The sequence below is a fragment of the Python bivittatus genome, unplaced genomic scaffold, assembly GCF_059951505.1.
Source record: "Python bivittatus isolate LINGU-HERP-01145 unplaced genomic scaffold, Pbiv_v1 ctg000480_np1212, whole genome shotgun sequence".
NCBI classification, from domain to species: Eukaryota; Metazoa; Chordata; class Lepidosauria; order Squamata; family Pythonidae; genus Python; species Python bivittatus.
Window position 1 is genome coordinate 104,769,238 of NW_028277075.1, and position 144,179 is coordinate 104,913,416.

Consider the following 144,179-nt stretch of genomic DNA (forward strand, 5'->3'; position numbering starts at 1 on the left):
TACTTTGAATGTGACAGTGCAGTTTGTGATTAATTACAATTTTAAAACAGAGGCAGAGGCAAAGCATTTGTTTTGACAGGCTTTGCTTTAATTTTTTCTACTTCTAATTGTCAAAGGATAAACTCTGATTCAAATTTGCTATTCATTTAACAGACTTAAAGGGATTGTCGCTATTTCTGGGAAAGAATTCCAGAAAATAATATTATTATTTCAAGGCTTACTGTAGTTAGTGTACACATATGGAGGTCCTTGTCCCTCTTGTCTGATTCCATCCCAATCTGCATATGATCCAAACAAGTCTAAAACTGTAAGGATATTAGGGGATTCTAGCAGCCCAGCCTGAATTCAAGGCAGACTGGGTTATTCCTTGGGCAGAAGGCATTGGTTTGTTTCTTACAATTTTGTCAGCCTACTCTGTTGTGGCAGATGGGCAAATTGCAACCCATGATGAATGAGTGAAGAATGCTCCCTTCTTAGAAATATCAGGTCACTTCATTCTCTCAGTGAATAGGGAAATTCTTCTGACTGCATGCTTATATCCATATAGGCTGCAATATATATTGATAACAAAAACAGATTTTCCTTCTAGAGTCTCTGGCCTTATCTTCATGATTTCACAAACAGCAAGGCAGCAGGCCTGCACAAAGCTTTCCCATCTAACCCTCCACGGTCACTCCTCCACCTGGGGAGTTCCCCTGTTGATCCAGGCTTCCTGGAAAAGCCACTGCTAGTCTGGCAGGAGAGCTTCCAGCTGGTGCAAAGTTTCTGCTAGTTCTTGCTCTGTCCACTTGTGACCCCCTTCTGGAAGTGGAGATAGCCAACACCAAACCTTGGCCCAAAGCCAGGTAGCTGAAAGCTTCTTCCCTGAGAACAATCAGGACTATTTGTTTAGTCGTTAAGTCGTGTCCGACTCTTCGTGACCCCATGAACCATATTGCGCCAGGCCTTCCTGTCCTTCACTGCCTCCCTGAGTTTGCTCAGTTTCATGCTCATTGCTTCAGTGATGCTATCTAACCATCTCATCCTCTGCCGTCCTCTTCTCCTTTTGCCTTCAATCTTTCCCAGCATCAGGGTCTTCTCCAAAGAGATCTCTCTTCGCATTAGGTGGCCAAAATATCTGAGCTTGAGCTTCATTATCGATCCTTCCAATGAGCAATCAGGGTTGATTTCCTTTAAGATTGACTGGTTTGACCTCCTAGCAGTCCAGGGGACTCTCAAGAGTCTTCTCCAGCACCACAGTTCAAAGGCATCAATTCTTCGGCGCTCAGCCTTTTTATGGTCCAGCTCTCACAGCCATACATTACTACTGGAAAAACCATAGCTTTGACTATGCGGATCTTTGTCGGCAAGGTGACGTCTCTGCTTTTTAATATGCTATCTAGGCTTGCCATAGCTTTCCTCCCAAGGAGCAAGCGTCTTTTAATTTCATGGCTGCAGTCTCCGTCTGCGGTGATCTTGGAGCCCAAATAAATGAAGTCTGTTACTGCTTCCATTTCTACCCCTTCTATTTGCCAGGAATTGATGGGTCCAGATGCCATGATCTTAGTTTTTTTAATGTTGAGTTTCAAGCCAGCTTTTGCACTCTCCTCTTTCACCCTCATCAAGAGGCTCTTTAGTTCTTCTTCACTTTCTGCCATTAGGGTGGTATCGTCCGCATATCTGAGGTTGTTGATGATTCTCCCTGCAATCTTAATTCCGGCTTGTGATTCTTCCAGCCTGGCATTTCTCATGATGTACTCTGCATATAGGTTAAATAAGCAGGGTGACAGTATACAGCCTTGTCGTACACCTTTCCCTATTTTGAACCAATCGGTTGTTCCATGACCAGTTCTAACTGTTGCTTCTTGGCCCGCATACAGATTTCTCAGGAGACAGGTAAGGTGGTCTGGTATTCCCATCTCTTTAAGAATTTGCCACAGTTTGTTGTGATCCACACAATCAAAGGCTTTTGCATAGTCAATGAAGCAGAAGTAGATATTTTTCTGGAACTCTCGTGCTTTCTCCATGATCCAGCGAATGTTGGCGATTTGATCTCTAGTTCCTCTGCCTCTTCGAAACCCAGCTTGTACATCCGGTAGTTCTCGGTTCATGTATTGCTGAAGCCTAGCTTGTAGGATTTTGAGCATAACCTTGCTAGCATGTGAAATGAGTGCAATTGTGCGATAGTTTGAGCATTCTTTGGCGTTGCCCTTCTTTGGAATTGGAACGTAAACTGACCTTTTCCAATCCCGTGGCCACTGTTGCGTTTTCCAAACTTGCTGGCATATTGAGTGCAGCACTTTAACACCATCATCTTTTAGTATTTTAAATAACTCAGCTGGAATACTGTCATCTCCACTAGCTTTGTTGTTAGCAATGCTTCCTAAGGCCCACTTGACTTCACTCTCTAGGATGTCTGGCTCAAGGTCAGTGATCACACCAGCGTGGACATCAGGGACATTAAGATCTTTCTTGTATAGTTCTTCTGTGTATTCTTGCCACCTCTTCTTAATCTCTTCTGCTTCTGTTAGGTCCCTGCCTTTTTTGTCCTTTATCATGCCCATCTTTGCACTAAACGTTCCTTTCATATCTCCAATTTTCTTGTAGAGATCTCTAGTCTTCCCCATTCTATTGTTTTCCTCAATTTCTTTGCATTGTTCATTTAAGAAGGCCTTCTTATCTCTCCTGGCTATTCTCTGGAAATCTGCATTCAGTTGCTTATATCTTTCCCTTTCACCCTTGCTTTTCGCATTCCTTCTTTCCACAGCTATTTGTAAAGCCTCATCAGACAGCCATTTTGCTTTCTTGCATTTCTTTTTCCTTGGGATGGTTTTAGTTGCTGCCTCCTGTACAATGTTACGGACCTCCGTCCATAGTTCTTCAGGCACTCTGTCTACCAAATCTAATCCTCTAAATCTATTCATCACCTTCACTGTGTACTCACAAGGAATATGATCTAAGTCATACCTGAGTGGTCTAGTGGTTTTCCCTACATTCTTCAATTTAAGCCTAAATTTTGCAGTAAGAAGCTCATGATCTGAGCCACAGTCAGCTCCTGGTCTTGTTTTTGCTGTCTGTATAGAGCTTCTCCATCTTTGGCTGCAAAGTATATAATCAATCTGGTTTCGGTATTGACCATCTGGTGATGTCCATGTGTAGAGTCGTCTCTTGTGTTGTTGGAAAAGAGTGTTTGCTATGACTAGCTTGTTCTCTTGACAGAACTCTATTAGCCTTTGCCCTGCTTCATTTTGTACTCCAAGGCCAAATTTGCCTGTTATTCCGATTACTCCTTGACTTCCTACTTTAGCATTCCAATCCCCTATGATGAAAAGGACATCTTTTTGGTGCCAGTTCTAGAAGGTGTTGTAGGTCTTCATAGAAGTGGTCAACTTCAGCTTCTTCAGCATCAGTGGTTGGGGCATAGACTTGGATGACTGTGATATTGAATGGTTTGCCTTGGATACGCACTGAGATCATTCTGTCGTTTTTGAGGTTGTACCCCATTACTGCCTTTCCCACTCTCTTATTCACTATGAGTGCAACTCCATTTCTTCTAAGGGTTTCTTGCCCACAGTAGTAGATATAATGGTCACCCGAATTAAATTCACCCATTCCCGTCCATTTCAGTTCGCTGATTCCCAAGATGTCGACGTTCAATCTTGTCATCTCATGTTTGACCACATCCAGCTTGCCTTGGTTCATAGATCTTACATTCCAGGTACCTATACAATATTGTTCTTTACAGCATCGGACCTTCTTTTTGCTTCCAGATACATCCACAGCTGAACGTCCTTTCGGCTTTGGCCCAGCCGCTTCACTCTTTCTGGAGCTACTTGGAAATGCCCTCCGCTCTTCCCCAGTAGCATATTGGACACCTTCCGACCTGAGGGGCTCATCTTCCGGCATCATATCTTTTAGCCTTTTAACATTGTCCATGGGGTTTTCTTGGCAAGGATACTGGAGTGGGTTGCCATTTCCTTCTCCAGTGGACCACATTTTGTCAGAACTCTCTGTCATGACCTGTCCGTCTTGGGTGGCCCTGCACGGTATAGCTCATGGCTTCACTGAGTTACGCAAGCCCCTTCGCCACGACAAGGCAGTGATCCATGAAGGGGAATCAGGACTATAAGTAGCTATAAAAATGCAATTGTGCACATGCAAATGCAAAATGCAAATGTGTGCACATTCTGATCCAAAAGTTATTGCCCGCTTTCTGCTTGCAACCAATAATTAAGTCATGATTCCACAGCAAAAGGCACAGGAAGAGCCTGTTTGTCCTACAGGCGCAGGATCTCCAGGAGGCCGGGCAGCTCAACCATGCCAAAATGGCAGGCAGGACCCAATGGCAGGGGCAATTGAAGACACAAACATTAAAAAGGGGTGGGATTTCCATAGCTGCACCCGCTATTTGACATCATTGACCCATACCACAGATGCCTCTCTACCCAGGCAGGTCAGTCTTTAGACCTATGGGTTTTTCTTGAATCCACCCTCATAGTGAGTAGAAGAAAAAAAGCAGAGCAAGAAGGAAATGGAAAACAATGAATCACATACCTGTAAACCACTTCTGTTATTTCATCTGTCACACTTTATAGTGACCAAGTCAAAAAGCAAGGCTATATACGATAGGGGTTGACTTCTTTGTTACTTGCCTTAGATGTGTCTGTTATTATAGACAGAGTTAACTTTTTATAGCCCTATTTGATCTGGACTGCAAAAATCTAGATGGCCCCTTGGTGGCAGCAAAGAAATACAGAAACACTTTGTTGCTACCTAGTCTTCATCTGGATTTTTGGAGCCAAAAATCTAGTACAAGAGCCCACAAATGAGAGCCGGTTTGAGGTAGTGGTTGGTGAAGGCAGCAGGCTAGAACCCGGGAGACCGAGAGTTCTAGTCCCACCTTAGGCACGAAGCCAGCTGGGTGACCTTGGGCAGTCCCTCTCTCTCAACCCTGGGAAGGAGGCAAGGGCAAACCACTTCTGAAATCTTGCCAAGAAAACTGCAGGGACTTGTCCAGGCAGTCACCAGGAGTCCACACTGACTCAAAGGCACCACAACAAAACAAAACAAAACCCACAAACACAGTTTACATAGATATATAACACATCAATTTATCAACAGAAATAAGTTACAGAGAAAACTTTACTGGTATAATTTCTGTATTGGTTTAGAGTTTAATTATAGCTGATGAATGCATGATAAAAATGATATGCAGAATGTTAGTTATTACATACCCAAAGGCTGATTCAGAACCTTTAAATCTTTCTACAAACAAATAGTACTACGTCAAATGGCTAACCCCAGGAAATAGGAAAAGGAACTTTCTGCCACATCCTATGGTTGATGCCTTGTTTTAAAAAGTATCAGGTTTCTAGAAGAAGGAAAGAAGGAACTTGGCTTTGCATTGGCTTAAACAAAAGCATCAAGTGGATATTAGTTGAATGGTGAAATCTAGCAGTGGTAGCTTTTATAAGGAAGGCAAATACATTTATTTATTTATTCTCTTGAAGTTCTAGTGAGTTTATTGCCAATTAAATGTTTTATGTTAGAAATCTGCATGTCATGTATCCCATTCAGGAACTTCTTTAGAAGCTTTAATTTTAAATGAAAATGTAATAATGACATAGTATTGTAGAATGTATATTTTGAGAAAATTCTAAATCATGAACTGCATGTGGACTTCTTCCTCACCCCAAGAAATTGCCAATTAGATCTTGGAAACAAATACTCAAGACCAACAATGGTACACAGTAACCGCATATGCATATATATATATATATGATGTAATACAGATTGTTTGATATAGCTGCAGTTAATTTTTTTAATTGATTAAGCAGCATGCAGTATTTAGAAAAGTTGAATTTAAAATAAAAAGGGAAGAAAAGTTTGCAAGTCCCCGGAATCAAAGTTTGTAATATAGTAAACATTTCTATGCAGTACTATGTAAAGTAAAGCTTTCTATACTATAGTATGCGGCAATTATTTAAAAAGTCCAGCTTCTAAATATTATTATTAATTAAATTTGTATACCATCTAACTCCCAGAGAATTTGGGTGGGTTACAAAGTAAAAACACAGAACAAAATAACACTAAAATAATATATAGACAAAGACAAAGGAGCAAAAAGATGGCAAAACTGGGCAACAACAAAAGCATACACATAGCTTCAGTCACCCTAGCCAAAAGCCAAAAATGTTTTCCCTCTTCTATTGGATTCACTGTTGACAACGGACAGGGGGAATTTTGGTGCTTGTTGAAGTTGCACCATTTTCAATGAATAATAACACACTGTAATCCAAACAATGAACAGGTGATACCTCTTTCATAAATGTTTGTTAACAGATTAAAACCAGCATGTTCCTTGTTTCTTCAATAGTAATAAAACCAGCTTTATTACTGGTTAAATAATAAAGATGGAACTGTTGCCTCAGATGGAACCGTGGAAGCATTTGTACACTGAAATGCTCTGAGTATCTGCCTTATTAAACCATTTTCGATTGCCCAGTGAGCCAGTCTGTTAAAAGAACTGAACTAAAAATGTGGCCTGCATATGCTGGGCAGATGAGATAAGATCAAACTGGAGACTCTGCTTCCCTAGGGGGAAAAAATGGAGGCTTACTCTAAAGTAGGTCCTTAGGCCAGCAGGAAATAGTCACTACTGGTGTTAGCACAGCAAGTCCTTTAAGAGTGTTTTCCCGCTATGTGAGAACACTTAAAAAAGCAAAATGGCATAACAGGGATGGATTAGTAGTTACGAAAAAGCCTGAAATGAGACAAAGGCTCTAAGTCCTTAAACTCAAAAAATAAATTGGCATCTAATAACAGTAATAGGGTTAGAGACTTTTAGAGCTCATGCAAGTATGGGGCTATGTTTTTGCCAGGAGGAGGGAGAAAGGGCAGAGACTAACTGAGCATATAGGACTATTATGGTTACAAGAACTTAAAATACTTGTACAGTACATAATCCAACATACTGCATGGTTTCACAACCAACTTGTTAGGTTTTAAGATGCAGCTTTGTAACAGCTAAGCTCATATAGATCCTGAATTACTTTAACATTATTTTGTACTGAATATTTATACTAGTAAATACTAGCAAAACTACTAAACGTCTCTCTCAAAATCAACCCTTGTGAATTATTTTTTTGGCATACTTCGAGCGTAAAAATAAGTACAGTGGTACCTCGGGTTACGAACTTAATCCGTTCCGTGACTCTGGTCGCAACCCGAATTGGTCGCAACCCGAGGCAAATTTTCCCATAAGGTTCAATGTAAATACGGTTAATCCGTTCCACCCTCCGAATTTGGTCGCAACCCGAGGCAAATTTCCCCATAAGGTTCAGTGTAAATATGGTTAATCCATTCTGAAACATATGAATTTTATTTTTAAACCACAAAAACATGAAAAAAAGTACAGTACAGCACAGTATGAAGAGGGAGAATGGGGTGGGGAGGCAGTTATTGTTTGGAGGGAGAGTCCTCCTCCAAAGGGACATCAGGGATATCTCCTTCAGGAGTTTCCTCTCTTCTTTGCCTCTTAGCTGCAGGCTCAGTTCTGGGGAAAAACCTGTCTAAAGTCAGTTGTTTTTTCCTGCACTGCATAACCCTCCGGAAATGAGAGAACATGTTATCGTTCATCATATTCAACCCTCTGTTTGTCACAGTTCTGTTGGGGTGGTGCTTCTCAAGGAAATCCTGGCACTCATTCCATTTCGCCATGATGGATTGTATCACTTCATTGCTCACCTCCTCCCCGTCGTCCTCTTTCTCAGTGGAATGCTCCTCACCAAGCGCTTTCTGTTGCTCACTCTGGAGCTCAGCAAGTTCTTCTGTGGTCAGCTCCTCCTCATGGTCCTCCACAAGCTCCTCTATGTCTGCATCATCGACAACCAGACCCATGCTCTTGCCCATGGACACAATCTCCTCCACTACCTCTGCATCAGACCCTTCACACTCACATCCAGCAACACATTCTGGCCACAGTTTCCTCCAGGCTGAGTTTAAGGTCCAGCAGGTGACATCTTCCCAGGCTTTGTCAATGAGGCTGATGCAGTGGAGGACATTGAAATGTTTCTTCCAAAACTCAAGGATCAAGGATGTTTCCTCAGTGACATTGAAACACCTGGTGAAGAGCGCCTTTGTGTCGAGCTTCTTAAAGGTGCAGATCACTTGCTGGTCCATGGGCTGCAGAAGAGGTGTCGTGTTGGGGGGGAGGAACTTGACCTTTATAAAGTCATACTCAGCGTCCATATCATCCACCAAGGCTGGAGGGTGTGCCGGGGCATTGTCCATCAGAAGAAGGCACCTTTCAGGCAGCCGGTTGTCAGACAGGTATTTTTTAATGCTGGGTGCAAACACCTCGTGCAGCCATTCCATGAGCAACTGCCTTGTGACCCACACTCTCGCATTGGCCCTCCACATGACAGGCAGTCTGGCCTTGTTCACATTGTGGTCCCTGAACACACGAGGGGTCTGGGAATAGTACACCAGTAGCGGCTTAATCTTCAGGTCGCTGCTTGCATTCGCACACAGCAAAAGGGTCAATCTGTCCTTCATGGGCTTGTGTCCTGGCAGTGCCTTTTCCTCCTGTGTGATATAGGTTCTGTTTGGCATCTTCTTCCAGAAGAGCCCTGTCTCGTTGCAGTTGAACACTTGCTGAGCGACGTATCCTTCCGCCTTCATGAAGTCCTCAAATTCTTTCTTGTAGGCTTCTGCAGCAGCCTTGTCAGAACTGGAAGCCTCACCATGTCTTGCCACACTGTGGATGCCACTTCTCTTGCAGAATTTCTCAAACCAGCCTCTGCTGGCTTTAAATTCCTCACTTGCTGCGCTGGTAGAGGGGTTTGTCCACAGTAAATCACTGTGCAGTTTCCTGGCTTTTTCACAGATGATAGCTTCACTCACGCTATCACCTGCCAGCTGTTTCTCATTCAGCCACACTAACAACAGCTTTTCCACTTCTTCCAGCACTTGTGTCCTCTGCCTCGTTAAGATCGTTACTCCTTTTGCCACATCAGCTCCTCTGATGGCATCTTTATTCTTCAAAATAGTTGAGATGGTCGACTTCGCCATCTTGTACTCCAAGGCCAGATCAGTCACACGAATACCGTGATCGTGCTTTTCTATAATGTCCTTCTTCAGTTCAATCATCACTTTTTTCTTCAAAGCCTTATTCTTGCCAAGCCTGCTCTGCATTTTCTTTGGGGCCATGCTGACAAGCACACCAAAAACCTTCCAAAACGCCACAAAACACACCACAAGCCTCACCGAACGTCTCCTTGCTACCGCAATCTCGCCCACAGGAAGCCGCAACCACGTGACAGCAGGGAAAATGGCCGCGGATCCGGTTCGTAACCCGAGGTACCACTGTATGTATTAAAGTACAGCACATTTTAATCTCTCCCCAAATGAAGTGTCTTGCATTAGAAGGCCTTTACACCATTTGCTTAGAGTCGATCACGCCTAAGAAGCAAATGGGTACAAATTCAAGCTTAGCTGGTGTGTATCTGTGTTAGTCCCATGTATAGCACTTTCTATAATTTCAGCTCTAGTTTCTGGGTTGCCATTGCAAAGTGAATATGCTTGCGTATGTTAAAACATAAGCAGAAGGTGGGACTTGAGAACTGAATTCCCTTTTAGCCACTGGTGCGCTCAGTTCTAAACAATTTCTGAAACTCAAGGTAGATTAAAGTGCAGTTTGCACATTCAGATGGTTATTGCAAGGAAGCCTGGGGGCAGGGCAGGGGGTGGGGTAGGGAAACAAACAACAGGAACAAACATTATAATGATTGTCCCTTGCTTTGCCAGACCAGAAATAGGTGGGAAAATACTGATTCCTTTTCAAAATCCAAATTCAAGAATTTGGTTGGGGTAACAATATTTTAAAAACTATCTACTGCAAAGTTATTCAATATGATTTAAATCATTACTGTATCAGAATTCGGGTACTCCAGTTCCAAAGTGTTTTATGTTTTTTGTCTTGACACATTCAGGGACAAAATATATCCTGTATATGAGAAGAGAAAATCACATTTTCTGTTGTTACATTGGCAAATACCATTCCATCAGTAGATGGATCCAATGAGATGCAATGCAGAAACTCTGATTAAGAAATCATCTTAATGTATTTCAAAATTAATTATGCCACTGGATTAGGGGATCATGTCTTTATAATATTTCTATTTTATTCTTTCTATCTTACTTTTGTATGATTTGTATGTTGCTCAGACCCTTTTTGGAATTGAGTGGCCTTTAAATTGTTGGAATGAATATACGAAAAAACCAATAAATATTCATGTCCAATTTAAGTTAGGTCTGTGTCTTACTAAATATTCATTTCTTATACTGTCAGTTTGCCAGTCTCTATGTTATTTTTACTTAAACTCCTATTACATTTAATTAATTAAATTAAGCTTCCAGATATTTTCAACTTAAACTTTTATCAGCTCTAATCAGAATGACCAATGCCATGGGATTTTGGGAATTGTAATTTAAAATGCCATGCCTGTAGACCAGCCACTATCTCTTCTTGATAACTTAAGAATTTTTTTATCTGAGAAAGGAAAAAAAATGTCAAAAGAGAACAGGAATAGGATAGTAAACTAGGTTGAATGCTAAAAGGAAAAGCCAAGTTCTGAACATTAGACAACTTTACAAATATGGTTTCAGTGACAATTATATGACCAGTCTTACAGCTTTGTTTTTATTTAAATGTATAAGTTTCAGCCCTGGACATTGCAGCTTTCCTGCCATTTACTGAATGGAGCCACTCTGGATTCATGACATTGGTATCATTTATTAATTCACATCTATTTGCTGCTCTAGGTTTAATGGAGAACGATATTCACAGAATCTTTTTTTGTATTTTTTTTAGTATTGCCTTCAAAATAAAGTGTCCATATCTAGGTTTATGATGTGAAACTGGACTGTGCAAAAAGTAAATAAAAATTCCAAGAGGCAAATGCCATTAAACAGTGGGCTGACTATTATCAAGTGTTAAAAATATGCAAGGATGCATATGGGAGACTTGGAATTCACTGCTACCATACATTTTTAAATACCTTCAAGAAGATGTTAGAACAAATTCACCTATTGCATTATTTATGTGATACTCTTGAGTAACCACTTACAATTTGAATGTGCCAATGCCTTTTCTCCTTTTTCCTCAATCACAAGGGGTATTTTTACTGCTGCAAAGAATCTGGAAATGATGTGTGTGAGGAGTCCTTGGGGTTCTCTGAGCTTGGTTGTTTTCTTGCAAATGTTTCGTTACCTGGCTAGGTGACATCTTCAGTGCACGTAACCAATGTTGGCAAGAAAACAACCAAACTCAGAGAATCCCAAGGACTCTTCAGTGCAACCCTGAGCTACATATATTCTCTTCTAATGGTGTGTGTGTTTGTATGTGTATGCGTGTATAGGGTGGGAGGTCAGATGAAATATTACACAGATGGAATAGTTAAGCGATCCTTTATTTTTCTCCTCCTGTTTGTCCCTCTGCAGCAGATTTAGAAAAAAGTGCACAAGGACCTCAAGGGAAAAGGAGAATTGTCCCTTTCTGGTTTGGTGGCACAAGAGGTATTAAATTGTCTTTTTACACTGCAAAACCTCTGTATATTTATTCAGAAACCTTACAGAGTTTAGTGGTGCTTTGTGTGTATGTGTGTGCCTTCAAATCAGTGTTGACTCCTGGGGACTGCCTGAACCCTGCAGTTTTCTTGGCAAGGTTTTTCAGAAGTGGTTTGCCTTTGCCTCCTTCCTAAGACTGAGAGAAAGTGACTGTCCCAAGGTCACCCAGCTGGCTTTATGCCTCAAGCAGGATTAGAACTCACTTTCTCTTGGTTTCTAGCCTGGTGCCTTAAACCACTACACCAAACTGGCTCTCAATCATACATATTTTTTCAGAAACCTTACAGAGTTTAGTGCCACTTACTTCCTGATAAGTGTAAATCAGATCACTAAGGCTGCAATCCAAAAACCATTTATATAGATGTACATCAATTCAGATCAAACACATACTTGTTTTGTTAAAATAAGCAACACCCAGGACCTGTAGCACCTTTAATCCTGGAAAATGGACACAGTAGGAGCACCTTGGTTGTTTTCTCATTTTGAAACTATTTACTTAAAAGACTAGCCCAAGATAGGTATCTATAAATTACTACATATGGGAAATTTTGGTAATCCAGCAAACTCTTTCCTAGCCTTCATTTAATGAAAGGGTATTGTAGAGGTCTGGAGAAGGCATTTTGAGCAAATACATGGATACTGAATTTTGGGAAATAGAGGTTTTGCTAAGGTTTTCACGACCATAGCTTCTTCCATTCATTGAACATAATAGCCAAAGAATAACCAGAGGCAGCTTTATATTAACTAGATGACAGTGGTTCTGTTGCTCTATGGCCTTGTGAGATACAAAAAGCCTGGGTAGGTTCATCTACGTTTGATACATTTCACTTACACAAATTTGCCTTGCCAAGAAGCTTCTAGCATAGACTGAAGTAGCTGAAAATGGATAAAAGCCAAAATTCTCTAAAGGAACGAGCCGAAATATTATGCAGGAGAAGAAACAGGAGGTGAGAAGCAATGCTTTGGTTTAATAATGCTTTTGGTTTATTTCTAATAAAATTGATTTCCACCACATTGATCTATATTACTTTTCCATATGAAAGTAAATATTTCAATACATTAGTTTACCTGTGTAACAAGAGAGAATGGTTCAGTAAAACTGCAAGTATTCTGATATGTCTTCCAGAGTTGGAAATTATCTCAAATAAATTTGCAGCGTCGTTCTGTCAGTCTTAAATGATCATTCCAAGAAGAACTTCATGTTTGCTCAGAAGCTCATCACTTGAATGCTCTTCCCCCTTCATCACAGGAATTGGGAACAAGGTGCATTCAGAGCTAGTAGGATGAGAAGAGACAGGATCTCTGGGCAAGAGACGTGATGATAAGAAAGCCTGATTTACTTTTGGGAAGAAAGATACTGACATTAGTAGAGATTTGAAAGTAAATTTCAGTATTTGTTTTGGTTAAGTTTATGATGGTGTTGATATAAGGGCAAGGAAATCGATAACAACACAAACTTTCTGAAACTGAGGAAAGTTTCAAGGACTGAGGGAAAAAAAAACTGTAAGGGATTATACAAATGCTTAATGAAATGCCTGGAGACAGCCTGTAGAGATGGGCCTCTCCTGAAGAGGAGGAATGGGATGAAATCCAGCTGGCCAATAACCAGATTAGTATCAACCAAAATTGCCAGCTATGGATTCTAGAGGCTTAAAAAAATTGAACTATAGAATAAGTACCTTAATTTCCACAGAACTGAAGAGGCTCTTTCTCCCACAAAATGCATTTTAAGGTCGGTTAAAGTATAGAATGGAGAGATTGCCCTTTTCCAAGTCTATTTTGAAATGATTTTCCCAAAGTCAGAACTAACTGATTTTTATATGAGAAGTAACCTAGAAAGTCCAGATAAATGGATATTTTTGATACCATTTAAGAAAACTGGATTGAGAGATGTTACATATGAACACTAGAAAGTAGTGTTCACAACCTATTTCATTCTTATTGGGACTCATCAGGTACAGACAGCCAATAAGGATAAAACTGGTGGTGCACTACCTCTTGGTGGTCAGTAATGTGTAAAACTACAAAATATATATTGAAATTATCCCTGCTCCCCCCCAAAGGGTGGTAAAATTATAGAACCTCTATTATGGCACAAGATAACAGCTCTGTCTCTCTAGCTTAAGAGCTCAAATAAGAAAGGTATATACCACTTATGGATCAAGGCATGAATTTTCTGATTAAGAATATTGCATTTTCTCTTCCATATGGGAACTTCATCTTGTTTACTAAGTCAGATATGACTTATCAAGTCATACTTCAGGATCAAACAGCCTAGTGTGAGCTCTGCAGCTGAACTTCAGGTTTAGAGAAAGAGACCTTCTCCTGTGGTGTAGATGCTGATCCAGCATGAGGCCACCCTACTCTCTTCCCACAGCATTTACCTCCTTGGCCAGACAAGTTGATTTTCTTTTGGCTAAGATGCAGTGCATCTCAAATCCAAAACTTACTGTATTGTTTGCAATGTTAGAACTGTGCAGAGCTTTGGGGTCAGCCATTTTCCAGTTTGAAGGAATTCTTGCCACATCATACTTCCCGCTGCCTTAACTTCATTTTACTTACTTATATAAACCGAGTACACCAAACTCTTGCCTCTTCCTGCTTCCCTGGCTCTTGGCTCAAGCAAATTCTTCTTTTCTCCCTTTCTCCCAAACTTAGTTGTTCAATGCTACAGTCTACAACCATGGCTGCTGCTGATGGGAAAAAGGGTTTCTTGGAATGTATGCAGCAAGACTGATGTCTCAATAGCCAGACATTTTACTCATGCCAATAGCTCAGTTTTTTTGGAAAATAGTTGTATAAATACATACCGCTTGTACTGAATATCAGGTTGAGGGTTGACCAATTTCTTTCTTTTCCTTCTGAGTGGAACGCACATGAAGGCATTTCTGTTATGCCAGGCCTGGGGGTTCCAGGGTACTGTGGAGATTTTGTGATGGCTCACTTATTAATTTTATCCCCTCCTGTTTTGTGTGCTTTTATAGTTTTTTATTTGTAATTGTTTTTATGTACAGTATTTATTCTTTTTAATTGTTGTATGCCACCCAGAATCACTTTGCGTGAGATGGGTGGCTATATAAATACAATAAGGAAAGAAAGGAAAGAAAGGAAAGAAAGGAAGGAAGGAAGGAAGGAAGGAAGGAAGGAAGGAAGGAAGGAAGGAAGGAAGGAAGGAAGAAAGAAAGAAAGAAAGAAAGAAAGAAAGAAAGAAAGAAAGAAAGAAAGAAAGAAAGAAACTGTACTTTCTGTTACTGTACTTTAAGAGGTATGGAAGGAGCACACGGGCCAGGGTCTCAGGCTACTCCAGAGCACAGGGACAATTTCACTTCTTCAATGCCCTTTTTACAGTAACTTATGCTCTACCCTTATACTTTCATCTGCCAACAGAAGTCCCTTCTGCCTTGAGGACAATCTTATTTGTCCCTTGCTGTCAAACCAGAACCCTAACACCACCAGAACAGTCAAAAAATTTATCTCAGCTGCCAATGCCCCATGCAGGAAACTATTTTCTTTATTTTCTGATTTTATTAATGGACACATTTATTTTGTTCTTCTAAATTTCTTATATTACATCTAGGTTTTATCTCCTGTCATCTTTTATTTGTTACAATATACAATTTTACTTATACCCATTTACATACACACAAAATCATGTCTCTATGTGTCCACTTAATAGCCTCATATACAATAGGCAGAATTTTAGTATTTTATTTTTAAAACATTTGTATTAATTTAATCATTTTGTTTTTATCACTTAGGTTCTACTTTTAATATCCTGCTATCCATATTGCTGTAGTAAATGCCATATGCGTTCCTGTTGATATCTTAGAAATGCTTTTGATTTTAAGGCATCATTATTGTTCTTTTTAGATAATATTTATGCTTTCTATCCTATGACATGGCTTCCTGCACTTTGTTTCTTGGTCCTATACTCTTTTTATGAAGTTGACTGTTTAATTCACTGGTCAGTGACTGTAATTAAGACGATCTACTCTGCCTTAAAGATCAGGGCCTTGACTGAATGATTATTTTTGCGCTTTCCTGTTAAGCCTATTCTCAGCATTCCAAGACTGGTCCTCCAAGACTGAAGGCCACTGCAGAGTGGACTTCAAATATTTTGCAGGGATTGGGGAGTGGAAACAATGCTATGTGAAAGTGTCCAAAGAGTTTCTTTGCCATCAAAGTTCCTAGGAGCATTCCGCATATGGGGCTGAATTCACTATACAGCCAGCATATTCACAAGGCAAGCAAGACCAAATGTTAAGTGGGAAAAGAAGTTCCATCAAATGGATGTCAGCTGCCATGAGTAGAAAGTGTCATGTATCCTGCTCTTCATTGAGAATTGTAAAAAATTCTACAGACAACACAGTGGCTGGATAGGTTAGAGAGCAAAAGAGATAATTACAGTACTTAGGCTAGGTGAAAAGACACAAGTACAGCCTGTGCAAACCCTTTGCTTTAGTGCAGCAAACAAAGGCCCTTCACTTTTTTCCTAAAAGCCTGCAAGACTTGAAAACATAACCCTAATCTTTACACGTCTTCCTCTTAGGTTTTCTGCATGAGGCCATGGTGGGCGTATCTGGAACTTGAGATTTCCTGATGAAAGTCACTATCTTTTAGAGGGAAGAGACTAAGAGCATCTGAGGCTTCCAAAGTATGGCATCAACATGATTCTTTGGTCACAAGTCTGAAATCCCAAGGACTTCCCACCTCTAGCTCTTTAGCCTATCAAACATCTGGGCTAATAATGCAAAGCAAAACGCCTCTTGCCAAGATAGAAATATTGGAGAAGGAGCACAAGCAAAGCAAATGAATAGGACTGAATTGTATGCACATATCTCTGGCAGAAAACAGTGGACAAATCCATTTGAGCAAAGATGTTGTAACTTGACCACATGCCCTGCACTTTTAGAATATGTCAGATACCAAAGCTTGGGATCTTGGTGTTTGCAATACTTAGACCCAACAATGCTCCACTCTTTACATTATCAAAGGATCATCAACTGTGCACTCCACTTGAACAGTTATTCCCACTAGAAAATAAAAATATGGGCAGTACTAAATAGTCCTTGGGAAAAAAACCTTGGGTCCACAAAGCATAGCTTCTTTTGGCATAGGATGGGGAAAGCTCTTCATCCCTGCATTGCCTTGATACACAACTTTGACTTAGGTTTCCAGCATATCATTCACAATAAGGAACCATCTGACTGCCAAAAGAAAAGGAAAGTATCCTTATATGACAGCTAGAAGCATGCAGACTGTGACAACCCAGAGTCCATTGGAGTTGGGTGGCTAATAAATTCAAGCAAATAAATAAACAACAGCAACAATAAGCAATAGGCAAATAACCAGTGAAAATGGCACATGCCCAGACAATGTAAGGAAAGTACTCTGTTTGCAACAATATGCAAAAATGACATCATTTCCATCTCTATCAGATTTTAGCAAATCCCCAAATGCATTCTATATTCTATGCTATGTCCAGGATATGCATCCACGGTTACATTTAGCAGAAAAACAGAAAAATCCCCAGTAAAAGATGGTGTGGCTGCCTTACCTGATCATTAACATTTTTATATTGTATTCCGAAGAAGGAATAGAAGGGAAATAGAAGAAGAAGGGAAAAAGGGATCCAGGAATGATAGTTGTGATGCAGTTATATTTAACCTAATTCTTCTGATTATCCATTCCAAAGAAAGATTTCAAGTGTGCAAAAGTGCTGCATTTTCATTGTGGGGGGCGGGGGGAGAGAAGGAGAAACCTCTGCAGTATCTTTTCTGCTTCAGCTTCAGTTTCCTATTCTAAGGCTCACTCTGTGGTACCTAATACAAAACAGCAAATAGCTTGGGAAGGAAGAAAAAAAAGGGGGGGGGCAATTTAACAATGCAGAAAAAGAAGTGCATAATCTCTACAGGATAGCTCCATCTACTGGCAAAAGAAATACATCTGTACACTAAGTGCTAGGTATTTAGTGATTTTATTTGTGAGAGCCAATTCAGCAGGAAAAAACCCCCCAAATAATAGTGAACAAGCCAAAATTCAGATATATAGAAGTGACCAAACTCTGATTATAACAAACTAGCATTTCCAGAACCTTTACATTTTTCTTTTCCAGCTGTTTTCCTCTTCATTTTCAAGAGGTATTTTTCACTGTCCTAGATCATTTTCATATTCATTCTTCTGGTGATGTTAGAAACCACTAAATAGTACTGTCTGCATTAAGGCACAAAATAGTTTTCTTCCCATCATTTCCTACAGTGCCACTGGCTTGGTACCAAAGGAAATTCATGCATGCAGCAGAATTACAAGTACCAGATCTGTGCAAATCATTCAATGAGGCCCTTTGCTTATGAGAAAACATCTCTCTGAATCTTGTCTTTGAAGCCATGAAGCAGCTGGAATGACTGGTTGAAACGTCTTCTGGCCATGCACACACATGCTCAGAAGACCTTAGAAGGGCTTAGCCTTCAGGCAATGACTATTTTGGGACTTCAAGGGGCAGATCCAGAAGAGCCGTTCACTGAATGGTTTGCACAGGACTACAAGATACCGCTTCTTCTGGATAGCTGGGGAAGTCTACATCTGAAAATATCTTTTGTGAATGATGAAAATACTATCCAGCAGTTTTGCATTTTTGTAAATATTGAAGAGGATCACTGAGGTCTGGGAGGCTTAACTTCCATTTTCCACTCCAGAAGTACTGATGAAGATTGGTTGATAGTTCTCTCAGGAGCACAATTATGCTGTGAAAAATCATCCTTGCATGTGGTACTCCTGAAGCACAACTATAACAACAGCTGGATAAGGTGGAAATTTGAAGGCAGAAATTGCACTGTGACAAACAGGCTTAATTTGGAGAGATGGACTAGGCAAGTACTGCATGTGAGGTGCTATGGAGATCTTTAAGGCCTGTCAGTTGCCCATTTATGCTTATTATTCATTTATAAATAAATAAACTATCAAAATAAAAAATGAATATAAGCAATGTTGTAGAGCCAGAGTCCAACTTGTGCTGTTTTACTGTAGTATCTGAAGGGACATTTGTAGCACCTATATCCTACTCCTGCTTCATCAGTATCCTGGAAGTACTGACAATCTTTATTTTTATTTAAAAGACTTGTATCTTAGAATCACAACTCTGTGTGGCTCACAATGGGGAAGGGACTGCTCTTTACAGCTTTCTGGAAGGTTAAGAGGGTGGGGGCTTGCCAGATCTCAAGGGAAAGGCTATTCTACAGGGCAGTGGCTGCCACGGAAAAGGCACACTTACTAGGTGCCACTAGATGGCAACATTTAAGAGAAGGGACCTGAAGCATACCTACTCTAACCGATCTGGTGGAAGAGGCAGATACCCTCAAGAAGAGGTGATCCTGCAAATAACCTGGTTCCATGCCATGTATAATTTAGGTATGATTTTACTTTTTTCAGATTTCAAACGCTATACTATTTGGATTGTAGGAAAATATTATGTAGCAGCTGTGAAAATGAGGCACCAGTTACTGCAAGGTCTCTGTAGTTATAACAGTTTACTTGCTGACCACCTTGATGTTATGTAAAGTTTTTTTTTTCTTTTATTGTCTTTAGGTGTTTTTTTTTTTCTTTTACTGTGTTTAGTAGTATTTCCTGGTTTTGGTCTATCTCCTTGCTTGAGAAAGTAGTAATATGCAACAATACAACATGCATCAAATATCCTATTTACCTAAATAAGATTTTTTGAGATAAATTATCTTAAGTAAATTAATTCCCTGAAAACATAGTGGAGGCAGATGAGTTCTTCTAATTTTCCTTTTGTGAAGGTTTTCTTTTGAATTCAAAGTGATTTTTCTTTTTGACATATATGGTACCCATGCATTTTAGAACTGAACTGATAAAGATATATGACTGCATTGTAAAGATTTACAGATCTAAATGTGGTTGTTATTAATATATCACAATAAATGCTTAGCTCATGGAGGGATGAAGCTCGCAGGGCACACCTATACTTATGTGCCTTGAATACAGTATGTCTAGGTTGGGCTGACAGACCAGTCATCAAATTATAATCCAGCATTTCAATTTGTAGGGTACAATAGTTGTGAGCCACCAATGGATGGTATACAGCATTTGAGATCGAGCAAAGAAGCTGCCTATTTAGAAAATCAATAATTATGCTCCATAGCTGTTTAGCAAGAGGAGGGGAGGAGAGAGATTACACCCAGATTTCCTGGCCTTTTTCCAAACATCTGATCAACAAAACTATTTCAAACTGGATTTCAAACAGTTTAAAGATCTGATTAGTGAAGTGTATGTGTGCCAACTCCTTTCCATGAACATATAACCCATAGCTGGATCAGACAGAATTACCCTGTACTGGAAGGCACAAAAAATAAAAATGCATGGGGGTGGATGGGAAGATTTATAATCCAGGCACTTAATGTATTTAGAAATGTTGAAGCCTGGCCAGAAAATCTAAGGAAGTAATCCTACCTTACCATGAATGAGTTAATGGATCAGGATAAGAAATTACAAACATATAATTGCAAAACAAGATTAATTACTACAAATACTGATGAAACAGAATAATAATTGGGATAGCTGGAAATTTGGCCTTAAAAACAATTAAATATTAATGAACTACCTAAATATATACTAAGAATTAAAGCCAATGGACTGATTAGGGAAATCTGGAAATCAAAAATTTCTTTTTTAAGGATGGAATAAGGATGGAATAAGAAGTGGCTTAAGTTTTAGAGGTATATATGTAGTAAATTTGCTTTGGTGAACAAAACAGAACCTAATATAGGATGACAATCTGAACACAGGGATCTGTTTGACCAAATAATTTGCCCTCTTGGGATTAATTTCGCTTCCCATTAAAAATACTCATTGTTGCTGGAGACTGTTAATATACTTTATGCCTTGCTTCCCTGAAAAAGATATTCAGCAGAATGAGAATTAATACTTTGTCCCACCGTAGACTACCTTGTTGGCAGGAAATTAAGTTTCACTGCATACTTTCTGCTTTCTTTTCACATCATTTCCTCCCTGATGGCTAAATGTCTTCCTAAAAAACCCAGGGCTTGGCATCCCTAAGCCTTTTGTGGCACCCTACGGCAAGGGTGCAGAGCAATGAATGTGAGAAGTTCTGTGCCCCCCCCCCTCCAGTACAGTGTGAAGTAACATATGGGGCCTCTTCCTTGGGCATTTACACGTAGAACACAGTTTAAGAACGGGTTCCGTTCCCAAGGTCTGTCCTTAAGTTGAATTTGTATGTAAGCCGGAACAGTATTATTGTATAATACTGCATAAGTAGTATTGTGTAATAAAATTGAATTATTGCGTATCTAACATGAATTTTGCTACAATAGGCTCTGTTCTTAAGTATGTTGCTGCAATGAAAGTAAGATGAAACTGGTTAAAGACATAATTACCTTTGATCTAAATATTACTTTTGGTTTGATATATCTTAATAAATTGTTAGGGGATATATATATTTTATTTTATACTTATTAATGTTTTAGATTTATATTACTAAAGTAATATATGTACCAATATATATATTATATTATGTGATTTATTTTGTTAGCTGTTAGTATATTATTGTATCCATTTGCTTCATTGTTTTTTTTAATTTTGCTGATTGTTGACTGAATAAATATTATTGATTGATATTGATTCTTAACTATGGGTCATCCTTAAACCAGGCGTTCTTAACCTGGGGACTCCCTATACTTAACCTGTGTACTGAGGCAGAGAGATAGAAGCCTAGTACTTAGGCTGGTTTTCATGAAGAAAATTCTATTTTTTTACATTACATTTCACTTGTGATTCTCAATGTATAAGTTTAAGCTCACACCCCCACCCCCACCCCCATCAAATATATCAGAGGATTTGTGACTCAAACTGAACTCAGTCACTAACTCCTGAGAATAATTTCAGGAACTTGATTGTCCCACAGAGTTTGGATAGCATATCATTACATCATTTTGCCACTAAGTGGCACTGGACTTGGTTATATCTAGTCAAAGCCAGGCATTTCCTGTGGCTGCCTTCTTGTTGGCAGTTTTTACAATAAACTCTTACGTGCCAATGCTGGGCAGCTGACAGTCAGATCACTGCAGAGAAAAAAACTGTGACCTTGATAGTTGCATGTAACATTTTCTGTTTCAGGACAGTTTATCCTGCCACACTTGTTAACAGTTTGTACAATAAAATTCTTGCCTGGGTCCTCTAAACCTTCTCTCTCTCTCTCTCTCTCTCTCTGTGTGGGTGTGTGTGTGTGTGTTCCAGTCAGTCTTGACTCTACCAATTGTTTCAACTAGTCCCTGCAGTTTCCTTGGTAACATTTTCAGAAATGGTTTGCCACTGCCTGCTCCTTCCTAGGGCTAAGAGAGAGTGAGCGGAGACCCAAAAAATCAGAAGGAGTCTGGCAGCATTTTTTCTGACTACCAAATTTTATTAAAAGGCATAAGGTTTTACGAGCTGCAGCTTATGTACATCAAAAGGTTTCAGGCAATCTCAGAAGAACTCAACAAACACAATTGGTTTTTGTGACATTATGACTGTTAGTTGATAAGGCATTGTAATCTGTCTCACATGTAACCTGCATCTGAATAATCACCCATCACCTTTCCCCCCACCTCACCCCAATTTAAATCCTACACCAGTCAAGCCACTCTTGCATCTGAAGTGAGCTGCAGCCCACAAAAGCTTATGCCTTTTAATAAAATGCATCAGTCAGAAAAAATGCTACCAGACTTCTGATTTTTTGCCACCACAGACTAGCATAGCTCTCCTCCTACAATGGAGGCCCAAACTTACCTTCATGCCTAAGGCAGGGCTAAAACTTACAGGCTCTCGATTTCTAGTTTGGCATTTTTAGGACATTTCAATTGTCAAAACTACATACAAACTGAAAAACAAAACAAAACACAATTCTAGCAAGCCCTCAGAATTGGCCATATCAGAACCACAACTGTTTTGATGGAGATCCTGCTTCCAATTATGGCTGTTTGAATTGAATTCCATGGACTAGTTGGGTACTATGTGAAGAAGCCAGCCTCACAAGCACAAGAGGTTACTTCAGTGGAATCTCCTTCAGGTACTCTTACTCCTACCTGTTTGCTTGCTCTCTCTGTTTTGGGTGAATCTGCCCCACCATACAGAAGAAGATAGTACAGCAACTGGAGGCTGCTCCTCTCCTGGATGATGGAGAGGGCAAGTGAACATGGAGCAATAGAAAAGGAGGACAAGGTTGGTCCTCTCCCAGGCCTTTCATAGATGCCAAACTGTGCTCTCCTTCAATGTTGGCCCTAGAAAAAAATACTTTTGTTTAACTACCTATAACTTACTGCTACCCCATTCATCCCCTGCAAGCTATTGCCACTCCAAAGCATTTCTGAAAGGAAAAAAAAAACCCCCACCACACATCCATTTGTATAAGGGGCCCCAAATATTCTGAAAAGTATAAGAAGAGCAATTGTTTTACATTGGCTGGCTAGAAACATCACAAGTCACAAACTATGGTTTACAAACCATAATGGCTGGATTCAGGCAGCATGCTAAGCCCCAAACCAACCAACCATTTATGGCACAGCGTAACATCCAGACTCAACCAATAACAACTCAATTATTATTATACAATCACCGCCATTAAATGCTCAAATCATGAATTTACGGTCAACTAAATTTTGCCTTCCTTTAGAAATGCTGTCAACCAGTTATTGATAGACTGGCATCCCCTAACATTTGCATCCTCCTTCTAAGTATGTCATTTGGGGGGTGGGGGGAGAGAGTTTGACAGTCAAATGCAACTTTTCTCAGAGAATGGATTCCACGTTCCATATTTGGCCTCCTGTCCAAGTACATTTTTTGCAGTGTGGGCAACAGGGAAGCTTCTTCCCATCTAGCACAAAGTGTGAGTGACAAGATGATGCTATGCTGCACTTCCCAAGCAAGGGGCAGCTGCCCTAGCAGGCCATTTAACAGCAATGAGAACATGTCTCTCTGATCTCGATCAGCCACCCAACACTCTCTGTTCCTCTCTCACTACCAGATTATTAAGGCATTAATCCAACATAAATTTAAGAGGTACAAAAATAAATGGAAATAACTCCATGGTTTTTAGACACATTGGTAATTGCAGTTACTCCTACATATCCTGGTACAGTATCAATATTTCACTAGCAATAATTCTGTTATTGAACCTTTAATGGGAGGCAGAGATTTAAAGTTTATAAAGCTGTTAATATTTGAACCACAAGTTATCTGCCTTTGGATCCCACTAAATTCAATACGAAAGGTTAGCCACAACTTGTTTAGGTCCCATTTATTGTAATGGTATCTAATTCATTTAGTCAGGAACCGATCCACAAGAGAAAACAAATTTAAGAGTGGTGGGAGTATGAACTGGGAATGAAAAAGGGGGACAAAGAAATGGTAGTTGAGAACTCAGTGTGAAGTTTATCTGATTACACAGTATTTTATTATGTTTCCCCATTATGTGAGACATTATATGTTTCTACACATTGTAACAATAACTTCAATGATATTAAATGTCTTTTGCTTGCAATTCTGTTGAGTGTTGTTTGTTCAGAACTGCAGAGGCTTTTCACAAAACTCATCCTACAGCACCATGCCCAGGCCTTAGCAATACTGGGTTTTCTATAATTACCTGTGGACCATTTAGTAAGCATCTGTCCTCCCATTCCATTTGCATGAACCTATACATGACCAAGATTATATTCTATAACCTGCTTAAGTTAGGAGGATACAAGAGTCATGACTGAAAAACAAGCAATGGTAATGGCAAGAGAGTAGCTTAACCCCATTCTATAAGAAAGTCAGGCTTATTCAGACATTCTAAGCCCTACTTTTTTAATAAATCACAATTATCTAGGACCACAGAATCTGCTAAGTCATCAAACATAATTCACAAATCACAATGGCTGGGTCACACTCTGCACTAAATAAAAACAAAGCATGTTTCAAACATGATGTGATATGTTGTGTGGACCAGATCAAATTATGGATAAGGCTCCCCAAACTGCTTTCATTCCACTGCTTTCATTCTACTGCTTTCATTCCTTGTTTAAATTTTGCAATGAGTATCACAAATTTTCCAAGCATCTCTTTATATTATTCAAACTTCACTGAGATATAGCATGGGTTAATATATACCACAATAAGCTATGGCTTACTTTAATCCTGTCTTACTGAATAATATAGAATGGCTGGTTTAGACATCATTTTAAGCCATAAACTATAATTAACTAACAGCAGGGGTTAGCCTCATTCAACATCTAAATCAAAGCCAAAGAAATTACATTCTGGCTTAGCATGATGAGTGAACACAACCAGTAAGCCTATTTCATAATTACATTGGATTAATGATATGTGTGGAATGTTAACAAAAATGTTCAATGGGAGTTGTATTACTTGTCTGAGCCTAGTCTACCCAACCTGGTGCCCTCTAGAGGTTTCTATACTATAACTCCCATCATTCCCTTCCCCATGTTGTCTAGGGATGATGGCAGTTTTAGCTCACTTATCCTACTAAACTATGAGACCTGTTTTTAACTACACACATATAGAATTGCATTGTCATTCTGCCTTACATCTGCTATCCTATGCTTACTCGTTTAGGAGAATGTTCTATGCAGATCTGTGAATTTACATCATAATGATGAATAGAAATATCTCAGCTAAACTGGCTAATGGAATTGAATCAATACCCACAACTTTTTGTAATACGGCCACATTCCTTTCAGTTACCAATGCAGAAGAATATACTACCTCCTTTAATGGGGAAAAAAAGCTGCAGATCTAAACAATCCTTAAGGCTACAATCTTATATTCAGATACAAAGTTCACTGAAACAAATGGGAACTATTTCTATTAAATATACACAGGATTAAACTGTAAAATTTATTACCTGAGGACTAGAACACAGCTGTATAATAGTACAAAATTTCTTCCCTTTTATCCAGAATTCTCTAGTCTGTCCAGATATGGTATTTTTTAAAGAAAAACTTTTTGGTGGTATTTCTAATTACAGGAACTTTATCTTTTAAACATCACATATCACATAACTTTCAAAGCAAAAATGGAAAGACTCTAAGACTGGAATTCACTGTGTATTGCCCATCTCCTGTGCATTAAACCTGTATATAAATAGCAGATATTAAAAAGCTATCACCTCTCACGAAGTATAGTATATGTTTAAGGCCACAATAAATAATGTCCCCCCAAATAATAATTAAAAAATGGAAATCAGACTACTTACCCCTTGGATATGAATAACAGAGCTGAAAATATTCACTGTTTGTTTGGACCAAAGTGAGAGAAATGATAGGCACAAGCAACATCCTGCAGTTAAATAAGGACAGCCCTTCTTATCTCTTATATGCTAGAGATACTTCACTGCTTAAAGGAAAAAAAGCAGCATGTGTGAATACTGCTTTCTAGAATGCAACAACCAGCTGGCAATTTAATGAGTTAGTGTGCTGACTGAATGAATACATCCCCCACCCCCTCCCCGTGAGCTTTTAATTTAAATTCTCTCTCTCTCACACACACACATACAACCCTCCCACCCCCATGCACACGTATGTGCACGCTTTTAAAAAAGCAACCTTAAGTCCTGCTTTTTTGTTGCACTCCAGACTAGCCCTGCACTGCTGTCCATGGTACTGCAGAAATCTTCCTAGCTTCAGGGCACATTCAAAGGGATCATGCTGCCTCATTAAGCACCAGTTCTCTGACAAACCCAGCTCATGTGCTTGAAATTCCATTCACAAGCTTACTGCATCGCAACTATTCTCTCTACTGCTGGAGGCCTATTCTGATGCAGCCCGTATCTGGGTTCTCAATCCCTCTCTTCCTGTTAATGCTGCAATCAACTTAAACAATAAGATCCTATTACGGAATCCGTATTTTCTCCTCCACAGGCTGTTTGAACAGAGTTCAGCATATTTCTTAAACTGCTGTACCTGCACAAATTATCTACTGCAACCATCGCCGAAGGTGCTTTGTCTGGACTCCGCAGAGCAGTCACTCTAGAATTTTGTCCGCAGTATTGTTCATATATGTGTGCGCGTGTGTGTCTCTCTCACAACGATTATTAGCTGAAGACCTTTCTTCATTGGTTTTTAAAATAACACAGAAGCACACACAGATGCACAGATAAACAGGTCTCTTGTGAAAGAAGGAACACTTCTACTTCTATATGCTTAAATCCCAAGCAATGCAGAACATCACAGTGAATAGCCCTTTTCAAGAATCTCTCTCCACACTCACAGCACACCATGAAGGAAATGGATTTGTTTAATTGCTTAATCCATCAAATCAACAGCAATTCTCCCACAGGAAGAGAAGATGTTTGCTAAGCAAATATCTGATATATTATTGATTCATTTGCAGACTGTTTCAAATCCAAAAACCTAGTAAAAATATGCTAGGCTTATCCAAGCAAGAAAACAGAACAGATTTTTCTCTCCTGATAATTTTTTCTCTCTCTCTGCATTCTACCGCATGGCTGCAGGGAGGGGGGAATCTCTCGGCATACCATTAAAACATGCAATTAAAAATATTACCCAAGTAGATGCAGCAAAAGGTCATAATCCAACTTCCATGCCCCCATGAAGTATTAGGCTGAAGCCGGAGCCTGTTCAGGCCAGTAGTCTCTCTCCTATACTTGACCTAGACTGCCTTACATAATGAGGAGTCAGAGCTGGATCTGGAATGTCATCCCTGGCAGGAAGAACAAATGCCGGCAAGCAGGTGGGCTGGTTTGTAGGAAGATCACTGAGTCTCTCTCTTTTCCTCCTGGGCTGCTCTGGGAAAAGAGACAAGCTTAGCTCTGAAAAGCTGATGTCCTTCTTCCCCTGGAAGGAATAGCCAGACTAGACACAAACGTTAGAGAAGCGCGGCAGTCAGCAAAAGCTAACCTTACACAATTCCTGCTATCTTGCCTAGAGGACTGCATAGCAGCAGCTAGCGTGAGCAACAGCAAGGCAAAATAAGGAAGGAGGCATGCTTTGCCTGGGTGTCTCACACTGGTGAGTGGAAGGCAGAGGAAGAGGAACTGAAGGTCAGATTTTAAAAAATAAATTTCCTAAAGGAATGTTTAACTCAGCAAAGGCTCAGTGAACATGGGTAAATGTGTTACTGCTTAGAAAAAATCCTTTTGGTCAGCTCGTGCTATTCAAAGAATGTATCACATTTTCAGCTAAAGGCATTTGATAGATCTGGATGTCAGTGCAGACTGTATGTGCAGACTGTACTCTCTAGAGTTTATCATTTTGGTTAGCTAGAATTTCTGTTCTTAATTATTTTCTATAGATTATAAGCTCAGAATTCCTTAGATGGTTAGTTATTGTGCTGAGAAAGAGACCATATGTAAGCAAAAGCTTTTGTGAATTAAGACCTGTTATTGGGTAATCTTAAGTCTTTTATGAATTACTGTATAATTGTTTAATTCCTTTCTTCTCCCAAAATGTACTTTTCAGTTGTCTGGGAAATGATGGGGAATAAAAAATAACCCTCAAAGAAAAGGGGGAAATATTTTAAAATTCTTAATTGAAATAAAATATAGCTTGATTATGACTTTATAGTATATCAAATGAGGTAGATAATACTATCAAAGTATAAGACAGCTAAAACTAGTCATCTACAATTCAGATGAATTATCCTGGAAAATTCAAAACAGAGCTTCCCTTTTCTTCTTGTTGTATTTTATCACCACAGGTGAACTTAAGAGGGAGGCTCAATCAATTAACCACTGTAATTAATACCACAAGTGTCAGTAATGAATGGATCTTTCCACCATGAATTTAACTCATTCAGAAGTCATTTATTAACTACAATAGCTAGAAAATAGGAATCTCGTTAACTTAGGCACTGCAGAAGAAAACACTTTTTGTGTTGGTATCCAGCACTTGATCCTTTTGATGGTTTGATCTTGTGTGATAATACTTTGTACATAAAAACAGAAAGAATAATGTATATGCATTCACACTCTCATCCAAAAAAGATTCTGTCTTTGTTTTATCCATCTATCCATCCATCTCCTAACCCTTTTTTTTTTCTTTTGCAGTGCTTTCATATATTTTTTTATATATGCCCTCCAGGATTAAGGATATTCATTTTGATAAAGAGATATCAGAATTATACAATATTCTAATTTTAAGTGCACCATGTATAGTATTGTATGACCCTAATAAATGCTGGGGGCGGAGGTGAGGTGGTGTCCTTCAAGTCCGATTCCTAATGTTTCTTCCAAATGCTAATTTCCCCCTTTGCCTGTTGTAGCATATCATATGGATGATTTCAGTTAATGCTGTATTGCTATCATGGTCCAAAGGTCTGTGTAGTTGTGTCAGTTAGATCCTACCTGCACATTCATTTCCTCCATAATCATACCTACCAAGATACCTCTACTCCTTCAAAACTCTCAAGGCTTGTGTTTTTCTGAAAAACTTTGGCAAATTTCTTTTGTCCTGCTGAAATGAAGCTTAAATAGCTGTAACTGCATTGAATATATATGCTGTCTCTGTTTTGCTCCATGTTTTCTGTCCCTCTCTATGACACACCTGTTTGGTAGGCTTACAGGGTAGCATTTCTGAAGAACCAGTAACACAGGACTAGGGCAAGAGGTGAACATGGAAGTATGTCAGTGGAGAAATCCCAGTACAAATCCATCTGTGTAAGTAACCTCACAGCCTACATCTGCAAAGCACCTAAGTAAAAGTCAAGTTCTCCTCTACATATTGTTACTGATGGGCAAACACTCATGGTAATTTTTGTTTTTTTTTCAGGAGAAGGATCAGAGAGCACAAAGCAGGACAAATAAAAAACTGCAGACATCATTTAGTGCTTCCACCGACAGGTGAATCTCCAAGTATAGAGACAGGAGGTGAGCTGGGGACTTGGCTGAGGTTCTGTGAAATGGAAAACACTATGTAATACAAGTTGATCTCAACTAGGAAGGGGTAACATGGGTGCAAATTAATCCTACTTGAAATGTCCCCAAGTAGCCAAGAACGTTAGAGATTTTTGCAAATTCAGTGAAAAACTTTGGGAAAGTTTTATAAGCATATAGAGCTGAACATGCTTATGAAGCACACATTTCAAAACCCCAATTTTGATAATCTGAGCCTTGTAAGCACATTCAGTCAAATACCCCATGATTCCTTTTAGGGATTTGGAACTAAATGAATGAAAAGCTTTAAAGTATGTCAGAAACTTGGAGACAAGATTTCTTTACCCATCGCTGCTCCTTCTAATTTAGTTCTACTTCTGCAGAAGACAAACTTCTGCTCTGACCTTCTGTGACTGTACCCTCAATCACTTTCAACAAGTGATTTGCCAATGACTGCCTAATCATTTGCTTTTTGTACCATGGCTACTATTCATTACCTATTCTTAACCTGTGATTTGCTTTTCCTCTTATCTTCCTCCAGACAACCAAGCAACTATGAATGTTCACAGTGGTAGGGTTTTTTTCTCCCCTAGGCTGTACAGATCACAATTGGGGTTTAGAAGAGAAAGAGAGGCAGGAAAAGGACAAACCATGTTGGGGAAAAGACGGCTTCTTTGTAAGATAGTCTATTCCTGTTCTAGTAGGGCTTGCGTTTCAGAGGCCAAGACAGGTAATATTGCAAAATCTGCCGCAGAAATTAGTATGGGGATGAAATGATGGGATGTATTTTTTCTCTCCTATTTATTTTCTTACTGATTCCATAAATAGCATATTAGAACCATTCTAGAGTCCACCCAATACTTTCTGAGCTTCTATCTTTATCTGTCATGCAGGTTTTTTAGATACAAGGTTCTGATGGAAAAGCAACAACAAAAATGACCACCCCAGGTTATTCTCCTTTCCAAACACATTTTACAGAACATTCAGTAAAGTTTAGGCTCTTTAAGTTATGCCATGTTCTAATACAAAAAGTCATTCATGCTTGCAAACAAATGAACTATCTCAGGAATGGCATACATATAATGAAAGGTGACTCAGTTCAGACCACCGATACATTTACCTTAGCTAAGAATCTGCATCTCAAATGGAGAAGGGAAGCTCACTCTACAGTTACTCCAGGTGTGGAAAAACATACAGTAGGGCTGCATGTTAATGTGTGCATGGGTAATGGGATTCTCTGCTGAATAAGAGAATCATCCTGAATGAGATTTTGATTTATGGGCAGGGTGGGTTGTTTATCTGCCGGAAGTTAACTTTTTAAAATGGAACTCCTTCTTCCCTTTGCAAGCACCAAGTCCAGATGCTGCTACCCCAAATTAAAAGGATTCCAGGTTCTAAGTGATGAGAAAGACCAGAATAGATATTGTTGATCTAGATGGCAAATAAATAGCAGGTTTGTATATTTTGAGGAGCAGCTGCATTATACAGCACATGCTTTGTATGATAAAGGTCTTGGTGTCTCCAGACAAATCATCTCTTCAGGGAACCACTTTCAGACAAAATAGACAGGACCATAAATATTCGAGTTCTTCTTGGAACCTTTGTCCTTGATACGCTGCTCCTATGCCAGCCTATTTGAGGACTGGTTAGGCACGATGGCAATAGGGACCCAAGTGTCCCTCAACTGAAACCTTCTTGTGTTAAGGAGGCTTCTCTCCCAATCCATTTGGGAATATTACTGATTTATTACAGGCAGATTTACTGTCTTGAGCTCCAGAGAACAAAGTGTTATTTGATGGAAGGGGTTGGGGATGGAGTCACACAATATTGCTGTCTTTTCCAAATCATACTTGCTTGCTACATCATTTATAGGAAGAGAACAAAGCTTTGGCGGCAGTCCTTAAACCACTGAACTGTCCCTTTAGCTTCAGCATATCCAAGTCTGAGCAAACAAGTTCAGAAGATTGTGCAAATGTTAAAAGGTTTATAAATCTGCATGTGCAGCCCTGAAAACCAACTACTCATCTTTACTAGAACACAATATTATTGTCAGTTACAAATGCAACATTTTGAAAATACCAAAGAAACTTGTGATATATTGAGACTAACAAATTTATTATGGCATAAAAGTTAGTAAATCTGTAATCTGAAGTCCAATGGTACAACTGAAAGTCTGGAATATTAAAGCCCCCATGATAATATCAGGTTCATAGATTGAAGAGATAGAACTTCGGCATCTCATGATTCCACACACACACACAAATCATTTATCTTCTCAATTTTTCTATAAAGTATCTAGGAGTAATTAACACAAAGGTCTCTGTTAACAATTGTGGAGTTATTTTCATTTTTATAACATTTATTCCATCCCTAAGATTCATGGGTATTTTCAAATATCTATTAGATTCATTATTAACCTATGTCATACTATTTAACATATTAACAAAACATTTTTAGGAATAATTATCCACAGATATTTAAGAAAATTCAACCTCTATTATTTCCATAGAAATGTTATTGTCAATCGGGAAAATATTAAATTTGCTCCATTTTATAGTACAGGTAGTCCTCAAGTTACGACTGCAATTGTGACTGGGATTGCCATCACTAAGCGATGCAGTCATAAAATGTGACATCATGTAACCACATTGCTTAGCAATGGCAATCCAGGCAGTCCCAGTTGTCATCATAACTCGAGTACTACCTGTACTATAACCCAAGATGCACAGGATGTTAAGCAGAAAGTAGAGGGAGTCCCAGGTAAGGAGTGCAGGAGTGCTGCAGGTGAGAGGGGGAGGCCCTGGGAGGCTTGGTGCAGGCCATGTGTGAGTCGAGGGAGGGGGTGTTCAATGCAGCATGAGCTCATAAAGGCCAGGAAAAGAGGGTGCAGGGTGCATGCATGCCGTTGCAGGGAGGACATGGAAAAAGGGCATGGGGTACATGCAATTACAGGGTGGGCCGTGGAAAGAGGGTGTGGGGTGTGTGCATGTGATCACCGGGAAGCTGGGGAAAGAGGGCGCAAAGTATGTGCAAGCGAAGGGGGAAAGCAGGGTGCGGTGTGTGCAGGTGAAGAAAGGCTGGAAGGGAGACTTACCTTAGCAACTTGCAACCTTCCTTGCCAGCTTTCCTTGACTTTGCCTGTGGGAAGCCCGCAGGGAAGGTCAGAAATGGTGATCCTGTGACTGCGGGACGCTGCCACTGGTCATAAGTGCAAGTGGTTGCCAGGCAGCTGAATTTTGTTCACGTGACAGCGGGGCTGGAACTTTTGAGCTTTTGAGTACTGGTCATACATCTCTTCATTCAGCACCTCTGTAACTTCGAACAGTCGCTGAATGAATGGTTGTAACTTGAGGACTACCTGCATATTCAGAAAGTTTACAATACAGTAGTACAACGTCATGAAATTAAGTATTTTCATAATCATTAATAAGGCCTATAATATCATCTGCACACAATGACAATCTGTGTTCAATTCCAGCCACCTTGATCTCTTTTAATATATGATTTATATTAAAGTTTTTAATTACAGTGATAAAAACTAATACAAACTAAACTCAGAAAGAGAAAGGAAGTAAAAAGAGAAAGTAAAAATGCAAAGAAAGAAAAAGTAAAAAAGAAGAAAAGAAAAAAGCAAGAGTGAAATAAAGAAAAAGAAATATATATATAAAGAAGTGACTTCCAATCTTCATCACAAGAAGTATAAACAAGTTTGGTAACTCTTCACTCTCTATAAAGTTACACATATCCCTTCTTCCCATAAACCATCCCTTATCTATAAGCAATTCCATAAGACATCAACTTTTTAACCTTGGTGTCAGCAAAAAGTCTGTAAAGGTTTTTGCTAACACCAAAGTTTTAACTTTGAACAAATAAACCAACTTTATATTCCTTCCTTTTACCTCTGAAAATCTTAATCTTTAGTTCATTCAAATCTTGTAATTGGATTTGGTCTCTCTTCAATTCTTCTTTGTCCCATTGCATAAGCTTCGAGGCTTTAAGAAGTCTTTTTTGTAAATCCAATAAAAAGACATTGTCCAGGTCATTCTCTTGGTTTATCATTTGCATTTACCCTTTAATTTTTAAAACTTCAGCCAGCCTCTTTCGTATATCCAGTAAAGAGTCCTTATCCAGGCCATTCTCTTGGCTTTCCACTTGTATTTCCACTTTAAATACCTTCTCTATCTTGTAATCCAGACTTTTTTTAATCCAATATTTCTGATTCCACTATTTCTGCATCAAGCAAGATTTCTTTCACATCTGTCATTCCTTCATTATCATTTACACAGAGTATATCCATAAAAGCAGATATTGTTACTGATATTGTTGATCCTGTGGCTTCTAATTTTTGCCCCATTCTTCGAAGTTGTTCTTTAATATTTCAAATGTTATATAATGTTTTGTGTCATTTTGTAAATCCCAATCCAAATCAAAACCAAGGGTTTTTTTGGGGCTGAAATATTTAGTCCCCTCTAGTGTCCAATTTAAATCATAAGGTCTCTAATCTCTGTTATGACTTACAGTAGACAAAATAATTTTAATTCCCACAAAAAGTGGTTTATTTTACATAGTTCCAAAATCTTATAATAAAAGTTTCAATATTCCAAATTTGTCTGGACCCTTAATTCATTTATAACTTTCTTGGTTCAAAATCTTATTTAGCTTTTTGCCATTTATTTCAAATTCTTTAAGTTCTTGAACTTGTAGTTAATTCCTCTTCTGTCCAGAAATGAAGATAGACTTACTAGGTGGCTTTTCAAACTTGTCATTCCAAAGATTTCTAATAGCATTAAGATAGTTAAATAGGTAATTTCCAAAAGTGATTAGAAGGGAGGTTAGTAAACTTAATGTTCTTTAAAAGGCTCCACCACAGTTGTGAGCTTGATGATTGATCCCTTTGTCTCCCAACACTCAACTTCACAGGGGACTGTTGCCTGTGATCTCCTTGTGAGGAGCAGCCATCCAGAGCACATGTTGGTGATCTTTTGTCCTCTCCTTGTCTAGAGAGGTTCTGAAGGACTGGTCTACTGACTGTTTCTTGGTCTTTGCTGCGGTTGTCATCTCGCTCTCCACAGAGATTTAGCTCACCAAGCTTCCACCAGAAGTCCAGCCATCTTGATACCTTGAATAACCTTAGATTGCCTAATAAATCCCAAAATCTGATAAAGATTTTGATAGAGATCCCAAAATCTGATAAAGGAGATAGAAGACATCCCTTGACAAGTTCCATGATACAACTTAATGGGGTGGGAGAAAATAACTTGAGCAGAGGGACTAAAGTAATACATTTTAAACCAAGAAATAAAGGATGAGGAAAATCTGTTTTTAAATAATATGTTCCAAACCATAATTTCTTCTATATCAAAAACTTTTTCCATTTGTATTGGAGTCACTACAAAAATTTTAAGATTCTCTGATTTCTGTTAAAATAAACTAATCTAACATTTTTAAGAAGTCTGACATATTTTTATGAAACCAGACTGTGCTGAATGTATTATATAGCTGGTAAGACATTCTAAAACACACATGCTGAAGTTGCAGTTAAAATGTTTCATCAGCATTTAATGACACGAGGTACTAGATTTGTAGGATCTTTATATAATTCTCACAGAAGGGTAATGGGAGAACTCCATTTTTAAAAGATTCATTATATCTCTCTAATGATAATATGGAGCAAACATTGTTATGTTGTTAAAACATCCTATAAGGTTAGGGTTGACTCCTGGTGACTGCCTGGACTAGTCTCTGCAATTTTCTTGGCAAGATTTCCGAAGTGGTTTGCCCTGGCCTCCTTCCTGGGACTGAGACAGACTGACTGGCCTAAGGTCCCCCAGCTGGCTTCATGCCTAAGTCAGGACTAGAACTCATGGTCTCCCGGTTTCTAGCCTGGTGCCTTCACCACTACATCAACCTGGCTCTCAACTGTGGATTAGCTAATAGTTAATAGTTAAAATGCCATCTTACACCAACTTGATGCTTCTTCCTGATGCTCAGATATTGTAATACATCCTATAAAGCAAATCTACCCAACCATGTATGGACTGAGACATTTAAAAAATAATCCAAATGGGAATATGTATCATGAGGAGCTGAAAAAAAAGTATATTCTTGAAACTTAGAAATTGTATTACAATTAATTGAAGGGTCAAACAGTAATTTAAAAACCCTGGTCACCATTATATGGTCCACCTGTAAATTAAATCAATTAGCTAAAGAGCTTTGTAAAATACCTAGTAAAATGAGATCCATCTGAATATCACAATTTCTAGTAACCAGGTTTATATAGTGGCTCTCAGTATCTAATACTTCTTGTTCAATTATAAAGCTTGAAGACTTCTTCAAGACCTTTAAAATAGTAACTCCCGTTGATAATTAAATCTGTTCAGTCCCATTCCTTGCAAACAAATATTTTTCATTAGGAAGTAATTTTAAGTTTTTATAGAAACTAGTTAGTTTACAAAGTGAAATATATATAAAGGATCAGAAATCTTTCATTGATGTCGCATTATATTTTTAATATAAATATTGCTATCTAGATATTATATGTCAAGAAAAAAATGTCAAATACATAATGACAGTATGGTTTCAAGTATCAATATTTATCTGGAGTAATTCTTGCAACAAAGGTGAGGTAGTGTTATAGAGGACTGAAGTTAATAAAGAAATCCTAACAAAAATAACATCTGAAGCCTTGCTTCAAATGTTATTTGGGCTATGAACTCATTGGCTAGTTGGTCAAGCCATCCCTTCTTGGTCTCAATCTTTCATGGGTTCATTTCTAACCGTGAATGTCAACCAATCTTTGGAGCAATTTCCCCTTGCTGGGAACCCAAAGGCAGGTAAAGCTGGCTTATTGTGTTACACGGACAAAATGAGTGAATTGGGCTATATGTATGTGTGAGTGGACTGTTTGGCTGAAATGTATGAATGATATGTGGCGGGGGGGGGGATCTATGCCATAAGTACTGGAGGAAGGGGAGGGTATGCCTGCAATGAGATTAGTGCTGCTCACTTTAACCAATGGTCCTAGACAGACAGTATTCCTGGCCTATGACCCCCATAGGCTTTGGGTCAGGGCTAAGCCATGAACATTTGAGGAAGGTGGTTCTGCAATCAGATTCTAAAGATTTAGGATTAGGTTAAGCAATGCAATTTCAGCTTAAAGGCAAGGTTCCTTTCCAAACTGCTTCTATATTGCCATATTGCCATTTCTGCTTTATCAGAGACTGAATGACAAAACTTGAGAAGTAATGCATATAGCAGAGGCAAGCCTGAGAGAGTGCCTATGCCCTCTAGGAACATATGAACACAATGCTAAAACATTAATGTTAATGGCTGAAACCCAATCCAAAAAAATCTGTAACAACTTTCTGCTTTTTGTTTGAAACTCTATACAGCTGTTAACAAAAGAAATGTTTTTGTCCTTTTTCAGTATACTTATTTTTTTAAAAATCAATAAACATTTGGAATTAATACCCCAAACTAAGGATGACCAATGTCTACCTCTATGAGTTCTCAATCGTACTCACTGGAATAATAATATTAATAATAGCAGCAAAGTCAATCATTAAAATAAAACAAATACAAGAACCAATGCCCCATAGATAAAAGCACTAATTTCCATTACATGAGTGGAAATTCTCTTGTAGTATGTAAGATTCATATTGTTAATTGTGTTCACGTATTTCTTTTATGCTGGTGTAAAGAAAATATACAATTACTCTGTCATTAAATATAATAAAAACGTCTTTGGGAATCACCGGCTGCTTGGCTACCTGGCAAGGCCTAAAGTAACTGTCTACATACATATACACACACACACACACACACACACACACTTTACTTTAAAAGGTTGTTCCTAGACTTACTGATTCTGTGCCACCTTTAAAAGGTACATGCTGTAGCAGCCAAAAATCAGTGCAGCATCTTTTCTTTGCAGGCATTGCTAAGTGATTATTCTTTCTTTTCCTACATAAATGCTTCTAAATCTCAACCCACCAGGAGGAGGCTGCAGATAGTAACTGCCAGGACTCTGTTTAGAAAGTGTTCAATAGTGAGAGTGGGAAGTAACTCGGCCTTCCTCCTTTGCATCATCCACATCAAGACTCCTTGTATAGATAGCTGACTTATTCATACCTTGCACTAAGTCATACTTACTTGAGCCTTTGTTTACTCAATAAACTGTAAGAAGATGAATCTGTGGATTGTCTTAAGAAATAAAACATGGTTTGCAACCCATAATGGATTCACACAATGCAATAAATCACAATCAGACAAACCACATGGGGGCTTAGTGCAATTTGTGAATTTTGTCCTTGATTGAAAAACAAGGGAAGGAAATAACAAGAGCAGTCTAAGATATTAAGATGTCAAACAGCTGTGGTAAATAATAAAATAGATCAGTTTAGTACTACATAACAAGCGACACATCTTTTGATTGACAGACAGAAAAAGAAACAAAGGGAATGACTGGCTTGTGTCACAGTGTATTTTACATATTTTAAGTTAGCACCCCTGATGACTATAGCTATCATTTATGTACAGCTGTTTGGTTTTGCTTTATTGTCCCATATTCAAGACTGAACTGCAAAAAGAAGAGGGAGGAGGGAGACTCCTTTTTTCACTTTTCAATTACTTTGGCAACTGTACTTCTTAATTAATCAGACAGGACTGTATTCCATACTGAAAGCCATATACAGTGATCCCCCCTCCTCTCCTCCTTTCAATTTAATCTTGAATAATTGAACCTCAATCAGAATTTTTCTGAAATGCTGCCCTTGGCTCTGATTGTGCTAAACAGCTGTCAAGCACTGTACAAGTTGTGGGTGAAAGACGTGAGAAGAGGATGAATGCTCTCTGAGGGCTCCGTTCCCTCTCACTGGACCAAGAAGGCCAGTGAGTGGCAGGAAAGGTCATCTGCAGTCCATCTGCCTTTCTGAAGGCAGCCATCTGTTTGACAGGCCCTTTGCAGACCTCTGGCCTTTCCTGCTGCGGCAATGTTAGCCCATGGGAGGCAATGGGTTCCTAGCACCTCCTAAACCCAATAATCTCAATAAAGTCTCATTCTTCTTTAAACTAGCGCATTTTAAACAAAGCCTTTAAACTAGTGCATTTTAGTGCATTTTTGTATACATGCTAATGTATACATGCTAATTTGTATACATGCTAATGTTGGCAGGTAGACCCAGTTCTGCTTTTCTGCAGAGTTCTTGAGACAAAAGAAGTAGCACCGACTTTTTTACATGAATAGCGTACGCTCTCTTACACGATCATTTTGAGTTGTGCTACATTAGGTATGTTCCTCAGGGCACACTCATTGACTCAGAGGTTCCCAATCTGGGGTTCTCCTTGAAGGGGTGGGAATAAAAATATAGAAAGACTGAAAATGCTAAAGCAATGGAAAAAGAAAAGCAAGTTTGAAATGCAATATGTGCTCCAGTCTTTTTTAGCACCCTTTATAGATATAAATAAATGGATACTGCTGTCAATATTTATCCTGTGTTTTGAGGCCTGGTGGAGGACAGGAACACATTTACCAACCTTTACATCAAAAGTCAACAAGAGGAAGCAACCTAGTGAGTGGAATCAGAAACCTCCTCCCAGGACAAATCTGGCATTCCGTTGCACAGGACTGGTCTCTTTAGACTTGTGTATGTTTAGAAACTAAACGAAGTCAATACTTAGCACAACTGAGGCAAGGCCTCAGTAGAAAGAGCCCGAGTTTAAGGAGTTTTAGTCTCAGAACATCTGGGGACACTCAGTTGGAGAAGACTGCGTTAGGGGAATCATTGAAAGGGAGCTTGGAGATCATCTAGTCTAACTCACAGGGCATGGTCATCCAGTGCCACCTCTTCCCCAGTGCAGGTATCCATAACTACAGCATCCCCATCCAGCCTCTGTTCCTACCCTACTAGAGAAGGAAAGTACCACCTCCCAAGGCAGTCTACACCACTGTTGAACAACTCTTACTATTAGGAATTCTTTCCTGATATCCAATCAAAATCTACTTTCTTGTAATTTAAGCTGTTTCTTGTCCTGTCTTCTAGAACAACTCTGAACACGTCTACCTCATCTTCTACATGACAGCCCTTCTTATTCGTGAAGACAGCTGTCATGCCTTCATAAGTGTTATGTTATGTATTTAATGTCTTTTGTGAACACTGGAATCTAAAATAAAACTTTTTGTTTAATTTAACTAGTTCAAATATTTCAATTAAATTCAACACTTGCATCAGAAAACACCAAGTTGGTCTGGTAATAAATAACCTAATTTGTTTTGATTTTGAAGGTGCTTGCACTCCCTGAAATCCAAGGGACATCACTCTATATTGTATTGTAGGTAGGATGTACAATTGAAATAACCATATATTCCTTCACTGCCTACATGCCCCCCCCCCATTTCCTCAGTTATTTCTGTGCATCTCTTTTAGACTGTAAGCCCAGTGGAGTTATCAACCTCTTATACCAGCTCTTTGTAAAACTCCATGCCTACACTTAGTTCTATATTAAACAATATATCATTATTAACAACATAATCAAAGCAGACAGGGCAGATGAAGGGCTAGGTAGCTGGGGAAGCCAGATTCATTTTCCTGCTCATCTGTTCACCTGGTTGCAGAGCCAACTAGAAGTCCCTTTCATCCTAACATCTTTCAGTGCTGTTGATCAAAGGGAATAATGCATTCCCCTGTTCTCTTTTTCATACAGGTAAGACGGAAAGCTAAATAGCAAAATAATGATTTCCCTGTTGCAGTAATAGAAACAGGAAGGCTGTGCAAAGTTGAGAAAGTGAACATGTAGTCCATTCCCTCCCTTCTAGAAGAATCTGGAGATGGAAATGACTTTTCAGCTGTGGCCCTTGGACTGGGTCCTGTACGCCAGTAATAGACAGAAGGTAAATTAAGATGCAGAGAGCCAGTTTGATGGCTAGAAGGCACCAGGCTAGAAACCAGGAGATGGTGAGTTCTAGTCCTGTGTTAGGCACAACACCAGCTGGGTGACCCTGGGCTAGTCCCTCTCTCTCAGCCTGAAGGAAGAGGAAGGGCAAACCACTTCCAAAATCTTAAAAAATTAAGATGTACCTTTTGATAAGCATTTCTACCAATGACAACAACTAAAAAGCTTTCTCATCCCACAAATCGGGTTGCTGAAAAAGAAAGCTGGGAGAAATCAGATATCAGGGGACGATTTTTGTGTGAAAGGACTTCTGAACTTAGCTTGCTTAGCTAAACACGTGCTTAGAAACATCCTGTATACCAGTGTCCTACACTTACAGTGAGACTTCATCACATATCTTTTATTGGATGCAGAATCACAGAGGGTGTGGAAGCATTCATTTGTGGGAAATTCTAACAGATGAAAAACAAGCCAAAGCCTGAGCCAATTTCATTTAACAGTCAGCAAAATAGAAAATCAAAATATAGTACTGCAGATAAGTTCAGTTTGCTTGCACTTTGATTTTTTTTTTTTTTTTAATGTGAGGTGTCCCTGGAAATGTTTCAGCCATTGTGTCATGCAGTAATTTGCAACTTCCTAGCACTTAGCTTCATGTATATTTAATGATGCTGAATAATCTCAAATCATCACAGATGAACAACTCTGGACTCCACTTTGAAAAGTACAGTTAAGCTTTACCTCCACCAGAATCATTTGCCCAAGTTGACGAGAGACCACAACTCTTCCACTCAAAATATCCTGAACTATGTGTCAAGCTTCTGCACATGAGTGACTTTGCACAGAGGGAAAGGTTGCCAGAAGCAATTTAAAATGCTGGCACAGTCGAGGAGTGCAGGTGCCCCAGGACTTATATGGCAACAGGAGAAATGGGTTCTCTTTCAAGGGAGGGCAACCTTTTTGTAGCTGAGTTTGCATTTTTCTCTTAATTTTTTTTCAGCCTCCAAGGACCATATGGAGAGACAAGTGGCAATGATGTAGTGGTAAATGGTGAGGACCATTTTAGGACTTTTTTTGTTGGTTGGGGAATTTGATCAAGGAGATGCACTGAACCTGGAGATGTAATGGTATGTGGGAATGACCTTGGGAGACAGGGGGAAGAGCTGCAGACTAGGCAATTATCAGATAATAGGCAGCTGAGTCCACAGAAAGAATGGGGGCATGGCAAAATCTCAGACAGGACCCTCCCTAGTTTCTTGGACTGTAAAGGTGAGCAGGGGGAGATGTACTTTCAGACTTTATATTATGTGAGATGTCAACCACCAGCATCAGCTATGTTTTGTTTAAACTTGATTCATAGAATAAACTGCACTAAATTGTATATTATGCCAACCATACAGTATATGATGATGGATTATTTATGGTTTGGCATAAATAGAAACCATTGTTTATGATTTATTGCCATATGAGTTGAGGGGTCATTTTATCCAATACCCAACTTCTAATAATATGATTCTGTGCATCTGAAATGTACAGAACTTGATCAGATCTTTATCAGTGTATGCCAAATAGTGAATTTCCAAACTCCTCTCTCCTAGAACATTTAACACCCCCCCCCACACACACACTTTGAAAAAGAAAATGCTCCAAAGAACTGCATACCAAGATAAAGGGGAAAAACATATGCTCCCCATTGTTGATATTGATCTAGCTGACCCCAGGATTGCAGATGATATAAATATCATTTTGCACTACTTTACAAAAATTATCATGAGTTCAACATGACATTTGTTCTGCTGTGTTGGGCAGTCTCTCAGTTTATGTTAAAAGCAAATGGACCAACAGGAATTTCTAAACTGCATCAGCTTCCTTTTTTTGGTATCTCCCCAAATTGTTGCTTTAATTTTGCCATCATTTATTGGAAAGGGAGGTGACAATAAGCACTCCAATTTATTTGGCATTTATGGGAAACAGGGCAAAGATCCAACTGGTAATGGAGAATCTCTCTGCCTACTTTAGCAGGTAGATAGTGATTGTTTTAATCCTTAAACTGAAAGAAAACACTTTATGGATTAATAAGGTAACATCTTAGCCATCAGCACCATTGATTTCACCCGATTCCTGGTGAAAGCCCCTGCATTATGTCATCTATAGGTAAGCTCTTTTGGGTCAAGCAACTCACAATGCTAAATGTGTAACTATACAAGTATTTTATGAATTTAATCATAGGCAGGTGGTTCTTTTCCAGCCACAATTCTATTGGAAAGTCTCATTAGATTTCTGACAAAAGAAAAAGTCTTTGATGGCAAAGGGAACTGCTACTTTGTTTTTCACTTAAGCAAATGGCCCACTGGGAAGGCTGATTTTCATAGGGGCCGGGCAGGGCAGAAAAGAGTAAGCCTCCTTTCTCCATGCCCCACAGACCAAATGATGGGTCCTTCACTTTTCATTACATAAAAACAATTCCCAGTTTTCTAATGGTACATCACAACACTGCACAAAGTTGGGGCCTCAAAAAGGATGTACCAATGTGAACTGTAACATAAGGCCCTTTGGATAGCTTAGTACATATCCACAAATCCAAATGTAACAGTCTGCTTTCAGAAATTCAGCAACTTAGCTATCTTAATGAGTTTACAATATTTTACCTTTGAAATCCTGGATAGATGTGGTATCACCTTCTTCAGGATCCCACCAACCTTTTCCCAGTCCATCTCTACTGCCTGTCTGCCTGACTGACAAAGATGCTGTCAGGATGAAAGGGAATTCTCATGGGCTCTGCAACAAGGTGAACAGATGGGCAGGGAAATGAATCTGGCTTCAACTTTCTAGGAGAACCTTTTTCTTCAAGGGCCTGGTATAAAAGCTGGAGTGCCTAGCTCTGCAGCTGGCTTCCCACATTGTGCTTAGCTATGGCTAAGTGAATAAAACTCAAATGGGTTCACAACACATGCAAATACATGAATTGCAGTTTACAAAGCACAATGGCTAGGTTCATGCAATGAACAGGACCCAAACCAAACAAGCTACATGTGGGCTTAGTGAAGAATAGAAGCCCAATTCAACTACTACTGAACAACCTCTATGATGTCAGCTTCCTCCTACAAGGCTGATGATACAAAGCTTGCTTAGGATAGAACTGTCTGGTGCTCAGCGGTGCTCATGGTGAGAATACTGGGTCTTGTAGCGGGTCTTGTAGCACCCCCCCCCCTTCATGAAAAACAGCAGTAGATAAGACACTGACAACTGGAGGAAGCACAGATGAGGGGAAAATTAACTTTTGCTCTTCACCATCTCAGCTAAATGAAGATAGCTAGCTAGAAGTTTTATGTGTGGTGCACATGTTACGCACATTCATATATGAGTCTCTTCCCCTATGCAGCCTTCAACCCCCCACCCATTGCCATGTTCAGCCCTCAGAGTTAGAATGGTGCTACTTCATTTTCCTTGAATAGATTTTTATTAAAGTATTTGTTTTAATTTTTTTTTACGTAAATCATTTCAAAGAGATATGTGTGGTTATTTTTTTGCACATTTTTCAATTTCAGTTCATTGGACCAGTTCAGATATAATATGCTCCATACCACTGCAATTTTTATTCCCTAATCTGAACTAGTAAATTCCTATCTGACAGCTAGCTATAGTTTACCACTGCCTCCTAACTATGGTTTGCACAAATCTCACACACTGGTATTAGAATCTAGGCCCCAATTCCAGTTTGATGTATTGGTTAAAAAAACAATAATTGTTAAGGAAAGATATTTTAAAACTATGTGAGTCCAGCCACTGTAATTTCTTCAACAAACCATAGTTAAAATAAATCATGATTTAGTACAATATGCACATTGAACCAGTTGCTGCCAGAAACTGGGTTCTGAGCCATACTGAAAGGAGAGGCTGAGGATGTGCATGTGCGCGTGTGCTATAAAAACTAAAGCTCTCTCACATTTGAACTTTTCATCATACCTTTTCATCAGTATGTTCGTATCCCCGCCAGAAAGAAAAGAAAAGAATGATTTAACATATTTTATTAAAAGAAACGATTAAAAAACCCTTATAAATGTTTTGTTATTTTCAGAGGGTAATTCTATAGATAGAATTGAAGTTTATGTCTCTTCTCTCTCATCTGCCTCAAATTTTACCTGGAGGTGAGGCAGAATTATTTTAAACTAAAAACAAAACTTGGAAGCAAATTCTGCTGTGTTCAGTGGGGCTTGATCCTCAGTCAGCATGTATTAGAAATGTAGCTTTAGGGCCAGGTAATCCTTGGCTGGAAAAATCCAAAAATAGCCATGGATCAGCCAGAACACCTCTACATTTGTAAAATATTTAGTGCTGTAATATACCTTAGTTATCAGTGAGGAAGAGGGGAAATAATCGTCGTGGCACATTAATAAAAGTAAAATAATGATACAAGATTTGACTTTGTAGACTTTGGATATCTATGGTTGCTGCTTGAAACTTTCCACACAAACCTTATCCACTCTCATTAAAAAACGTATTTTCCCAGGATTTATACTATACCATTATACTATAATGGCCTATCTTTAAGTCAAGGTGGCTATTAAAGTGGAATACCTATGTATCCATATCTACAAATATAACGTAGCGACCGTGAATGAAGGCTAGCTTCCACACGTTCCTTGATTTCTGCAGATCAAGCTTGCAGCCATCAACCGCTAAGGACGGAGTAAAAGGGAGCCATTCTTCAGCGGCTCTGACTTCGCGGCAGACGGGGGCGTCTTCCCTCCTTGGGTCCATTCCTGCTCATGCAGCAGGAACCGCCGAGAACCGAAGGCCTCCCACCCCCTCCCCACCCCGGGACAAGAGAGTGCCGCAAATTGCTTGGCTTCGGTGACTCTGCAGTGTCATCCCTCCTCCTCCCCCCGGCAAAGCCTCCAAGGAGGGAAACCGTGCCGCGTTACCGAGCCGAGCCTCTTCCGAAGCGGTGGGTCTGAGAGAGAAGTGGAGGCGGGTGAGGAGAGGGAAGCGCGCGTAAGTCAGGAGGCGTCGCTGAGCAAAAGCGGGAGCGAGGAAGGGCAGCTCTGCGCCGCCTCCCGCTCTCCTGAAAGGGCGGTTAATAATGCAGAGGTCTCCAGCCATTATGCATTCTTGCCCTGCAGCCTTTCCTGCAGGGAGATTTTCCCTAATGTATTTCAGAGCCAGGTACTTCGTTTTGGATGCGTTCTCCAGTGAAAGTAAATGAGTCATCCTGAAAGGACACAGCAGCCAAGACGTCCAAGTCCTTGGTGGTTGGCTTTTAGAGGTATTCGGCTATTTTTATCTGGCATTTCCCTCCACTGGCATATAACCTCCCAAACTGCTGCCATTTTAGCACATTGCGGTCGGTTCTTGCATCGATGCATGGAAAAAACGCGTGCTTTTCATGCCAGCTAATAAAACAAAGCTCTTTATGCAACCTGGTCCTTTGTTCTTGAATGAACCCCCAAAAGAAGGAATTTTTCCAGAATCTCGAAAAAGCAAACCATCCCTCTTGTCCCCCTCCTTATATGCAGATTTCCTTCAAGACCGTGTGCTGTTGAAAAAAATCAGGCTTGGATGTTGAGCAACAGACCGACGTCAGCAAGTTTTGCTTCTTGCATCCTGAAATTAGTGACAGTTATGCCCTGGGATAAGTAATATATCTGAACTACTAAAAGAGACTGATGCAGGTTGAAGCTAATTTTATTGTATTAGCAAAGCTGTAGAGTTCAGATTGTTGAACAAATCATGCATCTGGGCTAAAAATAGAAAACTTGCTAAGTGTGCAGAATAACAATAGCAAATATTTTGCATTCATGGAATCGTCCTTATGTTTTGAAATCAGTTAGTTTACTTTTCTTTAAGATTGTATGAACAGTATAAACTAATGTCTGAACAGAAACAAGATTCCCCATATTGGTTGTGAGGCCAGGTTTTTACACACACATACACACAGGCTGTCCTCTGCAGAGCCCCAGCAAAAATTGTGGCTGCTTTAAAGAATTGCAGGAGTTAACATTCATGCCTTTGAAGGGGTGCACACCTTTATTACACACATACATCCACGTATACATATAAGTGATTCGCGCCCCCCTCAAGTCCTGCTATGCTGCCTCCTCATGGCGCGTGTGTATGTGTCTTCCTGGAAGGGATGAGTAATGAATGCTGGGAGAGTATGTCAAGAGTATATATTCCCAGCAGGGTCACCCAAGGTGTGAAGATTGTTCCAGCTGCCCAGCTAAAGTAAGCAGATACAGTGGTACCTCGGTTCACGAACTTAATTCGTTCTGCGACTCTGGTCGCGACCCAAATTGGTCGCGACCCGAATCAAATTTTCCCATAAGGTTCAATGTAAATACGGTTAATCCGTTCTGACCCCTCCGAATTTGGTCGCCAACCGATTTTGGTTGCAACCCGAATCAAATTTTCCCATAAGGTTCAATGTAATTACGGTTAATCCGTTCTGAACCATATGTATTTTTTTTTTTTAAACCACAAAAATATGACACAAAATACAGTACGAAGAGAGAGAACGCTAACCTTGCTTGACGCGACTTCTGGCGTGGAGGACAGGAAGGCAGGTGGGGAAGCGGTTATTGCTTGGAGGGAGAGTCCCCCTCCCTACAGGAAGCCACGACCATGTGTCACGGGAGGGAAAATGGCCACGGATCCTGTTTGTCATCCGATCCGGCGTACATGAATGGAAGCAAAATTTTGTGAACGGTGCTGTTCGTGACCCGAATTGGTCATGAACAGAAGCGTTCATGACCTGAGGTACCACTGTACTTATATTGAACAGGAGCAATATAGGAAGATGCTGGAGGAAGAGGATCACTTTAGGGACAATGGCAAAGGTATCAATTCATACAGCACAGGAGAAGGCAATGGGAATCCACTTCAATGTTTTACCAGAAAATCACATGGATAGACAAGATAAAGCGATTGATGACTTCGCATGGGATGGTGGGCCTTGGAAGGGCAGGAATATATGTTGATTTATGTGAAGCAGTGCCATAGTGTCAAGATAAAAAGGAAGAATACATCTAAAGAATGAAATAATGTTCCAAATGATGCTGAGATGAGAAAAGGGTAAGCAATATAAGGACGGAGATATTTGGACACAGGACTGTTTTGTCCTTAAACATAAGAAAAAAATGATCTTTTAATAGATCATCAGCTTGATGAGCTGGCAGCATAGCTATCAAATTGATTACCTTCCATGAGTCACAATTAACTTGTGTAACTGGTATAGAAGTGCATTCTATTTTTCATCTTGGAGTAAAGGCCTTGCCAAAAATCACATTCAGCATTATTTGTGGCATTTATAAGAATGTTCACCTGGACTTCTGGATTAAAAGGTAGAAGGACACATTTGGCATTCCTGTCTTCTGAGATAAATTTTAGTTGGTGGGAGCTATATAATGGTTCGGTGTCCAAATATGCCAAGCTTCATAATTTTATCCCAAAGTATATTGTTTTATTTTGCTTCCATTATATGGACTGCAGTTTATTTCCTTTAGCCAAGAGCATGGACTCAGCAAGAGAACAATTGGAACAGACAGGATGGTTAGTGAGGAGGGAGATGTATTCTTGAACAGGAAAGTAGAAAATTCAGGATGATTATTTATCTAGCAACATTCTATCTAGCAGCAAATCCAAAGGAAAAGCAGGCAAATCAATTAAATGGATTCTTTGGTGGCCAATTTACATGAAGGGTTTGAAGTCAGTCATTGAGAACATTAATTGTACATAAAGATTCCAGAGGTGATACATGAGATCATCGCTCTCTAAAAATCTAGTTAAAAGCCTCATACACCAGATCAGAGCAAAAATCCTTGATAATATCAGGACAAGTAGGACAATAGTTGAATTCAGGAAAATTTACTCTTCATGGGAAAAGATGAGAATTGACTTTTCCTGGGAATCTTAAAGAATTTATAAAGATCACCTTGGAGCTACAAGACCACAGATACGGCATATAAAAATATGAAAAATAAACACCAAAAAATTAGGAATGTTCCAAATCAAACCTTCCAAAGGAACAAAAAGGGCAAATAAGCTTCAACCTCTTAAGAAAATAAGGATGTCTTTATTGCTCACCAGAAACCAAGCACAGCGGGAGCTGGTCAATCCTCTCTAGAGAAAGAATACAAGATCTGCAGTATTGCTACATTAACTTGCCTTGATGTTACTTTGCCTTTAAAAATTTAGCTTAGTATCTGGATTAAGGTGGTTTCTGTGTGATAGTTTGAGAAGTTGGAATTATTTGTTCCATACTGATACAGACATTACAAGTGAAAAGGTTTGTACTAGCAAGGTGAACATTGACACAATGGGATAGTAAACCATGAACACAGTTGGTTTTACATGTGAGCAATAGTCTCTGCGTTACGACTAATGCATATACCACTTCTCTTCAAACTGGTGCTATTGTCGGCACTGTAGTTTTCAGATATTCCAGCAAGCATATTTTTCCAAAGTCTGGATTTCATACATGCACTGAATAAACCACAATTAGTTGGGTTGACACAACATGCTAAGCCATAAGCCTAAAAAGCATAATATCTGGTTTACTAAAGCAACTGGTAGATTGAAACGAACAACTAAGAGCGTGGAAACTAGGGCAAGCATACAGACACACCATTTAGAAAGGGATGTAATTCTTGTATGCCGCCCAGAGTCACTGTGTGAGATGGGTGGCTTTATAAATCAAACAATCCTTGATTCTTGCCTTTTTCTGTTATTCTCTGAAGCTTGAGAAGCATACAATAGGGCTAGAGGGGCCACAATCAAGTCAAGAGAATGTGGGAAGTAGTGTAGTGTGAAAGAAGAGAAATAACTATGGGTCAGGAAGGGAAGTGGGATGATCACAAGAAACGTAAGTTGCATCATACCAAAGCTCGATAAAGGCCAGTATTCTATGTTCTCACAATGCTGCTGCCTTCAGAAGTCCAGGCCCAATCCTTGCCATCTGGGAATAACCCCTGTTGAAACCCTGGACAACTGCTCTGCATGTCAACATTACTAGCCTAGGTGATGCATAGCCTGGCACCCTTCTGTATAAGCCAGCTTCCTGTCTTCCAGTAGCTCTGGGAAGTCTGCAAGAGGCAGACAGAAGGAGAAAAGATCAGCCCTTGGCAAATTGCTGCCACTCATGGCCACAAAAAAGATTTATATCCTGCTGCTGTTCAAGAAGTGTGAATCTTTAGTATCTACTGATGTAGCTGGGCCCTACTGGTAACCAACTGGATCTTATTTTGGTGGGTTTCACTATTTAACACTCCCTCCCCTCCCCCAAAACAAATGCACACAACATTTTAAAGTAAAAGAAGCACAAAATGAATCCATCCGTATGTTAAAAATTATTAGCTTTATTCTTTTGGCTTGTTAGTAATGTAGTTTATAGTTATTTATGCTAAAATATTCTTCTACATGCAATTCATCAATATATATTACTAGTCAATAGCCAAAGTAAAAGAATAGGTTTACTTCTTCCCTCTGTAAGAAACAGACAAAACAAAGGTGCCCAGATACATTGGTTTTCATTTTGCTACTTGGTTCTTACAGAAAGAGGACACACAATCAGACTCTGGGCACCAAGTTATAGTTACAGTGTATCTAATGCAGTACAGATCAAGATGAATACTGCAACAGATGTAATAGTTACTGAATGTTAAGACCCAAATGTCAGTGCAAGTAGTATGAGAACAAACCATTCAGTAAATCATTGTCACAAAGCTCACTCCTTTCACAGCCAAATCACACACTGTCTCCATACACGTGCAATTCTTTCACATTCAGATTTGTTCACCTTTTCTAACTGAAACTCCTAGAAACAAAACATGTTTGCATAGCAACCCAATTGTCCTCTCCCTCCCGCCCCCCCCCGGCTTCTGTGTTAAAATGCTGTATTATAAAATACCGGTTTAAATAAATAAATAAGTAACCCATATCAACTGAAAGCTGATAAATCAAAGTGATTTAAAAATAATATAAAATATGCTTTTATAAAAAGTTTTATAAATTTATATTTTAAACCAATTACGATGTTCATAGTACATCTTGTTAGTAATGTTTCACATCATATAATCAATTAGTAAAAATTATACAGTGGTTATAAGCAGCATCAAATATAAAAGAAGAATATCTCTACAATTAGTTTCTTTCAGCTTCAGACACGACTTCCCCGATTTGACTACAAAAACAATGAATCAGAAGAAACAAACGTATCTGAGGGTTAAATGTATTCTGCACCAACAGATCTAGCTCTTGCAAATAAAATCTATACCGCTCTAACCAGAATAAATTGTGGAACTTTACTAAATCACACACATTAACCCCATTTCCAAGCATAGCATGTTCAATTAATTTAGGATTTCCCCTATAAGCCAAGGTGACAAAAGTGGAAGGAGTATAGGAAAGACCATCATCTGATTTAGTCAACTAATGAGTATTCAACAATTGTATAATTCATCAGTTCTGCACAGAAGTAAAACAGTAGTTTCCAGTTTAAAAAGTGCTCATTTTTAGAAAGCTTCTGCATGGGTCATGGGAAGAAAGACATCTGAAAGACATCCACTTCTATGTGAGAAAGTAAGTGGAATACCTTTTCTAAGACAACACCTGATATCTGCAATTTTTCTAGACATACACATAAATACACTACTGAGTGGGCATTTTTAATCTGTAAAATATTTAAGTAGTTAACCCAAAACCTTTACAATCCTAGATGTGAACAATTCTCTTTCAAATGATGATGATGATGATTCAATAATCTTTTGAGAGCTAGGCTCTAAGTTCAACCTTTGATCATATCCAATATCTCTAGAGCTACTTTGGAAGAAGAAAGAAGTGGCATATTTAAGTAAGTCAAGCATATAATTATCTTAGTTCACTTAATTTATTAGATTTGTTATGGCTGCCCACTCCAGAAGACTCTGGGTGGCTTAAAAAATTAATTAATTAATTAATTAATTAAAAAGTAAAAACAATTAAAACCCAATTAAACAGGCAACCCTGTTTAGCAAATGAATTGTGAAATTCACTGGTTCAGATGTGAATGATTACAATAAAAGTACAGGAAGAAAAGCCACCATATTATTCTATTCAGTTTACCTACACGTTGTAGACTGTATAGAAACTCTTGTATTAGACAGCATGAATAGGTAAAATATGAAATTATGCAACCCTGAAACCTGGACAAGTTATGACTCTTGTTCTTTGTTACTTGCTAATTTTTCCATCATGCATGAGCTAGGAAGTAGAGCATGCCTTCGTGCAAATCCATTATCTGTACATGTGTGAAAATCAGAATAAACTAACTGGCCAAATAAATTCCAGAAGGGTACCTAGTCTGCTGGAGACTTGGGATAGCTCATAAAACTCCATTATAAGTAAGTTTTTATGGTGCTGGACCCTGTTTGTCACAAAATTTTAAGAAAGAATGAATGATATAGTTATTAGAGCCGGTCTTACCATCAACTGTATTTATAGGAAGTTTCTGGGATAATACCCATGGCAGTATATACAGTGTATACTATAGCACTGAATTTTAGAATATGTACATTTTATTTTGGATTATTAAATAACATTATTTAATAATGTTATTTCTTCCACGTAGAAGTACTTACAGGAGAATACATGTGAGAATGTAAAATCCATGTGGCTTTTGCATTCTTATGTACCATATCTCACATGTATCCTTGATCCAGGATTTTTTTTTCCTAAGGAAGTATTAGCTCAGAATACATTCCTCTTCTACAATATGAATGTTTGTATGTGCATACATAAACTGAAAACTAAAAACTGTAGAATTTGAAGAGCTGGAAGAATTGCCAAAGCATGAGAAAGCAATAGTCAGAACTGCTGGAGTCCATGTAGCAACTAATTCAAATTGTTTTGAAAAGGAAAGTCCCATTTAGCACTCAAGTTATGCCAGACAGCAGCCTCGACTCTTAAAGAAGCGTCCCAGCTCACCTCTTCAAGCAGGCTGAGCAGATTTCAGCTAATTTACAATAGCCAATGGCCTGAACAGTGACAAACTGCCAACAAAGCCTGAAGTCAGAAGCAGCCAATGAAGCAGATTGGTAGGTTAAGCTGCTGGCTGACCTTGCACAGTGATGGGGCTGGAACTCCTGCCCCTGCCTATGGCAGGAAGCCACATACCTGTACTACCTCTGCCTAACAGACCCTCCCAACCTGCACAAAAGAATGCTCAACAGCCAAAGAAAGCCCGCCCAGCTTCATGGATAATGCTGAAAATGTTCTCCCCCAGAGTCCTGAAATTCCCACTACCTATATGAATCACGTGGGGATACCCTTTTCTTTTCAAGGGAGGTATGTGCCTTCTCTCCAGCTGGCCACCCATTCACTGTCCTCACTCTTAGCTTAGCAGCTGGGCTTCTATCTTGCCTTCAATCTACTCCTGGCTCCTTCCAATCATATGAGTTAAAGGTCTGAACATCTGTCAGTTGCTTACAATTCTCTTAAGCTTTTCTTTTCACTGAATTTTGACTGGAAGCCAAATCTCTTATTTTGATTCCCCTCATTTATTTTCTGGCAGGCTGAGTGCACAGTTTTTAGTAAATTTAGCTGAACAATAATTTTTTTTCAGGGTGAAATTTGCAGATCTGAAGGACCTTATGGATAACTTTGGATAAGCCTATAAACTCTGACATGAGTTTTAAGCCTTGTGCAATTTGAGTAAACAGTTCCATGTTGCATTTAAGGAGAAACCACATTACTATGTTATTGAACCACTTTTTACTTGTCTGCTCAACATACTTGATCTCATCATCTTTGGAATTCACTGTCTGCTAAATGTCTAAACAGTGCCATGTCTACAATGGTTAAGGTCCCCAACTATCATATCATTATTATAAGTAATAAAGTTAAATATATATGTGTGTATATAAACATATCTGTGAAAGAGCAGTTAATTCCATTGCTGGACATAATCACAAACAATGATCTGTGAACAGAAATACAACTGCACTAACAAATTTGTCAAACATGATGGAAATGGCAATTGAGATGTACACATTGGATACAATTAGTGCAGCAAGGGAATATTTTTTGGTCATTGTTAACACACACACATACACACACACACACAAGTACTAATGCATTCTGACAGCCTATGGTAATTTTGTGAATCCTCTTCATCTGTGCAAGCTGGTAAGAAGAATTGTCCTTGTCCTCATAAGTCTGTACCATACTACCCAGTCAACAATAAAATTGCAAGTACCTTGAATGCATGAATATATTATGTTGATATAGTAGAAATGGTCAGTTTGGCATAAACGTTCAGCATGATTCCTGTTAGTATCAGTATTACTTTTCTGATGATGTAAACAATTTGGTGTAGATAGAATTACAAGTCTGTTTCAGATTTTCTTTTTATGATCCTTGTCATCTTTCCCTTTTTCTTCTTTTTCTGACTTTTCTTGTTCATATTTGTCTGGTTTTGTTACACTATCATAGGAAGGCGGTGATGTTGTGGAGGAGCTTCTTTCTGTCTTTTCCAGAGCCAAGCTCAAACTTAATTTATCTAGAGTCATTTCAGTTTTGGAAGAAAAAACATCACCATCCACATATAAGTATGATGGATTGCACACTGGTTTCCTCAGCCGATAATGCCTAAAAGCTCTCTGAATTACCTTAGCTGATTGCTCCTGCAGTTTCCGCTTCAGGGTAGTTGTAATTGGTTCATAGGAGACTTTTGAGGGGTTGGCAGCCATAAACCGATCTTCCATTTGCACACGGAGGGCGTCCATTTCATCACTCTCACCCAAAACACGCTTTGTAAAGGCAAATAAGATATCAAGACAGTGAATTCTGTCACCACTCACCATGGGCAGATCCATTGCGATAAGCTGAAAATGGTTTGGTTTGGGTATTAGCAGAGGAGGATCCAGCGAGGCTGCAAAATCAAAGAGTTTGATGTATTCTATAAACTGTGTTGCATCTGGATCAAATTTTTCCCAGACCTCATAGAACATCTCAAAGTCATCTTCACCTAATGGTTCAGCACTTTCTTCTGTAGCAACGCTGAAGTTCTCCAGAATGACAGCAATGTACATATTTACTACAACTAAAAATGAGATGATAATGTAGCTGACAAAGAAGAAGATCCCAACAGAAGGATTGCCACAGTCTCCTTCAACTGAACTTCCTGGGTGAACTTTTTTAGGGTCACAGTCTGGCTCCTTGTTGAGAATGGGTAACAGCAGACTATTCCAGCCAGCAGAGGTGGTAATTTGAAAGAGGCAGATCATGCTGTTAGCGAAAGTTTCAAAGTTGAACATGTCGTCAATCCCACCTTCCTTTTTAACATAGGCAAACTGGGACATTCCAAAGATAGCGTAGATGAACATGACCAGGAAAAGGAGGAGACCAATGTTAAACAAGGCCGGAAGAGACATCATCAAGGCAAAAAGTAGGGTGCGGATCCCTTTTGCCCCCTTGATTAGACGCAGGACTCGACCTATCCTGGCAAGTCGGACCACTCGAAACAAGGTGGGGGATACAAAGAATTTCTCAATGATCTGTGACAGGCACATACCTATAAAAGATTTGCAAGTTAAAATTATATTTTCATACATTTATTATATATTATTGTAACTTTAAATCAGGAGTGACAGTGGAAGGAGAGGGTGAAACGACAGCCTTGTGACTGCTTTTAATGGGAATTGGGTCTATCCCCCTTTTCTAAATCATATGAGTCTGAGAGAGCAAGAATAAGATGCCAAGTCAATGTATCCTGTGCACAGAAAATAAAACTTTTTTAGTAATAGGAGAGCTATCAAAAAGTAAAAAAAAAAAATTCTAAGCATAGCATACAATGTATGCAACTGGTTTTTATTCAGAGTTTTGCACAGAGGTTCATGAATTCTGGGGACTGAGAGTTGCATTTGGTCTTTAAGAAGCATCTTGGGGTAAAGGGTTACATGTTTAAAACTGGAAGGTTCTAATTATAATTTTAAGATTATAATTATATTAAATTATAGTTATTATCCACTGGTTTATAGAGTCATTTCACAAGATGGACGGTGACAAATTTGATAAAAAAATAAAAATAAATTATCCACTGGTTTTGTTGAAGGCTTTCACAGCCGGAATACGATGGCTGATGTGGGTCTTCCGTGCTGTGTGGCCATGTTCTGGAAGTTTTGTTTCCTAACGTTTTGCCAGCATCTGTGACCGGCATCTTCAGAGGGCAGGAGCACAGACAGGAGCAGTTCTCTCTAGGCACAGAGAGACTTCCAGAACTTGGCCACAAAACTTCCAGAACATGGCCACACAGCACGGAAGACCCACACCAGCTATCCACTGGTTTAATACTGTCCCCCTTAACTATTTAAATATTTTTATCCTGCTTTATACTTAAAAACACTCCCCAAAATTCTAGCATTTTATTACAGTTAGTCTCTTTTTAGAATTTTGTGAGCTTTCTTGGGAATATGAGTATTGACTGAAGTGCAGCATGTCTTCATAATATAAGTGAATGAATACATTTGTTTTCTCCTTTATAAAAGCGATCTCTGATAGCATCCATCATCTATAGGAATAAATTCACCAATTAACTATGCCTTGCACTAAGAATAGATTTTTTTGTCTGTATCATGTACCTGAAATCACATGAAAGTACTCTCTTTGATCTCTGAAGCACTATAATGCTTTTACAGTTTATCATATACAAATTAATTATACAAACAGGCTTTGTAAAATATGAAGCTAAGAATACAGGATATCTTATCAGTGCTTAGTAATTGTCCAGAATATTGAAAAGGAAATTTAATCTGATTTTACTTAGACTTCAAAAGTTTCTTACCTACAATGGAGAATATGACAACCACAAAATCGAATATATTCCAACCAATAGTGAAATAATAGTAACGGAGTGCAATCAATTTCAGGAGACACTCGCCAGTAAAAATGACAACGAAAATCAAATTAATCCAATATAAAATCTCTTCTACAGAAGAGTCTTGGTCAGCTGTTTCTACCATCATAGTGACCATGTTCAGGCAGATAAGAACCATGATGCCGATGTCAAAGGCTTGTCTACTTACAAAATCAAAAACAAAGCCTTGTATTTCATTCTAAAAAAGGAAAAAAGAATGTGTTATTATTTCTTGAAGGTGTGGAAGCTATTGTTTTAGTAAGTTATTTTTTCCAGTTACTGATAAAAGGATGCATGTTTTCAATTAAACAAAGTATTTGCTTCTATGTATTTGTTTTACCCAGTTAAATAAATAGTATGCATTCTTACTGATGGCCTGGGTATAGGTTTCTGTGGTTTTTTGGATCCCAATTTTTTCATGGCATTATAATATTTTTTCTGTTCTTCTGTCATAAAAATATCTTGACCTCCTAAGTAAAGAAGTAAAAAAAAAAATGGTTACAACCATACTTTTACTCCGACAAGGACAAAGCTGTACAGTTAAAAAAGACTTTTTAGAAATCAGTCAACAATTTCCTGAGTCAACTAAGTGGTCACAGGATAAAAAGGGAAGTCTTCTCATGAACTACTAGTAACCAGTTAAAACAAAGTTATAAAAGATTCTCAAAATGAAGGAATGTGGAACAGTAGAATTTTTCAAGAATTTGTATTGCAACAAGTGGTTTTAATGTATTCATAAAATGTTCTAGAGATAGGATAGAATACAGAACTGGCAAAAGGTACTTTAATGGTACATTATTCAGAGTAGATAGAATAATAATGGATAGCAATGAGCTCCAAAAAATGTTTCCAAACTGATGTAATGGAATTAAAATGGCACATATAATTCAATGCATACTCATAGAAAATGATTATCTGGGGGCCAAAAATCCAATATATGTTGATGGAGTATTTGCTGGCAATGTCAACTGGATAAGGACTGCTATATGTAGTAGTTGGCTTGATGAAAGCATTAGGATCCAGCTGCCGTGTAGCAAGCAAATTCAACATTGGGATCTTTAGTTGTTGATTTATCTTAATCTGTTATGGTATGATTTACGATTATATTGTTAAGCTACTATTGTAAAACTACTTTCATCTGAGGATTTTGTATAAATCTTAAGGCATCTTATTTTGTTGAATAAGAGGGCTATATTCCAAAATACAGTTAAGAATTTTAAAAAATGAATATTTTAAAAATAGTAGTCAGACTCTTGAGTTCTTTTAGTCATTTAATGGACTGTATGTAAAAGAGTAAGGAAGATGAGAGAAATGGAGCTCTCTAAAAATCTTGAAAAGTACTTGTCCTAGATTCCCACTTGTCCCTAAGGTAGAATAATTTTTTGATTTCATTACAAATACTTGTGAAAAAGATTCACTAGAATATTGTATTTTTCCCATTTAATATTCTAAAATGTTAGCTACAAAAGATAAATTAAATAAGTAGCAACAGATAACGGTGAGTAATGATTCTTCCATTACAGCAATTATGCTATGTTTACTGTAGAGCCTTCTCAATGTTGTAGGACTGAGTGAGTCTGCAAATACAATATTTGCACACATTTTTATGTATAGCAAACAATTGCTAAAATATAATATATAGTTACTAATTTGAGTGAGACATTATCACTGTATTAGGAAGTAATTAAACTAATTCAGTAAAGACAACTAAAATGACATTCTAGCCATTTAATTATAACAATCACTACATGAAGTGAAAACTAATTATTTGAATACTTATCTTTTTTTTTTGTTGGTTGAAATTATCAATGATGACACCAATGAAAAGATTCAAGGTGAAGAATGAACCAAATATAATGAAGCCAACAAAATAAAGATACATATACAGGTTATGCTCATACTGGGGTTGCTTTTCCATCTATAAAATAAGGAAGCATGGCAAAATATTAACCAAAGAGTTTTCAGGAATGATGAAGAATTTGTATGCTTAAAATTTGCTAAATACCACCATGAAGTAATAATGAAACACTGCATAGAATATATAGAATATATCAATATACCTTGAAATCCATCCCCTTCATTAATTTCCCATGAGGGCTGTGAGAAAAATACCTTCCAACTTTATAAGACACGGTGACATTAGAAGCAGCAAACCAATACCTAATGAGGTCCACCTGGGATCCTTCTGAACATAACTCTATATTACCATTGGATATCCTATAAATGAAGCAGTGTGGGGTTCACTGCTGCAATAATGGAAGAGTCCATTGTTAGCTTCCTTAATATTATTCTCTTTAGTAGTAAATACTGGAGATAAGAAGATTGAGAACTCATTTTGGATGAGTTGGAGGATGATCAAACTAAGTCCCAAACAGTTGCTGAAGAAAACAAAATGGCTGCTTTGTGAGGAAAAGTTCATCAAATATACCATATACTTTCTCACTGTTATTACAGCTGCGAAGAGAAATGAGGGACATGGATGACAATTACTCAAAACTCTCTTTGCAAGGAGGAATGAGAGATGATCTTGGGTTAATATTCTTGGCTATTAGTGAGGCTCATGGAGAGAATAAATTTGGAGAAAAGCAACAATCCTCTATACAGATCTGGGTGTCTGACAAATAATTACTCTGAAGATCCTGTTGCTCTTACCAAAAGAGAGAAGCAAAGAAGAAAAGTCAAGTCAATGAGGCAGAATTAAGGAGTCAGTGCTGCTCCGAGCAGGATAAAAGTCAACTTTCTGCTGCTTAGTCCTAATGAATAAGCCTTCTAAATTCCAGATTATATTTCTTCTGACATCTAGAGACCAAAACTTTGAAGTACAAGGAAGATGCTCAAATTCAAGCATCTAGCCACTTTATTTATGGATCAGATAGAAAACAGTAACACTAATTCAATAATGTTTCTTTATACAATTTGAAAGGAAAGCAAAGTAATTATGAACACATGAAGATTTGCCATCATGTACTTACTCCTGTTGAATCAACAGCAGCGTACATTATTTCCGTCCAACCTTTAAAGGTAGCCTATAAAAAAGCAATATATCAGTGTTTATATATGGCGGATGCTGTTCCATCAACAGAGCAGTGGATACAACCTAGACTTCAAACTGAAAACACCTGTTTGGAATGAAATGAAAAGCTTCAGAATGAAGAACTGTGCTACTCTACAAATAACCCTGAACTAATTTTAATAGCCAAGTAAATTTCTGAAGTCTTATAACTGATACCTGAGTAAGATGGCCAGTAGTAGTGACTAATGCAAATGCTAATACACTCATCACTGTTTGGGTGGAATTTCCATATTGTTCTTCACTATCCTTAATTTTAATGACCAGTGCTCATTTTCACATGTTTCCTTTTTAAAGAAGGATGTTGTTGGAGTGAAGCATAAATATGTTAGAACAGAAGAACTGAAATGGTGAGTCATGACTATTTTAAACAAGTCACTTATTTTATTGATTGGATCAATCCAATGGCTTTCATCTGACAGAGGTTGAGGCAAAAATACTGCAAGAACTCTGCCAAAGACAACTGTTTTGTTGATATGTTGTTCCTGTATGCTAAATACTGCTTGCTTGAAATAGGGACATGGATTGATAGGTTTTGGCTGATGGCTTCATTTTGTTTCCATTTCCCCTATGAAATAATAGACTTCATAGTATAGATGGAAAGTAATTACTAGTATCAAACTGATAGTTACTTACAACTTGAAGCAGAGAAAGATATCCAGCTCCAACATTATCAAAGTTGACTTTAACATTTCTCCATCTGGCATAGTCTAAAGACTCACAAACATTTTTAAATGGAACGATTAAATGTGAAATCCTTATTCCATCTGTTTTATTAACACATTCAAAGAATGTACCAGCAAACAGATTTACACCCATGATGCTGAAAATTAGCCAGAATATAAGACAAACAAGAAGCACATTCATAATCGAGGGTATGGCTCCTACCAGGGCATTCACCACCACCTGGAGAGAGGGGAACAAAAATTGTGCAAAAGGTTGTAGGTCTACATCCAACAGTCTTATGACATTTGAAAGACTAATACATTTGTCCCAACACAAGCTGGACTCAAATGCACATCAGGTACATGAAATGTTATTCTAAGTTTGCAAAAAAGAAAAGAAAAAAAGGACTTACAGCAATGAAGCAGAAATTGCCTGAAGTTAAAATATATAAAACTAACCATGGACAATTCTCAGGGCAACATTCAACATAACAAACATTCTGATGTGGTCCACCAAAAAGCAGCAACTGGCAAGAAGTAATTGCCCTTCTCTCTCAGTAGCACAAAAGGAAATCTCAGGAATATAAAACAGACAAATCTTAAAAACTATGTTTCTGCAAACATTTTATAAGGTAAAAGATTTCTTCTTTTTAAACAGAGCTTCTGGAACTTCAGGGATTGACAATATGTAACGGATTCTATTTGATATCTTTGGACTGACTTGTCAAGAAAGTATGCAAGCTTTGCAGTCTAAGAGGAGTCTATCTGAGCCATATGCATTGGCAGGACAAAGTGGGGTGGGGATGATGAAATGATGCATATGTCCTGATGCATATGTAAATCATGGTGGGATCTGCACTGTGAGACATGTTTGTTTTTTGTTATTGTGGTTTGTAGCAGGTACCTATGATTTCAGCTTACTAACAGCAACAACAACATATTCTGAACAAGATAATGAAGATGGGGTGAAAGGCAGTATACTAATAAGGTATTATGAAGACAAACCAAAAAGGAAGATGAACATGGGTCAAAGCCAGAGGGGTGGGATGGGTAATAGAATAGGCATATCAAGGACTGCAGTCTAAGAAGAAAAACTGGTATTTTTTTTTCCAAAGTAAAACTTGGTAAACTATGAAATCTTAAAATGCTTGGAAAATGATGAAATAAATGTAAGTAAACAATATTATGCTTAAGATCTTCTGATTTCTTGCACATTTGTATAACTTTCTGAACTGACTTAATCATAAAGTCATTGTTCTGATACAGGCTTTGGATCTTTTTTTAATGGGCAACTTATCTATCTTTGATTTTTGCACAAATAAAATATCAGTAACAGCTTCAATATAATTTACCATGGAACACCCTTTCAACTCAATCCAGCTATTCTATTAACATTAAGTATACCAGTCTCACACACACAATATATACCAATCCATATAGATGCCCAAACAATCAAAGGAACTATCTCAATCATATTTCTAGTCATAAAAACGAATGCAAATCAACCAGAAAGTCTCAGTAGTGGTTATTCACACTCTTTTGACATGGTTGAACTACTGTAAAGAGAGGAGATGCCTTCAAAGACAACTTGGAAGCTACAACAGATTTGGAATCTGGCAGCCAAACTGGTAGCGTAGGAAACCCTTTACTATAGAATAACTTTTAATGCTTGCCAGTCAGCTTTCACTGAACAAGATAACAACCCAGCTCAGTGCGTTGGTTGTTAGCTGGAAAGCTCTATCCAGCCTGGCTTTGAATTAGAGACTGTCTCATGCATCATGATTTTGCCTGCCCTAGGAATGCAGGTCTAGAGTGGATCTGTCCAAGGTCCTGCCTTTGTGAGAAGAAGGCGGAATAGAAGGCAGGCCACCTCAGTGGCTTTGGGGGCCACCATGTTGGTTTCATTATGAGACATTGTTACTGTTGGGTGTCTCTTCTATGCTGCATTTGGTCACCTTTCTGAATCTTTTCAGTTTAAATCTAACTGAAGTAAATATATAAATTCGTGCCATAGCATTATCTTCGACATTTCTTTCCCACCAGCTTTTCCTCAAACTCAATTCATCATTTTATATTCTGACCCTTAATTTTTATAGTCCAGAGAGTTCATCATTTACCATCTACTGCATTCTTTAAGATTTTGCTTAGTCAACATTCCCTATTTTTGGAATAAAAAGTTTATCTTTGCAGTAACCTGCCTTTTCACCAAATTAATTGTTTCTAATTAAGAAACATTTAAAGTTAGTAAAAGGTCAGGATCAGAACAGAGTTGCTTATAAAGCATTTTTAATGATTGCTTAACAAATAAACATGATTCATACTAAAACAAGTCCCTCAAATCTTGCATGTAAGACTTTTTGTAATATAAAATTTAATCTAATTTATTTTAAGGTATATTTTTCTACCTATCTTGATGGTCAGGACTTACATTTTATTTCATTTGAATAAGTTTAAAAAATACCAATTTTCTATACACTTTTTTTTATTTTTTTAATTACAGATTGTTTGGTAATAAACAAAGCAATGCAATCTGTTCCAGGATTAATTTACACCTCCTTATGTTACAATTTTGCATAATGTGTCTTGCAAATGGTTCTAACGATAGCATCAAAAGAACAATACACTTGGCTATAAAATTATTTGCCAGAATGACTGTTGTTGTGATGGTCTTCTTCGTAAATCCTTATCCTTGTTACAGGGAATGTTTCTAATAGTAGAAAAGCCAAACAGCAGAAAACCTCCCCCAACAAATACTCAACAGCAGTGTTTCTCAACCTTGGCTACTTTAAGCTGTGTGGACTTCAGCTCCCAGAATTCCCCAGCCAGCCTGAAAGTAGCCAAGATCGAGAAACACTGCTCTACAGATATCCCCAATGAATCCTTATCTATGGGACAACCCATTACGAATTACTTTTGTCATACTTACCCTCATTCCTTCAAAGCGGGATAAGGCTCTTAAAGGTCTCAAGGCTCTCAGCGTCCGAAGTGATTTAATAGGACCAAGTTCAGAATAGTTCAAGGCGTTGGCAACTAAACTTACTAAGGAAACCTGCTCAAAAACAAGAAGCACTATCATATCAAAATCATGTCATTTCAGAATTGCTGGGGAAAAAAGGTATTTTTTAAAACAGAATACCATAACTAAAAAAAAGAAAATAGAATTCAATTACCAGATGGGCTGCCAGGTCAATTTATCTGAGCTGAATGGTTTTTCCATCCTCTATTTATATTCTGTTTTTTACTTTGGTGGAATTCAAGGCAGAATACCAATAGAAATGTAGCCTTTTTTAGCAAGATCATTGCACCACATGTTGTAAACTAGCCTATTTTTACACATTACAGTAACTGTCATTTCATAGGTCCTGTATGACCAGAGGTCATTCCCAGTGAATTAAGGTCTGTAGAAAAGTTATACAACTTCTCACCTACTCTACTCATTAACTGAAACCTTTTATTAATGAAGAGAAAAAGACCACAGTTGCTGGTCACAGAACTGAGGTTTTAGATCTAAAAGTGTTCTGATCGCTGCATCTATGTTGGCATGACTACACAAGTGAAGAGAAATTAATAAGAATAAAATACTGGAGAAAGAATCCTCAGCACAAGTGGAAGGAGTGGTGCAGCCCACAGGGAACCCCTGAAGCAAAATCAAGAAGCACAAAATTAGATCACTGAAACATCCACTGTATTCACAGATACTTCAGATCTGCAGTTTCAACAGGGACCGCAAGAAGGCCATTCTTTTAACATAGCCAAAATTCTGGCAGTGAAATATAGGCAAGATTTCCCAGTTCCATGCACAAGCCCTTGACTGAGTGGACTACAGCATCAAGATTAAAGAGTTCAGAGAAAGGAAGTTCCTTCTTCCATCCCACCACTGCTGCTGATTGTTGATAATGCTGTAATTGCACAATTACCATGGAGGCATCCGTAAATGGCAAAACTGTGCTTATAACCTGAAACTGAGAAATCTGTGAGAGTGGTTGTCAAGGATGGCTGTATCAGTCTTCTAACTTGGTTCACAACAAGCTTCAAATCCTGTGAAAGCCTGATGGCGGTAGACGTTTGTGGAGCTAGATTTGAGCCAAGACATTCTGATGCCTTGGGCAAAGGTGACCAAGCTAGCAACTGAATGTTCTTTTCTCACAGATGATGAGCCCCTTTCTCTATTGCACCTGAAAGCAACAGCTTAGCTTGGGAGGCAAAGAGCAGTTCAGGTGGTATACAAAGACCTGTTTGGTTTGGATTCCTTTGCATCTGCCCCACAAGGTGGGGAGAGAGCAGGGCTGGCTCAGGGTTTTGTCTATTAGCAACTATATAAATGCAACAGAAGGTTTCAGACTGTTAACAATCTTCTGTTTTCATTTTCATTTGTAGCTTCTCTTGTGCCTTCTTAAGGATAATATAAACTTATAATCTTGTAAAGTAAAACTTTAACCATATAAATATGTATTTTTGCTCAGCGCTCTTTTATGCAGTAACATGTGGTTTTTCATTGGTCAATGTATGTTTTGTAAATTAATGCTCTAAAGGGTCAGCAACTTTTTCAGCTGCCAGGCAGTATCAAATGTGCATATACAAAATCAAAACCAAAACCAAAAAATTATTAAAAAATAAAATTAAAAATGACCCCCAGTTTTAGGAGATTAAGAGAGCCAGTCTGATGTAGTGGTTAAAGCACCAGGCTAAAAACCTGGTGCCTGAACTACTACATGAATTCTAGTCCTGCTTTGGGCACAAAGCCAGTTGGGTGACCTTGGGCCAGTCATTCTCTCTCAGCCTTGGGAATCAGGCTACAGCAAATCACTTCCAAAATCTTGCCAAGAAAACTGCAGGGACTGGTCCAGGCAGTCATCAGGAGTCAAAATTGACTCGAAAAAACAAAAACAAACAAAAACAAAAAAAATCTTAGGAGATAGTATGTGAGAACACAACGCTCATGCAAAATATGGCAATCTCACAAGATTTCAAGCATTTCTCTTTTAAAATAAACTATTAATATTATTTAAAAGCTTAAATTATGGACACCAATGGATGCCGTTTTGTTATAGCTCAGGTGTCACACATGATCACCTGCTGCACTGTTAGCTTCAGACTAAGAGATCGAGGTAGGTAAACTGAATCAAGACTTACGTCTACAATCATGAAATCCAGCCAGCACCAGGCATTGGTGAAATAGACTTGAAAGCCATAAGCCACCCACTTCAAGAGCATTTCCAGAATGAAGATGTATGTGAAGACCTTGTCTGCATATTCAAGTATGGTCTTGATGGTCTTGCGCTGTTCAATGTATATGTCTTCAAAAGCCTATGAATTAAAATACTACTACAAGTAAGGTCATAAGGGCAAAGGGCTAAAGATAGAAAAGGGGAAGGGAAGGGAGGGGGAGGGAGGGAGGAAGGAAGGAAGGGAAATAAAATGCCACCACCCATATTGTGCTAGATATTTAACATTTTTTTTTGCATTAATATGTATCTCAATTATATTTTGGATAGTTGTATTTTGTTATTCCATCAGGATTCTTTATGCTGCTTTTTTTTTTTTTTTAAACACAGCATCTACTACCACTCTATAGGCCCTCCTTGTGAACCACCACACTGATTTGCCCCATTATAAAATACCTTTCTGGATTTCAAGGTGCCCAGGACAAACCTTTTTGCCCCAGATGCTTTGGTGCTTTTCCACCTCTGTTCCTGTTCACCTACTCGGTCTTTCCAGCCTGTTCCTTTGCTACCTCACCTCCTCTAATCTAATAGCTCATTCTTCTCATTCTCCCCTATCCATCTTAACAATCCATGTCAAAAAGGTTCCTTTTGTATCACTACTACTTTTTTTTTTTTTTTAATAACAGTGTGGGTACATGGCTTATAGAGCTGGCCTGGCAGGTGCATTGTTGAAAAAATGTATTCGCTGCTCCGTTACTTTTTTAAGAAAAAGAAAACTTTCCCCCCAAGAACTTTACTCAGAGAGCCATGGAGGTGGGGAGACTCAAGGATATTCTATCCCTTCCATCTTTGGATTAAGAACAGAAGGGTTCTTTTTCTACCTTTTCAAGAATAACAGTGTGGTGGTGGCGGGGTGTGTGGGTGTGTGCATGTATGTCCGTGTGTATGTGTACAAGGGGGGACCCAAAAACCCTTGGAATTTATTTATAAAAAATCATGTATTTATTTTTACATGTTCAAACTTCAGTCACCTTCAAAGTACTCTCTGTTTGATGCAATACACCAGGGGTCGGGAACCTATGGCTCGCGAGCCAGATGTGGCTCTTTTGATGGCTGCATCTGGCTCGCTGCCAAATCTTTAATAAAAAAAATAACGGGGTAAGGCTTAGAACACGTCTTCTATGCGCCTGGAGCCGCATCGTCCTCCACAGGCAGCCGCAAATCGAGGCCCCGGCTTCGGCCTAGCTCCCGTCGGCGGCCCACGTGAATGTGATCCGGGTGCACCGCTTTGCATCCTGCTTCCGCTGCCCCTGCTCTGTTGGGTGAGTCCTCATCTTGGGCTGGCCCCCTGTTTGTGGCCCCAACGAGGTGCGAGACATATTTCAGGCACGGTGCCACTTTCCACCAGTGGCCGAAAATCGACCCCCCGGCTTGGGCCTAACCTCCTTGACGGCCTGTAAGGGTCCATCCCACCAGCTACACCCGCAATTGGCTACCCTGCTTTCATTACCTCTGCCCTGCCCCACAGACCACTACCTGGGGTGGTATCCTCCTCATCTCAGTCAGCTAGCTAATTGCAGAAACCCTTTTATTGAAGAAGATGCCTAAAAGAAAAAAAGATGAGGAGTATCGTACTTTTCAGCAGGAATGGACAGAGGAATTTGCCTTTGTGGAGAGAGCAGGTTCTGCAGTGTGTCTAATATGCAATGATAAAATTGCATCGATGAAACGGTCAAATATAAAGCGGCACTTCGACACATGCCATACTACATTTGCATCGAAATATCCTGCGGGGGACAGCAGGAAGAAAGCACGTCAAGAGCTACTGTGCAGAGTGCAAGCTAGTCAGCAGCAACTCCGTATTTGGACCCAACAAGGTGACTGGAATTCTGCTAGCTTTGCTGGTGCTTTAGCAATTGTGAGAAACGGAAAGCCATTCACAGATGGGGAGTATGCCAAAACATTCATGCTTGATGTTGCCAATGAACTTTTTGACGACTTTTCGGATAAAGACAAGATAATCAAACGAATAAAAGACATGCCTCTGTCGGCAAGAACTGTTCACAATCGTACCATCATGATGGCAAATCAAATTGAGGCAACACAAGTGAAGGACATAAATGCAGCACCATTCTTTTCTTTCGCTTTGGATGAGTCAACAGACGTAAGCCATTTATCCCAGTTCAGCGTGATTGCAAGGTATGCTGTCGGTGACACACTACGTGAGGAAAGTCTTGCTGTTTTCCCTATGAAAGGGACAACAAGAGGGGAGGATTTATTCGTCTTTCACTGAGTTTGCTAAAGAACAAAATCTACCGATGGATAAACTTATTTTGGTGTGTACTGATGGTACTCCATGCATGGTGGGGAAAAACAGAGGATTCGTAGCGCTTCTTCGTGAACATGAAAAGAGACCCATCCGAAGTTTCACTGCATCCTACATCAGGAGGCGCTTTGTGCTCAGATGTGTGGCAAGCAGCTTGGTGAGGTGATGTCGCTGGTCATTCAGGTGGTCAACTTTATTGTTGCCTGAGCTTTAAATGATCGCCAGTTTAAAACACTGCTGGATGAAGTTGGGAATAATTATCCTGGTCTGCTTCTGCACAGCAATGTGCGTTGGTTGTCAAGAGGGAAGGTGCTCAGCCGTTTCGCAGCTTGTCTGAGCGAAATCCGAACTTTTCTTGAAATGAAAAACGTCGAGCATCCTGAGTTAGCTAACACTGAGTGGCTCCTGAAGTTCTACTATCTCGTGGACATGACTGAACATCTGAACCAGCTCAATGTGAAAATGCAAGGCGTTGGAAATACAGTCTTATCCCTTCAACAAGCAGTGTTTGCATTTGAAAACAAGCTAGAAGTCTTCATCGCCAACATTGAAACAAGTCGTTTACTACACTTTGAAAAACTGGGAGAGTTTAAAGATGCATGTACAGCAAGTGACCCTGCTCAACATCTTGATCTTCAGCAGCTAGCGGGCTTCACATCTAATCTCCTGCAGTCATTCAAAGCGTGCTTTGGAGAATTTCGTGAGCGCACTCGTCTTTTTAAGTTCATCACCCATCCACACGAGTGTGCAGTGGACAGCGCCGACCTGAGGTACATCCCCAGTGACTCCGTCAGAGATTTTGAGCTACAAGCTGCTGACCTGAAGGCCTCAGACATGTGGGTGAATAAGTTCAAGTCACTGAATGAAGATTTGGAAAGACTTGCACGACAGGAAGCAGAGTTGGCGAGCAAACACAAGTGGGGAGAAATGAAAAAACTTCAACCCGCGGACCAGCTGATTGTCAAAACTTGGAACGCGCTTCCCGTCACATACCACACACTGCATCGTGTGAGTATTGCTGTACTGACAATGTTTGGCTCTACGTATGCATGTGAGCAGTCTTTCTCACATCTAAAGAACATTAAGACCAACCTACGATCACGTTTAACGGATGGAAGTCTCAACGCCTGCATGAAGCTTAACCTCACCACGTATCAACCAGACTACAAAGCCATCAGCAAAACCATGCAGCACCAGAAGTCGCATTAATGGTAAGAAGTACTTTATTCATCATTGGTTAGCAACAGCATAACAACGTTATTAAAAAGAATTCAGAGACTTATTGTACTTTAAAAGTGTTGGTCTTACATAAAATGCACACATTTACTTGTATTTAGTTTTAAACATATTGTACGGCTCTCACGGAATTACATTTTAAAATATGTGGCATTCATGGCTCTCTCAGACAAAAAGGTTCCCGACCCCTGCAATACACCTATTGAGACATTTTTTCCACTGCTCAAAACAGGTTTTGAACTTGTCGATTTTGATGCCTTTTAGTGCTTCTGTCATTTTTTGTTTTACCTCCTCCGCATCGGCAAAACGTTTCCCTTTGAGGAATTTTTTTCAGCCGGGGAAACAAGAAAAAGTCGCACGGGGCGAGATCGGGTGAATAGGAAGGGTGGGGCACAAGGGTCATGCTGTTTTTGGTCAAAAACTGCTGAACACTCAGCGCGGTGTGTGCAGGTGCGTTGTCATGATGGAAGAACCAGTCACCTGTTTGCTACAACTGGGGACGTTTCTTCCGCAAATCATGACACAACCTTCTCAAAACTTCCAGATAAAAACTCTGGTTGACCGTTTCACCCAGAGGAACAAATTCTGAGTGCACAATCCCTCTCACATCAAAGAAACAGATGATCATTGTTTTCACGTTTGACTTCACTTGTGCTTTTTTGGGTCGTGGGGATGTGGCAGTTTTCCGTCAGCCAGATTGCTGTTTCGTTTCGGGGTCATAGGCGTAGCACCAAGATTCATCTCCGGTTATGACTTTCGAAAAAAAATCAAAATCGGCCTCTAACTGCTCCTTCAAAGCACAGCACACAGTCAAGCGATTGTCTCTTTGTTCAGGCATGAGCAAGTGAGGCACAAATCACCCATCACAAAATAGGCAAACACCTTGAAAGAGTCTCTAAAAAAAAAACTCACTGAAGCCGAACGCAGCCTCTCACAACAATCCAGCTGGTACCCTGATGCAGGTGGGTTCCTAGAACACTCACCTAGCAGAGGAAGCCCATACTACAAGGGACCCACCCTCCAGAAGATAATTCTGGGTTTTTTTGGATCCCCCCTCGTACATACATACGTACATATACATATACACACACACACACACATACATAAACCCTGCCCAATAAAATGTGGAGCCAGCTATGCTAAATTTGGCTAAATAGCAAATCTACTTCTATGCAGAAAGATCCCCTTCCAGTATCAGAATCACCATCTTCTTCTCCCAACCAGATGGCAATAGCCAGGTGGCATCTGGAATGAGAAAGTGTTTCCACTGCTTAGTTCCACCTCAAAAATACATAGACATCTTGCTTAGCAAAGGCCCTGAGAGAGAAGCCCAAATATATGGCAGCAGGAATGGCTGCAGATATCTCCATAGGTGCTTTCCCCAGCACCACAGCTGTCATGGCAGAAATGGGTTTTGGTTTTTATGAGAAGGCTGCTGCTCCTTCTGTCTAGTTCTGGGGGTCATCTGGCGCCTCCTTAGACATGGTTGAAAATCCTGCACCAGAAATGGTTTTGAAGTTGACTGGCTCCTAAATTATTGCAGGTCTACCTGGTTTTGTTAACATAAAGAACACTGAAGAGGCAGCTAGGCATGGCCTCACAAAGCACATCTGCAAATGGTCAGAGAACTTCAATTTTAAATTTGTACACAGGGGAGTTTATGATACAGAAACTGAAGGGGACAGACATGTGACTAAGTACCTGCAAACCTGGCACTGGAAAGAAATAGAGGGATTGGCCTATCATGAGAGCCTAAAGGACCACATTATATAAATGGTTATTATATATGTGCTGGAGATATCCAAAGAGATGGGAAATAGTGATCAAGAGCCAGAGTCTTCTGAGCCTCTTTATTGCCATCTGGTGGTTGTCCAGATTTTGAGCCCATATATAGCAACTCTTACGGATACCCCGTATATATGAAACTCCACAAAATCCCCATAGATGTCAAACTAATCATATTTCACATTTTGTGTTCAATGCACCACAGCAAAGGACTTTAGCAACCATTTCATATGCTCAGAATTGAACAGTGTTAAGAGTCTTATCCCTTGCATTTATAAATGTTTAAAATATTAATTAGTATCTCAATGAGCTTCCTGAAATAATCTATTTGAACTGATAATGGAATAATTGAACAGAAGCTAGAATATTATGGCCAGAACAGTTATCCTCAGCCAACTATTATTAACAAATAATTGTTTGGATTACTAAATGAAGCAAGGCAAAATAAATGAGAAATAACGAGGCTACAAGGGAAGAACTTCTGAAACATGTATCACTATCATGTAATTTAATATGTGTATATATTGAATAAATTAAATGAAATCTTCCATTTGATGAGGAAGGGACCACTTGATACTACCAGGCAAGTTTCTCCATAACCAGAGTGTCACCACAGAAAATCTCTCTTCTTAGTGGCCATGTACCCAATTTCATTTATATAAATATCAAGGGTGCCCCTCCAGTCAGTCTACTTACTTAATTTCACAAGTAATAGAACTTGGAAACATATACGTGTGAAGTAATTTGGAACGCTGTTATAGCACAAGCAAGCTGATTGGTTATCCAGGACTGTTTCCAGGTGATATGGGATACATTCAACTTACCAAAGCACCACTGCTGAGGAGGATCATGAAGACAATGAAGGTTTCAAACCAATTGTGTTCCACTATCTTAAAGCAAGTTTTGCGAAGGTTCCACCAACATTTGCCCTTCCCAGAATCTATATTGACCTGACAACATTTGAATCTCCGTACACAACCTAGAAACCAGAATATTTGCATTAAACAAACAAACTTAACAGTCCTAAAAAATAACAATTATCTATGATAAAACAAAGCCTTTATAGAAACCCCAAGCTGCAGTTTGGATCCAGAAGTAATGCACATGGAAAGTGTGTTCCTGTTAACTGACAGGACTCCAACTCAGGAATAAATGTATGGCATGTATTTTCACAAATAACAGTGTGAAGGCTGAAGCTGGCAAGGCCAGAAGCCTGAGACTAGACAAGATGGTTACCAAAACATAGTGCAGGTGCCTTCCACATCCATGGCTAAGAAATGAGCAACGAGAAGTTCATTACTATGTAAGGGAGGGAGAGATGTAAGATTTAAGCTTTGGGGTTGTAAACAGAGAGCTTGACTCTGCAGCAGCTAGACTCTTCATTATTAGGGCTTCTTATGTCCGCAATAAAAGCAATCTAAGCCCCACCCTTGACCCTTGTGCTTTTAGCTTCTAGAAACATGCCCTGGGTGAACAATTAAGGGCAGTGGCTTATTCAAACATAGCAAGAACCTTGCCTTCCTGCTATTTTATTCAATGGCTATAAACTTTCACCTTCCCATCTCTTTCAGTTTTAATAGGAGGAGGAGAGCGTGAGTCTGAGGTTCAGTGTAAGATCTGCCAAAGGGAGACCACAGTATCTGCATGACCTGGGGGAGATAAACCTAGGATTTCTGGAAAGCATTTGGAGGATTCTTGTGGTTGAGAAGCCAGAGGAAAGATCCATAAATAAGCCTGAAACAAACCATGGATTTTCTTAAAACAAATTGCGGATGGCTGGTTTGCAGCTGAGTCCTTTGGGAGATGGGGGCATCTGAGAAAACCAGATATTACATCAGCCCCGGACTTCCATTATGAATGACCACCTGGACCTCATCAGATTATTTGTAAGTTGCCTGGTGCTTTCACTTTAAGAGAAAACCCTCCTCACTCTTACTGTCATTGTTACTACTACCTCTTCAGAGTTTGGGTATTTCTTTCTTATCCAGTTTAAAGGGACAGTCACAAAGACGCAACTAAATATATTTCTAAGGCAGCCTTTTGTACTTTTTCTACTTTTTTCCCCCACCGACTAAAACACCTCTACAATCTTTTTCCATCCTGCTTAATTACATGAAGAAAATGAGTCCACAGGAAGCTTCTTTCTTTGCAGTCTAAAAGCAGCAAGTTACTATCCATGTTCTGGCAAGTGAGAAACTCTCTGAGGTAAAGTCTACAACCTAATTCTCATTTTCTAATTCCAAAAATTACTGTCAGTCACATTACAAGTGGGCTTGAAGTTTCACAGTCTTTTCTAAACTTGCATTTTTTTTTCTTCAGAGGCCAAGAAATTGATTCCATAATAACATATGACCTAAAGGTTACTAGCCAGAAAAGATAAATCATGGCACAGCAGTAGAAAGACAGATATCGATTGTTTTTTGATAAACAATTTATCAATTGTTGATATATCAGAATTCCTGGTGGTATCATATAGATTAACAAAGTACATTCTGGGCGAAAGCAAGGGCTGAAAAGGCAGTAATTTGCAAACCTGCCAAAATAAATCCAGTGTTATTCTACACACAATCACCACAATAAAGTTGGTACATACCTTCGGTAAAACAAGACTTTGGTTGTGGTGGGCCTTTTGCTACAGCATCAGTTTCTTCCTCTCCAACACTTGCCAAAATAATTGTGCTACCTTCAGTGGAGCTGGAAAGGCTTGATTTCTGCAAATAAAATCCCACACGGCATTTTAAAGAAAATAATACTTATTCTGAATAGAAGCAAATTATGCATGCAATTGTGATATTTTTCAGGGATAAGTGGATTTCAAACTTAAGGAGACCTACTTTGTTCACTAGAGGTCCTAATATGAGTCAAGAAGAGCCAAATGCAAAATAATGAATCAGGCAAGCAGCCATATGCTAAGAATTAGTACTGTGTAAATTTCAGAAAATTGTGAATGGGATTATACCCAAGCTCCTCAGGCCTTCCACATAGAAAGCTACACTGGGATTCCCTTCAAAGATTCCTTTCCAGTAACCTAACTGAGGAAAATGAAGTAAGAAATGTTTAGTTACAAGTAGTCCTTATTTAGCGACCACAATTGGACCGATGACTCAGTTGTTAAACAAAGCGGTCATTAAGTGAAACTGCAACAGTGCTTACAATCTTACTTCAGCTTTCTTTTGTTTTACAGACCTGCGAAGGTCATAAATGTGAAGACTGGTCATAAGGTTACTTTTTCATCTCCATTGTAACTGTGAATGGTCATTAAATGAGGCAGTCACTAAATGAGGCAGTCACTAAATATTTCAATTGAACAATTAAAGCTCAGAAAGAAATTCTTGGTGACCTATTGAAAAGTATCCAGATATCTAACAGTAGGTCTCAAGTCACCTTCTGCCTACCCATGATATATCCTGTGTGATAATAGTTTTCCAGGGGAAAAATACCTAGGAACATATATATTTGCTCATATACATTACTTTTTATAGCTCAGCATTTTGCATCAATACTTTTACATGATACTTAACATTTTCCTGTTTTTTTTCATGAAGATGGTAAGAAACCTAAAAAAAAGTGTTGGTGTCAATCTGGAGAAAGTTATGTTATAGCCATCAGTAAATATTCCATTCTTCTGCTACTCTGTCAGTCACAATTCCTTTTCAAAAACAGTTTTGTCTCAGTCAATGGTTTGGATTTACATTCAGCTCTTCCTGATATATACCGTATTTTATATCTGCTGAAGCCTCCCCCTATCCAAGCTGCTCCTAAGAACTGATGGACCTTTCAGTTTAATATACGACACAGTGCAGAAACCTGAGCAAAGTTGGTGATAAAAATGAGATGTCCTGCCTACTATATGTGCACTTACATATTGTAATGCTGCTTCTCATCACTGAAATGTTCTGAAGTGAAATTCAGCTGAGTTAGGAAAAACACAGTGCTAAAATACTGAACAAGGATCACAGATGATAAATTGTTTTTCTCAATACAGCCAAGCCAACATAAAGCTAGTTTCTGAAATTTCTACAGTGAAAGAAGCAAATTTCATTCCAACAGCCTTTGTTTTGCATTCTTTCTTGCTGAAGCACATATGTGTTGATTTCTGCACATTTTAAAACTATTTGTTATTTTGGTACATATACAGATCCTTGTGGATATCCAGAATGTGACTGGGAAAAATAAAATCAAATTTTGATTATACTGATTTGATGTCTACTGATCTTGAAAACATGATCATATATGTAATGTGATTTAATGCACTGTTCTGGGCAAGGCCAGAACTGATATAAACTGGATAAACAATAGACATATATGAGTTTCCAAAATAAAGCAAGTAGTTTTGGTAATGGCATTTTCCAATCTGTTGTAATGTTATTACCGTAGAGTATAACATCAGAAATGAGATCAGCGCTACATAGCTGGATGAATGTAAGGAATGATGAAAGCATATTTAAAACAATATAGGATCACTCACACCACTATTGCTGCAATCCAATTTCCTTTTTTTAAATTTGAAAGATACAGATCTAATCCTTTAAAATAAAAATACATTTATAAATAAATATTTTGTTTTTCATTCAGTTCCCTCTTTTTTAAAGGAAGTCCACAAGTGCAAAATGAATGAAAAGCGAAGTATTTATTTATAACATATGGCTGTTTATCTGCCACAGCATCACTGGGTTGCATTATCCAACCCATGCATTCATATTTCACAAGGAAAGGAAAGCCACTGTACCATCTTGCTACATTCTCTTCCTTGAACCTGTCTTTCTACATTACCTGGGTGAAACAAACCACAGACTAGATGTCAAAATCCTCTGTCTGCACTCTTCTAATGAGAACCACTGGAGTTTTAACTTCTATTGCACAATGCTGGCAAGGCTGCAGAAGCCTTGGGTTCTCTGAACTCTTGCCAACACTTGTCCTGATCACTGATGGCCAGGACAAATGGTGTCATAGGAACACTTTCTCCCATCTTGGTTGGGGAGGAATGCTATGAGAAATCTCCCAACACTTGGAGAAAGGCTCAGTTGGTTATCTGAACAAGGCAAAAGGAACTATGGTGCTGTTAATTCCAAAAGCCAAAAGGGGTGCTTGTGGATGGAAGTGGGGAGACAATGGGGAGGCCAGCTTGGTCATCACCACCAGTTTTTTCCTGAATGATTCATTACAACAATCCCTCCTCTGCAGCTAGACAGGAATACATATTATTTAATACTTTCTGAGGAAACCGTACTGCTTTTCCCTTCAGATGAACAAAGAGCTGAAAAACTGCAAGATAAACTGCCAGAGGCACAACACTTGTATTCAGTTCCTTGCCTGTTACACAAATGATTTACCTGCATGGTTACTGAGAGAACAGGCAATATAAGGATTGTGAAGCACTCACAATAAGGATTATGTCTACGTTAAAAATAATCATATATCACATTCCTGGTTATTCTGGACTGAACTATAATTATGTTTTTGCTTTCATCATTCTAGTGTGGACATTTTTCTTACCAAATGCAGTAACAATGACTGGACATATTCATTCTGAACTGGATTATAAAACAAAGGTAATAGAAAACTTTTAAGTATGTAGATAAATTCAGATTATTTTTAATTATTGTATAATAAATAGCTATCCCCACCTTCTCCTTTGTCCTTCATCCTTAGTCACCTTTCTCAGTTCTTTGGCAGAACTTTTGAGAAGAGCTCTGAATCTGCATGTGTGGATAGCGGTGGTGGTAGTCCTGTACCTATGTCCCTACTTCATCCACAGAAAGTTCAGAGAATACACATCCACTAAGACATGGCCTTAGATCTGTTGGATCCTTTTATTACCTTGAGAGGCCAGATGGGAGTGTGGTGTAGAGGAAGTGTGATATAATGTTTAAGGTATTGCTGGACCAGGAGTGGGGAGACTCAGATTGAATCCCATCCTTTGCCACAGAGGCTTATTGGGGCCAATCCATCTTTCTCACCTTTCGTACCTACTTCACAAGGTTTATCCTTTGGGGAAAAATGGTAGGAAGGAGCCCTATGCCTTGAGCCCCTGAATGAAAAGTGGGATACAAATCTAATAAATAAACAGATAGTCTTTGTGCGTGTGTGTGTGTGTGAGAGAGAGAGAGGGAGAGAGGGAGAGAGAATGAAAACTTTGGAACAGAAAAGCAACACTTTCTGCCTTGTTTGGATTGGCAAGATGTGGCTACTTGTGACCAGGCACATACTTTTTGGGACAAGGCCAAACGTCAATAATAAAACCACATCAGGGACTTAAAACTGTTTTGGTGCCACAGAGTTTCAGACTGATGAAACTCTCATTTCCCCCTTCCCCTTTTCAACCTTTCCCACCCCAGCCTCTTCTTTCCCCTTCGCATGATATTCTTCCCCCGCCTTAACATTCACTGGGTCAGCTCCTCCCTAGGCCCTGCCTTTCTCCCTTTAAATTGTGTATGGTACCCTGCACATTACATCTTGGGGCCTTCCATCCCTGGGTCAGACATTCAAGAGATTTGTGGTAGACTATGGCAGCTTATATCACCCCCAGCAGGTCATCAATTATAATAATTTCCCTGCTCAGTGGAGAAAGAAAGCCATGGCTGCAAGCTTGCCAGGAGCCAGGCCACTTCTTGTTGTGGGGAGTAGTAACAGTGAGGTACTGTGGCTCTGTTTCTTGAACCACAGCAATCTGAGAATCCAATTTCTCAACATGAAAATACTATGAAATGGAGTTAACTGTTAGCTACTGTTAGCATTGATGCCAATGTAGAGCTTGTTATGCTACAGGGTTAAGGCCAGCAAAAAGAGGCAAAGAGCTAGAGGAGAAGGAAGAAATCCATGGTTCCACAAGAAATGTGAAAACTTATTCTCCATCTTTTGCACAAGTTTCTTGCTGTAGCAGAAAAACTAAGGGAAGCACAAAGGCAGGGGGTTGGGGACTGTGGAGAAGCCGGGAGCGCAAGGAGAAAGGAAAGCGTGGGGAAAGTGAAAGGGAGGGCTGCACTGATGGTAGAAAAAATAGATGTGCAGGACGTAGTGCCTCTGTGACACTATAAAATTTGCCAGCAGAAGCTGGGGGGCTATCTGAGGCTACGCCTACAGATTATCAGTTATGCACCCATGATTCTAATTAAATTTAGAGAATTCACATCTTCTTTCTCTCTTGGTATAAAAACACTCAAGTTATGATTCAAGATGGAATTACCTCATGTACATTTCAGGGTGGATTTTCCTACTAGTAGTTATAGTTATAGTTATAGTTAGTGATAGTTATAGAAAAACCTGTTCTAATTGTTTTCTCAGAAGAAAGTAGGGCACAGTCGCCTATATATGTAGCGATCAAGTTCTAAATTTAACACTTTGAGTGGTTTAAGGACAAAATCTTTTAACTAATTCATACCATCAAAATCTATATATAATCTATTGTTTTCTACCCTAAGGCTAAACAAAAAATCATTATAACTAAGGCTGGATTTCTATTTTATATTTGCTGCCCTTAAAACCCCACTGAACATACTAGAAAACTAAATATCACATTATAATTGTAACATTATCATATTCAATTGGGTTATGTTCAGTGGTTTACTTCCTATGCAGAAAACCATTGGACAAAATCAATTTTTTTTCAATGATTTTCTTAAAATCACAATTTCTATTAAACCCGACGCCTCAAAAATTTATAATCCAAGATAAAGTGGATCCATAGATCATGCATTAAAATGTTATGTAACATTAGTCAGACATGGTGAATATTGGGCATTGATCATGCTGTAATGTGAGTCACATGACTCAAATACTAGATCAATTTGTACATGTTTCTACTGATTTGCAATGGATGAAGGTGGCAGATACTGTTAACTGATTAGCATGCATGCCAGTCAAGTTTTATTCAACAGTGAACATGTAGATTTGCTAAGACAACCTGTTCAAAAGAGGTGACACATGATGATCTGCCTTGTTTAAAAGCACCAGAGGTGCACTCTTGATTGATCCTGCTTGATCTTAGTCCTGTGAGAAGTAAGAATGATAGGAAAAGGGTTGAAGACACAAATAATTTGTTCGTTTCTGTTTCAGTAAATGTGATGAACATGGCTTCAAATGTTTCTACTACAATATTCACACCAAAAAACACCCTGTGAAGACTAGGGCAAACATAGAAAGTGGGTGAAACTCAATTAAAAAAAACCAAAACACATTAGGAATACTGGCTGCTGTGGAAACCTCCATAGACCAGTCCTGCAACCTCCTAAAAATATCAGTTAATCCAGAACAAGTTGATTCTAAATAGGTGAATTTGTGCATTACACTTTTCAACAGGGTGGAAGTTTTTCTTTTGAAAAACTGGTAGGATAGGAAAAAAGAAAGTCAGCTAGGGTCTATATCTGCAGTTCCCAAACTGTGCTGCAGCACCCCAGGGTACCCCATTGAACTCACAGGGACACTGTGTGATATTTACTACTTAATAAAATTGTTAGTGGGTTTATTGTGGCACTCCTGGGTGCTCCGGCGCATAGGGGGATATGAACCAAGGAAGTTTGGGAATCTCTGGTCTATACCATTTTTCACCTGCCATAATTAGGATCTTCCCCTTCATCACAATGAATTTCTATTAAAAAGAAAAAAGAAGGACCACACTAGTAAGCAAGCTGGATTCTACTTTAAGCTTAACACGACTAATGTGACTGTTCCCATTATTCCCTCTTTTTTTCCTACTTTTCTTCTGTCAATTTTTAACTTTCCACAGACACTGAATCTCCCCCATTCCTGTTTTTAATTTAAAAACTGTGATACTACTCTGATTCAATGGGCTTCCAATCAAAACAAAAAGGTACTTGTTCTAGATTAGAAGGACTACAAGTTACCAGTAAAGCATATGTGATACATGCAGTAGATCCTAGGTTCAGTTGTTGACCTCTCCACTCCAAAAAGATTCAAGTAGCAGAAAACTCTCTCTTTCTGCCTGAGTTACTGGTTGGAGTTAGAAGGGGGCATCATTTTGGCTTAATATGATGTGTCTTAGTATAATATGAAAATGGAATCACAGTGATCTGGGTTATACATGCATCATATTATGTATGTATAACCCTGTGATTATAATTTAATCAGAGTTTAATGTTATATTCACACCCCAAATTACAGTTAATCAATTACAATAAGAAAAAGCAATAACCTGCATAAAATATACTCTGAAGCTGAATTGTTTCCACTAATCTAGTAAAGTCTAAGTAAAGTTTGGCTACATTTCTCCAAAGGAATAGTCAAAACTTCTGAACTTGCAGTAAAACAAATGTAAAATTGTTAGTCCATTGTTCTCTTCTGCCCTACTCCCTGTCCACCCTCTCATAATCATGTTGCTATCAAGTGAGCTTTGTGGACTGAAAGTGGTTCAGCAGGAGTGGATAACGTACAGCGCTAGAACTTCAAGTGGCACTTGACCTAATTTGAAAACAAATTCTGCTTGTTAACAGACTTCTGTCAAGAACAAAGTAGCCCTCCTTTAGCAGCACATTGCTAAAATAAAATTATTTATTTTATTGGTTAAATAAAAAGAAAGGAGGTGGCAGAAAGAGAGAGAAAAAGGGAACTGAGTTGTTGGTTCCAACCACACCTAGCCTCATCTCCTACACAATGTTTTCCAACAGCTTATGCACGATGAAGATTCCTCTCTACTTTGGGGACAGAATCTGACCTGTAGACCTTAGATTTTCTACTCTGGCATGAATATTAAGAGCTTCACCTATGGATGGTAATAAATACTTTATTTAGGTTGCATAAATAGAGAAGTGAGGGTGAATAACAGCAACTTGTGCTAAGAATTCTTGGAGAATGAGGCAGGCTACTTATGGAGGAAAAGACACCTGGAATCCTAGTTCCATAATCTAATTGTTAAGGTGTTAAACTAGGATTGGGGAGACCCAGGTTCAAATCCATCCTTAACCATGGAAGCTCACAGGGTGACATATGATTACTCCCTATCTCACAAGATCATTGTGAGGGAAAAAAAGAAACCTAGGTACATCAGTTTGAATGCCTGAAGGAAAGATGGAATATAAATCTAAATAAATAAAATATCTGATTGTTACTGTCTGTTTATTTGAGTTAACACTAACCTCAAAAGGGCATATGTGTAAGTATTTTCAAAATTTGGACCAGTTCCTACTCCAGACAGCTGGCAATACAACAGTACTGTATTTTATATTCATGCATTTATTAAGTCAAGACATAGCCAATTTTGGCATTTTGTTAAAGATGAATCTCCTGGACTTTTGAGCTGAAAAGAAAACTGTAAAAGTTACTGAGGAAGGTTCCATGGACATTAATTCTGAGAAGTCTTAAGATAAAGTATTATCCCTATAGTATACAAAGCCATAATCTTTTCCACAGTTACAGCTTGCATATTAAAAAAATGTATCTGTCTCTTTTTAATGATTTAACTGCAATATATTTTGATGCTGACATCAGATTAGTGATAAATCTTTTGAACACATAGGTGGTTACAGATTGCTTGAATCATCCTGGAAGAATTATCTGCCTTATCAAAATATCATTTCTGAACTAAAGTAATCTTACAAGCCAAGTGCCACCAGTGGTCTGAGGGACTGTGCTTGGTTTGGTTTTTATTGCTGGCTCCTGTCATGTGTCATTTCTTTTCCTCTGAGGGACACTTTGAGCTATCAAAATGAGTGACCTTGCATTCCAGAACAGCATGTTGACAGGATTCCTTAATTTTTGGCATGGGGTCTGCCTTGCTCCACACAGCATCTCCTCCCTAACTTTCAGACTGTGTGAAATCTGTATTCACAAGTCTTTCCAGATTTGTTATATTTTAGGACAACTCTGTCATCTGCACTCAACAACATGCAAATGCACATTAGGTGCTGTTTTGTGAATGAAAGGACACATACCATACCCAGCCCCGTATTACATGGTAAAAAGACGATTAGGCTGTCACTTTCAATGTTCCCAAGTCAATACTAACATGTAGAAAAAAACAGCAATTACAATGAAACCGCAACTTACCAGATTTTGACACAACAGACTTCATATGCATTGGATCAAATTTCTCCAGTGATTTATGCCATTTGTGTAACCGTATCATTAAACAAATGATGTAAATTGCCACAATGCTCTATTTTTCAAACCCACTGACATGCATGAATAAACAGGCCCTCTCCCAATTAGTCCAGTAAAATGAGATTTCACTTTATTGAAAAATTAAGAGTATCTTTAAAAGATTTAAGACATAGAAAACTAGTGGCACTATGATATACACAGAAAAAACGACTCAAGCATATAAAACCAAAACAGTATTACTGTAAAAAATAACATCATGTCTTACTTCTTTAGTTTCTTCAAGTTCGGATATGCTGCTAAGTTCCTCTGTGTTGCAATGTTCAAAATCAGACTCTCCCACTGCTATCGGTACGGTCACAGTGAGATTTGGATTGTTTATGAATGACATGTGATCACTGCTGTCCATGCAGCTGGTAGTTGTTATTTTAGGCCTCTGATAATCAAACGTTTTGTTGATTTCCGCTACTGTGTGGTTGGGAATGCATTGATCTTTCTTATCATTTTGTTCATCAGCTGAACTTAATCCAGTGGCGGCCTTGCATCTTTGCAAAAAAACAGCTTGCATACATTCACATATCTTCCACTTTACGTAATCTATTCCCCTCTGAATTCTTGCTATAGCAATCTGTAGATTATTTGCTTCAGTTTCCTGTTCTGGAGCAGCAAGGCTGTCTGAACTGAAAGAACTCAATAATAATGCCAGGAAGAGGTTTAGTACCTGGAGGATGGGGTGGGGAAATAAATTAATTAGATTTTTTTCCTCTCTAGTTAATCATTTTGATTTTTTTATTTTGATTTTCTACCAATTTCATGCATTCACCTTTTAGTTTTTGAGTATAGTAAAAACAGTTCAGTACCTGACTCTAGTTTTTGAGCTTTGGCAGACATAAAATCAAGTTTTCTTGCATGATTGTGATTGCGAGTGTGTGTGTGTGTGTGTGAGAGAGAGAGAGAGTGAGAGTTTTTCATCAGAATAGGAGGTCAGTCCTATTTTAAAAAATAGATTTGTATAATAGGATGTACGTTGACTGGTTGGTAACACTACATCAGCACTGTTTTTGAAGATAGATTGGAATCGTATTGGAAAATAACAGATTAACATGTAGGAAAAAAAGAAAGGAGAATCTGCATGATGAAAAGGATGGGAGCAACACAAACACATAATTAAAATTCAGGCCTGCTGGGGTCCAAACTAGATATGTTAGGAATATCTTACTCTCTACAGGTGATTTTTTGAACCAGTGCAATTTCTACAACATTTGTATACTTTCATTTCTGAAGAGATCACTTGAAATTAACTACAGTTGAGTGTTATAATCTGTACTGTAAACTGTGGCTGGTTGAAACATAGTAAAATATTCTTGCCTTGTTTATGAAGCCTGGAAAAGTGTAATTCAGTAACCTGATACAGAAAAAAAGACTTCCCACCATATTTTTGCAGTTATGACAGAGGAAGTAGAAGGTGGAATACTTGAACTTGACTTGCATAGGCTTATAAATTTAGCATTATGTCAGATTCAGCACAGTAAACTACTATGCCCATCACAACAATTTAAACATCTGACAAGTATCTAAAGTTGCAGAAGATATCAAGTTATAAACAGCCACCTCAGTGATTTTTAAACTCTATCTTACCTATACAATGGGCATGGAATTTGTGTGGTACCAGTAGACTACATATCATATAGTTTGCAACAAGAATAGCCCTAAGTCCCTAAGATACAGTCCCTAAAATATTTTGCACGACCAACTTGGCTGGTGTTGCAAATGCTCAACGCTTTTTGCAACAGTCTTAGAAAACTGGTAAAAGTGCAATTAAACTGCACTAACATATTTTAATTGAGTGACTATCTGAAATAGCCTAGAAGTGAGGACTTGGGATAGGTAGAGAATTGCAGATGCATAATGATACACACATACAGATATATACTCTAGAATAGCCCTTCCTGAAGAAGTCAATGTCTTCAATCAGAAATGTCTATGCCTGGTGACCACAAGCTTTGGTACCCACTGTTGTACTAAAAAATGACATGTACAAGATATCTTTGGCACTATTTATTTCCTGTTTCACCTACTTCTCTGCTGGGCATGGATTCCTGTGTCTATGCCACTGCCCACTGGCCATCATCACAGATCAAGAGGATGAGCCACAAAAAGCTGGGCATGAAACAATTTTCTACCGCTGGGGTCTTTTACTAATCTGGAGCATATGCAGACAATCTGCTGTGTAACAGGTCTCAACTGGTTACAGTGAATGTCTCTCAACATTTAGATCAGGCCAGGAAATTTGATATTTTGGAAGATTTGAAGCTGATACTGGTTAACATGCAAAAGACTAGTTACATCAATGGAAACAAGCCAATACAGGGATTCTTGAAATCCCCCATAACTTTCTGAATTTATAAAAGATATTTGAACAGAGCATTCTTAGTAGCTCCCATGGATGCTAAACTTTGGTGGAATTGTTAATAAGGAGAATGCCTCTTTAAAGTATACGCTTTTACAATGTCCTATACTTACTAAGTTTTGGGAGAAAGTAGTGGACTATGTAAATATGATTGTGCGACAAAAGCTAAGATTTTCAGAGGATAGTATTCTTTTGAACTATATACCTGGTACATGGAATTTGACATCTGGACAATGTAAATAGATTCTCCATGCCCTTACCAGGGCCAAAAGACTGATATTGCAGCACTGGAAAGATAAATATATGGCCTCATTTATTTAATGGATTGAAGACCTGATTGCCCTTGCCACTGATGAGTGGATTACCTATAGACGTAGACTTTGTATGGACAAGTAAAATGAAATATGGAACTCATTTATAAAAAATACAGTAGGTTAAAAAATGATAGTTATATAAATCTATTAGAAATATATATGTACTTGAATAATATATGTATTAGATAAGCATATATAGAATTGTAATTATTTATTGTTATAATGACATATTAACCGTTTTTTTCCCTCTTTGTTGTATTTCAATTTTTTGTTCATGTACTTTTTATGTGTTTTTTTCCTCTTTTTGTAATTAAAAATTTAAAAAAATTAAAAAGAACCTTTGGTGGAATTGTGCGATAGCCGTTTTCTCAACAAAACTGATTGACTGCCCTCATTGACAGTAAGAGCTGTATAGCATCAGACAACACAGTAGAAACAATCCCAAAACAGCTGTGTAAGACAGTATCTACAAACACTTACCACCAGGTTTCCAATCACCATAACCATCATGAAGACTGTCAGGCAAAGGGCTTGACCTGCAACTTCCATACAGTCCCACATGGTTTCTATCCATTCTCCACAAAGCACTCGGAACACGATCAAGAATGAGTGGAAAAAGTCATTCATGTGCCAGCGTGGAAGTGTACAGTCTTCTGAAATTTTGCACTTACAGTTCTCATAGTTTTTACCAAACAGCTGCATACCAACCACAGCAAATATGAAGACAATGATAGCTAGCACCAAGGTCAGGTTTCCTAAAGCTCCAACTGAGTTCCCAATGATCTTTATTAGCATGTTTAGAGTTGGCCAAGACTTTGCCAGTTTGAACACTCGAAGCTGAAAACATTAATGAAGAATTCATATGTAAGAGAAATTAATATAATTTATATAAATGAGGAATAGGTACAGGCTGGCTAAAATGCGAGAGCCACTATTTGGTGGAATTGTGCGATTCCACCGCACAATATTAGCTGTAAACTTGTAGCCTGTGGACTATTTTGACTTCTCCAGTCCCAATTTACAACACCACAAATCCTCCCAGATTGCAAAACTCTCAGTTTTCAGCAGTGTGTTTTTCTGTTGTTTATTTGCCTCTCAAGGTACTTTAAAATTCTCCAATCCACTTTTAAAAAATAAAAAATACTGAGCTCTGCTTCTGATGTCACCATATAAGTGAACCTCACTCTACTAGAACTTGCAGCTGAAATAAACTGAACATAAAGAAAAAAATCCTGCCTGGAAAAAACTGTACGCCCTGCTCTAGCTTAAATATGTTATATACTGAATAATGGTTTTAGTTGCAGCTCCAAAAGTACAGACTTCTTTAAAGTAATAACTGCCAAGCAAAATACAAGTTCATGTTTCAGTTTTCCTAGACACCTTGTCTTTGTGATTGTTGACATAATAGGAAGGGTATCTTAGAACTCTTTTCTTTTTCTTATAGCTGAAGAACCAAATTGATGTTATCAAATTTAAGCGGTCCAGTCTGGCCACAATCTGGCTGGATAAACAAGGTTGTGCTGCTGATTGCTACCACAAACTGAAAACAAATATATTAATGCTTAAAAAACCACAAACTATCCTTTCTTTATCAGCAGCAGTTTATTGGAGAGAAGGCAAAGGTCTCATCCACAGACCTTCCTCACCTGGGTATCAAAATGGATTGTTAACCTTTTGCTGAGGGTGTATCTTCACCACGGAACCTCCATTTCAGTGTCAGCCTGCTGCTGAGTCAGGCTGAAGCCAGATCAAGGTGATCTGTCAGAAAAGGGGTATTTTCCCCTGGGAAATACACCATCTCCCATGCAGGGGGAGTCTGAGGCAGGTCAATAACCTGCAGGGCTCCGTGTGGGCCACTGCAGGACTGCCCCTCCCATTTGGCCATGGAGCTTGATGCCTCTGTGACCATTGCTGCTTTGGCTACTGGAGACAACAGAACCTTCCCAGCAACTGAAACTTTCTTTTGTTAGTTTCTAGTACCTATTTCAGAAAGTTGCTATTCCTTCCACTATTGTCTGCTGCTGCTTGCAGTAGAGCAGGAAACCTGAGACAGGCAGGGTTCCTTCATCCTCCCTACTCCTCTTGTCTTTGCAGCATCTGCCCATACCTCTGTACTTCTCCCCAGCAGCAGAAACCACTGCCCTGTCATGTGAAGGTAGCAGTTTTCCTGGCTTTGTTTTGGAGGCACCTTATGAATGCTGTGAAGTGGTGTGTTTTCTTCCCTTCTTAAGGATGAGAGGAAAGCACATACAGTAGCTGGGGTTGTAAGGAAAAGCCATAAACCTGGCAGCTTTATATTTGCACAGGCTTGCTCCTAATCATTCTGAACACTTGTGAAATCCAGGCTGCTATCAATTCCAAAGTGGCCTAGAAACTTATGATTTCTCAGAGATACCGAGGTCTTTCCAGGAAATACAAAGCTTCTCATCCCAGTTCCTTCTCACATGCCCTTTGCTATACCAAACACCTGCCTACTAGAGAGGCCACGTATGCTATCCATTGTTGGATCCTATGTAGGTAGATGCTAATAATGTTGGGAAATAGAAGAGTGATCTCTCTCTATCCCCACATTATGCACTTCACAAAAGACTTCTATTCTAGCAAGAATGGCTAAAATACTTCCTCCTCAGTAAACCAGTGAACTGTAGAATCCCTCCAGGGCTTTCAACTTATTCCAGACAAGGAGGATCATTTTTCGGATGTGCTTCATGAAAACCACACATCCAAAACAGGGAGCTTTTGTTCTCCCCTAATCAGAACCCAGCAGACTATATAATGGCAATGTGTGGAATCAGCCAGTTTCTATCTAAGAAAATAATTACATACATGGATATTCCATCCAAGTGTTTGCAAAGTATCTAAGGCAGATCCTGGTAGATTTGAAAGTTCTAGTTTACTTGTTCTAATTTATTTATAAAACTTCTAATCCACTCTATTATGGAAATGATCTCCAAATGGGATAAATGGATTCTGTCAACTCCAGAGATATTATGTCTTGCTGTGTAAGTGAACTAATCTGTAGATCTGTGCATAACCTGCTGGATCCAGCAAGTCCAAAATCCACTCAGAAGGACTTTCATCCTAAGGAAAATTGCAGCTATACTGAACCCACCCCCTTACAGGCCAGATATTTACCAGTCTGAAAGACCTTAAGACTGACAATCCATCTACATGTTGAAGACCCAGCTCCATTAAACTCAGGGTGACAATGATGCTATCAAAAATATTCCAGCCTTCTTGGAAATAATAATAAGGATCCATGGCAATTACTTTGAGGACCATCTCTGCAGTGAAGATTCCAGTGAAAATCTAAATGTAGAATGCAATCAGTTAGTTATTTTATTCCTTTATTCCCATGAAAACCTCATGTTTTATTTTGTTCTTTGTGAGCATAAAACTCAAGAAACAATACTTGAAATACAATGACGAAAACAAATGTTTAAATCTCATTTCCAGTTGTTCCAACTAAGGAAAGGCATGGCTTGACATAATTTTAAAAGAGCTGAAGTATAGGAGAACTTACACCACAAGACAGGACCCAAGGAAGGGTTTGTTGGAGGAACAATTATTTAACAACTCAACTTTCAATTATACAGAAACAGCCTTCCAGATGTATGGGACTTCAACTCCCAGAATTCTCAGTCAGAACATCATTCCCCTCTGTAGTCCCAGTCTTGGAACTATAATTCTGAAAAGAAGGAACAGGGCCATGGGAAACACACATTTTCCATAAAATAGACTCCAGATTTAATCTCAGCAAGAAGGATTTTAATATTATGTTGGAAAAAACAAAAAGCAATAGTATTTGCTATATTGGTGATTCCTCCTGAAAAGGGACTGATGTTCTGACTCAAGTTAGTATTTTCAAAATGTTTAGAGAGATATCCATTTTTTGAAAGCTGCCTTAGAGTTTAGCAGATTTATGAATTAGAAAATTGTTTAATGTAAATTTGACTTACCAGGTTTCCATTTTTAAGAACACTACTGAAGGCGTCTTCAATTGGATAATGTTCCATGGCCATGAATAGTGTATTTAAAATAATGCAGATAGTAATCCCAAGATCGACAAATGGATCCATCACAATTAAATGAACAATTCTCTTTATTTCTAACCAATTATCAGAACAATTCCAAATCAGGTAATTGTGGGCAAACTTATACCAGCATGGTGGACATTTCTGTCTTGATTCTTCAAGTTCTGAAGGAAGCCACATTGAAAACATTTTAAAAAACTCCTCATATTGATTTCATGATTTACATTCATTAGGAAACAACAACTTCACTAAAATCCGATTTACTGATGCATTTTCATGAATTTTCTCAATTTAATTTTCTGTCACAGCACGTTTCAAATATTGCCATTTAAAAGGGGAAGACCATTATATGACACAGATATTGTGGCAGAGAATAAAGTGCTGGATTATTTATTTATTTATTTATTTATTTATTTATTTATTTATATTTATGTAAGCATCTCACAGAAAAGTGACTCTAGGCAGCACACAATAGAAAACTTCTCTTCAACTCTTCAAAGATCAGAATATTAAAACAAGTACAATTCAAAAGACATCAAGCAATACTATTAATAACAAGATAGTAGAGAAAAATTTCTGTTAACAACAATGTAGCCATCTGATTAGATCACTATTGCCTTGAGATCCCCAAGCCTGCTGACACAGCCATGTTTTGAGGGATTTCCAGAAGGATATCAAGGATGGGGCCAATCTCACCTGGGGGGGGGGATGATGTTCCACAGGGCAGGCCCCATGGCAGATTAAGCCCATCTCGTGGGTTCTGCCAGATGAAAATCTTTCACAGTCAGGCAGATGTAATCAGGTGGAGGTGGTCCCTCAAATAACCCGGTCCCATGCCATGAAGAACTTTAAAGGTCAAAGCCAGCACCTTGAACCGGACCCTTAAGCAAACTGTCTGCCAATGCACCTTACAGAACAAAGGTGTAACGTGTGCCATTCTAGGGACACACATACAGTAACTGCCTGTGCCACCACATTTGCACCAGATGAAGCTTCTGGATCTCTTCAGGGGCATGTAGAGTGTATTACAGTAGTCTACCTGGGAGGTGACCAAGGCACGAGTGACTGGGAGCAGAGCCTCCCGGTCCACAAATAGGCACAACTGGAACACAGCACAAAGCTGTGCAAAAAAAAAAAAAAAAGATATTCATTCCTACTGCACCATCTTGAGCATGGTTACCAGAAAAAAGGGTGGAACCATCCTGCCCCAGACCACTGACTTCACACTGACAGTGGGGACCCTATGACCTGCTCCCCATTGCTCAGTTGCAGCCATATCAGAGGACAAGTGGGTAGGGCTCTCAGAGGTATATGCAAAACTGTGCATTGATCTAAATGTGTAGCTTCCATTCAAACAAAGGGGTGTATAGAACTTGCTCCACCCTCTGTTTCTTCCTTACTATGGCAAGGCACCTAAATTAAAAATAGGTGTTAAGGCTTTGTCACAGTTTATTCTAGTACTTGAAAAAACTGCATTTCTAAAAACACATCCAGCATACTAACTTTTTAAAACAGGTTGACTGTCAGTACACTTAAAGCAATGGTGTCTTGCACGAAATTGTAAAATATATTGTTAAGAAAAAAATGCTAGCTTGAGAAACATAAGATCGTTCAATTGACTCTCCAAAGTGTCACTCAATTGACACTGAAGGAATGCATGAGAGGGGTTGTAGGCCCACCCAAGGGAATTGTTTGACACATTTGATCTTGAATGGTCCAAAGAAGCATTTTTCCTGTGATTATGCAGGCATGAACAATGAGTATGCACGTGTGACCCTCAGTACTGTCATCATTCCATTTTCTCAATTGCTTCCACCTAAATCTGTAGCACCAGCCAGGAACACCCAAAGCCAAACATACCTTTTTCAATTATTGCACATCAGCTGCAGTATAGCAGACCCACAAGCCCAAGAAAACGGAGAGTGTTTTAAAGTTCTACAGGTGCTATGGACATTTTGAAAACCTCTGATTCCAAAACCTCTACAGAGCCTAATAAAGTACTTTTTTTTTCTTGCTTAGTATCATCCCTTAAGTCTTAGTTGTTCAGTTTCCCATATACATAACAGAGAAGTAAATCAAAGTTCCATAGCAGTTTTACTATGTTCAGGCACACAGCATATACACAGACCCACCTTCCATTGTGTTTGTGATAATGCTTGCTATGCTCATAGCTCTTTGCCTTACGGTGGGGTCTTCCAGCAAATCCATCGATATTTGAAAAGAACTGGACCGTCTCTTTTTGCTTTCCATCTCAGAAGCAGTACTCTATAGTGAAGTAAGAAGACTAAATTATCAACATGACTACAGAGATGCATACCAGGACTGTACCCCAACAAATAACAAGACTTCGAGAAGTTCATGCTACTGCACACGCAGCTGAATCCTTCTGTATTTCTTAGGCTTAAACATACTTCAAAAGTAGACTGTATTTTATGCTGGTTACATGTAACCAACTAACCCTGCACCCCTACAATAGGCCAGTTTAGCCTTAGATGGATCAGAAATGTCCCAGGACCAGGCCTACATCTCAGGAGCTCTTGAGGGCTCTCATGCAAACCTTCTATGTTAGCTTGAAGTTCTCTTGTATAGTAATTGAAAGCTACATTTCAACTTTCCCAACGCGGTGTTCAGATCAGGATTATGGATCTGCTTCTTGACCCAGACTTTAGCATGGGGTAATCTATGGCCTCATGCAGCACATTTTTTAATTTAGTTTTGCAGATCCTCCTTGGCATGTTGACATAGTTTCTTCCATTTTGAAATGGATTATACACAAAAACTATAACATAATATAGGTTTAGGTTTCTCGAAATACCGATGGTGGCGATGGTGGCACGCACACTAAAATTAAGAAAACAAGTGAAAAAAGCTAAAATTCTGCCCAATAAGGGAAAAACTCCAGAAAATTACATCATCCCCATCCCATTGCCTTAAGCCTCTGTCTTCTCTGTACTGGTGGATATGAATCCTATCTTCTGTAGAACTGCAACACTTACAATTGAAATGACCCTGATTATTCAACTACATCTTACTGTTAAGACACAAAGAAACTATATGTAAATAAAAGCATGAAAACTTGTACTAGAGTTTAGAAGATTTAGTTTTATGCTTAGATAACCTGACACCTTTCACATGGGGGTCCAGAAAGAAAAATTAGGTCATGCAACAAAAGTCATTTCAGCAAACAGCATTATGTTTTGAGCCAGTGCTCCTCCAAGCCTTCAATCCATTCTGGATAATTGTAAAATAAAAAATAAAATAAAATAACAAAATTATCCCAGGTACATCTTGTTACATGCTTTGTCATTAAATCTGCCTAAGAATAAAAACATGACTTAACTGAGCTTCAGCATGCCAGTCACAAACCAGGGAAGATGTCTTGGGATATAATACTGTATGGAGCTGCAAACACAGTATGGAGGTAAATATGATTTTTGAATCATATTTTTTAAAAAAATTTAAAATTGGGAAATGAGTTTTTAATGAAGCAGAAATACTTCATTAAAAAGTATTTTTATTGGGAAATATATTCCCAATAAAATTGGGAAATGAGTTTTTAATGAAGCAGAAGTTAGAGAAAATATACTGAGGCATGGAAAGGCCTGGCGTGTTAGTGAGGGTCAAAGCACTGATGTTAATCTTAGGGCAAAACGTACCCTTGAGCGCAAAATGGTTCCTTCACAAGAACCAAAATGAAGATCCTGATCCTGATCCTGACATGGAGGGCAGGATAGGAAACAAGGTAGCTTTCACCCTCCATTTTGCCCCCAGTGGTCTCCATCCGATCATATTGCGTGAGTGCAAATTTGTGTGGCTCCACACAAATTCACATCTACATGCAGCTCTACTGATGTCTACATACGTAGAGATGCACACAAAACAATCCCCAGGAATCCTAATATGCAGGCTTAGTAAAGGCAAGATTTTTTGCCTTCCTCTGGGCCTTTTCTGCAAAGCCAGTCCCTGGGAGACCTGCTGCCCGAGGAAGTGCCACAGAGCGTGGAAGAATGCTGCATTTGTAGCCAGAGCATGGAATGCTGCACTTGTATAAATCACTCTAAGGCAGGGTTTCTCAACCGTGGCAACTTTCAGACATGTGGACTTCCACATGTCTTAAAGTCCACACGTCTTAAAGTTGCCAAGGTTGAGAAACCCTGTTCTAAGGGGAAAGAAGTGTCCTCTTGTTAGGGAAAGGCAATGGGGCAGGCACTAGTGGGGAATGAGAAGGAGTTAAGAGCAGCTGTGGCAATGGAAGTGGATAAGCCAGGGTGCACAACTTTGGGAAACTGAGTGCCACATTTGTGTGGCAAGGTTTGCATTCCAAAAAGTAGGAGGCCAGGATAAAGAGGTGAGACCAAGAAAATTTTACTTCAGATCAATATAGTTAATGGAATTATTTTCCATGCATTTAATGATTTCCCCCCTTTTAATGTACATTAAAAATTACAGTAACAGCTGCTTTTGGAAGAGCTCTGGGGTCCACATATAGCACATGTGCACCTCTGGGAACAAGTTACATAATGGATCTTTTAGGCAAGGATGAGCAGGAGCAAAGGAAAGGGAAAGGAGCAAAGAAGGGAGAGAGGGTATTTGCTCAGCATAAATTAAATGTAAACATGGCAAATAAATATGTTGTCTTCCTTTCCTTTAAATCACATCCTGAATGTGTGTTTGCAAATACATGCAGCAGAAGTCAGACCATTTATTTTTGTGTAGCACAGTTTTAAAGCCTGGAAAGTGACAATATGAAAGCATTTCCAAGATGCAGAAGCATTCACGGTTTGGATTCCATTCTGGAGACCCATCATGCCTACACTACTTAAATCATCCTTACACTGTCATCGGTAGTTGCTTTATCTATTATCACCTCTGGGAGAAGCTGTCCAGTAGGTGACAGGAGCACTGGTGGTCCTCCTACCAAGGAAACCACCCCATTGCAGTCCACGCTGCTCTGCATCTTCCCATTCATTGGAAACATGGTCTGACTAAGATTACTGCTGCGCCGTTCGCTATGTCTGCGTAGGACAAAATAGGAACCATTCCGGCTTCCATTCTCTTCAAAGGTGCTGTGCTCACTGTCAGCATCTGAGCCTCCTTCGGTGGTTTGACCTTTGAAGCTGGAAAAGCTGGCCCTGCTATTGCGCCTTGTGGGAAACAGCATTGACTAAGGAGACAGAAATTGAACCATCAAATGAAAACTTGTAAATAAACATACACATCCTGTTTGGCAGGCTAGGCAATAACTTCGAGAGCATAAGCACAGTTGGACCTTGGGAAGTATGAAGCGATTGGACTCCTATCATGAGGGTGAGACATGCCTCCTAGGGGGTAAAGGAATGTGTGTTTGACTCAGAGAAGGGGAAGTGGAACGTCAAGCCATTACAGAAAGGTTATGCAAGTCTTGGGAAAGTAGAAAACATGAGGAAGAAACGCAAAACAACTGTGCCTTGATTGTGTTAGGTATAAGTTGAAGTAGAAAGGGGCTTTGGCAGGCTTTCAAGATTCTGTTACAATAACCTAACTGCATTAAAGTATATTTCAAGGCTCTTAGCACCTCTTCTTTCCTGACCTTGTCAACCTCAGTTGACTGTCAATCGGTGTGGCCAATCACCAATACCCATTTAACAGAAAATATTGTTTTCCATCATCTCCTCTTGTCCCCAAGGATGTCTGATGTCTGTCAATCTCAGCTTATCCTTTATTTGGGCAGATAGGCATACTTCCAAATTGAAGCAGCCACCATTTTCATTTTCTAGAAATACCTATATGCCTGTATGAGGCTTATGGGCTATTGTAGAAACTAGGTTAATATTAATGGGTAGTGTTTTGAAATATGATAGCTTTTCTATTATTTTAATTAAAATAATGTTTAAAAAGTAATCAAGATCAACTTGAGCAATCAGCTTGACAAGAGAGATGCCCATGGCACTATTTTCCCCACCCTGCAATTTCAATAAATGTTGAAGGTACTTCCAAACACATATAGTTTACTGCATCAAAAGACTATCAATGAAGCTTTACCCATATTGTTAAAGGAAAATTCAACATAACTAATCGTTCCATTGAGATGATAATCAATAACTGGTAGATTGTGATTGCTTAACATTCTGACTACATTGTCACCATGTTAATTTCTCCTTGTGCTAGTAAGTTCTTATGAATGAAGTCATAAAAATGTACATATATTTAAATAGGTTATTTTGCTATCAGATACATAGCATCATTCTGTCCTTCCAATAGCAACAAAGACATCACTAGATAAATTTTTTAAAATCTACCTGTTTCCCTGAATTTCATATTATCATCTCTACCTCTTTTCCAACTGTTTGACTTACTACTAATAAAAAGATACTATTGTTCCTCAGTTACTGCAGGTAACAACAAGAACTTGAACTCCAGTATGGACACAATTTGTTTAAGAGCCATGTTCTTCTTTCCTTGCATGCAGACCATAAAATGTGATTCAGGCCCCCATCTGCAACAGTTTGGATAGATATACCACAATATAACTGACCTGGTATGGAGAAATTACCCTGCTTTCATATGTGAGTCTATTTCCTTCCAGGGAAAATCGAAATCCCTTCCTTCTGATGCTACTATCTGATTCTGATTTTGGAAACATTCTGCCATTCCCTTTATCTTCTCCAACAGACAATTCTCTCTGCCGTCTTTTCTTCCTCCGGTTTCTTCTTTCTTTAGCACTTTTGGAGCTTGACAATTCTGAAGATGTTTCGGAAAGTCTTCCAAGGGCACCATCATCCTTGAAGTCTTTATAAGCTGCTGCTGCTGCCAGTGCCTATCACAGGAAGGGATCAACTACATAACTACTCTACACAGGACTTAATTATCTAGCATGGTGCTCATTATGCCAAAAGAACATCGCTTGAAGAACGCAAGGGAAAAAAATGAACATGCCTGTACCAAAATATTAGTAAAACAACTTTACACTAAAGTAGGGGTTCTTAGTCTTTTTGTTTCATGGATCCCTTTGAGACTCTGGTGATCCTTATAGATCGCTTCTTAGAAAAATGTATTTGAATGCATAAAATCAAATAGATAAATACTGTATTACAAAGGAAACCAATTATACTCAAATACAGTTATCAAAATATTTAAAAATAGCAAATATGCTGTCAGAACCTCGTAATACAATATATGTGCTTCTTTATTAAGCCATTAAATCAATCACAAGCTAAGTTTCAGTTAGTGAAAATAAAGTTGCAATTTTTTCCCCATCCAAGTTCATGAAGCCCCTGAAATTTATCAGCAGGTTAAGAACTCCTGATCTAAAGATTTAGCTGATATATAATAATTAGAGTTAGAATCTTGTGTCTTGACTTTATGTGTATTATTAAATAAGCCAAGGTACTTCATACTCTGTACACAGTGTTCTTTCCACCAGCTTGAGGCACTCATCTGGTTGTAAGGCTCAGGGAACTCCATCCCATCCTTATGAGGGGGAATAATGCTATATGATACCCCTAATCTTCTGTTGTCTTTGTGGCTGTTGCATCTGTTCTGCTACTGCTATTTGACAGATGATAGTTGTCATAAGGTTTATATGCTTCCCGTATGCTTGATGAAGGCAAGACATAACACACCCAGATAGGACTCAGTTTTTCTAAAACACATCATATCAGGCACTAGTTTACAAACACGTATCTCAAAAATGCAACAGGTTTCTTGAACACTCTGAAATAAAAGGCAGTGCTTCGTGGGAGTTTCAAACAAGTACTTCTAAAAGGAACGACGTTTTGTACAGTTCCTATTTATCTATATTTACTTTTCCTGAAGATTTTAGACTCCAGTACCTGAGCTTCCTCTTGTTGCTTTTTCAGATGCTCAAGCATGTGCTGATACTCAGCCTCCTTTCGCTGGGCTTCTTCAATACTAGCTTGATTTTGTTCTTCATAGGCCATAGCTACCACCGCCAAGATCAGGTTGATCAGGTAGAAAGAGCCCAGGAAAATCACCACGACAAAAAAGAACATGTATCCTTTGCCAGCAGCCCGCAACGTCTGGAAAACCAGATACGAGTTACTAGGTTAGTAAAACAAGTGAATTTTAAAAGTATGTATCTACAGTATATCTGTATATCTATATTTCTATATCTTTTCCTGTTCTGTTGATGTTGTCTCCTAAATATATGGAATGAACAAACAAACAGTTTTTGTCTTGCATCAGCAGTACCAAAAACTTTTCTGAATTTAACATACTTTGTATTCAACTCTACCACCATGTATTATTTGTTTAGAAACAGGTATCAGGAAACTGTTTGAGAAGCTGCATTAAATCCTATCAGGGTTTTCAGTGCAGCACATGAAGTTTAGTTGTTTCTCTAACAAACAGTTCACAGTAATTCTTCACCTAAAACATGTCCAATGTGATGTGGTGGTTTATTTTTCTGTTCAGCCATTTGCATAAACAATTTTGGTCCTTTCTCACAATTAAAAGTATTCCTTTTCTCACCAGTTGGTAAAGGTTTTCCCAGTAATCCTGAGTCATGAGCCGAAAGAGTGACAAGAAAGCCCAGCTGAAGGTGTCAAAGCTTGTATAACCATAGTTGGGGTTTCTACCAACTGGCACACATGTGTATCCTTCTGGACATTGCCTATAAAAAAAGGTGATGAAATAACAATTTTTAGGCATTCTAATTAAGCATATGGAAAATATCTGAAAGCAAAAGAAGAAGAAAAACTGCAATTTGTACCTGGAAATACTGGGGTGTGTAATAAGCCCAAACTGTATGGAATAGTTGAGAATAAAAACTTTACAGTAGCCTATTTAGATTCTTGAAGAATTTAGTCTTTGAAAATTCTGATGAATTCTGACCTAATCCCATATTCAGGATTAATAGGTGAAAAGAAATTACCTCTCAAATTTCATACTTCCTCAAATCTTACGATGCAACAATCAGATCAAAAACTTCAGATGCACTTTAAAATGCTTGTTTTAGACTAAAATAGTTTAGAAATTAAAATTAAACATACATTGAGATACAATATATCTATTAGGCACATTAAAAGTACAAATTACTATGTGAATTTATAAAGATCTAAACATTCTGTGGATTACAAGAATCTACCTATGTACAGTACATGTTCAAGGCTGACATGAACCAGAACTGGACTGACCTCAGAAACTATAAATTAAGGACATATATTGCTTAGAGTTCATCACACTTAGTTCCATCAGAGTGAATATCTGAGGTTCAGTGCCATTTTGATGGAGTTTCCATTTTTTGGTGCTTTTCCTCCTACTTTCCTTGTCAGAGAAAAGAAATAATGTCCAGTTTTGCCTGAACTAGTTCCGAGTTAATATAATTATATGATTGTGTGAAGAAGGTCCCATTAACTTAGCATGATTTTCAGGAATAATTGTACTTTTGCTAGGAAATTAAAGAAAATGGGTCTTTATAATAAACTGGGCCTGTAAAACAAGGTATTACAGTGGCTTGAATGTCCTTGCCATATTATAATGCAAAGAGGAAGTACTAGATTTCTCCAATTTCTTCCCTTGAGCTACATACAGCTTTCTCTGTTATATTCCATGCTACCTGGAAGCATCCCCAAACCTCTAAGATGAGCTGCTTTGTAAGGAGTAGGAGGCTGTGGAAGGAAAGAAATTCCTTTCATGAATTCTGCTCAAATATGTTAACATTCAGTTCAAAGTATTTGATGAATTAGCAGATTTAGTTATATTACTAATAATGGATTTCTCTTCTAAACTATACTTTGAAGGAGACTTACCCAGCATCCGAGTTATTACCACAGAGCAAGGCATCATTCGTACCCTCCAAGAAATAAAAGTGGTCTGATAAGAAAAAAAAGTTGCTTATGATATTTTCATTCGTATAAGAGTCATTGCTGTCTGTTTGTTGTAAAACAACATTTTCAGAGTAAGAGCCACAGTCCAATAAACCCACTGGACATACAGAAATGGTCAACAGACAGAGAACAGAGATTTCCTCTTTTAAAATCTAAACTGGTACCCCATGCACAGTGGTTCAGAGTTTTGCTTCCCTGATTTAAAAAAACCTAGAAACTTCTTGTTGATGCTCTATACCGTTACTATTCATGGCGTGGAACAGAAAAAATTAAACAAAAACAAGCAAAACCCTTATGACATGTCCTTTTGTGTTATAAACTTCTTAAATTGTTATCTGAATTTTTCTAACAAATTCTTCATAGAGTTCCAGTATTTAAAAAAATAAAGTGTTGCTATAGCAAATATATATATGCAAACACAATATTCATATAATTAACATGTCCTGGTTTTTCACTTATCAAACCAATTTCAAGTTTGTGTTATGTGCAAAATGACGATGGCTTGCTTGTGTTTGTGATGTGTGTAGCCTCTACAACTGCTTTGCCCAACTTACAGCAGCCCAAACACATCTGGAAGGCATGAGGATGGGGAAGGGTGATGTATAGGATAGACTAACGTAATGATAAGCTAACACTGCACACTCTGTTCTTCTACCTTAACACCAAAATGTTTATAATGTGTGCAAATATATCTCTGATCTTGTGACTAGACTTCTGTTGTGTGTGAGAAGACAGAAGTTAAGAATGCAAGTTAGTTATGTCTATATATGGATTAAATTCAAGAAGGTTGACTAGCCTGATTATATAATTAAAACTCTAGAATTCATGTGATGATGATGATGATGATGATAATATTAGTTTTTTTATAACAAAACCATCTTAGGAATCTATCTGATTACTAAAGTAATAATTTACTAAATGATTACTAAAGTCTAATTTTCAGTGAGAGATACTTCCAGTGTGTGTATGCAAATTGCAACTAAGATTATAGCTACTGGGAAAGTGGACAATTTGATTGAAGGGAAATTACTTATCATTTTTATCAAACTACAACACCCACAACATTTGAAAGAGCTTTTCTTTTTCTTTTGATATTGCAACTGAAACCACTAATTAATTAATCTCTGTGACTGATCATTTAGATTCAAATACAACACAAGAGTTATTGGTTACTTATTGCAGTTTTATCTTGCAACTATCTGATTTGAAATGGTGTTTTTGCTAATGGCACTGATCTCTCTTCATTTAAGCAATTCATTTTAAATGATCTGCCCTACAATGAATTAAACTGATATGGTATTTAATCCAGAGAAGCCACTAAAAAAAATTAGTCCAGAAAAAAACCCTCTTAGATTAATTATTATTCCATCATCATCAACCCTACTGCCAGGCAATGCCAAGCAAATAATGTTTTCACTTTAATCAAAAAACCTGCAAGTTAACTAAATACTGGAAAATGGAGTGCCACCCAGTGGAACAAATGAATGATGGTAGTGTAAGGGGAGGTTGGTCCGCAGCAATGATTACACCATTATTTTCTGAACTCTGAATTGCCCAAATACATTGATTGGACTTATGGCAGGTTCATATCCAAGTATTCTAGTGGATTACAATTATTGCTGCTGTTTGTTGTTGTTACTTAAACCTTACCTTTATTTTCAATATATTTAGACCAGATCAACTCGGTTCCATTGTAGTACTCCATAAACCGTGGGTCTTCATAAGAAGAGTTACTCAGGGGCCAAAGTAAGCATTTATGCCTCAAGTGACCCATGAACAGCTGCAATCCTATTAGTGCAAACACACTCAGACAAAACAGAGTTAGGATCATGACATCCGAGAGCTTCTTCACTGACTGAATGAGGGCGCCTACAATTGTCTTCAGGCCTAAAACAAAGAGAAAGGCATAATCCCAAATTAGCTACAGTTCCAGCTTTAGGTGTTAGGCAACTGAGATGAATTAAACATTTCATGCAAGCAGTTCCTATTTTTGAAAACCATTGCTTTTTGCCAGAAGAGAAAAGAGAAAGCCTTCAAATTCATGAGACATGAAATGTTCAAAAAGGCAACTATGAAGGAATATAAAAAGCATATCACCTAAACCAGCTATGTGACTGAAAGCCAGCAATTTCAGTCATTCTTACTTTGCACAGAGCTAATGCAGGGGGTAGGCAACTTTTGGGGGGCAGGAGTGTAATTTTAATTTTGCAAGCATGGGGTGATTACAGTCACAAACATTTGACATGAGAAGACGCTCATTTACCACAAGGCAAAGTAGCCCTTCTCCCAGTATGCTCTCTGTGATCCCAGTGGGACCCGAAGGCATTCCTGCAAATCCATAGAACATTACAGGGTGCTGCTTTGCTGTGTGCAGCCGATTGTTTTATACATACTGTACATAAAAGGACTTCTGTTAAACAAAGCAGGATAGGAAGCTGGGTCTGTAGCAAAGGAGGTGTCATGGGCATGCTGGTGCCCAGGGGCACCATGTTGCCTACCCCTGATCTAATGTAAAGGAAAAATTTTACCAATAGTAAAATTTTTCATGCATGACTTAATGGAAACATCACCTTTCAAGCCAAAAAGTGGTTTGGCAACACAAGGCTTCTAAAGCTATATTCATGCAATATCCATGCGGTTCCTTTGTTAGCTTATTACTAGAAGGTTTACTAGCAATCCAGTTTTCTGAATACTAACATTTTCATTCCCAAGTTATTTCAATAAACAAAGTTTATCTGAATATGAAAAGTGCAACCATTTTTCATATTGACGTGTGAAAGAAAATTTGCTATTTAATGTGCAACATACACCATTTGTATTGCTATCTCATGCAAAAATGTGTTAAACTCAAAGGCTGATGTCTTAACCACAGCAAGAAACAAGGAATTATTTCTAGACAAATAATCTGGATTATTAGATTAGCTAGTTTAGCAGTAAAGTTTATCCAAACAGATATGACTGCAGTTCTGACAAATTTAAAATCAGCCTCTGGGTTTAACCTAGCTCTCACCTGGGATGACTGATATTGTTTTCAATGCCCGGAGAACTCTGAATGTTCTCAATGCTGAGACATTGCCCAGGTCCACAAACTCTGTCACATATCTGTAATAGGGGAGTTCACACACAAACACAATGACAGGATAAAAAGGAACAGTTGGATAGGTACAAGGGACCTAACACCTTACACCACTTACGTCTTACCTGGGATTACAGAAATAGTTTTCAAAGCTCTCAATACTCTGAAAGTTCGAAGAGCTGAAACATTGCCTAGGTTTACAAATTCTGTTACATACCTGTAGAATTAAACCACAGTTATTCAGAGTTGAGACAGACTTCAGGGTACTTACCTGAATATTTATTTGAGTTAAATCTTTTTCGTAATTGAATTATAATTAGCTTTTCTGATTTTGTGCTCGGTGTGTACAGTTGAAAATAAATCCCACTTTGTCCACTGGGGAATAACACCAAGTAAGTGCATGTAAGATTGCAACTATTGCCAATGCAATGCTCAGTGGTGCGCTGAATATCAGCGACTAAAGATACTTCCACCACTTGTATATGGCACTGGCTTTGTTAGCAAAATGGAAGCTTTTTCAGGTGTATGCTTAATAAATTTATGTTGTATCTTCAAAGTGATTTGGATTATTTAAGTGAGCCAGTTTATGGTCACAACAGTGTGTGTGTGTATGTGTACATTTGTGTGTATCTGTATTTGAGGCAATTTGAATCAGTTATACTTTATTATTATATTACTGCTTCAACAAATGAAACTGACATTTTAAAAACAAGGGGAAACTGGATTTGACACAGCATTTTCCCCACTCATGCCCCCTACTTTCAATCTGCTCCTACACTTCCAGAATATATTGTGAAGAAACATGGATTGAGCTACAGGATGAACCATTGTGCTCCCCCTATCCTGCTGACAAAAATGACTTTACTGGCAAAGAGAGCTAATTATGGACCAAGAAAATTAATCACTACTGAACTAAACATAAGCTTAGTATGGCATTTGCAGTTTCTGATGACAGTTTTTCCAGTTTGGGCTTCTGCTCATACAGTGAGAATGTCCCCTTCTTTCTTTCTACCTTCTAGGGTTCCTGCAACTATCCAGACCAGAGATTTGGGGAGGGGGCCATGCAGGGAAATTTCTTATCCTATTATGTCCATTCCACTAACAAAAGGCTACTGATGGATGCAATTGATAAAAAATACAATTAATGTGTCCCAAAACCGTCATGCAGGTGCAATCCTAGTGATATTCATTTTTCAAAACTGTCTAAGTCACCAATGTAAAAAAAAAAAAAAAATACTCACGCAAATGAAATTACAAGAAAATCAAGCCAATTCCAGGGATCTCGAAGGAAAGTAAAAACATCTATACAGAAACCTCTTGCAAAAATTTTTATGAGAGATTCAAATGTATAGATTCCAGTGAACGTGTATCTGAAGGGGAGAAAAATCCAAGTAAACTTGTCATTCCCATAGAGTTTAGTACAGTAATTTCCTGCTCTTGTTAATGCCCCCTTCTCCTTTTATTTGATGCTTTTGAATGTTGCAGAGATTTCCACACTTAAAATGGTAATTTTCCTTTCCACTTGCCCCCCTCCTGTTCATTCTCAGCATCTGCTCCAATAGCTTGGGGCTGAGGACAGGGAATACTTGTTCTGTCAGAGGAACATTCTCTCCAACAAAAAGAATATACTACTGGATTTTTCACATTATCTACATTGAGCTTAAAACACTATTGCAGACATACACTTCATTAAAAGTTTTAAGACATAAAGATTTAGTATGTATTTAGACATAACACTAGAAGGCTGTTTTTAGACACTGTCAAAATTTTAAAGAGAGTTTATATCCAGAATACCAAGTTTTTAATGCAGAGAGTTGATGTTCCTCCTTATTTGCTGAATAGGAAGGAACATACATTAGTAGAAGTTACTAAAGTGATTAACTAGTGATACAAAGAGATCAAAGCCTTTATTGTTTTAATAGATTCATTTTCCAACTATGGAGGCATATGGAAGAATTACATGTTCTATGTTGTCATTTTTTTCCATAAATTTCATGAGGTTTGGTTCATGGCACTTGCTTTTTTCCTTGAATATATCACAACCTCTCTTTCAATGACACCAAAATCTGCATTTTCATCTAATAGATAATAGCAGCAGTGATGCAGACAGGGGAAAAAAAAAAATTCTGCAGAATTTTTCAATTTCTAAAAAGAACATTCTGTAAATTTTGTTACTATCATTTGATTCCAATATATATTGGAATGTTTAGCATCTTCAAACATCATGATTTTCAGGATACATATGAAAGCCTACATTGTTTCACTCATTTGTGAGTAACTCTGTATGCGGGTGTACATGTGAAAGAAGCCAAAAGAAACATTACAAATGGACCCAAGTAGATATGTAGAAAAATATAATCAAAGTTAAAGTTCTTATTTCAGCTCAAATTGCAAGTGAAAAAAAAGAGCTAACGCTGTAACTAATGTTTGTCTTGCTTTCATCACACATACACACAGCAATGTTTCATTTCTTCTTTTTAGTTAACATTATTTTTCTTAACAGATTTGATCAGAAGATGAACAACTTGTATATAATTAGATGGGACTTATAAACACAGAATATTTTTGACTCACTATTATTTCATTTTACTAATATCTCTTAATCTTTACTTCTTCATAATATAATGAGTAAACAAAACTAAGTTTCCTAAAAATAATCTGCATATTTTCCTTTATTTTTCCTTTTTTCTGTTGCTGCCCTGATACATCATGGTTAATTTTTTTTTCTTTCCTCCAGCTTACTACATGATTATTCTCTTTTAAAATGTTCAGTTGCTAGATGTGTGACCACATGAAAGAGATTATCAGATATCTGTACATTAGCTCTGAATTATTTTCTTCAAAATCAGAGAAATGATCTGGTGTTGAAGCTTGTTCAATTAAGCTTGCTGGTTCATTATTTTGTTATATTTTTTTCAAATACATTTGTATAAAATTATTTTATAACTTCACAAACATGTTATGTGTGGAAAAATGTGCCCCTTTTACAGTACAACAAACTCAACAACATAATGGAAAGAATAAATGATCTTCAAGCTAACTAGCTGTGGTTTTAGGTATGGGGTATAATTCTCAATGTATTTTCATGTATCTTTCCTAGTTTTCATTTTTCTTTATCAAGATGATTTAATTCAATGGTAGTACCTAGATCTTGCTCAAAGTCTTCTATGCTAAACCAAATATTTAATTGCTTAGAACTGTGTAAATCTGGGAACCTAATTCTTCTGAATAGGACACTATATTTCACATTGTACTAATGGGGCTGCATCCAACATCATTTGAAGAAATTTCTGTTTGCACATGGGGTTTTCTCCATGCTCTCCTCTGATTGATTGATTGATTGATTGATAGGATTTCTCCACCGCCCATCTCCCCCACAATAGGGGACTCTGGCCGGCTTACAAAGACATTAAAACTATAAATATATAAAAATGCATAATATATATAAAATTAAAACAATACTAAAACAATACTTTTATCCTTATTAGGCCCCCCAATTTGTTCTTATTATTACAAAACAGGAAATGGATATTTAATAGGCATCACTGCTATTTGAGTGCATTCACCTAGTGGAAATGCAATGGAGGAACATACTGAGGTATCATATTTACTTACATAGTTAGCTCTTTTCATTATGATTTCTTTTATTTGTCCTAACACATTTTTGTGCTTCATACTATTACTAGAGGTTTTTAATTCTTATTACCAATTTGGCAATATTTATCTGACAGAGGTAAGGGCATAGGCATAAGAGTGTGGAGTTAATTTGGGACAGGCACAAATGCTGGATATCATTACCATTATCATTATTATTATTATTTTATCCATCTCTCTCTCTCTCTCCCCAGGGGGCAAACATACTTAATACTCCTGCCTCCTATTTTCCTCACAACAATAATATGGATATGAACATGGAAATGCCCTTAAAATGATAATATGCATTAGTGCAACCCCCCACCCCCATTAATAAAACCAATAATTTCATTGAAGTTTGAGCTGGACAAGAAATAAATATACCACTTTGTCTTAATTCTTTTTAATCTATTTATGAAATACAACTCTTTCACTGGAAATACGCAAAAATAAAATCCAATACATTATAAAAGCGTATTTTCAATGGGAAGGATTAACTTGCATAGGGCCTGCTACCTGAGGGACTGCTTGTATCCAATTATTTTTGTCTGTCTGGCGAGGTTAGGCAGAGTCGGCCCTCTTTGGGTCTGGTCCTTTAAATAGTGTCATCCTGCAGGACACAGGGGGGATACATTGTCTGTTACGGTGCCTGCACCCTCTAGAATGACATCCTCCCAGAGGTTCATAGAATTCCAACCCTAATGACATTCAGAAGATCATTAAAAACTTGGTTATTCTCCCAAGACTTGGAACAGGGTGATTGTGGAGTCCCTACAGTTTTGATTTTTTCAATGTTAATGTGCAGTCTTCCAGTGGGCTGGAGTTTTCATTTCATATACGTTGTTCTTTTTTTTTTTTTTTTTAATCTGTAAGCCTCCCAGAGTTGTTACACTGTCAGACAGCCTCAATATTGAATAAACAAACAACCCTGAAATCCCAGTTTAATTTTAGAGAGAGCCACTTTCACCAAAGTCATAAAAAAATAAGATATTTGCTTGCCTTAAATCAGCTTCCCCTAAATTGCTCTTAAAATGTCAGAGTTTGCAAAATACTGGCAGGGTGATTTTGGTGTTCTCTCTCTCTCCCAGCACAGCTGCTTTGAGATAACCAGTCACAACCCTAGACCTCTTCCCTTCCCTCTGTGTTCATTCTTTCTGTGATCAGAAAGTCAGAGTTTTGCTTGTGTCCTCCAGGGAAATGTAGTTTTAAAAAAACAAAACAAAGCCACAGGGTTTTGCCTTCATTACAATTTTGCATACAACTGGAAAGTCTGGTTGGGAAGGCAACCCCCATCTGCTGTCTTGATCAAGACAATGCCATCTCACATAGTGAAGTTATGTTTGTTTTTTAACTAATGTTTACCATCTATGTACTATCCTGGGATCTTTAAACAATCCTGTGCTTGAGATTCAATATCTGTGGTGGAAGTTGAATGGGAAACACGCTAGCAGTTCTTGTAGAATGTTTTTACAATTTTTATTGCATGATACCAGCTTAGCAATCCTAGTATAACAACTGGTTGTGTAGGCTCCATTACTGCTGCCATGCCATGAGCCACCCAACTGCTGATTGGCATGCCAGGCATCATGGCTCAGCTCTGCTCTCAATTCGTTCACAAAATTCCAGAAAATTTAACAATCAGCTTGCGTAAGTCAGTATGAGATGGCTCCAATACATCACTGGGTGTATCGGGAGGGGGGGGGGGGGAAGCAAAAGTATGCCATAAAACTCCTGATTTTTTTTTTTCCTTCCTAGAAATCTGCATCACTGCCTAGATATTATCATGAGACTATTTCAGCTAATTTCAAATCTACATATGACTAGGAAAACAAACTGTGTACTTACTCTACCATCTTTGACCATTCAGGAGGTTCTTTCAAAGTCATGAATACACAATTTGTGAGAATAGTAAACATAATAAACATGCTGAATAATGTTGGATTATGTCAAGGAATATGTGACAAATTCTAGACAAATATTATCATTTACCAGTTCATTTCAATACATGTCTACTCAAAAATGTCTACTTAATCAAATGAGATAATCAGGCATAACTTTGTTCCCTAAATGTATCCATGTTCTTAGGATACTGGCTTATAAATATTCATTGTATGAGTTGATGAATTCAATTGAAATCATATCTATAAATCCCATATAAAAATGTTATGCCAAAATAAAAAGTAACGTCTATGTTGAATCCAAAGTTTTATTTCACTAGCAGAAAATCAGAGGGAGTCTGGTAATATCTTTTCCAACTAGCAAATTGCATTAAAAAGCATAAACGTTTGTGAGTTGCTGCTCACTTCATCAGATACTTGCGGGGGGGCACAATGAGCAAGGAAGGAAGGAAAGAAGGGAAGGAGGGAGGGAGGAAGGAAGGAAGGAAGACAGACAGACAGACAGACAGACAGACAGACAGACGAAAAGAAAGAACTTGTTCCGAGTCAAAAGATACCTGCATATAGAAGGAGTCTTCTGCTGGATTCAATTCATACAATTTTATCTATTTAAATAAGCCAAATAATGTTATCAAAGTAATTCATTTAAGGAAGAGCAATTACACCTCTCTAATAAAACATACTGATGCTGCTGTTTAAAAGCAGGCTGCATATAGTTTCATAAGAGCAAGTTTTAAACAACTTCTGTTGTAAAAGGATATGAATGAACTAAAATTTTTATAGAAATTCTTCGAAGAGTACTGAAAGGACTCAGCATGTATAAGGCAGGTGTGGCACTGAATCTGAAGATAGTCTTCCCTTTATTCAATACTATAAATGTCTAATAAGAGAGAACAAAACATATAAATGCAATATTGTAATCATGTTAATTTTATTTCTTTAGCTTTACACCAAGGTCCAGTTCAAATGTTCCAGAAAATCATGGTTTCCCATTATGAGAAGAAGCCACAGTGAGCCTCATGTTATTTCCGTCCTTCGTAAGTGTGCAAAAAGACTTTTCAAAACTTTGAGTTTCATTTTAAACAAGGCACAATTCCATATAATATTCCTGTTCTGGTATACATTTATTTATAGAATATATTACCAGCTTTCATTCTAACAAACAATTACACTGGGGTTTCAAAACAGAATCAAAACCACAAAACCTTCAAATTACAACATCTTAAAACTATAAAACTATCAGCTTGCAAAATCTTAAAAATTACCACAAGATTAATGAGACTCAGACGACTTAGCATCAACCATAAATGAACGGAGGATTTCAACACTTTTACATATATTATTGCCTATTTTAACTATTTTTTAGTAAGCCGTACTGACCCATCATACCATCATAATTCTGTACAATAAATGTAAAGGCGCTCCTACTTATCATATTGTCCTGTTATAGGTTGGGAGATGGAGATTGAATATACCCACTTTAATTTTGAGATAACTGCATTTTTTGTCTGAATTGTAAATTATGATTAGTTTTAGCAATGATCTATCCAAACAAACCATGAACTTAAAGTTTGAAATTGGCTACATATAACACTAACTCAGTTCAATAATTCACCTAAATGGAGAGCCTATCAAATATCAGTTTATTTAGGTAATTAGTTCGAACTAACTTCCCCATTTCCATTTTTTTTAAAGAATTGCAGGTAATTAAAAGACAACAGTAACAAAAAAGTAAAACCTTTGAATTTCCTCTTTTCAGGTGAGTGAATGATGGCTTGAATCGGAGATACATGTCATACATTGGGAAACCATGATTTCCTCTTAGATCTGACCAAATCATTGTGTGACAATTTTATTGACAAATGACAGATATATCTTCTGCAAAGCCAAATCTGTGACGGCTGGATGAGAAACAGAACATTCTAGTGTTCTCCAAAACCTTCTGCTCTTGGACTGGGAATGGTAGGCTTTGAACATACCTACTGTATAGTATTTATTGCAAGAAATGAAAAGTAAATAATTATTTTATGGTTCCTTATTTCAACAGTTGTGAGTTCACCACTTTAAACATATCACAAAGATATGGCAAATAAGGCCTCAACATTCCATTTCAGTACAAATGCTAGTTGATTAAGCAAGAAGAGCATATTTGTGTTGCATTTATGATGATGTTAAAATAACTGGCAGGTAAGAAGCATTTACTAACCAAACACTGCAATCAAAGTTACACCCTGGCTTGTTTCATCCCTGTTATGCAGTGCACAAATACGCATTCAATGAAAGCCATGCTCTGGCTTTGGTTTTTGTGAACACTTACCTTTTTATTTGCATAATAAGGGTCCAAGTCTTCCAAGGGCTCAGACACCAGGTGTGGAGGAATGTCTCCATAAATAAAAGGCAGTGGCTTCCCTGCTTCCAAGTCAGTGTTTGGCTTTGTCTTCTTTTCATAATTGTCCTCCTCTCTGGGCTCTTGATCTACTTTTTGCTTGTCTTTTTCTTCAGCAATCCTTCGCTCAATTGCTGCAAGTGACTCCTGAGTGAATCGGAAGAAGCAATCAGGTCCTGGGGTTGCAAGCAGTGCTTGTGCCATATTTTCATTCTGCAAGTTTTAATTACTTTTTAATTCTTATGAAAGAATGACCTATGAGAAGGAGGAAAATCATAAGAATTAAAAAAGAAGAAAGAAGCAACAACAGGTTGTGTGTGTGTGTGTGTGTGTGTGAGAGAGAGAGAGAGAGAGAGAGAGAGAGAGAGAGAGAAACTCTCCAAAACTGCAACAGGAAAATAATCAATAGATCCTGGCCGAGCAAACTTGAACTCTTTACAATTTTTTTCCCAGGTTTTCCAAATGAAATTAGGGTTAAGGTTCTAAAGTTCAGTGAGACTCAATGAGACATGGTAATTTCTAATCATCTGCATTCAGAACCCCGAATTGAAATTTTCTGTTATTTAAAATGACATTTATGCATAATTGATCCTAAATTTAATTCTTAAAACATTTGTACCATATCAGAAAATTCTATGTAGTGTTTAGATTCACCTCATGCTATTACTAAGAATTTGCATGCAAAATCATAAAATGGCAGGAAACATTTTCTTGTTCCAAAGTTGTACAGCAAGAAATTCCACTGGTAATCAATAAAGATACTTCCCCCCCCCTTCTTCTCCCTCATCTATTGTTAAGTAATAGCTATTCTATCAGGCTGAAACAGTGGACAGGTGGGAAATAGGGTCATCCACCTGCTTGGCTAAGATACTATTGTAGATCAATTTCATTCCTTTTTTTAAAAACCCGTAGCTTTTGGATTGTAAACATGAAGGCTTTATATGCTGACCTTATATAAGCTGCTTTGGTAGCCCTTTCCACTAAAAATGAAAGGGGAAAAAAGGGCACAGGTATGAATTCAATTTCGGGCTACTCTGTGATGACAAGGACAGCTACTTCTCTGTTTTTCCTGAACCTGTGGAATCTCATCCAACTGCATGATTCGGTGACCTGCTCAGCAACCTCTCTCCTGCTTTGGAGAGATGGAATGGAAAATCTAGCAAGTGAAAGTCCTGACTGATAATTTTGTAAATAAACTCAGAGGTAATACTCTGAGATGGATGATGATAATAATAATAATAATAAAAATAATAATAATAATAATAATATTCTGAGCTGGATGGGCAAAATCCAGTGAGATGACAGAGGAAGCATCTTGCAATATTATTTGAGAGGCTTCTGATTCTCTGGATTTCAGTGAGGTGGACAAGGTTCTTTGTGATCTTAATACTGCCACTTGATCCCCCCCTCCCGGCTGGTTAAAGAAACCAGGGAAGGGGCAAGAAAGTTGATCTATGCCCAAGGTCTCATTGTGGAAGGTGGAGGTTCCAGTGGTACATCAAGACCCATCCTGGATCCAGTTTTACTGAACAATTACTGTTATATATTCAGCCTCTCCTGTGAGAGATTAGAAACTGGGAGACTAGAGAGTTCTTGATCTCCCTTAGGCATGATAGTTGGCTGGGTGACTTTGGGTTGTTGGGTTGGTTTGACTCTCAGCCCAACCCATTGCACAGGGTTGTTGTGGGGAAAATAGGAGGTGAATGCATTAGGTATATAGGCACCTTAAGTTGACTCAAAATAAAGGTGGGATAAAAATAAAATAATAATACATAGAAAATTATCTTTTGGTTTTGTTATATTTACTGTATGTTGTCTTTATCCATGTTGCCATTGTACTTGTACATCTAGAGTCCTTGAGATTGAGGCAATCGATACATTTAAATTAATGCATAAATTTAATTAATACCTAATTATGCTGCAAATAAATTAATACATCATACAGAAAAGCCTTGAATGATAACCAATTTTCTCTGCTATATCTTATAGGTCAGATAACGTATGGTGTTGGTTGGCCATAAGCACGCACAGGCAGTGTTTTCACAGAAGGCGGACCTCTACCAGTAATTCTCAGGCTCAAGGAACCTGAATGCAGAAGCCATAGGGACATAACATGCACCATGATGTTATTTGCAAATGATGTAAATTATGAAATTTGCATAAGTTGTGCCATGATGCAAATAATGCACAGTATTTAATTCTCATTGCTTATGCAATAATGTCACACGTGTGATGTTGCTCTTTCCCCACCATCCTGGTAAGTGCAAAATGTTCCATCTTAGTTGTGAGGAAGAAGAATGTATTTGGCAAGTCACAACTGCTTAGATGCCAAATGTAGCTTGGGTTTTAAACAACTGCGCACTTAGGGTGATGATCATTATTTCTGACAACCACAGGAACTGAACACTGAAAATAAGGTGAGAGAACCACACCATGCAGAACATCTCACTGCGCTTTGCTGAATGCAAATCAAACATTTGTGCCAAAGGAAACTTTTTTCCCAATGCAAACAGCAGGTGCAGGAGAACCAATCCGATCAGAAAAAAAGGTTAAAGCTCTTGGATTGCCCCCTTCTCTAAGCACTTGTTACCTTTTTTAAGAAGCTGTTTTTACAATTTCTATATCATAAATAGCGTCTTGTTTAATTTAGCTCTGAACCACTGAACAATTAGTTTACATTACATTTATGTGCACACATACTATGGAGTAAGTCCTTCTGAACTCAGAGGAATTAACTTAGAATCAGGATTGTGTTGCATATGTAACTTGCCTAATGCATCTACTTTTGTCTATGCACCAATTTAAAAGGAAAGGAACACGGAAACACCTTCCACCTAAAGTAAATATTTTTTTTAATCAGGCCATGTAAATTCTACATACAGTAGGCAAACTATTACTTGCTTTACATAATCCACTTGTACATTTATTTTCTAGATGCCAAGTCCATAATAATAATTATTCTAAAACATTACTCAATATTTTATTCTCAAAACTTCTTCATGAAGAGGAAAACAGAAAGAAGGTGAAATCAGACTGAGATTAATTTAAGCCACACTTTGAAAACAGAAGGCTTCCATTGCAGCCATAGTGGCGTATGTCCACTTCGAACAGATTGAAGAAGACAGAGAGTAACTATGTCAAGTATCACCCATTTTCATCAAGACAGAGTACTCTAATGCAAAACCTGGAGTTCATTGCACATAACCTCCATCTTTCTTTCTGTCTCAGACATATACTATTGTTTGTTTTGGTAGTCGTAATAGGCAGAATACATCTGCCGCTAAACAGCAGTTGACTTCTGCTTCCATGCACAGTGAAAAACACACACGGGCAAATTTTCCCCATTAAAAATCCTTCTCACAGGCAAAACTATCTCAGTTTGCTGTTTCTTGTCCAAAAGTGCAACATAAACAACAGCCTGGACAGACCCAGGCCTACAAAATGCCTTCTGCAATTGTCAGCCTTTTGAGGTAGGCCAGGTCAAAAAACAGACACTGCAGAGATTCCAGGAAAGCAACTATATGGACATAGAGTACAGCAACAGAAGCTTGAAAGCCTGTCCAAGTTTCTCTCTATCCCATCTTATACAAAACAAGGCGGGGTTACATTGGCTTCCTTTCTTAGGCTTGCTTCAATCTCTTGCCTGTGTAATCTTTTATGCAAGTCCTTCTTAATGGTTCTTTCATACCTTCCCTGGTGTCGGCTCTAAATTCCTTTACAGCAGTTACTGCTTCTGTTTCCTTCAACCTTCCTTCGTAGAGCCTAGGCCTCCTCTTTTTCCTTCGGAAAGCACTGCTCGAAAGAAGCCATTGCCACTCACTTACTAACAAGCGCCCTGTCTGGTAGCAAGGTTCAAAAGCTCTGGCTGGCTTCCTGTGCAGTTTCAACCTTGCTTCCTTCCCTGCTCACAGGAGAAGCTGCCAATCTGTTCTTCATCTTAACAGTTAGCCACCCGTCACTCCTCTCCTGCTTTGTTGTTTCACCGCATGGCTTCTAGGCAAGTGCTAAACAGAAGCAAACATTGTGAAATTATGAAAATCAAGAGATTTCCCTCAAGCCTGAACTCTTTTATTCCCTCAGCTCAACAAATTAACATTAAAATAAAAAAAAAGATGGGTGTATTACAGGGAAAGAAAACAACATGTAGAAGAAAGGGTGCATATGAGTTGGAATGTGGAAAACTTAAAACAGACGTAGAAATCCCTGCCATAGCTCTTTCTGGGACAGGTTGCTGAAGTACTCTGAAGGAGGCCATTCATCATCCTTGGTATATCATCAGCATGGTGGTAAGATGGTTTTTCTTCCCTCAACCCTATTCCCATGGAAGTTTACAGGTAGTCCTCACTTACCAACCACTCGTTCAGCAATGGTTTGAAGTTACAACGGTGCTGAAAAGGAGATTTATGATGGTGCTCCAAGTTGCGGCCATCACAGATTGCAATTTAGGCGCCTGTTAGATTCCTCTTCCTCCCTGTCCGAGCATGAAGAAAGGGGTTTCCCAGGGCCTTCCTTGCCTAGGTATTTTGGAGACTGACTGCCTTCTTTTCTACAAGCAGGGAAAGATGCAAGATTGGAATCCTGATTCTCCAAAGTTTTTCTTTCTGTGTGTATCATGAATATTAAGAGTAGGGATTGTATAAGAATGAATGAATGAATGAATGAATGAATGGAGGAATATTTTAGGAAACAACAGAGAGCTAAGTCTCCTGATACATTCTCTGATACAAAATTACAAGTTCTTTTAATTTTTCTTTTATGCCCTTTCCCTCTTTTAAGATACTTGAGAAAAAAGGATATTGAAGATCCTAACAGAGGCTGCATTCCTATAATACTCTCAGCCTAGTTACCTAGCTTAGTGACAGCAATCCCAGCACTCCCCATTGCTGTTGTTAACCAAATCCCACCCGGTCATTAGGTGAGGACCCATCCCGATCCAAGCCATTCTCAGCTTTGTTCCTCTCAGCCCTGAGCCTCGGTAAGGTAAGGGACTACGTACCTCCTCAACTCCCCTACCCATCTCCCCCACATCTCTGCCCTTTTGGCTGCCCTGCACTCTACTGTCTCTGCTGGCCTTCCGCACCGCTCACCCTGCCACCCTGCTGCCCCCAGTTGACCTTTCCTGTCGTCTTCCTCCTGCTGCTGACGAGGCGTGCTTGGCCTGGCCCTTCATGAGGCAGCTGCTGGCTGTGCCAGGCCTTGTTCCGAAGGCTGCATGCTGTCTTGTCCAAATTGCGTGTGGCTTTATCGCAAGGCTCTGGAAGGCTTCAAAGCCTCACGAGAAAGCCACAGGCAATTATGGACAAGGTACTGTAAGGAATGGTTAGACTAACTGCTTATTTTGCTTCTGTACCTCAAGCTTTTGCTGACCTAGTGACTGTGTGGCTGAGGGTCAGTCTAGATGCTATTAAGGAAACCAGAAAGGCTTCTTCTGCAAATAGAGAACCCAGGAAAGTTACAAGATGCTGAGCATGTAAAAGTTAGGCTGATGGTAATAGGTTATAAGAGGAAACGGGGGGGAAATGTGGTTAAGCTAAAAGCCAAATGTCTTGCTTGCTCATATCAAAGGTCCTGAAAAGGGGGAACATCTGCAATTTTCCCCGTTCCTCCTCCCCGCTCCCAGAGCGAACCATGCTAGCTCCGAAAATAAGGAAGTGCCTCCCACAGCTAGATCTTAGCCTGAAAAAGGGAAGAAGGACCCAGAACAGGGGTCTACAGGGACTTATAAGGAATAAGAGTTAGGGGCTTTCATGGGAGGGAACTCATTTGAATTAATATAAGCAAACAGGGGAGGGGAATAATATATTCTGGAATTAATATAAACAAACAAGGGTGGAGAATAATGTATTCTGTTTAAGTTTCTTTGATTGGCTGTAAAAACCCATTTTTATTATAATGGTACTAAGTTCTGCTATTTTAAAAGACTATAAAAAGCTGTTTTGAGGTGTGGCTGTTCTCTGTCTCCTTTCTGCCAGCCGGACAGAGAGCGGTCCACCCTGCTTTTCTCTTGGCCAAAATAAAAGTTGAACTTTCTTTGGAAAAACCTCGGTCTAGAGCAGGGGTCGAGAACCTATGGCTCGCAAGCCAGATGTGGCTCTTTTGATGGCTGCATCTGGCTCGCTGCCAAATCTTTAATAAAAAAAATAACGGGGTAAGGCTTAGAACACGTCTTCTATCCGCCGAGCGCAGGCCACGCCCTCCTCCGCATTGCATCCGCATCCGGCATCCTTGGGACTCACCCTCCCTTGCCCCGCAGCATCCGCAGCCGAACGGGCCTGGAGCCGCATCGTCCTCCACAGGCAGCCGCAAATCGAGGCCCCGGCTTCGGCCTAGCTCCCGTCGGCGGCCCACGCGAATGCGATCCGGGTGCACCGCTTTGCATCCTGCTTCCGCTGCCCCTGCTCTGTCGGGTGAGTCCTCATCTTGGGCTGGCCCCCTGTTTGTGGCCCCAACGAGGTACGAGACATATTTGTATTTAGTTTTAAACATATTGTATGGCTCTCACGGAATTACATTTTAAAATATGTGGCGTTCATGGCTCTCTCAGACAAAAAGGTTCCCGACCCCTGGTCTAGAGTCTCATTTGAATTTATAGATTCTGGGCTAGAGAACCTTACAGTACATAAAAATGATTTACATATTTTTGAACAATTCTTTTTAAAAGTAAGTTTCAGAATGAAAAATAGACACTGGTTGCTATTTCCTACTTTTTAATCCAAGTATAGAGCCAGTATGATGTAGAGGTGAAGGCCCCAGGCTAGAAACCAGGAAACTCTGAGTTCTAGTCCTGCCTGAGGCACGAAGCCAGCTGGGTGACCTTGGGCCAGTCACTTCTCTCAGCCCTGGGAAGGAGGCAAGGACAGACCACTTCTGAAAAACCTTGCCAAGAAAACTGCAGGGACTAGTCCAGGCAGTTGCCAGGAGTCAACACTGACTTGAAGGCACAAAAAACAAAACAAAAACCCAAGTATATTGTGGAGGACAAATACTATACTGGAGCTTGCTTGCTTGCTTATTGATTGATTGATTGATTGGATTTCTCTCCCGCCCATCTCCCCTACAATAGCTTATAAACATGATTGCTGTAAGGGATTTTGAATTGCTCGAACAGAGCAGGCAAAGTGAAACTGTCTGCTGACCCTGGAGGAGAAGGAGGCAGATAACAGAAACCAGGTTGTTGCCTTTCGTTTGGGGTGAAAGGAGTCAATATATGGGCACAATAAAGGACACTGTTTATCTTAGAGAGGGCTAATATCAGTAGAAAGGGTGGGCTGGGAGCTTCCTTAGAAGAGTGGAATTTAGAGGCACCAGGTCAGCCCATGGTAAGGTCACCCATGCTCTTATCTGATACTACATTCTAAGGTCATGTCATAATTTGCATTGCCTTTTGTATCCCTTATGTATCATTTTGAAGGGTATATAACCTGTAACCCTGTGGGCTTTGGGAGCCTTTTGCATTCCTTTAGTGAGGAGCCCAGTGATCACTGCAGCCATGCGTGCCAATAAGACACTTTGTTGCATCTATCTCCAAATGCTTTGGCTTCTTATTTAAGTGGGCATTTTCCCCACAACAAACTGGCAGAATTGGGGCAGTCTGCTGTATTTAATATTAGCTTTCTCTACATGCTGCTTTTTGGCCGAACAAAATGTGCCCACTGCCCCATCTGTATGTATAATATATAATATATACAGTGAGATGGGCGGTGACAAATTTGAAATATAAATAAAATAAGTAGAGTTTTTGATTAGCTGCAATTCACACAGGAGAAACGATTCAAGGCATCTCTCAGCATCTTCTATCTGCTGCTTCTGTCTCTACCAGACAAACACTACTGTCTGTTTAAGATTGGCATTCAGCCAGGATCTTTACTCCTTCTATACAACACAGAAACATCCAGCCCATCTTGAGCTGCTGAAAATTTTAAATACACCCCAAACAGGACCAAGTCTCTTCACACCGAGAAATACCAGCTCATTAAATCATAATGGGTGCGGCAGCAACAGGAGGGCGGTTGGAATAATGGAGTATTCAGCATAGTGATTAACTGAACCCTGATGTGCAGCAGAGAGACAAAACTCACATGTTCATAATTTTACTAATGAGAAAGCCCAAAGTTGTCTGAATTTCTCAGAGTTTGGAAGTGCAACCATTAGAACAGGCCTGGAGACGCTGAGGGGACGTTTAGCCTCTGAGTCACTGGGCAAAGTGTTCTCAGGCCACAGGTAGGCAAAAGTGATGCTTATTCTGTCTGTCTGCTGGTAGGTAAATAACAGAGATGAGATTTAGGCAATTAGTAGGACACTCCCTCTAGTGGCTGAAGGTCTTGTGGGTGGGTCCTCCACTACGTCCCCACAGAGAAAGTAGCAGGGACTCCATTTGCCCCAAAGCAGCAATTAGATCAACTGATCCCAAAGAGACGTTTTCCCTAGCTGATCTGTACAGGCAGCATTTCAACCAGCAGCTGGCCTTTTCATATCTCAAGAGGCACCCTTAGTTTACATAAAGGGTGCCCAAGCTGGTAAGGGAATGGCTAATGTGTTTACTTGTAGCAGGTGGCATCGATGCAGTTCTCTTGATATAAAAACAACAGGCAAATGCTAAACCTGAAGGCTAAGAGGAGAAAAACTAATCCAGGGTCCAGATCAATAGCAAACATGTATTGTTTTAAGACTTTTACTACACATTCTAGGCAAAATAGTCTTTGCTGTTACTATTATTTTTATACTATTTATTATTAGATTTTACTCTGTTTAACTTTTATGCTTTTAACTGCCAGGCATCTATGAAATGTTAACTGCAGTACCTAAAAGTGATAAATAAATAAAATGTGAAAATAGTGCCAAAGTACACCAAATTCTTCAGAATGCCTCACTGTTATGGTTGAAATCAAAAGCATGCTTGCACATATCTATGTACTATTGAGATTTCCTTCTTATTTTAAAAATTCATTCAGCTTATCTGAATTACTAATAAAGTATTTTCCAAACCTCAAATACATGGATTTTTTTAACCAAGATGTTTCTATTCATTCACTATCAGTGTCAGACTATATTTCCCCCCATCTCTAATCCTACTTTAAATTTCAATTCAGATCCCTGGAGTAATATCCTTCTAAACAAACAATTTCATCACTTTTCTCTCTCTTTATTTCTTCCCCACTCTGCCTTTTTATATAACCTTTCTCCCAACACTAAAACAATAATGCAGCTTCTAAAACTCTGTTGCAGGAGAAACAGACTGGCAAAACATATCTTCTTCAATGAGCAATAACATGTAAAGCCTCCTTTAACTTGAACTCAACTTGTGGTGACTTCATGGATATGCTCACAATGTTTTCTTAGCAGCTAAAAATAATTTGTTTGCTTTAGCAATACATAAGTGATTTGCTGTTGCCTTCCTCCAGAATGTTTTTTTTAAACTTCCCAATCTAGCCTACAGCTTGGGAATTTACTGGTGGTCTCCCATCCAAGTCCTAACCAGGCCTTATTCTGCCTACCTTTTGGAAATCAGCTGAAGTTATCTAGATACTGCCATCTAGCTGGCATAAAAGTTCAATATATCTTCAAAATACAAGTCTGTCCTCCTCCTGTTTCTTTAAACTGCATCATAGCTTAGCAGCTGGAAGTGAATGAAGAGCAGCCTCTAATATTGCTGCACCCATAGCACCAGTGGAAAATGCTTAGGATGATTAAGGGATAATAGGATATAAAATCCAATGCATCTGGAAGGCAGTAGGCTGGTGGAAACTGCAAAGGGGCACAACCACCGTATAATTAGCTTCAAGAGGGAGCTTTAAAAACCCGCCACATTAATAAAGCACTACAAAGAAAAAAAAGGAAACCTTTTGATAAATGCCAAAAAAGACTTTTAATTGATACCATCTGTACCTTTAGATGGCAGTCAGACATCATAAATCAATACTATGTGAGTCACAAAGAAAATATTACAGGAAAAATAGGTGAGGAAAGACTTCAGAGGCATGTTTATTCTGAACTGGGGGACTGGTGGTACTCCTCAAAATAGTCTTTCTGTGGGCAAAAGGATTTCTTTTTGAGTCATTAAAGCAGCTACATCTTTTCATGGCAGCTTTGAAAGGATTGGACAGCACCTCTTTGTGCACCTATTGATTTTTATCATGTGAAGAACCTTTTGACAATACTGTATCTTTCACTGTGTGACTTTGGGCCAGTCACGCTTACTCAGTCCAGCCTGCCTCCTAGGCAGAGTGCCAGACATGCTCTTTTCAGCTTAAATAATAAATAATAAATCTCTGAGGCTGATACAAACTATTTTTTTACCCTCTAGAAGCACAATGGCTAACAATTTGGATCACTTAGAGCTAATGAAGAAATTGGTTAACAGAATTTGATGAATCAGTAAAGACATTGAATTAAAATTAAACTCAGTACTTTTATTTGATGAATAATAGGAGATGATGGTGTTTATATAGCATTGAGCTGAGTTTTAAATTACTTTTCATTATAGGCAGTCCTTGTTTAGCAACCACAATTGGGACCGGCAACTCGGTCGTTAAGCAAAGTGGTTGCTAAGTGAAACTGCAACTGTGTTTATGATCTTACTTCAGCTTTCCTTTGCTTTATAGACCTATGAAGGTCATAAATGTGAGGATTGGCCACAAAATTACTTTTTCATCACTGTCAACTGTGAACAGTCAGTAAATGAGGCAGTTGCTAAATGAGGACTACCTCTAGTGATATTATACTACAGAATACCACTTTTAGTATGTCATGGTTTAGTCCTTCACTCACCAAATCTTTGAGTAGGAGAATGACTTTTAGGCTAAATCAGGTAGTATTTAGAATTTTACTTTGTGGGTACTCTCACAAAAGGGCTACCATGGTTGGATTGGCTAGTCCCAGGAGATCTGTAAACATACTTCCTAGCCCCATCTAGCCCAATCCTAGCATACTCTCTACCACCCAATTTTAATTTACTTTTTTAAATCCTCTACAGAGATAGATGCATTTACAAATACAGCATTTATCATCTTATAAATACATTTTTAATGAATTCCTTTAGTGCTTATTTGGGCCCCAAAGACATTTTTATAAATAGGGTGATCCTAGAGACTAGTGCTTTGGATCATACCATGCCATTCTTTTAATTAAAAAAACACAAATGGGAATCTTTTAAAAAATTTAAACTGGAATAGGAAACCATGCAGACACGAAGGGAATTGTCTGCAGGCAATGGGCATCCCCAAGCACCACATTTCCTAGCCCTAGAATAAATAATGTATCTTCTAAACATACCTGGACTCTTTTCATGTTATAAATTAAGTGCTGATTGAATGTAATGGTTTTAAGAGCAAATTAGGGGGCAGCAGAACATGTAGCCCTATGGAGAAAAGAAAGAAGATCTTTATTAAATCACATAATATAATTCTTCCTGGAAATAATATTGGCCTCAACTAGTATAGGTAGTCCTTGAGTTATGACCATTCGTTCAGCAACCATTCAAAGTTATGGTGGTGCTGAACAAATGGTACTTATGCCTGGTCCCCGAAGTTATGGCTGTTACAGCATCCCTATAGTCACATGATCAAAATTCAGGTGGTTGGCAGCCCACCCTCACGACTACAGGGGCACTTCAACTCCCCCCACCTACCTATCTCCCCTCATCTCTGTCCTTTTGGTTCACTGCACTCTGTGGCCATTGCCGCCCTGCGCTCCACTGCCCCCAGCTGACCCTCACCGTCTTCTTGCTCCCGCTGCTGATGAGGCATGCCTAGTCTGGCTCTTCATGAAGCAGCTGCATGTGGCTTTCTTCCTGAGGTCACATGTGGCAGTTTCCTTGCAAGACCTGGGGAAGAATGCCTTGTGTAGCCAGCAGCTGCCTCGCAAAAAGGCCAGGCAGGGTATGCCTCGTCAGCAGCAGGAGCAAGAAGGTGGCGAAGGTTAGCTGGGGACGGCGGATTCGCGGAGTGCAGAGTGGCGAGGGCAGCTGCAACTGGAGCTTTGTGCTGCTGGGTGGGGCCGGGCCGAGCTGGCTGGGGCTTCCAGGGGCGGCTGCAGCTTCTCACTGCGCTGAGGTTCAGTGGCTTCTTGCAGCCCCTGAACCTCAGCGTGGCAAGAAGCCCCAGAGCCGCATGGTTCTGGGGCTGCTTGCCACCCTGCAAGGCAGGGTGCAGGGAGACCAAAAGGGCAGAGATGGGGGAAAATAGGAGGAGGAGGTGAGGGGGAGACAGTCCCTTACCTTGGAAGAACCAAGGCTCGGAGCTGGGAAGGATCAAGTCAGGAATGGCTTGAATCGGCATGGGTCCTTGGCTAACAAGCAGGGGGATTCAGTTAACGATGGCAATGGGGAGTGCTGGGATTGCCATCGCTAAGTCATGTGGTCATGTGACATTGAGTTTCACAACTACATTGCTTAGGGACAGAAATTCCGGTGCCAAGTGCTATTGTAACTCAAGGACTACCTGTAACACACTTTATAGCAAATTTTGCTATATTATTTTCCATTTTTAATAGCGTATTTTAATTTCTAGACATATTTGAATACATTTCCTGTTCCTAATATTTGCAATTTATCTTTTTATAGTGTGATCTAAAATTCTAAATCACTATAGTATTTATTCCTACTTTCTGTTGTTTAAGCCAAGATGAGCACAAACATATAGAACAAAATATTGAAAGAGAGCTTTATTTTTATCACACATGCACAGAGCTCTCTTGCAAATAAGTAGACAATTACCATGCACAAATAACTTTTGGTCCTTGACCACAGCTGTTTTAAATAATTTTAATAACCTGCTAAGACTTTGCATCAATGCCTCAAGCAATTATTTATGGTGTAGCCTATAGTATAACTAAACATGTAAACGTATGAATATTCTGGAAATGAGAATGAGAATATCCTGTTCTATCATTCACCCTCACAAAGCTCTGCACAGACAAGAAGAAGGCCACAATATATTTTATTCAACAATAATTTCATTTTAAAATATTTGACCAATTAATAATTTAAATCAATGCAATGTGGTTTTTCCGAGATGTACTGTATACATATCAGATCTACAGAAATATATGAGACAGGGTATATCTGGATTACTAATTGGCCTGGAGCTGTATCTTTTCACTGCTCCTTAATCTGCACAGTGGCTGTAAGAAACCATCTACATTTTATTTCATTAACTCCCCCTTTTTTTTTTTTGGTGGCTCCTGCCAAAGATCTGCATTCACAAACTCTCAAGGCATTATTCAGGAAACAGCAAATTCACTGGAAGCTTCCTTCCATATATTAACAATATACTGAGGAAGGTGTGGACAGAAGATACGGACAGAAGATAGATATGCTTTTATGCAGTTTGCATTTGTGCCATAATCTTAAGAAAATTTAAATAAACTTGTCATACTGCCTAAAGCTCTGGAATGTATTAAACTTAGCTACAGATATATACTTTCACTTAGGCAAAAATGAATGGGAGCATCATCTTAAAAGAGTTTGGTTGTGGAAGACTGGTGATTATCAATCATAACCCAAGTGTTTTTCCCCTGAAGGTATTACCTTACTTGTCAAAATGGCCAACAGAGATTTATCAAGAAGTGAAGAAATTCTCTTTACCCAGTTTAGCACTTCTTGCTGTCCTCCTCAGCCTGGGAGCGAGGGTTCCAGATTGCTGCAGACCTTGAACTCATGCTGATGCTTTTAAATGCAAGGTTTCTCTGTAATAAAGTTATTTTAATCTATGATTTACTCCCAGGCAAAATGGTACACTTGGTATATATTACCAAAACCTGAGTGGGTGAGGAAGGGGAGGTGACTCTTACTGAGATATGCCCATATGGGTTTTGAATATTGTATCACCATTGACCCCAAGATACTGGGAGATGAGAGATGCTTCTCCATGGGAGGCCATACTACTCACCAGAAGCTCTGTTCTGTAGGTGGCTGGGTGTGAGACCCTATGTGTGCAGTTAGGCCAGAGTGTTAGCCCTACGAGGTAGACCAAATCAAGAAACCGACTATAACTATTTATTACTGAGATAAGCTATAGTAACAGAATCTTGCAACTTGGCTTGTGTTTTACTTCCCCTCTCCCCACCTCTTATACCCCACTGAGTCAGCCTGAGTCTCTTCCTAACACTATCTCCTTTCCCAGGGCTGAAGGAATGCTTCCGCCCTTGTTGTTTCTTCAATGGCTTCCAAATATTCCCTTCAAGGCCATCTCTGTGGTTCTCTACACTGAGGGACAAGTTAGGGATGCTGCTGTTATACCATCTTCCCAGCTGTACAACAGTGTCCTTGTCTGAGCTTTTTGATCTCACCTCAGGGTTCGTAACTGACAAAACAAGGATGCTAGTGCCAGGTGATTTCAACTTGCTGGCTCTGGGGATGGGATTGTCCCGGGTCATCACAGGCCTGATGCATAAAGGAGGTAACTCATTACTTCTGCTTTATCCCTCGCAACAGTTGAGACATGATGGAGGACTGGAAGGATAGATATGACATCTAGTCCCTCATCATGGAAATATCACCTTCTAGTAACCATGAGATTGACCAGAGCCATGACTCTGCAGGGGATTGGAATAATTCTAACGGTCTACCCCAGGAGTCTGAAAGACCCAAATATGTTCCAGAGGGAAATGGGGGAGTTTCTCAGCCACTTGGAAAGCAATTCTGTTGAGAAATTGCTCAACCTCTGGAAAAAGAAGGTGATGACGGCTCTTGAAAGTATTGCCCTTATGGTCTCCCTCTGTGCACCAATCCCAGGGAACTTAGTTTACTGAGGACTCTGGAAGATGCAATGCCAGAAGGGAAGCCTGAAGTAATGCTGGCAGAAGACAAAGGGCAAATCACACTGGACATAAGTACCTGCCCAAGTTCAGGACTACACTGTGGTGGTAAGCACAGCAAAGTTTACTTAGTTCTCTGCCCTTCATCCAGTGAATGCCACCCAGTGATATTTTTTAAACTGACCTGGACACTTTTAGGAAAGATGGATTGGAAGATCTATTAGGGGGTTGTTGGGTCATGTTAGCAGGACACTTCAGGGATAAAACCACTCATATTCACTCAAAAGTTAGAAGCCAGATGGACTGAGTCTGAAGTGACGACAAGGATAATGGCCAAATCACTACATCCAAGATGAGGCAGAAACATTAAGTACACAAAAGCACAACAGAGCAGAAGATATAATGGGGAGAACAAGAGGTCCATGTGTTTTGTCTATTAAACCCTTATTATGATCAGGATGAACTGATCATAATACAAAAGAAGTTATGAACTCATGAAAACCACACAAAACTCAGAGAGACAATGAAACCTGGAAGTCAGTGAATCAATTTTATAAACAAAGGTAATGCTCTTTTTCATATTTCTGTTGAACACCCTATTCTACTGTTATACCCTGATTCTCAACTGATTTTCTAGGATGTTACTATGATCAATCAATCAATCAATCAATCATATATATCTGTAGGGAATGTAAACAACCTGTTGCTTCTTTGCTTCTGTACCGCAAGCTTTTGTCTTGTCCAAATTGCGTGTGGCTTTATCGCAAGGCTCTGGAAGGCTTCAAAGCCTCATGAGAAAGCCACAGGCAATTATGGACAAGGTACTATAAGGAATGGTTAGACTAACTGCTTATTTTGCTTCTGTACCTCAAGCTTTTGCTGACCTAGTGACTGTGTGGCTGAGGGTCAGTCTAGATGCTATTAAGGAAACTAGAAAGGCTTCTTTTGCAAATAGAGAACCCAGGAAAGTTACAAGATGCTGAGCATGTAAAAGTTAGGCTGATGGTAATAGGTTATAAGAGGAAACGGGGGGGAAATGTGGTTAAGCTAAAAGCCAAATGTCTTGCTTGCTCATATCAAAGGTCCTGAAAAGGGGGAACATCTGCAATTTTCCCCGTTCCTCCTCCCTGCTCCCAGAGCGAACCATGCTAGCTCTGAAAATAAGGAAGTGCCTCCCACAGCTAGATCTTAGCCTGAAAAAGGGAAGAATGACCCAGAACAGGGGTCTACAGGGACTTATAAGGAATAAGAGTTAGGGGCTTTCATGGGAGGGAACTCATTTGAATTAATATAAGCAAACGGGAGGGGAATAATATATTCTGGAATTAATATAAACAAACAAGGGTGGAGAATAATGTATTCTGTTTAAGTTTCTTTGATTGGCTGTAAAAACCCATTTTTATTATAATGGTACTAAGTTCTGCCATTTTAAAATACTATAAAAGCTGTTGTAAACTGTTTTAAGGTGTGGCTGTTCTCTGTCTCCTTGCTGCCAGCCGGACGGAGAGTGGTCCACCCTGCTTTTCTCTCGGCCAACAATAAAAGCTGAACCTTCTTTGGAAAAACCTCGGTCTAGAGTCTCATTTGGATTTACAGATTCTGGGCTAGAAAACCTTACATATCTATATATCAATATCAATACTTATATTCCAGCCAGTCTTGACTCCTGGCAACTATATAGATAAGTCCATACATTTTTCTAGGTGGCATTTTTGGAACTGGGGTGCCACTGGGGCTGAGAGTATCTGACCTAAAAACCAACTGGCTTTTGTGCCAAATGTAGGACAAGAACTCAAATTTCCCTGCTCCTAGTCTGGCACTTTAACTATCTGGCCAAATCAGTTTGTATATGTGCACAGAGGTAAAAACTGAAGTGGAATTGCAAAAGAGGTGGAGGTTAAAAAATATTACAAGAATTAAGTGATTCTCCAACAAGAACCTTCCTAGACAGAAAGTTGTTCAAAAAAGACTCTATCATTAATTATTAATATTAGATAATATTGTTAATTTATGTACGTTTTTTTAATGTGCTCCACTGAGTGGTGCACAACTTTTGTAAACACATAATCTTTCAAATATCGCCTTTTTCCTGCAGAAGGAAGGAACCATCTATTTCTGCCTGAACTCAGTGTGAAACAGATCTTTGATTCAGAATCCACACTCACTGTATCTGAACATCTTTTATAAGTACAGCTTTTTTGGATCAAGGCAAAAGGCCTATCTAATACATCATTCTGTATCACGCAGTAGCCAACCAGAGGCATCAGAAACTTTATAAACAAAGTAATGGATTTATGTTGCTTCCCAACATCTGGTGTTTAAATACACTCCTTGTGATTCAGGAGGTAGTATGTTACCAAGAAAATTGCACAGAGTGAAGCAAGGATTTTACTTCTATACAGCCCTCAAGTTTAGCAGCTACTCCCAGCTCAGTTCTCCACAAATCTGTCTAGTACTTTTACAAACCTGTATAAATTTGTGGCCATCGTTGTATCTGAGGGCAGCAAATTCCATACAGTAACTATTTGTTGTGTGCTTTTCTGTACCCATCTTGAACATTCTCACATTAAGTTTTGATATATGATCCCCATTGTGAGAAGGGAGAAAAAACTCTGTATTTTCTTCTTCTTTTAATTAGAAATTTTTAATGTAATAAAATATAACAAAGAGAAAAAAGAAAGAAAGAACAAAGATAGAAAATAAGAGATGGAGAAACAAGAAAAAAATTGAAAAACAAAAGGAAACATGGAATTGTGCCTTCTTTCTTTCTATCAAGTAATTGTCATCTTAAACTTTTCCCCAATCTTTTTGTCCCATTTTTAATCCCTCCATAACTTTGTATTTCCCATGCTATGCAAGACTATGCTCTATCATGCATCCCACATCCTTTCACCTGTATAAGCTAAAATATAAATTGCTGTGATTTTTCCCTATATAGAGAAGTTCAGCCTAGTCCCTTAATCATCTCTATTGCCCTTTTCCATACCATTTCCACTTCCAGTGCTTTTTTTTTTTTAAGAAGAGAAAAACATCAAATATGCTTTAGAGTCTCTAAAAGTCTCTAAAATTAGCATGGATTGTTAATAAATGAGGTTTTATAGGTAATATTGCACTACTGATGAATTATTATTGTATTGTTGGAATACATGAATCCAAGATAGAAAGCAAAAACAGCAAGCACCGCTGAAGTTACACCAAAAGGCACTAGAGCAGAATGCTATGCTTGTACAGTATACTGAAAAGTAATTTATTCTAAATTTCACAGTACTAATTTATAAGGATTGCAGTCCGTTTTCTTTGAGACAAGGGGAAATCTAAATAAAGCCTTATGTGAAAACAACCAAACCTGGCAGCACAATTTTCTTTATTGATGTCAAATATGATTGAGAGTGACTAACACACCAACAAGATTGCCAACAAATAGTGCTGTCATATATCACAGTCTTAATGTATGTACTGTCAGAGGCCTCAAGCTGATCTGGAAAAATTTTGATTGATCCTGGGATTTTACTAGCTGCCTATTTTGTATTATTCAGACTTTTGTTCCCATGCTTCCTACCAACTACTATATATACTCAGCCCATCCGCAGATAGCTGACCCTTGAATTTTTAACCAAAATACCATGAAAAATGCACCTTCAGCAGATAAGGCAACCCTTGACATTTTTGTATGTTTTAATTTTCACAATTGGCTTATCCAAAGGGGGTGCATTTTTCATGGCATTCTTATTAAAAATTCGAGGGTTGGCTTATCCACAGATGGACTACCCACGAGTATACATGGGAAATACGGGTACTTTAAAAAATTATTGCTGTATATACTCATAGATCAGCCCCGGATAAGCCAAACACAATTTTTGGGGTGTATTTTTGACCCTAAAATTCTTCACTTATATATGGTAGCTGTCACACTCCAACAACTTTTTCATTGCCCAAGTACATAGAAAAATATATTAGTTCTCAAGAAAAAGAATTCAGTGTTCTCCCCAGATATACACATGTCAATGTGCAGCTGTTGGTGATTTCTTATCTACTTTATGTAGTTATTTCTTGTCTGGATTTCTGCTTGCACCTTAGCAGAACTGTCTCCATCTACTTATAATAATACTTATGACAAAACAATTTAAATGTTCTACCGTCAGAATAAATTACAGGGTGGAGAGATGGAAACCAAATTAAAACTCTGAACCCAGATTTGGAACTGAGAATGGAAGATAACTGGAGAAGGAAGCAAGGTTTGTCAGCCAGATTAGGCATTTTAATTTCACTTGGGCTAGACCTGACTCTGAGTGCAAATATCAGTCATATTATTGTTGCTATTTTTCCTTTTATGGATTTAACTGTTTTCTTTGTCCCTGAACAATTAATTAATTAATACTGATCTGAAGGGTTTTTAAATATGCATAAAGTGCCTTTGAAGGGGAAAAAATGCAGCTTATACATACAACCCAACATAATACAAAACATCCACAGGTGAAGGTTTTGCAAAAAGAGGAAAAGAAAACAACATTCAGTGGAGAAGTAGCCAAGAGGAAAGTGTGCTCTGAATTACTTCAAGTAGCTGTTCCATTTTGAAAGAATTCAAAATGCAGCTAAACATGAATGGCAAGATTTTCTTGGGCACTCATACCACTCTCCTTGCTTCCTCTCATTTGTTTATTCTTTTAATTGAAAAAAGGGGGTGACAAGGGGGAAAGCTGTCATACTGCAAAGTGAAGGCTCAGCCTCCAGCAGATGGATTTCCAGTAATGTCTCTGGATCCCATACAGACACCACAGACATTCTTAGAAAATAAATAGTGGATAGGTGCAGTTTGCTATCTTGTTTAGAAATGTGCACCCTTGACTTTCCTCTCCCTCCACAAAATAAACCTCAGGTAGTAGAAAACTGTCTGGAAGACTAGGTGGGATGGCAGGGAGCAACTTAGCCAATTTTTATTCTGGTGAAAATCTGGTGAATGGGTGTTTTGTGACTGACTACCATAATGGATGTGGCCATTTTGTGAATGCACCTATAATGTGATTTCAAAATTCCATGTGTCTCCAGTGGCCCCAAACAGGCGGAGACTCAGATTTAATCTCTATTATGAACTCTTCACCATCAGATCCTTTTCCTTTGTTTCTCCCTCTTCTCGTCCCCCACGCTTTTTTAAAAAGATATATTCCAGCACATTTCTGGGAGGCCCAATTCAAAATGTAAAGAATGAAATCATTTTCAGTATCTGCATTTTTGCTTCCTCTCATCTTTTCTATGGGGAGAGTCTTTGTGGGGGAGCTTGAACTGAAGTTGATTCTCAGTGGCCTAAATCAGGAGGCCAAGGTTTCCTGACTCCAAGGTTTGGGACCTGGAGTAAAAAGATGTGAGTTCAAATTTTCACTTAGCTGAAATGATACTGTTTGGTCCTGAACTAGACACCCCCTTTCGTAATAGGGCAGCTACATATGCAATCTTAATTTTCTTAGAGGAAAGGTGAGGCATAAATGTATACATAAGTACTGTACTAATACAGTGGCTGGATTTAAATGGTTTTTGACATTGATACACATGCTTCTTTTTTTTATTCCTTCTTTTTTTTTAATTAGAAATTTTTAATGTAATAAAATATAACAAAGAGAAAAAAGAAAGAACAAAGAAAATAAGAGATGGAGAAACAAGAAAGAAATTTCTTGTTTCTGCACCATTATTATTATTACTATTATTATTATGAGAAAAAACTATGATATTAGAAATCCAATTTTGAGATCACTCACAAATAGCTGCCATGGGGTTTGTCTATTTGTAAAACACTGCCATTATGGGCATGGGCAGGTACAATGTGATAAATAATGTGATGTACCATTTGCTCACTGCCATCTCTTTTGGAATTTTTTCTACTGTCTGTTGTTACTTTGGTTCTTTTTTCTGGTAGATGGGAACACTCTCAAAGTATGGAGCTGCAGCCACAATTTTTACTTTCAAATAGTTATAGGCCTTTTTATGGAACCCAAGGGCATTTTTATACATAAATTTGATGCTTTGGGCTGGCATTTTACTCTGAATTAGGTGAACTTCCTATTTAATCCTTAAAAAAACCCCTACACCTTTAAAAATCAGGAATAGCAGGAAACCTTAGAAAGGACTTCATAGCAAAATTTGTGCCCATGAACACCATTTTATCCACTATGGTCTAAGAATTTCTGAGTAACTCTGAATTAGAACTGTCATGGTTAGTTACTGAAACGCCTGCCAGAGTTTCAAACCCAGTATCTCTTTAAATGAGAGTGCCACACTTTTAGTTCACATAAGTTCCGTTTTCATGTATAAAGTTTGGGACACACAAAGACAGAAAGTTCACACCCAGAACATCAAACTTTTTGTGAAAGTTTTAAATTGCCTTTGGGGCAAAGAAGGGAAAATGGGAGAGAAAAATACCTAATTCCTTGGCTTGTTATGGCTCATTCACGTAATGCTCTAACATCACAAGTAAAGACACTTTTGCTGAGTGACATGCAAACCACTTCAAATTCAAACTGTTTCAAGCTTGAAATAGCAGTCTTGACTTTGAAACACATTGTTCCAGCCATGCCAGAGTATTCCACTGCTGTTCTGACCATCCTCAGAAGAGTTCTAGAATGGCTGGAATAGTGTCAGAACACTTGCAGTAAAGTTAGAACAACTATTTCTGACTCAAAATGCAGTATACAGAAACTATTTAGAACCTGAAATGTTTTGCACACCACTATTGCACTCACACTGTTAAAACACACACACACACCTTGTGATAACAACAATCAGTGCACTTCTATGATTGTTCTGGCTCCTTCTACACATTCTCAAGATTTTGTAATGATTGAATCCTCCTTCACTTTAGTTCCCAGTCCCAGGATTAGAAGAGCCAGTAGGGCTTACTCTTTATATACCTCTCCCCCTGCTACATAATGGCATTCCTGAGGCTGCTGAGGTAGTGGTGGAGTTCCCTCAACTGATAGTGTTGGGGGACTTCATCTTATCTTCCCTCAGTGAGAAGCCTGGAGTTCATGGCAACTGTGACAACCATGGATCTGACCCAACTGATTGAGGGCCCAAAGCACATGAGAGGTCACAAAGTTTTTCAGCTTGGGACAGATACATCATAATTGAAAGTGGGGGACACTGAATTTTTCCTTTTGTCATGGGTGTATTACTGTGCAACCGCGCCCCCCTACCATGAGGAAGGAACTGTTAGACTGGTCCAGCCCAGGTGTCTGATGGATCCTGTCACTTTCAGAGGACCGCTGAGGAGTTCCCCAAAGATCTGTTGGGCATCTCAACTAAGACTGTGGTTGCCCACTGGGTGGGGGTGCAACCCATCTGGTCCTTGATCTTTCAGCAGGCTTCAATACCTTCAACCATAGTAACTTTCTGGACTACCTCTGAGGGACTGAAGTGCAGGGGTCACTGTTTTGCAGTGGTTTGCCTCCTTCCTGAAGAGGCTTTCTAGTAAGCATTGGTGGGAAAGGAGATCTGTTTGGAGACTTCTACTCTGTGGAGTGCCTCAGGAATCTTTCCTCTCTCCATTCCTTTTTAGAATCTATATGAAGGCTGCTAGAGGAGATCATCCCAAGGCACGGGGCTTGGTATCATCAACATGATGACGACCCCCAATGATACATCTCATGTCCCAGGCTAAACTGGCAATATGATGGAAGTAGTGACCCAGTGCCTGGAGGCTGTCCATGTTTGGATATGAAGAAGCAGGCTCAACTGAATCCTTTAGCGGCTTTGGGTTTGTGAACATAATGATTCCAAGGAAATTCCATTTTTTTTTTACTCTGGATAGGGTGTCTATAATTTGGGAATTTTAAATTCATAGCTCCTGCTTAAGAATAGGGGGCAGCTGTGGCTAGGAGAGCTTTCACACAGTTGCATCTTGTGAATCAATCGCAACCTCTCCTAGACCAGGGAGCTCTGCTCATAGTCACTCGTTCCCGAATCACATGTGTGGACTACTGTAATGTGCTCTATCAGGGGCTGCCCTTGAAGGACATCTGGAAGGTACAGTTGGTGCAGAATGCAGCAGTCCAACTGTAATGAGTATGTCCTGATAAGCTTGGGTGACCTGTTGCTCTGGAAGCTGCACTGGTTATCAGTCAGCTTCTGAGTGCGATTCAAAATGCCAGTTGACAGCTTTAAGGCCTTTCATGGCTCCAGATCTGGTTAACTGAGGGACCTGTAATAATCTGACCATACAACCAGATCCAGTAGGGTTAATTCCCTCCAGGTCCTGTCCTTACAGAAGTGTCACCTGACGAGGCCTCAGAAACAAGCAGTAGCCACCCCTCCCTCTTTTGAAACTCCCCCACAGCAGAAATTTAATCAACCTCATCCTTCTTAGGCTTCAGGAAGACTTTGTAAACCTACCTCTTCCATCCGCCACAAGAGGAGAGTCTTCTGTAATGTGGAGATTGCAGAGGCTTGGTATTTGTATTTGTTGGTGTTTATTTCTTTGATTTTTAAAGCATTTATAAGTATTGGGGTTTTCCGGAATATTTTTTGTATTGTTAGCCACCTAGAGCCTGCAGGAATGGGCTCCACACAAGTAACCTAAATAAATAAGAAGCAAATAAATAAATACATTGCACTACATGGAAGGGATGCTATGGTGGGGAGCAGCTGGCCTTCTGAAGAGGAAGCCAGCCTGATGTGCCCAAAGGGAGTCACCTGACCTGCCGAGAGCCAACATAGGAAAAGAAGGGGGTTCTGTCAAGTTTGGAGCAGGAAGAGTTTTGGGTGTGGCTTTGGTGAGGGAGTTGGCTGGAGTCCTGGGTGAGGGGTGACCTCAGGCAAGGTGGAAAGTTAGCTTAGTTAGAATTGCATCAGGGTTGGGGGGTTTTTGTTTTGGTATTTAAACTGACTGTTGTGTGAGTGGAAACTTGTTTTCTTTTGGTGCTTTTCATAAAATTGATTTTTGTTCCAATTGACCAGTTGCCTTCTATCACCCACCTCAACTGAGCTACAGACTCCCAAAGTTTTTGTTTGCTTTCCTTTCTGTATTTAGCCAGACCTGGGCTGGGGGGGAGGTTAGGATCTCCCCTTTCATCTTCTCCTGGTCCCCCAGAGGGCTGGTGTGGAAGTAGAAACCAGTTTATAATGAAGGGGGGGGCAGCAAGGAGGCCTCATCTTCCAGTCACTGGTCACCCCCAGGCATGGGTTACCTCAGAACTGAAGGACCTCAGAGGGCGCCTGTTCCTTCATTACAGGCACATTTCTTGATCTTCCTGAGGAAAGACGGAGGGGCTGGTTCGACCCTGAGGGCACCTTTCCTTATTACAGATTCAAAAATGAGGACTGCCATTTTTGTGTCATATATGTGTAGGGAACGTAAACAACCTATTGCTTTTTGCTTCTGTACCTCAAGCATTTGCTGACCTAGTGACTGTGTGGCTGAGGGTCAGTCTAGATGCTATTAAGGAAACCAGAAACGCTTCTTCTGCAAATAGAGAACCCAGGAAAGTTACAAGATGCTGAGCATGTAAAAGTTAGGCTGATGGTAATAGGTTATAAGAGGAAACGGGGGGGAAATGTGGTTAAGCTAAAAGCCAAATGTCTTGCTTGCTCATATCAAAGGTCCTGAAAAGGGGAAACATCTGCAATTTTCCCCGTTCCTCCTCCCCGCTCCCAGAGCGAACCATGCTAGCTCCGAAAATAAGGAAGTGCCTCCCACAGCTAGATCTTAGCCTGAAAAAGGGAAGAAGGACCCAGAACAGGGGTCTACAGGGACTTATAAGGAATAAGAGTTAGGGGCTTTCATGGGAGGGAACTCATTTGAATTAATATAAGCAAACAGGGGAGGGGAATAATATATTCTGGAATTAATATAAACAAGGGCAAAGAATAATGTATTCCGTTTAAGTTTCTTTGATTGGCTGTAAAAACTCATCTTTATTATGCTTTCTGATGACAGAAAAGATATAAAAGCTGTTGTAAACTGTTTTAAGATGTGGCTGTTCTCTGTCTCCTTGCTGCCAGCCGGACGGAGAGTGGTCCACCCTGCTTTTCTCTTGGCCAAAATAAAAGCTGAACTTTCTTTGGAAAAACCTCGGTCTAGAGTCTCATTTGGATTTATAGATTCTGGGCTAGAAAACCTTACATATGCATTGCACGGAAATATCAGCTTACAGAATGTCCTTCTGGAATGGAACCCCTGCATATTCTGGAGGTTGCCTACAAATGATAAAGGGTCAAAAATTCTACTCCAGTTCCATCATCCCATGCTATATTGGTGGCTTTCCCCAAGGTTCTGCTGCTTTTCCAATAACAATTTTCTAAACTAGGCAGAATCTTACAAGAGAATGGGCACCAAGCATATGCTGGAATCTTGGACTGATCTGAAAGGGCTAAATAAACCCAAGGCAATATGCAGGCTTGTAGCTGTAAGGCACTGACTATACAGATTCTGAATTGTTTCAGCAAAATCCCTCACACAGAAGCAATTGCTTAATGCAGATCCCTGCTGGACATCACGGTAGTAAAAAAAATTGCAAGGGGCTTCACAAAGGCATGAAGCATTCTGTCAACTGCTCCACAAAGCTGCAGAGTATTAGAGCCTCTGAAAGGCACTGCTGAACGATTACTCAACTCTACTAGAAAAACTAGACTGAAATAGATTTCTCTCACTTCTCAGTTCATCAGCTGTTTTATTTACTTTTTCTTATTAGCACACCAGCAAACAAGTTCTTAAATATGAAAAAAGGCCTTTGCCTATAGCTGAAATAACTCTAAAAATTGTTACTTGTAGTAATAATTAATTGTAAAATAGCATACAGATTGGAATTTAGGAAATGTCCTCAAAATGTCTATACTGAGGATTTGCATTCATTTCTTTTTAACATGGTCAACTTAGTTTGTTCAAAGTAAGCCACTGGCTTGCAAACAGTAAGTAGCAGCAACAGCTTAATAGTCTAAAATGTTCACAGTATTATTCTGCCGGATCGTATGAACTAAAGAATTACTTATAATTCTTCAAACAAGCCCATCATTTCTTAGCTTAGCCACTGCATTGTTTCATAAGCGTTCTACCTTGTGTACTCTTTCCAAATCGTCTTACTCAGTGTGTATTGGCACTGTCTTGATGTAAACCATTAAAGAGCAAAAGGACTAATCACATTTACAGGTAAATGGTTTCAGTGGTAAATGATTATTCTTTTATTGGAAGAGACCTTACTGTTGTCAGCTATTCAACAAAAATAAGATGTTGAGTTGGCAATATTCCTTGGAGTCAAACTGAAGATGAAATGCCCTCAACAGAATCTATAGCAGAAAGGTGGGAGTGGCCAAGAGACCCAAATGTCCGATCAAGGGTGTCAGTTTTATAACAATATTTGTGATATTCAGCTACTCTCTTGATATTACTGCTAGCATTAATCAACTTGATAGCAAAATGCTCCCTTCCGCAAAGTGCCTTGTAAAGTTTGGCTCAAGTACCAGTCCGGCAATCGCTATATTTTTTCCTCATTTACAGTATAATAAATAAATCAGTGAACAATGGAAACCAGCACATGCCAAATACACGAAATGCTTACAAAATCATAAAATATTTTTTCTGACAATGTCCTTTCCTGTTGAAAGACCAATTAAGAAAACAAAGACAAGGCAGGGCAGAGTCCAGGAGAATATTGCCGGCTGAGGTTTTCCTCTATTAACATAATGGGAGAATATTATCTTTAAAGCCAACTAAAGCCAATGTTGGGCTTTGCAGCTCTGACACTAATTCCAAGCCACCTCTGGAGAATGGTATCTGTCAGGTTCAGCCCAAAGAACTCCCCGAGACAGTGCAGATACAATTCTGTTGCGTTTATTAGCTTCCACCTCAAGACAGAAATCTCTCTAGACTGAACCTAAGTTCCCAAGCCACCAAGCCACAACACCATGAATTCCTTAGGGTGGTGCCAGTCTCATCTTCTTAACCTTCCCACGCTCCTGTTGGGGGCTAAGGAAACGCTTATCTCCCTGAGTGTGGCCTTCATAACACCATTCCATCACAGTATCTGACCTTTTCCTGAAATCTGCTGCTTAGGAGGAAAAAAAAGTTCTTGCCTAGTAATACTCATTTTGGACTCTGGATCCATCAACTGGTAGCTTCATCTTTACACAACAGATGGAGAGTTTCCAAACAATTAATTCTAAGGAAATGTGGTACTTTACTGTACAACAAAGAAGATTGTCCCTCTCACCTTCCCTCTCTGGAAGAACTGCCTAGGATGCTATGCAGCTTCTCCTGATGTTTGAATGTCTTTCTTTTTTAATGCAGGGGTTCATTCTGTGAATGGGAGGACAGTGGCAAGGGAAAGTCCAGAATACAAAATAGTCCAAATTGCCCTCTGAAGATCCCTTGACAGTCTTCTCCAGATGCTGAAAAGCCCTTGAGCTGAAGGTCATGAAACCCAAGTATGTCTCTTCAAATATACTTCCTACTACCAAATTAGGGATGGACTTGAAACAAACAGCATATTTTGTAATGGTCACAAAAGTGGCTAGTATGGTAGTCCGAGATGATGACTATTTAAAATTCAAACTGCAAAAAAAAAAAAAAATGGTTGAGATGATTTTAAATGTTTTTGAAAAAAATTAAAATAAATTCTAATAGGAAAAATTGGAACACATCGTTGCTCTTACCCCCTGAAACTTTCTTTAGATTAAAAAGGGATATTGGAACATCCCACAAATAAAGAAAAATGGAGGTAATTTCAATTTCTTTAAATAAAACCTCTAGATTATAAAACTAACAGATTACAGCAGAAAGAAAGTAAACTGATTTCTTTTACATTCTTTTCAATTAGCACATCTCTCAATCTGAAGAAAAATAACCTCTCAGAAATAAGTATTTCCATTTGTACCATGTTTTCTTAATGTTTTTCTTTTTGTTTTAATTTTTTCCCCTTTTGGTCAATTTTCCCATGAGCAGTCACACATTCAGCAACATCAAACAACAGATTTGGCACAATATTTTCGCAGCCTACCTGCCAAGAGTAAGCCTACTAGAAACAATATTGTGGTTCTTTGCTGATATTTTTGTTTCCAAAATGGTATGGCTGCCAAAAAAAAAAAAGGGGGGGGGATGCCGCTGCTTCTTAACTGCATGGAGAACATTAATATTACAACACACCATACCTCAACAAATCATCCTAGACCTCCATAGAACCTTCCATTTTTAAACGTATTAAGCTCAACAATACCAGTTTTTAGAAATCCCTGTTAACTGGCCATAAATATAGGAGGCAATTTTCAGCACATGTTCTGCTCTATTTTAATTTCATACATGTATGAGATACTGACATGACCAAAGTTTCTTATCTCTGCATACAAACTCACAGCATGTTTGTAAAAAGTTTGTATAGTTTTTATTATTTGATCTCCTCTGAGAATATTGCATACTGTATATCCACAAGTAGAAATGGTTTGATGAAATGCCAATAGTGACTTAGACTACTAAGCTATGTAGCAATAATTTATATTATATATAGCCTACTTATTTGTGCACAGATATAGCCTACTTTAAAGATTATATGAATGTAATGAGTAATGAGAGTCAGTTTGGTGTAGCGACTAAGCTGCTGGCCTAGAAACCAGAAGACAGTGAGTTCTAGGCCTCCCACAGGGATGAAAGTTAGCAGGGTGACTTTGGGCCAGACCTTCTGTCTCAGCCCAACCCACTTCAGAGTTGTTGTTGTAGGGAAAATAAAAGGAGGGAGCATTAGGTATGTATGCCACCTCCAGCTGACCACAGGATAAAACGCAAATTAATAATAATGATGATGATGATGAAATGAAATCTAAACAGTTTACTATGTGAGAGGAAAAAATGGACTGAGATGACTTATAATGTATTAATTAGAACCTTCCTTTGACTCTTCACATAATTATAAATAATTTAGAGATGACCACTATGTGGTGAGAAAGTGATAAGGAAGAAAGCTGGACACTGAGTTGAACTACTGTACAAACAGAGAAGCTAGGGAAAGTTATTAAACACAGGGTTCCTAGACATGTATTAATTTCTAGACCCAGCCCCTGGATAAGCAAGGGAAATTGAAGCAAAAAAGCCAACTTGATATGTAGGAAGTGTACAGAGTAAGTGTACAGAGTAAGGAAGATGACCTAGACAGAGATAGGACACATCTGTTACCAAAGCAACAAGGGGAGACAGGTCCAAAACAAGCAGAAATGTGAAAGCAGCTCAGGCAGACACCTACCTAATTCACATGAGTACAGTATAAGGTGGTGGTGGGGGAATAAAGCACACTCAAATTTGCAAGATTCTGTTACTATAACCAATTATAACCAAGATTCTGTTACTATAACCAATCTTAATAAAAGTACTTTTAGCCTTCCTGTGGAATTGATTTCTAGGTCTGGTTTACACAGTGGGGCCGACAGAAACCTATAAAAACTCCCACTTTACAAAGAAAGGAGGAGAAGACTTCATCTTCAACCATGGATCCACTCATGCATAAACTCAATCACTTTGGCCTAGCTACCCAAAGAGTAATGATGTATGAAAATATTATATGAATGTGTGAATGGATGAATAATAGGAAATTAAAATGCAATGTTATTTAGGCTTACAAGAATTTCAAATTCCAAAATCTGCTTTAGTTATTAATCTTCAGATTCACTAATGTATTGAATGTAGCCTCATGCTTGGATCGCTTAGTACCTCTGATGATTCTGCAATGCAGACCAGCCATGTTTGGGCATATAGTTAAATAATATTGTGCTTCTGTGTATAACAATGGCACAGGTAGCCATTCTTAAATCATTAATCCAGGGACAGGCTATAGTTCCAAGACTGTATGCGGACCTCAATGTCCTTTTTCATTTCCTCCACAGCCTTCTTCAACCATACAAATGAATTTCAACAGCACAATGGCCAGCAAAAGGTGGTTCAGTTTCTTATCATTTTAAGATGGTAACATGATCATTTTTAAAATAAGATGTTTAAAAACAGGGAACAAAATAAGAAACCTACCCACTTCGAACTTCAAGGGAAAAAATGAAAAATTCTACCTCCATCTTGTATGTGACACAATCTCACCCACTGTACCTCTGACCCATCAGCTGTGGCTCATCCTCCCTCCCCAAATGTTATGTGCAATTCCTGCTACTAGATTTCCCAATCCTGCCTCAGTTTTTTGTATTCGTATTTATATTCCACTCCACAGTTGGAAATCAGCCAGGGACAGGACGATTTGTTTATACTTAGTGGACAACATGATCGTACTGAGAATATGAGGATTCTAGCTGAGCTAAATCACAGAAAGGCTTCCACCAAATAACTGAGATTTCCTTTTTTATTTTTGGCATAGGAACTTAGAAGAACCAGTGTAAGATAGGTAAGATTCTGAGGAGATCAAGGATTTGACAGAATAAAGCTCATGGTAAAAATATATCAGTGTGATCCTGAATTAAATGAAAATGTTCTAAAACAAAATACTGGCATAAAAATATAATTCACATAAATACATATAAATGTAACTGACCAGGTTAAATATTTCCTTTGTACAACTTTTCAACAGGGACTCATTTGAACTAAATGAACAACAATGAAATGAAATGAAATGAAATGAAATGAAATGAGACTTGAAATCTTTAGGGTTTAAGCACTCAGGAAATCAAACCTTAATTTTGATGTGAGTTATTCAATTATTCCCCTGAATGGAACAGAATCATTAAGAAGCTATATTTCCCTATGGAATTAACTATTTTAACACTATAAAATAACTCTATCAGTAAATTAAATATTATCTTTCATAGAATACAATCAAATCCATATATCTACCTACGTTCACCTTATGCTACATAGTACTAATGGATTAGTTTTTCTTCTTTTAGTTGAAATTATTTACACCATCATCAGACATGTTACTACTACAACAGAAAATATTTTTTTTGAAAAATTTAATTCTAAAATGAGATTTGCAAGATGGTCTTTCCCTTTATTAGGACCCCTCTCAAGGGAATATAGAAAGAGCTAACCATGCCTACTGCAGTCTCTAGTTTCCAGACTACTCCAAACTTCCTTGAGACAGAGCAGAACCAGCAGGCTGGTGTCAAGAAAACGAGAGGCTTCTGTGTAATCAGAGGAAAAAAATTTTTTTTTAAAGACAAGACAAACACCACCCTTGGGAATGTGACAGAAAGCTATGTCAGTTGTGAGTGAAATACACCATTGCCCTTATTATTTTTGTTTGAAGTGAAATACATATCCGCAGATTTACATGACCAGAGGTCACATATGATTCACTAAGGCTTTAATTACTAAAACTTCAGCAAGGAATTGCTTATTGGTTTCATGATCAATGCAAGCTATTAACATGGAATTAGGGGTACACTTCAGGTATACACCCTGGGAGAAAAGCACTGAAGATTCTTGTACTCATTTAGCTAAATAACAAACTGAGAAGTGTAATAAAAATGTTCTCAGAATTTTAAAAAGCAGATTTTTCAGTTTGATCCAAGATTGGAAGGATTCTCTGTCTTGAAATATGATGGACAATAATAGTAATTTCAGCCAATAGTTAGTATATTGCATAGTGACTATATAAGCTCTGTTCCTATTTCTAGAACAAAGCTGGCAACTCATTTTACATGGATGCGAGGGCATTTGTTGCACCCCTACACGAAGTCCAGAGCTCCCTTTATATTGTTTTCAAATAGAAGTAATGCTAAATACTTTTTAAAATGGTTAAAAGTCTCTTAAGATCTGGCAAGATGTTGCCACTATAGCATGAGAAAGATAATTTTAAGTAGAAGAAGGATATGGACTTCATTTTTGTAAAAGGCAGCATTCCCTGGATCCTACTGTACTGGACAACTTTCGTCCAGTCTCCCACCTCCCCTTCTTGGGGAAGGTGGCTGAGAAAGTGGTGGCTTCGCAGCTCCAAAGGGTCCTGGAGGAAACGGATTATCTGGACCCTTATCAGTCAGGTTTCAGGCCCGGTTATGGAATGGAAATGGCATTGGTCGCACTTATGGATGATCTCTGGCGGGAGCAGGATGGTGGTAGTGCGACCATCCTTGCTCTCCTTGATCTCTCAGCGGCGTTTGATACCGTCGACCACGGTATCCTATTGGGACGGCTCAGGGATATGGGGGTGGGTGGCACAGTTTTGTGCTGGTTCACCTCCTTTCTCCAGGGCCGATCCCAATCGGTGGTGATAGGGAGCGAGAGGTCCCATCCTCGGCCCCTTCTTTGTGGGGTGCTGCAGGGTTCGGTTCTTTCTCCTTTTCAACATCTATATGAAACCGCTAGGTGAGATCATCCGTCATCATGGGATGAGGTATCATCAGTATGCTGATGATACTCAACTATACATCGCCATCCCTGGTGAGGTAAGTGATGCCGTGACCGCCCTCTCGCGGTGCCTGGAGGCTGTGAGGGTCTGGATGGGGAACAACAGGCTCCAGCTGAACCCTGGCAAGACGGAGTGGCTGTGGGTTACTGGCTCCTCTGTATCTGGGACGTTGTCATCGTTGGTCTTGGATGGGGTAGCACTGCCCCAGACAGACCCAGTGTGTAATTTGGGGGTCCTCCTGGACTCATGGCTCCTGCTCAAAGAGCAGGTGGCAGCCGTGGCCAGGAGGGCTTTTGCACAGCTTCGGGTTGTGCACCAGTTACGCCCTTTCCTGGATCGGGATGCCTTGCAAACAGTCACTCATGCCCTCGTTATCTCCCAGACAGACTACTGCAATGTGCTCTACATGGGGCTACCCTTGAAGAATATCCGGAAGCTTCAGCTGGTCCAGAATGCGGCCGCGCGAGCGATTTTTGGGGCCTGAAGGACCCATATAACACCTCTGCTCCGTGAGCTGCATTGGGTACCAGTTTGCTTCCGGGTCCAATTCAAGGTGTTGGTTATCACCTTTAAACCCCTACATGGCATGGGCCCAGGTTACCTCAAAGACCGCCTCGCCCCCACGATCTCAACCCATCCCACCTGATCTCACAGAGAGGGTTTGCTCCGGATCCCCGCGGTAAAAGAACTTCAACTAGCGGGGTCCAGAAGGCGGGCCTTCTCTGCTGTGGCCCCCACCCTTTGGAACATCTTGCCCCCAGAGATAAGACAGGCCACCTCACTCCAGGCCTTTCGGAGGGATTTGGAGACCTGGCTCTGCCATCTGGCCTGGGACGGGGAGGGAGGATATCAGAAATGGGGTTGGCTGGCCCCTTAGTGGCCTGGTGTGGCCCCTATTGGCCTCTTGGATTTTTTAGCTTTTTTATTTTTGTAATGTTTGGTTTTTATAACTTTTAATTGTATTTCTGATTTTAGTTTGTTGTAAGCCACCCAGAGTCCCCCGTTGTGGGGAGATGGGCGGGGACAAGTCAAATAAATAATAATAATAAATAATAATAATTCAATTTGATGATAGATTTCCTGAGATATGCAGGACCTGTTTTCTAAATTGGCAAGAGGATGTCCTGTTGCTGGTTTAGAAGCCTGCATATAAGTATACGAAGTACACTTAGGATGACATTTAACAGGATCTGAAAGTAGTGATGAAGGTGGGATTTCTGTCCATTTGCTGCAATTCACAATGTTAAAAGTAGAAAGTTGCAGGAAGCTTTATCTGAAGGACTGTTGCTACCCAACACTGAATGTTGGTCACAACATCTACTATTGGACATGTCCCAGAAATTTCTGACATAGTGGAGGAGTGTGACTCTTATTTAAAAAGGTTTGAGAGATGGCTTGCTGGAAATGACTTTTTCTGGTATAGAACACAGACAAATTCCCAGCTAGTCATACTGTTTCTTGAAAACTCTCACTTCCTGTGAAACCTAATGTTTGCATACTGAACTCTTGCAGAGTCTGTCATCATTGCTGAATGCACAGGTTACTGTAATGGTATGGGATTCACCTTGGGAGACGGCAACAAGACACAACCAAGGGAACAGTCAGATAAAAGGCAGCTGAGCCCACAGAAGGGATGTGCGCAGGGCAAGAGGCTCAGAAGAGACCCTCCCTAGTTTCTTGGGCTATAAAGGAGATGAGGGGAGAAATGTACTTTCAGATTTGCAAGATTCTGTTAATATAACTTTACAATAGCTATAACTGTTTTAGCTATGGAGCTGACAAAGATGTTCAGTGATTAAAGCAACATAACTCTCCCTGCACAGGGAGAGTCACATATGATAACAGAATATTCCTAGTGTATAGAGATTGGATCCAGAGACCCACAAACATTCACACTGTCCCCAGGGGGCAGGAAATCTCACCAATAGCAAAATAAGGCATGCTATTGCTTGTGGGGTTCATAGGGCTGGAAGCGACCTTGAAGCACAGCTTCAAGTTGTGTGCCAGTTGCATCCATTCCTGTATCAGGTGGCTCCACACTCAGTCACTCATGCCCTGGTCACCTCCCATATGGATTACTGTAATGTGCTCTTCATGCCCCTGAAGAGTATTCAGAAGCTTCAGCTGGTGCAAAATGCAGCAGTGTGGGCAGTTATGTGCACACCTAGATCTGTGCACACTACACCTCTGCTCCACAGGCTGCATTAGTTATCAATTTACTTCTGGGTCCAATTAAAGGTGCTGGTGATAACTTATAATGCCCTACCTGGCATGGGGCTGGGTTATTTGAGGGACCACCTCTCCCCAGTGACATCTTGTCCCATCAGGTCCCATTGCAAAGAGGCTTGTTGCAGGTTCCATCCACTAGAGAATGTCATCTGATGGGATCCAGGAGGGGAGCCTTTTCTGCTGCTGTAACTGCCCTATGGAATATCATTCCCCCCAAGGTCAGGCTGGCCCTGACCTTGATGGCCTTCTGGAAGGGCCTGAAGGCCTGGCTTTGCCATCTGGGTTGGGGATCAGAGAGTGGTGTGGAGCCCATAAAATGGTTGTACTCTTCTTGAATTACTGTGGTCTCCCTGAATTGTATGATTTTTAATTGTTTTTAATTTTAATGTTTTGTATTGTTTGAATGTATGGCTGTTTTATTTTGGGGTGTGTGTGTGGTATTGTTTATGTTTAATTGTAAGCTGCCCAGAGTCACGAATGTGAGATGAATGAATGAATGAATGAAAAGCAGAAATCCTCAGACCATCTCAGACCAATACCTGTCCAACCTTTGTCTGAAAACCTCCAGGATGGAACAACTATGACTCCAGGAGGCAGGCTGTTCCACTGCTTAATAGCTCTCACAGTCAGGAAATTCCCCATTTCAGATTTGGATGTTTCTCCATAAAGCTTCCACCCACTGACTCTTGTTCTATCCTCAGGGACTATGGAGAATACTTCCTCAT

General features: G+C 39.0%; 1 protein-coding gene and 1 long non-coding RNA gene across 5 annotated transcripts; one reads left to right on the forward strand and one right to left on the reverse strand.

The window, feature by feature from the left end:
- Positions 1-49,728: 49,728 nt before the first annotated feature.
- Positions 49,729-106,805, reverse strand: LOC103056496 (sodium channel protein type 2 subunit alpha-like). Of its 3 annotated transcripts, none has more exons than XM_088146694.1 (24): positions 106,721-106,805; positions 102,484-102,612; positions 101,368-101,459; positions 99,817-100,053; positions 98,089-98,152; positions 96,809-96,950; positions 96,151-96,357; positions 94,854-95,135; positions 93,207-93,503; positions 90,472-90,604; positions 88,265-88,503; positions 87,441-87,614; positions 84,786-85,142; positions 81,850-82,302; positions 73,123-73,240; positions 71,354-71,508; positions 65,151-65,324; positions 62,944-63,066; positions 59,989-60,258; positions 59,255-59,308; positions 58,063-58,200; positions 56,652-56,756; positions 56,211-56,481; positions 49,729-54,941 (listed from the first exon to the last, which is right to left on the reverse strand). In XM_088146694.1, the coding sequence occupies exons 1-24, from the start codon at positions 106,798-106,800 to the stop codon at positions 53,764-53,766; spliced, it is 5,472 nt and encodes a 1,823-aa protein (XP_088002820.1). In that variant the 5' UTR covers positions 106,801-106,805; the 3' UTR covers positions 49,729-53,763. The 3 variants fall into 3 exon arrangements, with proteins under 3 accessions (XP_088002820.1, XP_088002821.1, XP_088002819.1); XM_088146695.1 differs by having other exon boundaries at positions 56,652-56,752; positions 58,059-58,200; XM_088146693.1 differs by lacking the exons at positions 101,368-101,459; positions 102,484-102,612; positions 106,721-106,805 and adding an exon at positions 101,177-101,230 and having other exon boundaries at positions 56,652-56,752; positions 58,059-58,200.
- On the forward strand, positions 72,084-107,802 carry LOC112541587 (uncharacterized). Of its 2 annotated transcripts, none has more exons than XR_003085581.2 (3): positions 72,084-72,734; positions 76,008-76,081; positions 107,717-107,802. It is a non-coding gene; the product is annotated as an uncharacterized LOC112541587 (long non-coding RNA). The 2 variants fall into 2 exon arrangements; XR_003085582.2 differs by having other exon boundaries at positions 72,084-72,415.
- The last annotated feature ends 36,377 nt before the right edge of the window (positions 107,803-144,179 follow it).

What these genes read in the sequence shown, in the direction of transcription:
- LOC103056496 (XM_088146694.1), bottom strand. Translation starts at nt 106,800, where the DNA reads ATGTTTATTATGTTTACTATTCTCACAAATTGTGTATTCATGACTTTG. An exon ending in GAATGGTCAAAGATGGTAGA is followed by an intron (nt 102,613 to 106,720) that starts GTAAGTACACAG and finishes TCTCCCCTTCAG; the next exon opens with ATACACGTTCACTGGAATCT. An exon ending in TCCTCAGCAGTGGTGCTTTG is followed by an intron (nt 65,325 to 71,353) that starts GTAAGTTGAATG and finishes TTTAATTCATAG; the next exon opens with GCTTTTGAAGACATATACAT.